This window comes from Grampus griseus, assembly GCF_964374135.1.
Source record: "Grampus griseus genome assembly, chromosome: 7".
NCBI lineage: Eukaryota > Metazoa > Chordata > Mammalia > Artiodactyla > Delphinidae > Grampus > Grampus griseus.
The window spans coordinates 109,723,943-109,845,838 of NC_139001.1; the positions used below are offsets into that span (position 1 = coordinate 109,723,943).

Genomic DNA, 121,896 nt, shown 5'->3' on the forward strand with positions numbered 1-121,896 from the left:
ACGCCTAAAGTCCTCAGTTTTGAGAAAGAAATGGGGCATGTGTGGAAGCGCCCTTGCATGTTTGAAAGAATGCATTATTTCTTTTCTTCTTGTCCTTAAAGGAAATATAGGTCTCGGAAAAGCGAAACTATCAAGGGTAATCCTGGTAGGAGCCCTGTTTGGGGACTGGGGGTAAAATCTTTTATGCCCAGCCCACAAATTTGGCTTTTCTATCATGAGACTTATTCATTCGGCACAGAACAAGTTAATGAGAAATGGGCATTTTCCCAGCCATCTAACTGCCGTATACGTAACAGTACCCTGCCAGTAAGGGTTCTCTATCTCAAATGACAAAAATCCACCCAGGCTGCTTTGAGAAGGCGAAGAATTTGTGGAAAGACATGGACATCTTTGGAAAGAATCAACTGGGTTCCAAGGCCGTGCAAGGAGAACCACAGTCAAGACTATCTTCCCACGGGACCTGCAAGGACAGTAAGGCTGCCGCTGACCGGTACGAGACCCCAAAGCTCACCCAGGGACAGGGCTGTGGGCACTGGCGCCCCAGGAAAGGGGAAGCCTTTCAAAACCACTGGAGGTGAGGAGTTTCTGCTACTCCTGACCCTCTGTATCTTAGTGATGTATTCCAGGCCACGGATGACACTCCTAGAGCTTCCCGTATCCAGTCTCTGCCAGGGACAGCTGAAGTTATGCTCTCCTATTCCCTTGCAGTTAAGACAGGGCAATGGGCTGGGAGTCAAAGTGACAGGTGTCACTTCTGTTTTTGTTTGTGTTTTTCTTTTTTTTTTTTTTTTGCGGTACGCGGGCCTCTCACTGTTGTGGCCTCTCCCATTGTGGAGCACAGGCTCCGGACGCGCAGGCTCAGCGGCCACGGCTCACGGGCCCAGCTGCTCCGCGGCATGTGGGATCTTCCCGGACCGGGGCAGGAACCCGCGTCCCCTGCATCGGCAGGCGGACTCTCAACCACTGCGCCACCAGGGAAGCCATATTTGTGTTTTTCTTTTCTCTTTTTTGGCCGTGCAGCGTGGCATGGGGGATCTTAGCTCCCTGACCAGGGATTGAACCTGCACCCCGTGCAGTGGAAGCGAAGCATCCTAATCACTGGACCGCCAGGGAATTCCCAACTTCTGGGCTAAAGCATTTTATTGCCTGTGTGAACCCCGCTCAGCTGGTTATTCCCTGGGGTGTTGACAGTGAGGGCCAGGTGTTCCCAGCCTTGCAGCTACAGGACAGTGACCCTATGTTGATCCGGGTCTCCAGGTGACAGCGTGGAGTGGAGCCCCGGACAACCAGCGTTGGGTGTGGAACGTAGACACAGAACACCGGCACCGCTGAGCCACTGAGATGACACAGCTGTTTGTTCCTGGGGGACAAAAAGCAGTCGAACCTCTGCTCACCACCTGGAAAATACATACAAACAACAAAGTCAAAAGGCAGCAGGAGGGGAACAAGAAGGAAGTTTAACATTTTTCTCCTCATCTCTAAAAGACAGGAGTCAATGATCCTCCTTTGTTTATAATATTTATGAGACAGGCTTGGACCTGGGACCCTTTGCCGCAGTGCTTGCACCTGAACAGAAGGTCTCCTGGAGCAACAAAATACAAAGGAACTATAAGGGACTAAAAGTAAGTGCGTGCATTCAAGTGCAGTTGGGGCAAATTCTGGACAAGATACAAACAGACCAGAAATCCCAACTGCCACTTCTGAGGATCCGGGAGCAAAAGCAGGGGGTCGGGAGCAAAAGCAGGGCACTGCAAATGCCCACTGCACACACCACCACCAAAGGGGTGGGCAAACCACCTAAGCTACCCCTCCCACCGACCCCTGGACCCACCCCTACCCTCACCCCATATAAGGAACAAGCTTGCCCCTGCTGAGTGAGTGAACAAGCAAGGGAACCTGTTGTTGGTTCTCGCTCCCGAGGCCTTGCCTGAATTTCTTGTCTGGTCTCTGATCAATTTCTATTGATTAATTAAGGAGGCCAAGAACCCTGGTCAGTAACATTTACATTTTATTTCAAATTATATTTCCCCCACTGTTTAATCATGGTTCTAATTTTAACTTGATTCCATTTTCACCTTCAGTCCTTTTACCTTGACTCCTCTGTTGTTGAATTCTTTCATTTGAATCTTTCTTATTTAGCCAGATTTCATTTTGGGTAGCTTTTTCAGCCGTCCGTCTGTTCCTCTTGTATTTAAAGAGATATCTTCACGGTGTATAAAATTCTGAGGTCAATCTTTCCCTTAGAATTTTGTAGGCATTGCTCTATAGTTTTCTGTTATTGCATTTGGCATGGAGAAGTCTAATGTTTGACCCCTTGAAGAAACTTGCTTTTTTTAGAAAAAAAAAAACCAGCTTTATTGAGATATAAATACATACCATAAAATTCATCTGTTTAAAGTGTACAATTTGATGGATTTTAGTATTTGTACAGTTTTGCAACAATCACCCTAGTCTAATTTTGGAAAATGCTCGTCGCTCAAAGAGAAACCTCCTCTCCCGTAGCAGTCACCCATTCCCTCCTCTCTCCGGCCCCGGGCAACCATTGCTCTGTGACGGATTTGCCTAATCTGGACATTTCCTATGTATACGGACTCATGCAATATTTGGTCTTTTCTGTCTGGCTTCTTTCACTTGGCATAATGTTTTCGGTCAAATAATATTCCACTGTATGGATGACGGATGGACACATCACATTTTGTTTATCCATTCATCAGTTGATGGATATGTGGGTTGTTTCTACTTTTAGGCTATTATGAATACTGGTGTTATGAACATTCATATACAAGTTTTTGTGTGGACATATGTTTCAATTCTTTTGAGTGTGTACCTAGAAGTGGAATTGCTGGATCACATGATAATACTATGTTTAACCTTTTGATACGTTGCCAGAACATTTTCCATAGTGGCTGCACCATTTTACATTCCAACCTGCAATATATGAGGGTTCCAGTTTCTCCCCATTGTGGACAAAACGTGTGATTGTCATCTTATTTATTATAGTAATCCTAAAGGGGGTGCATTTGTATCTTAATCTGGTGTTGATTTGCAAAACTAATGATGTTAGGTATTTTTTTCATGTGCTTACTGGCCATTTATGTATCTTCTTTGAATAAATGTTTATTTAAATCCTTTGCCCATTTAAAAATTTGCGTTATTTATCTTATTTTGAGTTGTAAGAGTTCTTTAAATACTCTAGATACAAGTCGCGTAGCAGAGACAAGATTTACAAACATATTCTCCCATTCTGAGGATTTCCTTTTCACTTTCTTGATGGTGTTATTTGAAGCACAAAAGTTTTAAATTTTGATAAAGTTCAAATATTTTTTTTTTCATTTATCACTTGTGCATTTGGTATTGTTTCTAAGAAGTTATTGCCTAACTCAGTGTGTTGCAGGAAGGGGGACCCTTCCAGGGCCTGAGAGTGGGCTCTTGTCTAATACTCGGAAATGAACTGTCCGAGGAGACACACGCGCTGACAAAGCAAGGGACTTTGCTTGGAAGGAGGGCCCAGGTGGAGAGCAGCAGGGTAAGGGAACCCGGGAGAGCTGCTCTGCCACGTGGCTCGCAGTCTCGGGTTTTATGGTGATGCGGTTAGTTTCCGGGTTGTCCCTGGGTGAGCATCTTTCTTGGTCCATATTTGGTCTGACTCAGGGTCCTTCCTGGTGTCACGCACATCCCTCAGCCAAGGTGGATTCCAGTGAGAAGATTCTGGGGGGTTGGTAGGATGTATGGACTGGCGTCTCCTCTCTCTTTTGACATTTCCCAAATTCTTCCAGTTGGTGGTAGATTGTTAGTTCCATGTTCCTTACCAGGACCTCCTGTTGTAAGAGAACTCTTGCAGGTGGTTACTATCCGGCCTGGCCAGGATGGGCAGTTTTGGTTAGCGGTTCCCCTAACAACTGTACTATGTTTTCTTCTCAGACAAAGCAAGAGACTTCATTGGGAAGGGGCGCCTGGGCAGAGAGCAGCAGGGTAAGGGAACCCAGGAGGACTGCTCTGCCACGTGCTCTATACCTTAAGTTCTTACATATAGGTTTTTGAAGCATTTTGATCCAATTTTTGCATATAGTATGAGGTGAGGATCCCACATCATTTTCTTGCCTGTAGATACCCAGTTGGCCTAGTATCATTTGTTGACAAGTCTATTCTTTCCCCATTGAATTGTCTTCAGTGGAGCCTTCCTCTTTATGTCTGGATGTCTGAAGAACTGTTTATCCTTAAAGTTCAGAAACTTAACCAGGAAGGGTTTTTACGGCAATTGCTCTGTATCACTTTTTCCTTATGCCTGTTCCTTTGTTTTTTTTTTTTTTTTGCGGTACGCGGGCCTCTCACTGCTGTGGCCCCTCCCGTTGCGGAGCACAGGCTCCGGATGCGCAGGCTCAGCGGCCATGGCTCACGGGCCCAGCCGCTCCGCGGCATGTGGGATCCTCCCGGACCGGGGCACGAACCCATGTCCCGTGCATCGGCAGGCGGACTCTCAACCACTGCGCCACCAGGGAAGCCCATGACTGTTTCTTTGACATGCAATAGATGTAGGTTCATTTCAGGGAAAACTATATTGTATACTGGGAGAGGGAAATTTAAAAAAGGAATTAACACCTCATACTAAAATTCAGTAAGATTTTTGGTCTTTAAATGAATAAAATTTAACGTTATTTATATTTTAAAAACAGTGGTGTGGTATAATACATTCAGTAAAATGATTTCTGCCCTTCATCTCAATTATCTACCCCTCATCACAGAGTAACGTCCAAAGCTATGATCACCATAAGTTAACACTGCTTTTTTGTCTAAGTGGTAGAACTTCAGGAAATTCACTAATTTCTTCTTTGTACCTCTCTGAGTAGATTAATATTTTTTAAATAACGGGGATATATAATTTTATATTAAAGTCATCATTACTTTAAAAAGTCACCACCTTCAGTTTTTCAAATACCTTTAAGCACATTTCAAAGTGATTTTATTCCTTAATATTGGAAGGGAACAGTTGACTGAAACCACCCGCCTTGGCCAGTCCCACTTGCCTGAGCTGTCTCACAACAGGAGGTCCCAGTAAGGAACATGGTGCTGCCACTGAAAACCAACCGAGAGAATCCGGGAGGGGCCGCAAGAGTGGGGAGACACCAGCCTCCAGAGCCCTTCTCGCTGGAATCCATCTCAGCTGAGAGATGCACATGCCACCAGGAAGGACCCTGAGTCAGACCAAATGTGGGCCAAGCAAGACGACTGGCCAGAGACCACCCGGAAACTAACTCCGTCACCATAAAACCTGAGACTTCGAGCCACGTGGCAGAGCAGTTCTCCTGGGTCCCCTTACCCTGCTGCTCTCCGCCCGGGGCCCCTTTCCAATAAAGTCTCTTGCTCTGTCAGCACGTGTGTCTCCTCGGACAGTTCATTTCTGAGTGTTAGACAAGAGCCCATCTCGGGCCCTGGAAGGGGTCCCCTGTCCTGCAACAACATCACTGCAACGTTACACTTTACTAATTTCTTTTATTTTCTCCAGTTTTGTTGAAATATAGTTGACACATAACATTGTATTAGTTTCAGGTGTACAATATAATTATTTGATATATTGTATATAGTGCAAAGTGGTCACCACAACAAGCCTAGTTAACTCGCGTCGCCGTACATAGTTACGTGTTTTTTCCTTGTGATGAGAATTTTAAAAATCTACTCTCTTAGCAACTTTCAGATACACTAAAGAGTATTGTTAACTATAGTCGCCATGCTGTACATTACATTCCCATGACTTATTTATCTTATAACTGGAAGTTTGTACCTTTTAACCCCCTTCACTCAATTCCCCTCCCCCATCACTTTACTAATTTCTTACCTAGAGATTCTTCAGCTCTGACCAAGGTAGCTAAATATTCATCACTGTCTGAACATTGGCCCTTCGGAACTATCTTAAAGGCTCTGCACAGAATATTCCATTTCATCGTCTCGTCAACACCTCGGAAATAGAAATTATTATTATCTCAGTTTAACTGATGTGACAATTGAGGCTTAGAGATGTTAATTAGCTCTCCCAGGGGTAACTGAAGAAATGCAGGAAACAAACTCCTACTTGGTGCCTTTATTGCCCCCCACTTCCCTCTCCAAGCCCCTTGAAGAATTCCCGTGACTCTTTTTAAAAATAATTAATTAATTAATTAATTTATTTTTGGCTGTGTTGGGTCTTTGTTGCTGCGTGCGGGCTTTCTCTAGTTGTGGCGAGCGGGGGCTACTCTTTGTTGCGGTGCACGGGCTTCTCATTGCGGTGGCTTCTCTTGTTGCGCAGCACGGGCTCTAGGTGCATGGGCTTCAGTAGTTGTGGCTCGCGGGCTCAGGTATTGTGGCTCGTGGGCTCTACAGCGCAGGCTCAGTAGTTGTGGCACATGGGCTTAGTTGCTCTGTGGCACGTGGGATCTTCCCGGACCGGCGATCAAACCCGTGTTCCGCGCATTGGCAGGCGGATTCGTAACCACTGCGCCACCAGGGAAATCCAGAATTCCCATGACTCTTACGGATAAGTGAAAATTATGTAGCGGGGCGTACAAGACCCTGAGCCATGGGCTCTGGCACATTTGTGGTTTTCGCTCTCGTTATTACTTCCCCTTGCATCCTGCCCTTCCGCTTTGCCATTTGTTGCTTTTTCCTTTTTCTGAAGACTATTTATCCTTTATGATTTATGGGATTTCTTCCCTACGTATTCTATGTCTAATCTACCAACTTTTTAACCTGCCCACATTCATTTGGTTCAATGTTGTCTCTCCCTCCAGACTATACGTTCCTGGAAGGCAGAGACTGTCTGATTCATCTTTCTGCCCCAACAGAGTCACTCAGGGCTTAATAAATATTTGTTCAATTCAATTTCAAGATCTAGTTCAATTGCTATCCTCATTCTGTCACTCCTATCCTGTGATGATTTCCTTCTCTAAACCCTGAAAGCACTTTTATTTCGTGTACCTGATTTACCGCTTAGCACATGCTGCTGTCTATTGCTGCCTTTCTTTTTGATGTAAACAGTCTGCAATAAAACAGCCAGAAAGTACAAACATGCTTCGCTCTATCTGTCCTCAGACTTAACCCTAGACCTTGTTCACAGTAGAAACTCAAGACAAAAGAGAGCAGCATGTTTTCCAAAATGCAATTGTTACATACTTAAAAAAATTAAAAAAAAAATCAACTTGTGTTAAGTAGAAGTCTTGGATGGCCCCCAAGTTCCCTTCCCCTTGGTGTAAACGACCTTCTTCTTGCCTTGAGTGTGAGTGGGACTTGTGTATATGATGGGATCTTACGTTCATAATTTGATTTCATCATATGGCAAAACTGAAGGGATTTTGCTGATGTGATTAAGGTCCCTAATCAATCAACTTTAGGTTAATTAAAAGGGAGATCATCCTGGGTGTCCTGACCTAATCAGGGAGCCCTTTAAGAGAGGCTTAAGACACTCCTTTGGGCCTTGAAGAAGCAAGCCACCAGGAGTTCCACAGGAATGAATTCTGCCAAAAAGCATGTGAGCCTGGAAGAGGACTCAGATGAGATGCCAGCCCTGGATGATTCCATAATTGTTGCCTTTCAGACCCTGATCAGGCTCCTGATTATGCGTCCTGAGCTCCCGAATCATGGAAACCGTATGTATCAGGGTTCTCCAGAGAAACAGAACCAATAGGATATATAGATATATATATATAAGAGGAAATTTATTACGGCAATTTGCTCACATGGTTATGGAGGCTAAGTCTCCCACAAGCTCCTGTGTGCAAACTGGAGAAACAAGAAAGCTGGTGGTATAATTCAGGTTGGTATAATAAGGAGGATATACTCATGACAATTCGAGTCCTCATTTCTGTAAGGGGTTGTGTGGCTGTAGATGGTATTTATACCTGCCTTCTTCTACTCTCCATTCTGTATTCACTTTGCCTTCAGCAAGCACCTCAGCTGGTCATAGTTCTTTACCTGGTAGGGTGACTCACACCTTCATTCTTGAAGGGTCTGGGCCATAAGTAGTCCTGCCTGGATTGAGCTGCTGTGGTTTTCCATTGACCTTAATCACAGGGCATGGAAATACTAAGAGATGCCCTAAGGTATCTTCTGTATTCCAGATACACTCTTCTTTACCTCCATCGTGGAGTCCAATTTCCCCACGGTCATCTAGATCAATCACCAGAGAAACTCCCTCCCTTGCCTGTTGATTCAGAGGCATGAGGAATGCCAAGTGGCCTGGTGGCAGTCTTCACTTTCAGTTCAGTGGAATCACTGTTGTGTCTGCTGGTGGAAGCATTCCTCCTGTTGGAAGCAAGACCTCTAAGCCAGCAGAAGTCACAGGAATTGGAAGCAAAAATTTTGTTAGGGGGTCACTAAGGGTAACAGTGAGTGGTACCACTACTATTTCTACCCCTTGATTCCTAGACCTGTGAGTCCCGGCTATCAGAGAAACAGCACCATATATTGGACACTGATTCAGAGAATATACAGTCTTCTGGAGAACCTTGACCCAGCCCTGAAACGTATTGCCACCTAGCTGGTGCTGTAACTGAGTCTTCAAAAGGCCATTCCAGATACAAGTAGAGATTATCATACTAAGCGAAATGTCAGAAAGAGAAAGACGAATACCACATGATATCACTTATATGTGGAATCTAAAATATGACACAAATGAACCTATCTATGAAACAGAAACAGAATCACAGACATAGAGAACAGATTTGTGGTTGCCAAGGTGGAGGGGTTTGGGGGAGGAATAAAGTGGGAGGTTGGGGTTAGCAGGTGTAAGGTTCTATATATAGAATGGATAATAAACAGGGTCCTATTGTATAGCACAGGGAACTATATTCAATATCCTATGATAAACCATAATGGAAAAGAATATTAAAAAAAGATGTATATATATGTATAACTGAATCATTTTGCTGTACAGCAGTAATTAACACATTATAAATCAACTATACTTATTATTAAATCAAGTATACAACTATACTTATTATTATTAAAAAATAATAATAAAGGAAAAGATAAAAAGGCCATTCCACCATTCTATCAAGTCCGCTGCTTCAGGCTAGTGGAAGGTATGGTAAGACCAGTGACTTCCATGAGCATGGGCCCATTGCCACACTTACTTTGCCGTGAAGTGCATTCCTCGACCTGAAGCAATAGCTGTGTAGAATACGGTGACAGTGGATAAGGCATCCTGTAAGTCCACGGACGGTAGTTTGGGCAGAAGCATTGCATGTAGGGAAGGCAAACCCATTGCCAGAGTGTCTATTACAGTAAGAACAAAATGTTGCCCTTCCCATGATGGAAGCAGTCCAATGTACTCAACCTGCCACCAGGTGGCTGGCAGATCACCCCAGGGGATGGTGTCACAGGGGGGCTCGGTGTTGATCCCTGCTGCTGGTAGCAGAGCGAGGCTGGCCTCGATGAGTGGAAGCCCATGTGTAAGCTCCATCCCTGCCACCATGGCCACTTTGTTCATGAGCTCGCTGGGAGATGATAGAGGCGGCTGGGGAGAGGCTGACCGGCATCCATAGGACAGGTTATCCTATCCCCTTGATTATTCAAATCCTCCTCTGCTGTGGTCATCTTTTGGCGAACATTCACGTAGGACACAAATATAGTCTTATCCAGAGAGGTCTATTCACATACATCTTCCCCAAGTTTCTTTGTCACCAAAGAAATTCATATTCCTTCCAAGTCCCTGACCATCCAACCAAATCATCGGCCACAGCCGTGAATGGGTATATGATCACATCTGGCCATTTCTCCCGCCAAGAAAGTGAACAGCCAGGTGCACTGTCTGAAGTTCTGCTCGCTGGGAAGATTTACCATCACCACTGTCCTTCAGGGATGTCCCAGAAAGGGACTAGTGTGCAGCTGTCCACTATGGTGCCTGCATATCATGTAGACCCATTTGTAAACCAGACCTGAGTCTTTTTTCCTCTGTCAGCTGATTGTAGGGAACTCCTCACGAGGCCAAGAGTACAGGCTGGGAGAGAGAAGGCAACGTAAGAGGAATGGGGACCATTGGCATTTGGGCCACTTCTTCATGTAACTGACCTGTGCCCTCAGGACCTGCCCAGACTCAATCACATATATATTCCACCATCATGTGACGATGGAGCACTGCCATGCACACCCAACTTTATGGCTCGGTGGGTCAGATAACACTCAGTTCACGATGCGTAGCTCAGGTCGTACGGTAATTTGGTGGCCCACGGTCAAGCATACAGTCTCCACTAAGGCCCAGTAGCAGGCCAAGAGCTATTTCTCAAAAGGAGAGTCGTTATCCATGGAGGATGGCAGGGTCTCGCTCCAAAATCCTAAAGGCCTGTGACACGATTCACACACAGGAGCCCGCCAAAGGCTCCAGACAGCATCCTTATCCACCACCGACACTCGAGCACCACTGGATGTGGTGGATCATAGGGCCCATAGCAGAGCAGCTTGCACAGCAGCTGGACCTGGTGTAGAACCTCCTCTTGTTCTGGGCCCCAGTCGAAACCAGCAGCTTTGGGGTCACGCAGCAAATGGGCTGAAGTAACACACTCAAATGAGGACTACGTTGCCTCCGATATGCAGAGGCTCACTAGGCATTGCCTCTTTCTCGGTTATAGGAGAGGCCTTATCCTCCAACACAGAAGGCCTATCTTGACATGTTGCACACAACTGTGTGCAATGTCACTGAGGTAGGAGGCCCCCGAATTTTACTTGGCTTTCCTTCTCATCCTCTGACACGTATCCTACCAGTAAGTCTAGAGTAGTGCCTACTTCCTGCTTACAAGGTCTCATCAGCATAGGGTCACCAACGTGATGGACCAGTGTGACATCCTGTGAAAGGGAAAGGTGATCAAGGCCCCTGTGGACTAAGCTGTAACACAGCGTGGAGAGTTGATATACCCCTCCGGTAGGGCAGTGAAGGCTGCAAGCAAGCTGCTCTGGGAGCTTTATGGACAGGTGAGGAGGAGAAGGCCAGGTCAATAGCTGCATACCAGGAACCAGGGGATGTGTAAATTTGCTCAAGCCGTGCAACCACATCCACCACAGCAGCTTCCGTTGGAGTCACCACTTCGTTGTTCATGTTAATCCGCTCTCATTCTCCAAGATCCATCAGTCACATAGGAGAGCTGAATGGGGATGTGATGGGAATCACAACCCCTTCAACTTTCAAGTCCTTGGTAGTGCTGCTAATCTCTGCAATCCCTGCAGGAATGGGGTATTGCTTTGACTTATTATCTTCCTAGGAAGAGGCAGTTTTAATGACTTCCATTGGCCTTTCCCACTACAACAGCCCTCACTCTGAAGGTCAGGGAACCAATGTGGGGATTCTGCCAGCTGCTAAGTATGCCTATTCCAATTCTGCATTCTGGAACTGGGGAAATAACCACAGGATGGGCTTGGGGACCTACTGGGCCCACTGTGAGATGGACCTGAGCTAAAACTCCATTGATGACCAGAACCCCATAAGCTCCTACTCTGACTGGAGGGCACCTGACATTTTTGGGTCTCTTGAAATCAATGCCTAGTCACAGCCAGTGTCCCTGAAAGGTCTGGTTATTCCCTGTTCCCCAGTGCATAGATATTCTGGTAAAAGTGGTAAAAGGCTGTAGGTCCCTTTGGGGAAGGCTGGGAGAAAGATTAACAGTATACATTTTTGGTAGTGTACTGGGGTCCTTCCTCAAGGGGACCCAGACTCCCCTTCATTCCAAAGGTTCTGGATCTGTCAACTGGCTCAAGTTTGGGAACTGAGGGGGTGTGACTCTCTAGTTTTATAATTTGAGCTAGACTTTTGTTCACTTGACCTAGAACTTTTCTGCTTATACAGATGAAGAATCTAGTAGGCTTCCTATCTATTTCATGTCTAGTAACCCCATGATTAACTAGCCAACACCATAGGTCTGAGGCCTATGGCAAGTCAAAATATTCAGACTGCTGCCTTGACTCTGCTGTCCGCTGCGGTAACTATGCCTGCCTGGCCTCTGGTGCTATGAAGCCAGAAAAGCACTCCTTTGGGCCTTGCAGAGGCAAGCCATCATGTGTTCAATAGGAAATTATGCTGAAAAACCACGTGAGACTGGAAGAGGACTCAGATGCTATCCCAGCCCTGGGGGATACCATGATTGCAGCCTCGTGAAACCCTGCCCAGGGCTGCAGCTATGCTTTGCTGGGTTGCTGAAGCATGGACACTGAAATAATAAATACTGTTGTTTTGTATTTGTGGTAACTTATTACACAGCATGGAGAACTATGAGAATATGGATAAATGTAATGAGAAGAAAAAGCAGGGATGATTCACACCCTGAATGCAATAATTGTAGCAACCTGATAGCCATAAATCCCTGAGAGTGCTTTAAAAATACCAATCATAGGAATTCTCTGGCGGTGCAGTGGTTAGGACTCTGCACTTTCACTGCTGAGAGTGCAGGTTCAGACCCTGGTCGGGGAACTAAGAACCCGCAAGCTTCAAGGCCAAAAAAAAAAAAAAAAAGGTAAATAAAGTAAAATAAAATAAAAATACCAATCACATGCTATTAAAATGGTAGAAGTTAACTTATAAGTGAGCATTTTATTTTTTTTTTGCGGTACGCGGGCCTCTCACTGTTGTGAAGCACAGGCTCCAGACACGCAGGCCCAGCGGCCATGGCTCACGGGCCCAGCCGCTCCGCAGCATGTGGGATCTTCCTGGACCGGGGCACGAACCCGTGTCCCCTGCATCGGCAGGCGGACTCTCAACCACTGCGCCACCAGGGAAGCCCATAAGTGAGCATTTTAAAACACTGGTATGCTAGTTTGAATGAAAAGATTATACACACTTTCTTTGTAAAGATTCCACTTCGTCTTTGTAAAACGAAAAGGTAAACTATATGTGAATCAAGAATTTTATTAAGAGAATTTTATTAAAGTCAGTCAAACTGACATTCAATTATAAAAGGTGTTGACAAACAATTACTGATACACCAGAACTGAAGGAATATTGTACCTTTGAGGCCTTCTTGAGGAACTCACTGGAGAACAAGTTTTAAACAACAAAATGGAGACTTTGACATAAGGACTGGTGGTAAGCACTAAATATATAGTTATTTCTAGAACTAATACTAATTGAAGATTACAAGGGAGAGTAGTATGCTCCCTACTGTTGATGTGCTCTGATATTGTAGTACAGTATAACAATTTAAAAAATGAGGGAGGGACTTCCCTGGTGGTCCAGTGGTTAAGACTCCATGCTTCCAATGCAGGGGGTGCGGGTTCGATCCCTGGTTGGGGAACTAAGATCCCACATGCCACATAGCCAAAAAAATAAATTTTAAAAATAAAAAATAGAGCTTCCCTGGTGGCGCGGTGGTTGAGAGTCCGCCTGCCGGTGCAGGGGACACGGGTTCGTGCCCCGGTCCGGGAAGATCCCACATGCCGTGGAGCGGCTGGGCCCGTGAGCCATGGCCGCTGAGCCTGTGCGTCCGGAGCCTGTGCTCTGCAACGGGAGAGGTCACAACAGTGAGAGGCCCGCGTACCGCAAAAAAAAAAAAAAAAAAAAAAAAAAAAAAAAAGGGGAGGGCTTCCCTGGTGGCACAGTGGTTAAGAATCCACCTGCCAATGCAGGGGACACGGGTTCGAGCCCTGGCCCAGGAAGATCCCACACACCGCGGAGCAACTAAGCCCGTGTGCCACAGCTCTTGAGCCTGTGCTCTAGAGCCCGTGAGCCACAACTACTGAAGCCTGCGTGCCTAGAGCCCGTGCTCCACAACAATAGAAGCCACTGCAGTGAGAAGCCTGCGTATTGCAATGAAGAGTAGCCCCCGCTCACCACAACTAGAGAAACCCTGCGCTCAGCAATGAAGACTCAATGCAGCCAAAAATAAATAAATAAATAAATAAAATAAAATAATGAGGGGAGAGCCTTCAAGGAGGTGGAGCTTAATTTTTCATCGCTTGAACATGGGCTATACTTAGTGACTTGCTTCCAAAGAGTAGTTTATGGAAAGGAGGTGGGGCGTAACTTTACAATTAATCACTACACTTAAATATGCATTTGTATATCTATTAAAAAGTCCTAGAAAGAATTACATACCCAATAGCAATAATCATGCCCCACTGCCTAGACTGTGATGTTTAAACACCACTTCCTAGTAATTGAAACCAGAGATTCTTAGAGAAATGACCAATTTGTGAAGCAGGAAATATACAAGATATGTTTAGAACATCTTGCCACACCAAAGAGCAACATCGTAACAAAAGGAATCAGGAGTAAACCTGAAGATGCTCCTACTGGCTGCTAACATTATAAAATTAGGCAGCAAGCAACTCCTGTTGAAAGAATACAACATCACACACAGTCCTACCAAAATCAAAAATCAAAAATGAACAGATCAAGACTCTGGATCCAGAGGACAGAGAATCACGTTTAACTATACTATTAAGTACAGTTGGCAAAAATCAGACTGTGGGGAAAGGACTGAGTTCCTTAACCAACAAATTCTAAGAAAAAAAGAACAGGAAGGCCACCTTTGATTAAAGATTTAAAAGGCATATCAACAATGGAATATTACTCAGCCATAAAAAGATATGGAGTTATTTGTAGTGAGGTGGATGGACCTAGAATCTGTCATAGAGTGAAGTAAGTCAGAAAGAGAAAACAAATACCATATGCTATCACATATATAAGGAATCTAAAACAAAACAAAAAAAAGTTTCTGATAACCTAGGGGCAGGACAGGAATAAAGATGCAGATGTAGATAATGGACTTGAGGACGGGGGAGGGGGAAGGGTAAGCTGGGAAGAAGTAAGAGAGTAGCATGGACATATATACACTACCAAATGTAAAATAGATAGCTAGTGGGAAGCAGCTGTATCGCATGGGGAGAGCAGCTTGGTACTCTGTGACCACCTAGAGGGGTGGGATAGGGAGGGTGGGAGGGAGACACAAGAGGGAGGGCATATGCGGATATATGTGTACATATAGCTGATTCACTTTGTTATACAGCAGAGACTAACACAACACTGCAAAGCAATTATACTCCAATAAAGTTGTTAAAAATAAATAAAAGGCATATCAAAGACAATAAGAAAACAGGCAAGATGGACTGTAATGTTTAGATAGACATAATTGGTTATTAAAATCATAGAGAAATGCAAAACTATGATTACAATAAATGTCAAGATAGAGGAGTCCATTAATGCCAGAGTTGATTTAGTAAGATAAATCACATTTTGGGCCATAAAACATGTGTTAGCAAATTTAATAGAATAGAAATCATACAACGAATGTTTTCAGACCACAGTGAAATTAAACTAGAAACCAGTAACAGGAAGATAACTGGGAAATTCCAAAATATTTGGAAATTAAACAACATACTTCTAAATAACACATGGGTCAAAGAAGTTTCAAGAGAAATTAAATATTTTTTGAACTAAATGAAATTGAAAATACAAATTTTCAAAATTTGTAGGATGAAGTGAAAGCGGTTTTTTGTTTGTTTGTTTTGACGTGGACCATTAAAATATATATAATATTTATATTTTTTTGGCTGTGCCAGGTCTTAGCTGCAGCACACAGGATCTTCACTGGTTGGGGAACTAGATCCCACATGCTGCAACTGGGAGTCTGCATGCTGCAACTAAGAAAACAGTGTTTAGAAGTAACTTTCTGGCTCTAAATACATAAATTAAAAAATGAAGAAAGATTGAAGATCAATAATCTAAGCTTCAGGCTTCCCTGGTGGCGCAGTGGTTGAGAGTCCGCCTGCTGATGCAGGGGACACGGGTTCATGTCCCGGTCCGGGAAGATCCCACATGCTGTGGAGTGGCTGGGCCCGTGAGCCATGGCTGCTGAGCCTGCGCGTCCAGAGCCTGTGCTCTGCAACGGGAGAGGCCATAACGGTGAGAGGTCTGCGTACCGCAAAAAAAAAAAATAAAAAAAAATCTAAGCTTCCACTTTAGGGAACCAGAGAAAGAATGGCTATTTAAACCTAAAACAAGCATAGAAGTTATAAAAATCACAACAGAAGTCAATGAAATTGAAAACCGGAAATCAACAGACAAAATCAACAAAACCCAAAAGTTGGTTCTTTACAAATATTGACAAAACTCTAGCTAGACTAACCAAGGAAAAACAGAAGTCACAAATTACTACTACCAGACACTGAAGAGGGAACTTTACTATTGACATTACAGGAATAAAAAGAAGCATAGGGGAATACTAGAAACAACTGTATGCCAACAAATTAGATAACTCAGATGAAATGAACAAATTCTTAGAAAGACACAAACTACCAAACTGACTCATGAAGAAACAGAAAGTCCAAATAGATCTATAAGAAATAAACAAATTGAATTAGCAATCAAAAAACTTCCCACAAAGAAAATCCCAGGACCAAGTGACTTCACTGGTGAATTCTAAAAAACGTTAAGGAAGAATTAATACAAACCCTTCACAAATTCTTCCAAAAGAAAGGACAGCAGGGAACATTTCCCATCTCATTCTGAGGCCTATATAACTCTAATAAAAAATAGACAAAGACATCACACACAAAAAGAAATGCACAGAATATCTTTAATGAATATATACGAAAAACCTTTAAAAAATTAGCAAATCAAGTCCATTAATAAAAAGGATTATACATCATGACCAAATGGGATATATCCAAAGAAACACAAAGTTGATTTAGTATCTGAAAATCAGTTAATGTAATACACTACACATCAATAGGATAAAGGACAAAAACCACATGATCATCTCAATAGATGTGGAAAAAGAATTTGACAAAATGCAACACCGTTTCATGATTAAAAAACACTCAACAAAGTAGGAATAGAAGGGAACTTAATCTCGTAAAGGGCATCTATGAAAAACTCATATTTAACACCTTACTTCATGGTGAAAGACTAAATGCTTTTCCCCTAAGATCAGGAACAAGACAAGGATGTTTTCTCACCACATATGTTCAATATTTACTGAAAGAGGGAAGGAAGGGAGGGAGGGAGGGAGGAAGGGAGGAAGGAAGGAAGGGAAGGAGGGCGGAATGAATAAAAGGTGTGGAAGGAAGGAATAAAAGATGTACAGACTGGAAAGAAAGAAGGAAAACTATCTCTCTTTGCATATGACAGGATCTTGATCTTGTATATATAAAATTCTAAGGAATACAGGAAAAAACTGTCAGAAGAAATAAACAAGTTTAGCAAGTTTGTGGGAACACATAAAATCCAAACTGTATATACATAACTTCAAACTGTACTGTAGTGACATCAGGAAAGATGGCAGAGTAGAAAGCTCCAGGAATCTATCCCTCCACTGACCCAACCATCAGATTGCCAGGAACTGTCTGAAGCAACTACATGGTACAGCCAGTAGAGCAGAAGAATACTTGCACCATCCAAGAGACAGTTGGATGAAGAGGCTGGTAAACTTTTGTCTATTTTGGCTTCAGTGAGATGGTGGCTGCTCTTCCTTAGCCTTAAGCCCTGGAGCAGGCAGCTATGGAAACAGCAGCCTACACACACTTCTGGTGTGGCTTGCTGGACCCAGAGTGGGTCATAAGGACTTTGTCCTCCAAAAGATGGGGTTGTGGGTTCTGATTTGATAAATGAGCAGCAGCCATGGAGGTGGGCCATTGTTTCAACCCATGGGCTAATGGGCCTCCCAGACATGAGTTTAAAGAGATAGGTTTTTTTCTATCTTTTGAGAGCCATTTAAGGAAATCTCTGTCAGTACACTGGCTGACTGTAGAGACAACAGAAGAGAAACTTCAGTGAACATACACAACAAAGAATATATACTTTGCAAAAAATAGTATGGAAAAGCTACAGAAGGAAGGCTCCAGACATCAACAAAGAAAACTCAGCAATCCCTGATGAGTGAAGTATTAGATTTCCAGAGAGTTACCACAACATGATGCTCAGAGTATCCACTTCTCAACAGAAAATACAAAACACAAAAAGAAATAGAGAAGTATGGTCCAGTCACAGGAAGTAAAGAGTCTAAGGAAACTATCCCTGGGGAAGGCCAGATATTAGAATTATTAGTCAAAGGTGTTACAGCGACTATTTTAAATGTTAATCAGCTAAAGGAAACCATAAACAAAGAACTAAAGGAAATTAGTAAGGTGACATCTGAACAAAATGAGAATATCAATAAAGGGATGGAAACTATAAAGGGCAGTGAAAAAGAAGTTCTGGAGCTGAAAAGTACAATAACTGAAATGAAAACCAGAGGGATTCAAAAGTAGAGCAGAACAAGTAGAAGAAAGAATCAATGAATTTGAAGATTAGATATTAAGAAATTAACCAATCTGAGGATAAAAATAATGAGGAAAAAATAATGAAGAAAAGTGAACGGAGTCTAAGGGACCTGTGGGATACCATCAAGCAGAACAACATATACATTATAGGAATCCCAGAAACAGAAGACAGAAAGGGGCAGAAGAAATACTTGAAGAAATAATGGCCCAAACTTCCCAAATCTGATGAAATGTATGAATACACACCTCCAAGAAGCTCAACAAACCCCAAACAGGGTAAACTTAAAGAGATCCACATCCTTTCAAGGAATACATTAGAGTCAAATTGCTAAAACTCAAAGACAAAGAGAGAATCTTGAAAGCAGCAAGACAGAAGTGACTCCTCATGTACAAAGGATCTTCAGTAGGGTTAACAGCAGATTTCTCATCTGAAGCCATGAAGATCAAAAGGCAATGGGATGACATTCTTAAAATACTGAAATAAAAAAGCTGTCACCTAAAAATTCTATATCTGGCAAAACTATCTTTCAAGAATGAAGAAGAAATTAAGACATTTCCAGATAAACAAAAGCTGAGGACGCTCATTACCAGTATATATGCCTTATAAGAAATCCTAAAATGGGGACTTCCCTGGTGGTCCAGTGGTTAAGACTCCACTATCCCAATGCAGGGGGCCTGGGTTTGATCCTTGGTGAGGGAACTAGATCCCACATGCTGCAATGAAAAGACCCGGTGCAGCCAAATAAATAAATAAATATTAAAAAAAAAAAAAGAAATCCTAAAATGAGTTATTCAGACTGAAATGAAAGAACACTAGACAGTAACTCAAAGACATAAGAAAATATTAAAAAACAGTAGTGAAGGTAACTTCATAGGTAAATAAAAAGCCAGTATTACTGTACTTTGGGTTTAGTTTATATTTATAATATCTCCCTTTTCTTTTACATACATACATATATATATATGTGAGTGTATGTGTGTGTGTGTGTGTGTGTGTGTGTGTGTGTGTGTGTGTGGCTGTGTTGGGTCTTTGTTGCTGCGTGCAGACTTTCTCTAGTTGCAGTGAGCAGGGGCTACGCTTCACCGTGGTGTGTGGGCTTCTCCCTGAGGTGGCTCCTCTTATTGCGGCACGCAGGCTTCAGTAGTTGTGGCAAGCGGGCTCAGTAGTTGTGGCTCACAGGCTCTAGAGTGCAGGCTCAGTAGTTGGGGTTCACAGGCTCAGCTGTTCCTCGGCATGTGGGATCTTCCTGGACTAGGGATCGAACCTGTGTCCCTTGCACTGGCAGGCAGATTCTTAACCACTGCGCCACCAGGGAAGTCCCAATGTCTCCCTTTTCATATATGATTTAAAAGAAACATGCATAAAATAATTATAAATCTATGATAATGGGTATATAATGTATAAAAATGTAATCTGTGACAATAATAACATAAAGAGGGAGAGGCAATATACAGGAGCAAAGCGTTTGTATACTATTAGAACTATTATTCAAAGCATATTATCATAATTTTATGATGTTAATTGTAACCCCCGTGGTAACTCCCAAGAAAATAACTTTTAAAATATACAGAAAAAGAAAGAAGGGAATCAAAATGGTACACTGCAAAACTAACTTACTACAAAAATGGCAGTAATGGAGGAAATGAGGAATAAAAAACATGGAAGATACACAGAAAACAAACAGCTAAATGACAGAAGTAAACCCTTCTTTATCAGTAATCACATTAAATGTAAGTCCTTTGGACTGGACATTTGTGTCCTCCCAAAGTTCATCTGTTGAAATCCTAACCTCTAATGTATTAGGAGGTGGGGCTTTTGGGAGGTAGTTAGGTCATGAGGGGAAATCCTCATGAATGGGATTAGTGTCCTTATAAGATGAGACACGACAGAGCTTGCTTCCTCTCTGCTCTCCCCCATGTGAGGACACAAGAAGACACTCACTGCAAATCAGGAAGAGTGGTCTCACCAGTCATCAGGCATGCCGGCACCCTGATCTTGGACTTCCCAGCCTCCAGAACTGTGAGAAATAAGTTTGTTGTTTAAGCCACCCAGTCTATGGTATTCTGTTACAGCAGCCTGAATTAGGATAACATGTTAAGTGGTAAGGAGATTGAATTAGTAATGAAAAACCTCACAACAAAGAAAATCCCAGAACCAGATGGCTTCACTGGTGAATTATACCAAATGTTTAAAACAGAATCAATACCAATTATTCACAAATTCTTCCAACAAACTGAAGAAGAGGAAAACACTTTCTAACTCACTCTATGAAGTCAGAATTACTTTGATACCAAAACTATACAAAGGCACTACAAGAAAAGAAACAACAGATGAAAATCTTTATGAAGATAGATGCAAACACCCAACAGAATACTAGCAAGCCAAATTCAGCAGCATATGAAAAGGACCATCCCATGACCAAGTGGGATTTATTCCTGGAACGCAAGTATGGTTTGACATATTAAAATTAACCAATGTAGTAAATCACATTATTAGAAAGAAGGAATAAAACCACATGATCATTCCAATTGTTGCAGGAAAAGCATTTAATAAAACTCAATATAAAAACACTCAATAAACCAGGTATAGCAGGGAAATTCCTGAACACAATAAAAGTCATATGTGGAAAACCCACAGCTAACATCATACTCAATTGTGAAAGACTGAGAGCTCTTCCTCTAAGATCAGGAACAAGGCAACAGTGTCACCTTTCACCACTTCCATTCAACATAGTTCTGGAATTTCAAACCAGAGCAATTAGGCAAGAAAAACAAATAAAAGGCATCCAAATTGGAAAGGAAGAAGTAAAGTTCTCTCTGTATGCATATGTTATGATTTGACATGTAAAAAAACCTAATGATTCCACAAAAAACTGTTAGAGCTAATAAATTCAGCAAACCTGAAGGATACATACAAAATCAACACACAAAAATCAGTTGTATTTCTATATACTTGCAATGAACAAGACAAAAGCAAATTGTAAAAGCAATTCAATTTACAATAGCATCAAAAAGAATAACGTACTTCGCAATGTAAAATGATGCAGCCACTATGGAAAGTAGTTTGGTGGTTCCTCAGAAAGCTAAACACAGAATTATCATATGATTCAGAAATTGCACTCCTAGATACATATCCAGAGGAACTGAAACCAGGCACTTGAACAGAGACTTATATGCCAATTTTCGTTATAGCATTATTTATAATAGGCAAAATTTATAAACAATCCAAGTGTTCACCAGTAGATAAATGGATAGAATAAAATGTGCTATGTACATATAACAGAATATTATTCAGACATAAAAATGAAAGAAGTTCTGATGCCTGCTACAACCTGGATGAATCTTGAAAAGCTCATGTTGAGCAAAATAATGCAGACACAAAAGGACAAATATTGTATGATTCCATTTACATGAGGTACCTAAAAATAGGCAAATCCACAGAGACAGAAAATAGTTTCGAGAATACCAGTGGTTGGGGAAGGGGGAATGAGGAGTTACTGCTTAATGGTTACAAAGAGGTAATGAAAACATTTTGGAAATAGTCGTGGTAAAGTTTGCATAACATTGTGAATGTAATTAATGCCACTGAACTGTATAGTTAAAATGGCAAATTTTATGTTATGTATTTACTACAGTTAAAAAGTTAATAATGTAATATATCAAAAACCAATGAATTATATACTTTAAATGGGTGAGCTGTATGGTATGTGAATTGTATTTGTCAAGCTGTTTCAAAATAAATAAATAATAAGTACAATATTTAAAAAATCAATTGTATCTATATAGTAGCAATAAGCAAACAAAAAATGAAACCAAGAAAGCTGTTCCAACTACTCAGCCATAAAAAAGAATAAAATTTTGCCATTTGCAACAACATGGATGGACTTGGAAAGTATTATGCTTAGTGAAATAAGCCAGACAAAGACAAATACTGTATGATATCACTTACGTGTGAAATCTAAAAAATAAAACGAACTAGTGAATATAGCAAAAAACGAAAAGAGACTCACAGACACAGAGAACAAACTAATGGTTACCAGTGGGGAGAGGGAAAAGGGGGGCAAGACAGGAGTAGGGGGTTAAGAGATAGAAACTACTTTGTATAAAATAAATAAGCTACAAGGATATATTATACAACACAGGGAATATAGCCAATATTTTATAAGTGTATGAAGAATAGCCTTTAAAAATTGTAAACCATTATGCTGTACACCTGAATACTGTAAATCAATTATACCTCAATAAAAAATTATAAAATAAAAAAATAAAGCTAATCAAAGGGGCCTGCCACAAATATTTTTGCTACATAGACCAGACCGCAACATTTTTCCTACACTTACTAATGCCAGTAATTATGTGTCAATGGCAGGAAGCTGTAATGACATGAAGAATCTACTACAATAAGGATTATGTCTTATTAAAATCTGTAATAACCAAGGGGCACAGAAAAAAACTGTCTTCCTCTGGGCCTGACTGTATTTCTGCTTGAATGTGTTAAGTGAGTTGTATAATAAATTAACAATAGTTAATATTAAAAAAATAAAGCTATTCCATTTACAGTAGCATAAAAATAATAAAAGTTAGGAGTGAGTTTGACAAATGAAAAACTTTTACTCTGAATATTATAGAACAATTGAAAGAATTTAAATTAGAAGTAAATAAATTCTAAAATCAGTCCAGGTACACAGATCAGAAGACTTCATATTAAGGGGGGCAAATTTTTCCCAATTTATCTATAGATTCAACACAATACCTATAAAAATCCCAGATGACTTATTTGCAGAAATTGACAGGCTGTTCATAAACTCACCTGGAAATTCAAGGGGCCCAGGACAGCCAGAACAATATGGAAAAAGAGTTCCAAAATGTAGAACTCACAATTTCAAAACTTATGGCAAAGTTTTAGTAAACAAAACAGTGTGGTAGTGGCCTAAGGCTAGACCAAGGAATAGAACTGAGAATCCAGAAATAAGCCTTCAAAATGACAACTCACTTATCTTTGACAGATGCCAGGACGATTCAATGGTGAAAGAATAGTCTTTTCAACAAATGGTGGTGGAAACACTGGCTAGGCATGTGCAAAAGAATGAATTTGGATAAAAGTCCTAGAAGAGAACATAGGCAAAACATTCTCTGACATAAATCATAGCAATGTTTTCTTAGGTCAGTCTCCCAAGGTAATAGAAATAAAAGTAAAAATAAACAAATGAGACCTTACAAATCAAACTTACAAGCCTTTGTACAGCAAAGGAAACCATAAACAAAACAAAAAGACAACCTATGGACTAGGAGAAAATATTTGCAAACAATGTGACCAACAAGGGCTTAATTTCCAAAACATACAAACAGCTAATACAATTCAATAACAAAAAAACAAATAACTCCATCAAAAAATGGGCAGAAGACCTAAATAGGCATTTCTCCAAAGAAGACATACAGATGGCCAACAGGCATATGAAAAGATGCTCAACATTGCTAATTATTAGATAAATGCATATCAAAACTACAATGAGGTATCAACTCACACTAGTAGGAATGGTCATCATTAAAAAGTCTACAAATAACAAATGCTGAACAGGGTGTGGAGGATGTGGGTGTGTACACTGCCAGTGGGAATGTAAATTAGTGCAGCCGCTATGGAAAACTGTATGGAAGTTCCTCAAAAAACTAAAAATAGAATTGCCATATGATCCTGCAATCCCACTGCTGGGTATATACCTGGAGAAAACTATAATTCAAAAAGATACATGCATCACAATGTTTACAGCAGCACTATTTACAATAGCCAAGACATGGAAACAACCTAAATGTCCATGAGCAGATGAATGGATAAAGAAAATGTGGTATATACCATAACTCCACAATGGAATATTACTCAGCCATTAAAAAAGAATGAAATAATGCCATTTGCAGCAACATGGATGGACCTAGAGATTTTCATACTAAGTGAAGTCAGACAGAGAAAGACAAATAGCATATGGTATCACTTATATGTGGAATCTAAAATATGAGACAAATGAACTTATCTACAAAAGAGAAACAGACTCAGACAAAGAGAACACACTTGTGGTTGTTGTGAAGGGGGAGGAGGGATGGATTGGGAGTTTGGGATTAGCAGATGCAAACTATTATATATAGAATGGATAAACAACAAGGTCCTACTGTAGAGCACAGGGAACTATATTCAATATCCTATGGTAAACCATAATGGAAAAAAATCTGAAAAAGAATATATGTATGTATAATTGAATCTCTTTGCTCTACAGTAGAAATTAACATAACATTGTAAATCAACTATACTTCAATTAAAAAAAAAAAGAATGAAGTTGGACTCCCTACATCACATCAGATGCAAAAATTAACTCAAAACAGATTCAGCTCCTAAACAGGAGTAATGGTTATAGGGCGCAGGGCTTGTTTTGGGGGCAATGAAAATACTCTAAAATTGACTGTGGTGACGGATGCACAACTCTGTGACTATGGTAAAAGTCACTGAATTTCACACTTAAAGTAGGTGAATCGTATGTTATGTGAGTTATATCTCAATAAATATTTAAAAAAATGAGATGAAAGATTATCACTACTGTACCTACAGACATGGAAAGAATAATAAAGGAACACTAGGAACAGCTCCATGCCCACAAATAACTTAGACAAAATGTTCCAATTCCTTGAAAGACAGAAACTACCAACACTGACACAAGGAGAGAGACAATCTGAATAGGCCTATGTCTATTTAAAGAATTGGATCAATAATTAATCATTTCCCAAAAAGAAAAGTACCAAGTCCAGATGTTTTTACTGCTGAATCTGACCAAACATTTGACGAAGAAATTGTACCAATTCTCTACAATCCCCTCCCAAAAAGAGAACAGAGAGAACATTCCCTAACTCATTCTATTACCAAGACACTGAAACCAGACTTAAGGCATGTACGAAAAAGAAAGCACAGACCAGTATCTCTCATGAACACAGATGCAACTAAGTGTTGGCAAACTGAATCTAACTATGTGTAAAAGGAATTATACACCATAATGAAGTGGGATTTATTTCAAGTGTGCTGGTTTGACTGGCTGGTTCAATAGTAAAAAATTAATTAATGTAATCTATCATACCAACATGCTAAAGAAGAAAACTCGTATGATCATATTAGTGATGCAGAAGAGCATATAACAAAATCCACCATTCATTCTATGATTGAAAACTCTCAGCAAACTAGGAAGAGGGGAGAACTTCAACTTGATAACGAACATCTACAAAAAAACCCTGCTGCTAATGTCATACTTAATGACGAGAAACTGAACACTTTACCCTTATGACTGGGAACAAGGCAAGGATATTCCCTCTTACCACTCCTACTCAACACCTTACTGGAAGGCCTATCTAGTCCAATAGATAGGAAAAGGAAATAAAACCTAAACAGATTGAGAAAGAAGAAATAAAACTGTATTTGTTCACAGATGGAATTACTGTTTACATGGAAAGTCCTGAAGAATCAACAAAAAAACTTCTGTGAATACAACAACATCACAGCACACAAGGTTAACAATATATAAATGTGGACTGCTTTCCCACATAACACCAGAAAACAATCAGAATTTGAAATAGAGAATTCCCTGGCGGTCCAGTGGTTAGGACTCCAAGCTTTTACTGCTGAGAGCCCAGGTTCAATCCCTGGGGTTGGGAAACTAACGTGCCGCAAGCAATGCGGTGTGGCAAAAAAAAAAAAAAAAAAAAAAAAGTACCATTTACAATAGCACACACACAAAAATGAAATAATTAGGTATAAATCTAATGACGTACAGGCTCTACATGAGGAAAACTACAAGACTGATGAAAGAAATCAAAGATCTAAATAAATGAGGAGACAGTCCATGTTCACAGACTAGAACACTCAACATTATTAAGATGTCAATTCCTTCCCAACTTGACCTTAGATTTATGTAATCCTAGTCAAAATTCCAGCAAGGTGTTTTATAGATATTAAGATTCTAAGATTTACATGAAAAGACAAAAGACCTAGAATAGCCAACACAATACTGAAGAACAAAGTTGGGGAACTCATACTCTCAACTTAAAAACTTACTGTAAAGCTACAGTAATCAAAACAGAGTGGTAAAAAAAACCAAAAAAAACCCCCCAAAAAACAGAGTGGTACTGGCAAAAGAATAGGCAAGTAGATCAATGGGACAGAATACAGAGCTCAGAAATAGACTTCCACAAATACAGTCAACTGATCTCTGGCAAAGGAGCAAAGGCAATTTAATTAAGAATAGTCTTTTCAACAAATGATTATGGAACAATTGGACATCCATGTTCAAAAAAACCCCGAAAACCAAAACCCAAAAAACTTTACACAGACCTTACAACTTTCAAAATAATTATCTCAAAATTGATAATTATAGCCTAAAAGTAAAACACAAAACTATAAAACCACTATGACAAAACATAGGAGAAAACCTAGGTGACCTTGGGTTTGGTGATGAGTCTTTAGCTATTATCCAAAAGCACAATTCATGAAAGAAAAAACTGATGTTGTACTTTATTAAAATTAAAGACTGCTCTTCAAAAGGTACCACTTATTAAGTAAATGGCAACATAAGCTACAGACGGAGAAAATATTTGCAAAACACACATCTGAAAGAGGACTGGTATCAAAAATATATAAGGAACTCTTAAAACTCAATCAGAAAACAAACAAGCTAATTAAAATATGGGCAAAGATCTGCACAAATACTTCATCAAAAATGATATGAAGATGGCAAATGAGCATTTGAAAAAATGCTCAACACCATATCGTTAGGGAACTGCAAATGAAAATAATGAGAAACCACTACACACCTGTTCGAATGGCTAAAATCTAAACACTGACAACACTAAATATTGACGAGGATGTGAAGCAACAGGAACCCTCACTCATTGCTGGTGGGACTGTAAAATGGTACAGCTGCTTTGGAATATAGTTTGGAAGTTTCTTACAAAACTAAACATGGTTTTACCTTATGACTCAGCAATCACACTCCTAGGTTTTTACTCGACTGATTTAAACCTGAGATTCCACACGAGAAGCTGCATTCAAATGTTCACAGCAGCTTTACTCGTAATAGTCAAGAGCTGGAAGCACCAAGATGTCCTTCAGTGGGGAAATGGGTAAACAGACTGCGGCATAGTCACAGGGCAGTAAAAAGAAACAACTTAGGATACATTTAACACATGGAAGAACCTCAAATTATGTTGAGCAAAAGAGCCAGACACAAATAAGTACATACTGTGTGATTCCATTCACACGAAATTCAAGAACAGACAAAACTAATGGGTGTGGGTGGGAGGACACAGGTGTACTTGACTACAAAGGAGCTCCTTCTGAGGTTACAGTAATGTCATGTATCTTTATCTGGATGTTAGCCATGGTTGTATATGTGTCAAAATGCACAAAACTGTAAATTTAAGATTTGGGTATTTTACTCTCTGTAATTACATCACAATAAAACTGATTATTTGGGAGGGAAAAGTCAAGATAGTGGTTATTTTAGGGAGAGGTAGAGCGCTGTGATTGGGATAGAGCATTCTGTGGCTAGCGAAGTTCTATTTCTTACTCTGGGGGACCATTTCAAAGTTGTTCTTCTTTTAAGAACTTACAAAGCTATACATTTGTTTCATGTACTTCTCTTTACCTGTGCTGTATTTTACATAAAAAAGTACAAAAACTTAACATCCTTTCAAAGGTGTCCATTTCATCACAGGTTGGGCTGGACTATATATAACCTCTAAATAACTTCTAAACTCTAAAACTGTGTGATTCTATATTATTACTATGATAAAAATCAATGAAAATATTCTAAAGCATTTTCTATTTAATGATCTTTTGAAATACCTAGGTTTAAGAAAATAATATGAAAGATTTTCTAGACCACGCAGATGGATTCAAACTGTTTCCCCAGGGACTTCCCTGGTGGTCCAGTGGCTAAGACTCCCCGCTCCCAATGCAGGGGGGCCTGGGTTCAATCCCTGGTCAGGGAACTAGATCCCCACGCTGCAACTAAGAGTTTGCATGCCGCAACTAGGACATGACTCAGCCAAATAAATAAATAAATATTAAAAAGAAAAACAAAACAGAAAAACTTTTTCCCCCAGGTTTATGTTTAATTTTCTACTGTAAAGAACAGAAACCATATCGACGTCCTACCTCAAATATATTTTTAATTCTTTCTCATCTTTAAGTATGTGAATGATAGTTTTCTGGACCAAGAGCCACTGGGTGTCTGGACTTCTCAGCACTATCTCCTGGTCATAAATCCCTGGAAAGTACAACCAACATAAAATCACCAATTAAGGTGTGTGCTGACATTTATCCATACAAAGGACAGAAACGTACAAAGTAGCTGTGTCTGTAATAACCAAAACCTAACAACCTGAATGTCTTTCCACAGGTGAATGCAGAAACAACTTGTGGAAGGAATATCCATATCCATACGATGGAATGCTTGCTACTCAGCAATAAAAGCAATGAACTATTGAAACAAGCCACATGAGCAAATCTCAGCATAAATTTCCATTATGCTGAGTAAGAGAAGCCAGACTCCCTCCCTCAAAAAAGAATATACTGTGTGATTTCGTTCAAATGAAATTCCAGAAAATGCAATCTGGAGTGACAGAAAGCAGATTAATCTTTGCCTGGAGATGGGGGGTGGTGAGGCAGGGAGGGGTGAGAGGCAAGAAATCACAAAGAGGCACAAGGAAAATGTGGGGTCTGATATCTTCACTCTCTTGATCGTGGTGATGGTTTCATGGGCATATATGTATGTAAGATCTTATCAGACTGTATACTTTAAGGTGCTTTGTTTTTAAATAATGCTGTACACACATATAATTCATCTCCCCCTCCACCCTCTCCTATCTTCTGATCACATTGTCCTCATAAGGTGAGGGAAAACAGAAAACACCACCGTTCTAACCTGCACTGACAGCAAAGTTTGTACTGACAATCTTCCTTTGACCAGGGTTATCGAAGTTTTGTTTAAACAGAGGTAACAATTCTTTGAGACAGAATAGGTCTATAAAGCAGGATCCAAAGTACCTGGGTCCTGTCCTTCAGAGCCAGCACATCACATATACCTGGGCAATATGCACAGATGAGAAATGGAGGCAAGGAGCCCTGTGCTAGCACAGGCACTATACTGCACACAACACTAAACCGGCACCGTCTAGTACACAGTCAGTAATATCTTCAGGTTGAAACACTCTAGTGAAGCAGCCGTGACTGTTCCGAGGACCTCTTTAGCTTATGCCATGCAGGCCATGTGGCCTAACCGGGGGAAGGCTGAAAGCCTGCTTTGCTTCTCTCTTCCCCAATCCTACAACAGATGAGAGTTTACCATCCCAGTTCGAGGAAGGCTGTCCCAGGAGGGCCATCTCTGGTCCCAAGGACTGGATCACTCGGCATAGACTCCTGTCTCAGATCTGTGCAGGTCAAGGCAAAAAGCAAGGCTGGGCTTCCCACTTGAGCTAGTTCACAGGAAGCAACCTTGTAAAGAAACTCCACTCTCCTGGAAGCTCTACCCCTAATTGTCCTATAACATGACCAATTTCTATCTGCAGTGGGATACAAGGTAGTCTCGTATTTAAGATAACCAAAAGCCAACAGGCTTCACCATCTGTGACATCTTCAAGATACGAGGGTAAGTGGAACTCTATGTGGAACAACAAAACTTTAACAGAGTAGACTCAACAACGTGAGAGAAACTACAGTAGGGTAAACACTCGAGCGATGTGCAGTACAGCACTGATTAACTTATAAAAAGATGTAAACTGCTTCTGTACAAAAACCTCTTTGAGTCCTTTATTAACGTTTGGAGATGTGTGGTACATACAATCAACAGCATCACACCAGCTACAGAAGTACAGGTAACCAAGAACGTACTTCAGAACAAAGATCTCAGAGCAACTTACGGTGCTGCCTGCTCCGAACCTCCACAAAAACCCAACTCTGACACACGCAGGACAGACAATATAACAATTTCACTTTGAAATGGTTCTTTAAAAAAATGACAAGAATCGATAGTTCAAACCCTTTAAAGTGAGATGTGGCAGGTCTCTCGGTGCCATGGCACTGCTTTAGAAGGCCAGCGTGGGCATCTGAAGGTCAGAGTAAGGACCGACTGGGGTGAAGGGAAGAGGTTCGATTTTCAGCGTAGAGAGAGAACAGATGGTCTGAGTGGATACTTTCAGTCCAGGCTCAGTATGGGTCCTGCAGGAATCCAGCAGATAAATACAGTTTATCAACTGGAAGGCCGAAAAACGCCAGCCAGTCACTTGTGTCACCGATTCCAACTGGGAGACACTGATGCATCAGGAATCATGGACGACATGGTAAGTCTAAGAGGGAGACGCCTGAAAGAAAGACTGGAGTCCACTGTGTCAGATCAGCTCCGATCCTTCTGTGTCACTGGATGCTGTGGGCCCCTCTGCTTTCGAGCATGAGTTAAGGAACGCTGTCTTAATTTCAATGTTCTGCTTTGAAAATAACCAAAGCCCTCCCCCACCCCCAACACCATTCTTCATAAATTCTGTTTCCAAAGTCCTGATTCGGGGTCTAGACTTTTTCCTTTCGCTTCAATTTTGACACCTTCTTGACAGTCCCATTCTTATTTAGAAGCTTCAGGACACGATCTTTGTGATCTAAAACCTTAAGCATGGAGTCTCTGGCCTCACTGATTTGATCCATCACAAGTTTACACCTCTGCATATTCCCCTGAAACAAAAGACATCACATCGTCAGTAAGTAATCTTCGGAACAATGTGGCTTTTAAAGAACTTCTCACCTTTGGATTGAGCCATTTTGAGGCTTTCACACAGAAAAAAGGTTTTAGTGTTTCTTGACAATGCAGGCTGAAGTAACAGGTTTTTACTAAAGACATTAGTGGACGAGAGAGGGAAAGGGAGACGTAAGGAGAGGGAAAGGACTCCTTCAAACCTGTATTAGTTCATTTATTCGGTGTAAATCATCATCAGTTGCTGCTTTTTTCTTTGGGATGATCCCTTCTTGTAGGTTGGTGAGTCTTTCATAAACATCGTGTTCTAGATTTGTCTGCAACAAACAAGAGGGAGGGCGTCATGACCTCGGAGATACTTCTGTCAAACTCAGGCAAACAACCCACCCTGAATCACCTGCGTAAACTGGTATCGGATCTGTTTGGGTGATAAAATCATTTCTCCCAATGACTAAGATGCAGTAAAGAAAATTGATCAACAATTTACATTACAATTTGCCATAATTCCGAGTCCATCTTCCAGGATAACTTTTGTTTTTAAATTAGTTTATTTATTTTTGGCTGCATTGGGTCTTCGTTGCTGCACACGGGCTTTCTCTAGTTGCAGTGAGTGGGGGCTACTCTTTGCTGGGTGCGTGGGCTCTAGGCACTCAGGCTTCAGTAGTTGTGGCTCACTGGCTCTAGAGCGCAGGCTCAGGAGTTGTGGCGCACAGGCTTAGCTGCTCCGCGGCATGTGGGATCTCCCCGGACCAGGGCTCGAACCCGTGTCCCCTGCATTGGCAGGTGGATTCCCAACCACTGTGCCACCAGGGGAGCCCCCAGGATAACTTATTTATTTATTTGTTTGTTTGTTTGGTCGCACCACACGGCATGTAGGATCTTAGCTCCTCGACCAGGGATCAAACCCGTGCCCCCTGCAGTGGAAGTGCAGAGTCTTAACCACTGGACCGCCAGGGAAGTCCAAGGATAACTTTTACATTCCGCCAGGAATTCACAATCCCTCTGGAAAACAAGCCTGTAAGTTTCAGGGAATATGCTTTTATGCTACATAAAAACTGGCCACGGCACTACTTGAAAAACAATACTCATGAAAGACAGTGTTCTTCAGATCATTGCTACTCCAAACATGGAAAGACTTTGTGAGGTTTTTTTTTTATTTTTATATTTTGCGGTACGTGGGCCTCTCACTGCTGTGGCCTCTCCCGTTGTGGAGCACGGGCTCCGGACGCGCAGGCTCAGCAGCCATGGCTCACGGGCCCAGCCGCTCCGCGGCATGTGGGATCTTCCCGGACCGGGGCACGAACCCGTGTCCCCTGCATCGGCAGGCAGACACTCAACCACTGCGCCACCAGGGAAACCCGAGGTTATTATTTTGATCACCTCCTCTTTACCTTGTTGAAGGAAGGATTCCCGCCTAGGGTTATGGAAAGGGCTGAACACCTAACACATTGGACAGAAGAGATCAACAGCAGTTTACTAGTCAGTATACTCACAGCCCAGGGGAAGAGGACACCGCACACCACGCACGGCCACATGGGGGCTGCACTCCATGACAAGCAGGGAATGGAGTGAAGGAGTAGGGGCTGTAGGAGGCAGGCACTGCAGTATCAAGAGGGAGCGGTGCCCCCTGGTGCTCCCGGGAGGATGTCACCGGCTTATCTGAGTATCGCAAGCTGGCAGAGAACTGAAGCCCACTATTCAGGAAGAAGTGGGAACTGTGCCTGGTCCCCACGACAAGGAGCAGCGTGAGGAGGAGGAGCTTACACAGCTGGGTCATCTGACGCCCCCTCTTTTTCAGATGTCACGGCAACAGGTAACACTGAACCTTAACTGTACATCTTACAAACTTAAGTTGTTCAGTATATTTCACTTATGGGGACCAAAACTAAGATATATTTAGATTACAATTACATCCATCCACAGAATAGGTAACAGTAATTATAATATCACACAGCACACATAAAAATTCTACCATGACCCACGTTAACTGGGAACGTTTCGGAATCACTCTAAAGAAAACGTTCTATGAACCCAGACGTTTCCAGCATCCATCCTTCTTTTCAGCAGGGCGTAACAACTGCTAGAGCGCCACCTACCAGCTGCAGCAACTGGGCAGCACAGAGGTGAACCTTCCAGCCTTGGGCACGACAGGATACTCCTTTCTGATTAGCTATTTCCTGCAGCATAGCTTTCTTCTCCTCTGGAACCATTAAAAAAAAAAAAAGAAGTATATTTCAATTTTTATAGAGCTAAAGTCATTTGTGTTCAAGCCACTACCTTATTAAGAACTTTACTTAAATATCTTTAAGTCACTGAAAATACAAGTCACAACATGAATAAAAGCTCTTTTTGTCCACACCAGAAGAATTCTTTACAGACCTACTGTGCTAATCTAGTGAGTTCAAAAGAGAGTAAGTTAGTACTCTAAACTCTTAAATGAAGGAAATGGTCTTTAGTGGGTTGGAGCCTTGCTCATGTGTGAAGCTTGCCAGCATGTGGAGAGTTTGGGCATGAAGCTTAGAAGCTCCGTGGTGTTATCTAGATCTTGGAGAAGTCACAGGGCTCCAACCTGAGTCACATTTAAATGTAAGTAGAAAAGTCCAGTAACCAGCACTGTAGTAAAATAAATAGGAATTGTATCATTTGGACTGGGGAAAGAAACTAGGATTGAGGGGTACCTGTCAAAGGTGAGTTTAGCTGTATCTGTGAAGTTTTCATATCACTGTTTAACTAGGACTTAAAATGTAATTACATAGTACATGGATAATTAAAAAACATTTTTTTAATTAAAAAACTTATTTTGTTATTTTAAAAATTAATCTCGAAAAAACCCTACCTATATGTTTGTCAAAACTGATACAGTATACAATGCCAAGACCAAACTGGACCGTAAATGATGAACTTTGGGTGATACTTGTATGTCAGTTTAGGTTCAGCAGATGCAACAAATGCACCACTTGGTGGTGGTGTTGACGGTAGGGGAGGCTGTGCATGTTCGGGAGGGGGTGGGGGTGGGACATGGAATATCTCTTTTGATATGATTGTGAACCTAAAACTGACGGACTTTACTTCTCAGAGCAATTAAAAAAAACCTCTGTCTACTAGACAAATATTAGCATGAATGGGATGAAAGAATTTTAACCTTTTTGAGAGAACTGTAGATTCACATACAATTGTAAGGAATAATACAGGGAGATCCCGTGTACTTTTTTTTTCCACATCTTTATTGGATTATAATTGCTTTACAATGTTGTGGATCCTGTGTACTCTTTATCCACCTTCCCCCAGTGGTAAGATCTTGCAAAACTACAGTCAATATCACAACCATGACACTGACAGAGTCCACTGACCCTATTCAGATTTCACCAGTTTTAGATGGATGTGTATATTTCATTACGAGCATTAAAAAAAACTTTTTAGTTTCACAGAAGTTGCAAAGATAGTCTAGAGATATATCTGGTAAGGGACCTGTATCTAAAACATAGGAAGAATTCTTACTACTCAATGATAAAAAGACAAAACAATTAAAAAGGGCAAAGGATCCCAAAAGACATTTCTTCCAAAAAACATATACAAATGGCCAACATCACATGAAGATATTCAACATCATTAGGCATTAGGGAAATGTAAGTCAAAACCACGTGAAGTACCACTTCCGACCCATTAGGGTGCTGTAATAAAAAAAAGAGACAGTGCTGGTGAGGATATGGAGAAATCCGAAGTATCCTCATGCCCTGCCCGTGGGAAAAATGTATTTACTTTGGGAAACGGTCTGGGAGTTGCTAGAATGTTAACTATAGCTAGCAAATAACCCAGAAATCCTATTCCTACGTATATGTCCAAGAGAAATGAAAACAGATGTTCCCACAAAAATGTAGACACATGGGGCTTCCCTGGTGGTGCAGTGGTTAAGAATCCACCTGCCAATGCAGGGGACACGGGTTCGAGCCCTGGTCCGGGAAGATCCCACATGCCGCAGAGCAACTAAGCCTGTGCGCCACAACTGCTGAGCCTGCGCTCTAGAGCCCACGAGCCACAACTACTGAAGCCTGCACGCCTAGAGCCCGTGCTCCACAACGAGAGGAGCCACCACAATGAGAAGCCCGCGCATCGCAACAAAGAGTAGCCCCTGCTCGCTGCAACTAGAGGAAGCCCACGCGCAGCAATGAAGACCCCACGCAGCCAAAAATAAATAAAATAAATTTATAAAAACAATGCAGACACAAATGATCACAGCACCATTATTCATAATAATCAAAAAGTGGTAACAACCGAAATGCCCATCAAGTGATGAATGGATAAATAAAATGTGGTATATATCCATAAAATAGAAGATTATTCGGCAGGAAAATGGAATGAAGTACTCACACATGCTACATGGCTGAACCTTGAAAACATTACACTACGTGGAATAAGCCTGTCACAGAAGACTGTATAATACATGATTCCGTTCATAGGAAATGTCCAGGACTGGAAATCTACAGAGATGGAAAGCGGATCAGAGGTTGCCTAGGGCTGGGGGTATAGGGAGGAGTGAACATGGCAGGACTGGGAAGGATGGCTAAGGGTCGTGGAGTCTCTTATTGGGGTAATGAAAATGTTTTAAAACTCACCGTAGTGATGGACGTGCAACTGTGAACATACTAAAAATCACTGAATTGTACATGTTAACAGATGAATTGTATGCTACATGAATTATAGTGCAATAAAGCTATTACTGGGGAAAAAAGACAGTAAAGAGAGGTCAGGTATTTCTCCTTCACCACTGTCTACATCTTAATAACTGTAGTACAGTATCGCACCCAGGGAACCGCCACTGATGTAAAGTGAGTACACGCCATTACATCATTTTACTGACGTGACTGCCACCGCAATCGAGATTCGGAACTATTGCATCACCAGACATCTCTCCTGTGCCACAGCTTTATGGTCACACCACCCCTGCCCCATGATTAACCCCCAAATCCACTCATTTGTTCTCTATCTCTATAATTTTGTCACTTAGAGACTGCTATATAGATAGAATCACGTGATATGTCTTCTTTTTTTTCTTTTTGGTATGTGTCCTCCTAAGATTAGCTGTTTCCACTAAGCATCAGCACAATGCCCCTGAGATCCATCTAGGCTATTACATGATCAATAGTTCTTTCCTTTCCATTCCTGAGTAGTATTCAATGGCACTATAGTTTGTTTAACCGTTTGACGTCATTTGTATTGTTTCCAGATTTTGGCTATTACCAAAAAGTTGCTATGAACACCTGTGTACGGATTTTTGTGTGAACACAGGTTTTCATTTTTCTGGGATAAACGCCCAGGAGTGCAACTGTTGGGTCATATGGTAAGTGTATGTTTGGTTTTTATAAAATTTTTTTTTTTCCAGAGTAGCTCAGCAATGTATAAGAGACAACTGACTTGTGATATGACAGTGTTCTTCTAAGCTGCTTCCCCAGTGAAACTGGGGAAAACTTTTAAATAACACTAAACCTCTGGGAAAGGTCCTAAGGGCAAAGAGCAAAGCAGAAACATCTACTCAAGCAAATCTACGAAAATGTGGAAAGAACAGGAAGTCTGTGGTATTTAAACCAAGACCGCTCCCTCTCTCCTCTCTCCAGTTGAGAGGCGGTGACTCCATCCCAGATTGCTGCATCCCAGCCCACAGAGCCCCCTCTCCGCCAGCCGCTAGGGAGATGGCTGTCCTCCAAGGAGAAGCGAGACATTTCTCATCCTGCTCCGTGCTCCCTGCTGCTGAGGCCAAGTCCCGGGCGAGTCGAACTGACGTGGGGGCTCCCTTCTTTTGCTCAACCCCACTTGTGGGATGGAGACTGTACCTTAGGCAAGGCGTGCTGAGAACACTGGGGCCCCAGGAGCCCTTCTCCTGGCTTGTTAAATGGTGGCGTCACATTAGGAGAGGCAAACCAAGCGGACATACCCCAGGCTACTCACTCCTCTTCCCCTACCCTGAGTGCTCACCTCCTAGAGCAAGGTGTTACTCGGAGAAAAGGCTGTCACTGTCCCACTCCCACCTCCAGAGCCCTAGGCTCAGAGATTCTGCCTGGAGGGAGAAACAGGCCATAGCACAGGAAGCTTCTAATCTCTTCCCAAAGGAGGTGGCTCCATTTTCAACAGAGTACGCAAGTTCATATGCTCCCCAAAGCAGCGGAGAGTGCAGTCAAAGTGGGAGGAAACGGACAGACCCAGTGAAAGGCGCGGCCTAGGCTGTGGGCTGACCAGTTTTCAGGAGAGAACAAAGAGTAAGACAGCTGGCAGGAGCTCTCCTGGGGGCAGAACAAACATCAAACACTGACCTCAAAACCATTCTGGCAAGGAGCTACAATACGACTGGATTAGTTTGCAGAGGAATTTGTGTTTAAGGTCAAATTCCAGTACTGTGTTCTAGGAAATCAAATGGCAAGCAAGTAGTGGGGTTTATCAGCTGGATGTAGTCAGGGAAACAGTGGGGGAGAACCGTACTAATGCCACTGTCTTCCCAGGTGACTGTGGGCACCCAAAGCTGTGCCTCCCCAAGGAGTAATGTCAGAGGCTTATTAACACTTGGTGGTGTTGGCGGGGTGCAGGTGATTAGACTTCACTAAAAGAATCCAGCCAGTCGCTAAACAGATAAACAAGCAAACAGCAAATAACTATAGTGGGTCTTGGAAGAGATGGGGAGATCAGTGCCAGGAGTTGCTACAATATAGTATCTAGAATGTCCAGTTTCTAACAAAAATTATGAGGCATGCAAAGAAACAGGAAAGTATGACCCATACACAGGGAAAAAGAAACAGGCACCAGAAACTGCTTGAGAGTGACCAGATGTCAGATTTATCAGAAAAAGATTTCAAAGTAGCTGTTATGAATAAATTCACAGAATGAAAAGCATGAGTGAAGAAGTAAAAGAAGGTATGATGATCATGTCACATTAAATAGAGAAAATCAGTAGAGAGACAGAAATTACTTTTTAAGAAAAGAACCAAATGGAAATTCTGGAGTTAAAAAGTACAGTAAACAAAATGTTAAAAATCTACTAGAGGGGCTCAACAGTAGATCTGAACTGGTACAAGAGAATTAGTAGAGTTGAAGACAGAGCAACAGCACTGAAGAACTGAAGGGAGAAAGAAATGAAGAATGAACAGGGCCTCAAAGAAACATGAAACACCATTAAGAGCACCAAAACATGTATAAAGGAGTACCAAAAGGAAAAGAGAGAAAGGAGGAGAAATATTCAAAGAAAAAATGGCTGAAGACTTCTCACATTTACTGAAAACCAATAAACTATATATCCAGGAAGCTCAAGGAACCCTAAGTATGATAAATGCAAAGATACAAATAGACATATTATAGTATTATAAAAATGTTGAAAGTCAAAGTTGAGAAAATCTTCAAAGGAGCAAGACAAAACATGATGCATCATTTACAAGATAACCCCAATAAAATCAACAGCTGACTTCTCTAGAGAAACAATGGAGGCTAGAAAGCAGTGGGATAACATTCAAAATGCTCAAAGGAATGTATGAGAGATCTAGTTTCTCTACATCCCCACTTGGCATTATCAGTATTTTTAACTTCAGTTATTTTGGCTGTGCTGCGTGGCTTGTGGGATCTTAGTTCCCTGACCAGGGATTGAACCCTGGTCCCCGGCAGTGAAAGCGCCAAGCCCTAACCACTGGACTGCCAGGGAATTCCCTAATTTCAGTTATTTTGGTAGGCATCTCAATTTAAGTTCCTCTAATGGCTAGGGATAAACGCTTTTTAAAAATTAAATTTTACTGCTTTCTGTTCCAGAATCCAGTCAAGATACCACAGTACATTTACTTGTCGTGTCTCCTGAGACTCCTTCTGGCTTGATGGCTTCTCAGACTTCCCTTGCTTCTGATGACGTTGACAGTTTTAAAGAGTACTGGTTAACTATTTTGTAGGATGACCTTCTAGTTAGATTTGTCTGATGTTTTTGTTAGGATTAGATAGTGGTTAATAGATTTTTGAGAGGAGACATAGAGAAGTACCATTGTCATCACTGCCTGAGAAGGGTACGTATTATTACATGATTCATTACTATTGAAATTGACTTTGATCACCTGGCTGAGGTGATGTTTGTCACATGTCTCCACTGTAAAGAGAGAGAGACACCCTCTTCCACACTGCACACTTTGGAACAAAGTCTCTACATAGCCCACACTTAAGGACCAGGATTTATATTCCCTTGGACATCTTCTCAGGTGCTTGCCATCCATGTATCTTCTTTGGTGAAATGTCTCTTTATGCCTTTGTCCATTTTCTAACTGGATTATTGTTTTTATTTACTGTTAAGTACTGAGAGTTCCTAATATATAATCCTAGACATGAGTCCTTTATTAGAGATGTAGTTTGCTAATATTCCCTCCCAGTCTATAGCTTGTCTTTTCATTCTCCTAATAGGGTCTTTCACAGATAAAAAAACGTTTTATGAAGTCCAATTTATTGTTTTTCTTTTAGAGATGGTGTTTTTGGTGTTATGTCTAAGAATTGTTCACCATGCCCTAGGTTTTGAAGACCTTCTCCTAGGTTTTTTTCCTAAAAGTTTTATAGTTTTACATTTAAATCTATTATCCATTTTGAGTTAATTTTTGCATGAAGTGTGAGGATTAGGTTGAGGTCCCCCCTGCCCCCACCAAACATATGGATGTCCAGCATTATCTGTTAAAGAGACTCTCCTTCCTCCACTGAATTCCTTTTGCACTTTGGTCAAAAATCAGTTGGCCATATTTGTGAGTCTATTTCTGCATTTTTTATTCCATTCCTGTCATCAATACGTCTATCCTTCTGCAAACACCATGCTGTTTTGAGTACTGAAGCTAAAGAAGATTTGGTAAGAAGATTTCTGTTGTTTTTCAAGATTATTTTACCTATTCTAGTCCCTGTGCCTCTCCACATAATGTTTAGAACAAGCTTTACTAAGTTTACAAAAACCTCTGTGATTTTGGTAGAAATTGCAGTAAATGTATTGGTCAATCTAGGGAGAACTGACATCTTTGAGTTTTTCTAATCATGAGTGCTGTATGTCTCTTTATTTAGATCTTCTTTCATCAGCATTTTTCAGCTTTCAGCAAACATGTCCTGTACATGTTTTGCTAGATTTGTACCTGAGTATATCACTTTGGGGGGAATAATTGTAAATGGCATTATGCTTTCAATATGTTTCCACAACATTCCAGGTATCTAAAATTATAATTGATTTTTTTCATGTTGATATTGTAGCCTGTGACCTTGCTGAACTTATTTACTAGTTTCAGGGTTTTTTTTGAGATTGTCTATGTAGACAATGATGTCATTTGCAAATAGTTTTATTTATTCCTTTCCAACCTGTATAGGCTTCTATCTCTTTTTTCCTTACTTTATGATGTGGCTAGAACTTCCAGTTCTATCCTAAGTTAAGAGTGGTGACAGAAGACAGTCTTATCCTTTTGCTAATCTCAGGTAGAAAGCATTCAGTCTTTAGCATTAAGTATAATGTTAGCTCTAGTTTTTTTGTAGACTTTTTATCAAGTTGAGGAAGTCTTCCTCCTTCTCTATTTTTGAGTTTTTATCATGAAAACGTTTTGAATTTTGTCAAACAAATTTTCTGCATTAATTGATATGATCATGTGATTTTTCTTTAGCTTCTGTTGTGGGTTGAACTGTGTCCCTCCAAAAGATGTTTAAGTTCTAACCCTTGGTACTTGTGAACGTGATCTTATTTGGAAGAGGGTCTTTGCAGATGCAGTAAGAAGTCATACTGAATTAGGGTGGTTCTAAATCCAAAGAGTCAAGAAACACAGGGAGGAATGCTCTGTTGGAGACGGGGGCAGAAACTGGAGTAATGCAGCAGCAGGCCGAAGAATAACTAGGGTTGCTGGCAACCACCAGAAGCTAAAAAGAGGCAAGGAAGGATTCTTTTCTACAGCCTTCAGAGAGGGCATGATCCGGCTGATACCTTGATTTTGGACTTCTGGCCTCCAGAACTATGAGAGAATATATTTGTTATTTTAGGCTATCCACCTTGTAGTACTTTGTTATGGCAGCCCTAGGAAATTAATATAGCCTGTTAAAAACAGTGAATTACACTGATTTTCAAATGCTGAACTAACCTTGCAGAGCTGTAACAAATCCTACTTGATCAAGGTGCAAAATTCTACTTAGATATTGCTGGATTAAATTTGCTAACATTTTGTTAAGAATTTTTACAACTATATTCATTAAGGAATATTGATATGTAGTTTTCTATATTTGTACTCTGTCTTGTTTCTGTATCAGGAAAATATTGGCTTCATAAAATGAAGTGTTCCCTCCTATATTTGAAAGAGATTGTAGGAAATTGGTGTTGATTCTTCTTTAAACGTTTGGTAGGGCTTCCCTGGTGGCGCAGTGGTTGAGAGTCCGCCTGCCGATGCAGGGGACACAGGTTCGTGCCCCGGTCCGGGAAGATCCCACATGCCGCAGAGCGGCTGGGCCCGTGAGCCATGGCTGATGAGCCTGCGCGTCCGGAGCCTGTGCTCCGCAGCGGGAGAGGCCACAACAGTGAGAGGCCCGCGTACCGCAAAACAAAAAACAAAAAACAAAAAACAAACAAAAAAACGTTTGGTAGAATTTCCCAGTAAAAGTATCTGAGCCTATAGAGTCCTCTTTGGAAGCTTTTAAATTATGGATTCAACTTATTTAATGGTTATAAGACTATTCAGATTGCCTGTTTCTGACTGAGTTTTGCTAGTATGTGGCTTTTAAGGAATTGGTCTACTTCATCTAAGCAGCTGACTTTATGGGCATAAAGTTGTTTGTAGTATTTCCTTATGCTTTTAATGGCTGCACAGTCTTAGTAATATCCTGTTTCCTTCTTTTTAAAAAATTTTTATTTCATATTGGAGTACAGTTGACCAACAATGTTGTGTTGGTTTCGGGAGTACAGGAATGTGATTCAGTTATACATACACATGTATCTATTCTTTTTCAAATTCTTTTCCCATTTAGGTTATTACAGCATACTGAGCAGACTTGCCTGTGCTACACAGTAGGTACTTGTTGGTTATCTATTTTAAATACAGCAGTCTGTACATGTCAATTCCAAACTCCCAATCTATCCCTCCCCACCACTCTTCCCTCCTGGTAACAATAAATTCGTTCTCTAAGTCTTTGAGTCTGTTTCTGTTTTGTAAAGAAGTTCATTCGTATGTTTTTTTCCCCCCACATATAAGCGAAATCATACGATATTTGTCTTTTTCTGTATGATATACTTCACTTAGTATGATAATCTCCATCCATGTTGCTGCAAATGGCATTATTTCATCCTGTGTAATGGCTGGGTAATATTCTATTGTATATATGTACCACACCTTCTTAATCCATTCCTCTGTTGATGGGCACTATGGTTGCTTCCATGTCTTGGCTATTGTAAATACTGCTACAATGAACATCAGGGTGCATGTATCCTTTCGAACCATGTTTTTCTCCAATATATACCCAGGAGTGGGACTGCTAGATCATATGGTACTTCTATTTTCAGTTGTTTAAGGAACCTCCATGCTGTTCTCCGTAGTGGCTGTACTAATTTACATTCCCACTAATAGTGTAGGAAGATTCCCTTTTCTCCACACCCTTTCCAGCATTTATTGTTTGTAGATTTTTTGACAATAGCCATTCTGACTGGTGTGAGGTGGTATCTCATTGTAGTTTTGATATGCATTTCTCTAATAATTAGTGAGGTTGAACATCTTTTCATGTGCCTCTTGACCATCTGTATGTCTTCTTTGGAGAAATGTCTATTTAGGTCTTCCGCCCATTTTTTGATTGGGTTGTTTGTTTTGATGACACTGAGCTAGCTGCATGAGCTGTTGGTAAATTTTGGAGACTAATCCCTTGTGAGCTGCATCACTTGCAAATATTTTCTTCCATTCTGTGGGTTGTCTTCTTGTTTTGTTTATGGTCTCCTTTGCTGTACAAAGCTTTTTAGTATAATCAGGTCCCATTTGTTTATTTTTGTTTTTATTTCCATTACTCTGGGAGATGGATCAAAAAAGATACTGCTGCAATTTATGTCAGAGAGTGTTCTGCCTGTTTTCCTCTAAGAGTTTTATAATGTCTCGTCTTACATTTAGGTCTTTAATCCATTTTGAGTTTATTTTTGTGTATGGTGTTAAAGAATGTTCTAACTTCATTTTCTGACATGTAGCTGTCCAGTTTTCCAGCACCATTTATTGAAGACTGTCCCCCCTCCACTGTATTGTACTATCTCTCCTCCATTGCCTCCTCTGTCATAGATTAATTGACCACAGGTGCATGGGTTTACTTCTGGTCTTCCTATCCTGTTCCATTGACGTGTATTTCTGTTTTTGTGCCAGTAACATACTGTTGTGATGACTATAGCTTTGTAGTATAGTCTGAAGTCAGGGAGCGTGATCCCTCCAGCTCCATTTTTCTCTTTCAAGATTGCTTTGGCTAATACGGGGTCTTTCATGTCTCCATACAAATTTTAAGACTGTAGATTGCCTTGGGTGGTATAGTCATTTTGAGAATATTGATTCTTCCAATCCAAGAACACAGTATATCTTTCCATGTGGTTGGGTCATCTTTGATTTCTTTCATCAGCATCTTAGAGTTTTTGGAGTACAGGTCTTTTGCCTCCTTAGGTAGGTTCATTCCTAGGTACTTTATTCTTTATGATGTGGTGGTAAATGGGATTGTTTCTTTAATTTCTCTTTCTGATCTTTTGCTGTTAGTGTATAGAAATGCAACAGATTTCTGTGTATTAATTTTATATGCTGTAACTTTACTCAATTCACTGATGAGCTCTAGTAGTTTTCTGGTAGCATCTTTAGGATTTTCTATGTATAATGACATGTCATCTGCAAAAAGTGAGTTTTACTTCTTCTTTTCCAATTTGGATGACTTTTTTTTTTCCTTCTCCGATTGCTGTGGTTAGGACTTCCAAAACTATGTTGAATAAAAGTAGCGAGAGTGGCCATCCTTGTCTTGCTCCTGACCTTCCAGGAAATGCTTTCAGCTTTTCACCGTTGAGTATGATGTTAGCTGTAGGATTGTCATATATGGTCTTTATTATGTTGAGGTATGTTCCCTCTATGTCCACTTTCTGGAGAGTTTTTATCATAAATGGGTATTGAATTTTGTCAAAAGCTTTTTCTGCACCTATTGAGATGATCATATAGATTTTATTCTTCAATTATTTGTTAATATGGTGTATCACATGGATTGATTTGCAGATATTGAAAAATCCTTGCACCCTGGGATAAATCCCACTTGATCATGGTGTATGACCCTTTTAATGTGTTATTGGATTCGGTTTGCTAGTATTTTGTTGAGGATTTTTGCGTCTATGTTCATCAGTGATATTGGCCTGTAACTTTCTTTTTTTGTGGTATCTTTGTCTAGCTTTGGTATCAGGGTGATGGTGGTCTCATAGAATGAGCTTGGGAGTATTCCTTCCTCTGCAATTTTCTGAAACAGTTTCAGAAGGATAGGTGTTAGTGCTTCTCTAAATGTTTGATAGAAATCAACTGTGAAGCCATCTGGTCCTGGGCTTTTGTTGTTGGGAGTTTCTTAATCACAGTTTCAATTTCAGTACTTGTGATTGGTCTGTTCATATAGGTGCATGTAGTAGTCTCTTACGATCCTTTGTATTTCTGTGGTGTCAGTTGTAACTTCTCCTTTTTCATTTCTAATCTTACTGATTTGAGCCCTCTTTTTTTTCTTGATGAGCCTGGCTAAAGGTTTATCAATTTTGTTTCTTTTCAAAGAACTAGCTTTTAGTTTTATTCATCTTTGCTATTGTTTTCTTCATCTCTATTTCATTTATTTCTGCTCTGATCTTTATGATTTCTTCTAACTTTGGGTTTTGTTTGTTCTTCTTTCTCTAGTTGCTTTAGGTATAAGGTTAGATTGTTTATTTGAGATTTTTCTTGTTTCCTGAGCTAAGATTGTATTGCTATAAACTTCCCTCTTAGAACTTTTTTTTGCTGCATCCCATAGGTTTTGGATCATTGTGTTTTCATTTTCATTTGTCTCTAGGTATTTTCTGATTGCCTCTTTGATTTCTTCAGTGACCCATTGGTTGTTTAGTAGCATATTGTTTAGTCTCCACGTGCTTGCGGTTTTTGCAGTTTTTTCTTGTAGTTGATTTCTCATCTCATAGCGTTGTGGTTGGAAAATATGCTTGATATGATTTCAGTTTCTAAAATTTACTGAGGATTGATTTGTGACCCAAGATGTAATCTATCCTGGAGAATGTTCCACGTGCACTTGAGAAGAATATGTATTCTGCTGCTTTTGTATGGAATGCTCTAAAAATATCAATTAAGTCCATCTGGTCTAATGTGTCATTTAAGGCCTGTGTTTCCTTACTGATTTTCTGTCTGGATGATCTGTTCATTTTTGAAAGCAGGGTGTTAAAGTCCTCCAGTATTACTGTGTTACTGTCAATTTTTCCCTTTATAGCTGTTAATATTTGCCTTATATATTGAGGTGCTCCTATGTTGAGTGAATATCTATTTACAACTATTATATCTTCTTAGATTGATCCCTTGATCATTATGTAGTGTCCTTCTTTGTCTCTTGTAATAGTCTTTATTTTAAAGTCTATTTTGTCTTTTATGAGTATTGCTACTCCAGCTTTCTTCTGATCTCCATTTGCATGGAATACCTTTTCCCATCTCTTCACTTTCATTCTGTATGTGTCTCTAGATCTGAAGTGGGTCTCTTGTAGACAGCATATATGCAGGGTCTTGTTTTTGTATCCATTCAGCCAGTCTACGTCTTTCAGTTAGAGTATTTAATCTGTTTACATTTAAGGTAACTATCAATATGTGTTCTTATTGCCATTTTGTTAACTATTTTGGATTTGTTATTGCAGGTGGTTTTTCTTCCCTTCCTCTTTGTTCTCTTCCCTTGTGATTTGATGCTGTGTTTGGATTCCTTTTTTGTGTATCTACTGTAGATTTTCAGTTTGCGGTTACCATGAGGTTTTGATATAGCAGTCTATATATAAATAAGATTGTTTTAAGTTGCTGGTCTTTTAATTTCAAATCCATTTCCAACATCCTGCATTTGTGCTCTCCTCTTCTCACAATTTTGCTGGTTTTGATATCATATTGTGTGCCGATGATTTCCTACCTTTACTGTATGTTTGCCTTTTACTGGTGAGCTTTTCCAATTGTAATTTTCTTGTTTCTATAGTAGTTTTGGTCTCTTCTTTTTCACTTAGAGAAGTTCTTTTAGAATTTGTTGCAAAGCTGGTCTGGTGGTGCTGAATTTTCCTAGCTTCTGCTTGTCTGTAAAGCTTTTGATTTCTCTGTCGAATCTGAATGAGAGCCTTGCTGGGTGGAGTAATCTTGGTTGTAGGTTCTTCCCTTTCCTCACTGTAAATATATCTTACCACTCCCTTCTGGCCTGCAAAGTTTCTGCTAAGAAATCAGCCGATAACTTCATGGGAGTTCCTTTGTATGTTATTTGTTTCTTTTCCGTTGTTGCTTTTAATATTTTTTTCTGTCTTTAATTTTTGTCAGTTTGATTACTATGTGTCTCAGCGTGTTCCTCCTTGGAATTATTCTGCCTGGGACGCTCTGCGCTTCCTGGACTTGGTTGACTGTTTCCTTTCCCATGTTAGAGAAGTTGTCAGCTATTATCTCTTCACATATTTTCTTAGGTTCTTTCTCTCTCCTCCTTCTGGGACCCCTATAATGCGAATGTTGGTGCATTTAATGTTGTCCCAGAGGTCTCAGACTGTCTTCATTTCTTTTCATTCTTTTTTCTTTATTCTGTTCCGTGGCAGTGATTTATACCACTCTGTCTTGTAGGTCACTTAGCCATTTTTCTGCCTCAGTTATTGTGCTATCGATTCCTTCTAGTGTAATTTTCATTTTAGTTATAGTGTTGTTCACCTCTGTTTGTTTGTTCTTTAGCTCTTCTGGGTCTTTGTTAAACATTTCTTGCATCTTCTCGATCTCTGCCTCCATTCTTTTTCCGAGCTCTTGGATCACCTCCGCTATCATTATTTTGAATTCTTTTTCTGGTAGGTTGCCTATCTCTACTTCACTTAGTTGTTCTGTGGTTTTTACCTTGTTCTTTCATCTGGGACGTATTCCTCTGCCCTTTCATTTTGTCTAACTTTCTGTGATTGTGGTTTCCATTCCGCTGGCTGCAGGACTGTAGTTCTTGCTTCTGCTGTCTGCCCTCAGGTGGATGAGGCTAGATTAGGCTTGTGCAGGCTTCCTGATGTGAGGGACTGGTTCCTGCCCAGTGGTGGGTGGAGCTGTGTCTTGTTCCTCTGGTGGGCAGGGCCATGCTCAGGAAGACTTTAAGCTGCATGTCTGCTGAGGGGTGGGGCTGTGTTCTGCCCTGTTGGTCATTTGGCCTGAGGTGTTACAGCATGGAGCCTACAGGCTGTTGGGTGGGGCTAATGGTGGCCTCTGGGAGGGCTCACTCCAACGAGTACTCCCCAGAACTGCTGCTGCTGGTGTTATTGTCCCTGTAGTGAGCCACGGCCATCCCCCACCTTGGCAGGAGACCATCCAATACTAGCAGGTAGGTCTGCCTGTCTCTTATGGGGTCACTGCTTTTTACCCCTGGGTCCTGGTGTACATGGGACCTTGTGTGCGCCCCCCAAGACTGGAGTTACTTTTCCTCCCAGTCCTGTGGAATTTCTGCAATCAAACCCTGTTGGCCTTCAAAGCCAGATTCTCTGGGGGCTCATCCTTCTCTTGTCAGACTGCCAGGCTGGGAAGCCTGATGTGGGGCTCAGAACTTTCACTCCTGTGGGAGAACATCTGTGGTATAACAGTTTTCCAGTTTGTGAGTTGCCCACCTGGCGGGTATGGGATCTGATTTTATAGTGACTGCGCCCCTCTGACCATCTCATTGTGGCTTCTTCATCTTTGGATGTAGGCTATCTTTTTCAGTAGGTTCTAGTGCTTTTTTTTTGTTGATGGTTGTTCAGCAGTTAGTTGTGGTTTTGGTGTTTTTTTAAGAAGGGCTGAGCTCACATCCTTCTACTCTGCCATCTTGAGCTAATCTCTGACACAGAATATCATGTGTCAAGCACTGTTTGTTGCCATGCTTGCATATGCAGTAAGTGTACGGCTGTTGTCTGCAGATGTTTGCAGTGCTGCCTCTCCTGTTTCCTTCTTCATATTCATGATTTATGTCCTCTCTCTTCTACCTTCTTCAGTCTTGCTAGAGATTTATTTTATTGATTTTTCTTTTAAAGAATTAGCTTTTTCATTTTATTATTTTCTGTTTTCAATTTCACTGATTTCTGCTTTTTTCACTATTTTCTTCCTTGTACCTGCTTTGAGTTTATGTTGTTCTTCTTTTTCTCGTTTTTTGATGTAGAAACTGTGACTGAGGTATTTCCTCTTTTTTTTTCGTGGTATCCAGGCCTCTCACTGTTGTGGCCTCTCCCATTGTGGAGCACAGGCTCCGGACGCGCAGGCTCAGCGGCCGTGGCTCACGGGCCCAACCGCTCTGCGGCATGTGGGATCTTCCCGGACCGGGGCACGAACCCGTGTCCCCTGCATTGGCAGGCGGACTCTCAACCACTGCGCCACCAGGGAAGCCCTCCTCCTCTGTTTTGATATCAACATTTAGTGCTATAGATTTTCCTGTTGGCACTGCTTTAGCTGCCTTCCACATATTTTGGTATGTTGTTCTTTTATCTTCATTCAGTTTTAAGTATTTTTAAAAACTTCCCTTTTGACTTCCTCTCTGACCCATTATTTAGAAGTGTGTTGCTTAATCCATGGCTTGGAGGTTTTATCTGTCACTGGTTTCTAGTTTGATTCCATTATGGTCAATGAAGATACTTTATATTTTTGTATATGATTTCAATTCTCCCTAATTTGTTGAGGTTTATGATCCTAAATATGGTCTGTCTTTACATGTTCTGTGTGCACTTGAGAGAATATGTATTCTGCTGCAGTTCTAGTGTCCTATAATGTCTACTAGATGTTGGTTCGTGGTGTTCACTTCTTGTATATCCTTCTGATTTTCTGTAAAGTACTTCTATCAACTGCCAAGAAGAGGGTATCGAAGGTCTAACTATGACTGCACATTTGCCTATACTCCTTTCAGCTGTTTTTGCTTCATATATTCTGAAGCTCATGATTTTTGTTGCCTATATAGTTTTAATCAGTATGTAATGCCTTTTTTCATTTTTAGTAATTTTCTTTCCTCTGAAGTCTACTTTTATTTGATATTATTATAACTGCTCTTGTTTTTTGATTAGTTTTTGCATTGTACATATTTTTCCACCCTTTTACTGTCACTCTACTGACACACTGTATCTGAAGTTTCTTACAGACATAATATAGTTGGATCTTTTTTTTTATCCTCTCTGCCCATCTGTGTTTTAATTGGTACTTCCAGACTATTTACATTTAAGGTAATTACTGATATGTAAGGCTAAGCCTGCCATGTTATTATTTGTTTTCTGTGCTTCTTATTCCCCTATTTCTCTTTTCTTTCCTCCCTGTGAATTACCTGTTTTTAGTACTCCACCTTTATTTCTTTGTATGAATATGACTTTAAAGCTTAGGCAAAATAGTTCAATTAAAGTTTAATAGTCAAGAGACTTGGCACAAGGTGATTAATATGTACATATCCAAACAGAAGATTTAGGAATCATCAGTATTTTCAGCTGTCAAATAACCTTTCCTGAGATAGCTTTTGAAGAGTGAGTTCCAATAAGCAATAAGAATCTTTTATGGCTTAAAATGTTACCAGGGAAAACTGTAAATACTTTCCTGCTACGATATGGAATTCCTGTGGTGTGAAGAAATGTCTGGTGGCTCATATCCTGCCTCCACCAAAGGCCAACATTCTCTGATTTCTCTTTCGAAATCTCACCCTCTTTTCAATCCTCAGGGTGTACTTGTGAGGAAGAAAAGCTGGGCAGTGCAGCCACCTCTGTACTTCCATTCAGATAGTGAACTGTCAGGACCTTCACTCCTGCTGATAGGCATTAATTAGTCAGTACCATCCAAATCAGACTCATCTTGAGGCTTCAAGGAAGCTTCCAAGTAAAGTTTATTTGAGGGAATGGGAAATATGACCAATTCTCTGAAAACTTACACTTCTCTGTGCAATGATTATATTTGAGATTAATGACACAAAGTCTATCCCTAGAAATATTTGCAGATATTCGCAAAGTACTATCAGCCATTTTTATTATAAGTGGGTTAATGAATGAGAATGTTATTCTCAAGTTCAAAACCACAAAGACATTCACTGAGTGCTTGTACTAGACCATTCCAAGAGCTTCACATATGTTGAACAAAACGTCTTTTGGAAAATATACTTCCTGGGGCTTATCACACATGTATATCTGAGCATCCTGGAACTACTGTGGACCATGTCCAGTAACAGTCTAGTATAGCTCTTCCTCAACCACTTTGAGGGCTAAAGAGGTCATCTGTGACCACTTGTGGAGCTGGCAACACATGTTGTCATTTATTCATTAGACTGTGTTTCCAGTAAAGTACACAAAGCTTTCTGAGGCAAAGGATAATTTTCCAAATTTTATGCTCAACTGTGTATTCTATCTAAGTTAAACAATAAAGTCTTGAGATTTTATAACAAAAACTTATGGTTCTTTTTGAAACTAGGAAACTGTGATTCTGTTTTTCTATTCTACTGTGATTTCAATATAGCTGACTGAAAGACCCATTGCAAGTGTTAACACCGAACATTTCTGGGGAAACTGACCTTTGACCCGGACGTCACTGTACCGCTGAAAGTGGTGGTATGCAGCTTTCCAGGGGTTCCGATAGTGACGGAGCAAGGTAATGGGAGGTCTTGGACGCACTGGGACATACCTCACACCTTCTTCATCTATTCAAGAGAAGAAAAAGAAGACATTAAATAGCTTACTATCTATTTGCAACAATCTTCCTGGTATAATTCCTGCAGGTAAGCCGTAAGTGAAACCTGGCTATGTAAACAGCCTCAGGGATGGACCCCTGACTTAAGTGGGAAGCTTCTTGTGACAAAATTTAGCTCAAGTGAGCATTACCGATATACTCCTTGGGAGGAGACTTGCGCTTCTCTGCCTTCACCAGAAGACTCTTGGCAGTGGACTTCTCATCATCAGTGCTGTTTGTCTCCATCATGTCCCCTTCTTCTGTTGAAATCACGTGCTGCTGCTTCCGAGGCTTTTTCCTTGGCGAAGCACCGGGTGGTAGGTCACTTGTAGGCATGGACAGGTTGTTAGCCAGCAATGCAAGAGACGGAGACACACTGTTGGTAGCCAGGGGGGGAACTGCTGTCATAGGAAAAAGGGTGCACACATGCATGAGAGCCCAAACACAGTGGAAAGTGTCACTTGATTTCCATCAATGAGAAAGATGAGGAAGACAGGAAAAAGAGCTAACATTTATGGAGTCTTCCGACATGCCCAGCGCTATGCTAAGCACTCCAACTGTAGCAGAGGCTGCCCACTGCTTTCTAATACCTCACATCTTCACCTCCCTTAGCACGAGCACCCCTCACTTTGAAATGGGCACACTGTCACTTGGCTGGAAGACCATATTTACTAGTCTCCCTTACAGTTCATTGTGGCCTTTTGAAATGAAAATACAAGTGCTCTGTAGCACTCTTAAGAAGTTTCCTTAAAAGAAAGAAGGCATGACCCACTCCTCGTCTTCTTCCTGTGACCCTGGAACTCAGATGGCATAGCTGGAGTTCCAGCAGCTATCTTAAATCAAGAGCATGAGGGTCAAATGCTAGGGGTGATAGGAGCCTGGATCCCTAATGATTTTATGGAGTCCACATACCATGCCTGGACTGTCTGCCTCAGGATTCGCTTCAAGGGAGACAATAAAACCTTACATGTTCAAGCCACTGTTTTTCAAGCCTTTGAGCATTGATTTCTAGGAGATAACCCATTAACTGATATAATCTTAAAAGTAATCTGAGCAAGTAGGCATTATATTATGCCCCAATTTAAAGATGAGAAAACGTGGCACAAATCACACAAGTAGGAAGTGGGACAGCTGGGAGCTGACAGAGGCAGTCTGGCTTTGGAGCCTGGACTATTTAACTACCACAGTCCACTGCCCCCAGATAAGCAGCATTCTCAGTACAATGTTAACATCATTTGTTTGGGCTTGTATGGATCATGTGTCTGGGGACACGCAAACCATGAGAAAACTTCACCTCAACTCTTCTATACCATATATCCTTGGCCTATCCTTTCCCTCCACCCTTCCTCAGCCACCCACTCCCAACAGTCATACCCGTCACTCTGTCATCACATCTCAATTTCTAGCATCTGACTTTCCAGCCCAAAGATAGCCCAACTATCTTTCTAGGTCACTTCTCTTAGTAACTTGCCTCCAATAATTCCTAGACCCCATTAGGAACTATTATCCATTAATCATACCACTTATTTGCTGTCACTCATCCCTCAAATGTCCACTCTCTCCTATCACTGGGTTTTAATTCTCCCATTAATTTTATTCACTTTATTCGTTTATTGTCCTTTCTTTTGCTTCACTGTACTCACTGAGCAAAAAGCACAACAGGTTAAATCCAACTGTCCAACTAGTTTGCACCTGTGCAGCTGAGTGTAGCCAGAGAAAAACACACAGCAACGGGCACAGGTGTCCTGTTAGCATGCTTGCTGACCTCGAGCAGGCCCTTGCTGCTGGACGATCCTCCCGCATCTGCCAAGTCCATTCACCCTCAACACCTCCTATATCACCCCTACCCTCAGCTATGACCCTGCTTTCTATCTTACTGGAAAATATAGAAATAATCAGAAGGAAATGTCCATAAATTCCCACCAGCTATACGTACTTACATGCATTGTGACCAGGCACTTCCTTTCTCTCTGTGATTTCAGCAGACACAGATTCCTTCACATACACAATAGGTCCCACCCACTCTCACCTCCTCAGACATCGCTTCAGGAATTCGTCTCTTTTTCCTGCATCATCACTTCTTTCCCCTCTACTGGATCACTCCCATTAACATACAAAACTCATTTGTCCTGTCTTAAAAATAACTTCCTCTTGGCATCATTTCCCTTCAGATATTGCCCTTCCTTTTTCTAGCACTTTATAACAAACTCCTCAAGTGCTGTTTATACTCCCTGTCTCTAAGTTGTTTCCCAGCTTTCTCTTGAACCCACTCCCCATCATGCTGTGGCCAATATCATTACGTGGAAACTGCTCTTCTCGAGATCTGCATGACCTTCATACTGCTAAATCCAATGGTCCTGCTCAGTTCTTACCTTACTGATCTCTCATCAGTCATGACCCTTGTCCTGGCTTTCTAGGACATCATACTCTACGCTTTCTCCCTCTCACTCTGGCCCCTCCACTTAGTCTCCTGTGCTAGCTTCGGCCTCCTCTCCCTCCTCAAAATGGTGCAGTGCCGCAGGGTTCAGTTCACAGCTGCTTCTGTTTTTTATCGTGCGCTCATTCCTCAGATGATCTTATCCATTAAGATCTAACTTAATGGATAAGATTAAAAACTAACTCCTGATCTCTCCCTACACAATGGAGCCCCGCCCCCCGCACCCTCCCCTACCTCAACTGCCAGCAACTCTATGCTTCCATACACTAAGGCCAAAAACTTTATAGTTGCCTCTGATGCCGTTCCTCACACACAACATTCCATCTTAATAAAGAAATCCTCTCAGTTCTACTTCAATAATATATCTAGACTCTCACCACTTCATACTACTGGTACTGCTACTACCCTGGCTGAAACCTTCACTAGTCCCTGCAATTAATGCAGCAGGCTCTAAACACATCTCCCTAATTCCACCCTTGTTCCCAGTCTTTTTCCCACAGAGCAGCCAGAGTGGTCTGTTAAAAATGGAAGTGAGCTCAAGTCTCTCTTCTGCTCGGAACCCTCTGACAGCTCCCACCTCCCTCAGCAAAGCCGAAGGCCTTACCGTGGCCCACAGGCTCTCACAGTCTTGACCCTGTTTCTCTGACCTTGTCCATCCCGCTCCCCTATTTACTGAGCTCCATCTGCCGTTGCCTCTGCTATTCTTTGAGCACACAAGGCTTTTACATTTACTGCTCTCCCGGTCTGAAATGACTTTCTTCCAGATATCCTCGTGGCCAGCATTTCATCTCTTTAATGTCTCTGCTCAAAGATCATTTCCTCAGTAAGGCCTTTCCTTTAAAGCATTCTTAAAAATCACAGCTCCAGCCCTAACTTTCCCTTATATTTTGTCTCTACTTCATTTTACCGTCTGTTGCCCTTGCGAGAAGGTAAGTTCCAAGAGGATGGAGTTGTGCTTGTTTTGTACAAGGTTGTATCATCAGTGCCTGGCGCAGAGCCCTACAGGACAAAGGCCGGTGCAGAGCCCTACGGTTTGAGGAAGGACACTGCCGACTTCCTAGTACCGAGAGGTTAAGAGGAAGTATCCAGTACATTGAAAGAGCAGATGAACAGCAAAAGTGAGACCATTTCCTTTCCCCTCCAGGGTTATCCACAGTACCTTTCAACGGAAGTGCTGAGGCTAAATATGGGTGCCATAGAAGGATATTTCCTGGCATAATAAAATGAAAATAAATAAGCAAATAAATACACAGCAGGTTTAAAAACTGTAGACATAGCATGACCACACCTCATAACTGAACAGACGGCATGGGAGATGGGGGTCTTCATGCCGAATGGTTAAGAGGGTAATACTGGGTAACTATGGGACAAACTGACTTGTTTTCCACTTTGGCTTTCTCTGTATTTTATAAATTTCATACACTGAATGTTACTTTTGTAGTCAGGAAAATAAGATTACACGTAAGTTATTAAAATAACAGAAAACCAACCAAACAAAAAGAAAACCTTTAAAGTGACCTGCCTTTTACAAACTAGAAGTTTAGAGTTGAGAAGAGGGAGGGGGTGATGGTAGTTTTGGGATTTTACTAATCACAAATAAATTTATCAAGAGACTACTTCCTACAACACAGATCTTACTTTACTGCATGCACAAGGCAACAAAAATTGGCAGGGAACACACTGTAAACTAATCAGCACTTAGCTATGATTGTACTGTGAACCCCTTTTCCATGGCAATATTTTCTTAATGAATACAAGAAGCTATGTTCAAAGATATTCTTAGGGAAATAATAATCTTTTTCAAGATTTTGGTGAGAAAATTAACTAGAAAAGGGTAGCAATATGGCTTTAGTTTTCAAAAGGAGCGCAATGCTTTCTTCTATTTATTAAAAACTAATGAAATACAAATTTCAAATGGGCATCAAGGCGTCAGACTTCCTGGCTGAGGGTCACATGAGAGTTTGGACTCTGAGGAGAGTTAGGAAAAGGGGAAGAAGCAACTGCCAGCAAAGAGCATACTGTGAATGAACTTACCAGAAACTGGCCTCATGATGTCCACTGGTTCCACTTCTTCTTTAACTTTTATCTCAGGTACAGGAGGGCCCAAAACGGAGGAGAGACTGCTGCCCACAGCCACTGGCGGTGGAGGGGCAGTGGCAATGGTGGTGATGGGTGGAGTGACGGGAACTGCTCCAGGAATGGTCGGAAGGGCAACCGCTGGTTGTGACGGGGGGCTAGCTGCTGCAATCATAGTTGGAATGGCTGGTGGAGGCTGCTGAGCGGTGGGTGGGACTGCAACGGTGGGCTGATCATTATTTTGATTGGATATGGTCTCCATAGACACAGTGACTGGAGTGGCCATCGATACGTGGATCTCTGACTTGGGTTTGGCACTGAAACACAAAAGCAAACACAGAAAGTTGCCTTAACCTGCATCATCTCAGAAGGTGAATATTTGTCCAATTCTTTTTGTACAACACACAGCACAACTAAAACTCTATTCCTTGATTTTAAAAGTTGAACTTTAGGGTAACTTTTAAAGGGAATTCAAGTTTCAGAACCATCCCCATCGTTTTTATAGGCAGTAATAAAATTAATTTAGAAAACGAAGAACACTTTAAAGAAATCAAAGTCACATCACTGAAAGACAACCAATTTTCATTACATTAGTGTATTTTTCCCTCCAAGAATTCATTATTGCATATGCTGCCTTAGGAGGTTTTTTTTAATAACAACTATACTCACACTTCATATGTCATTTGTAAACCTACTTCTTATAAAACAGGAAACTCATGCACATGGAAAAGATCGAAAAGAATACAAATTGAGAATAACTTCCCTCCACTTCGAACACCCAGCCCTCTAACCAGGGTCACCACAACATTCTGGTATGTTTTACCAGAAATACTTCAGACATCTAAAGTAACTACAAATACAGTCTTCAAAAATGTATATTCTATTTTTTTCAGTTTTATAAGAAGTCATCGATGTCATTACAAATTCTTCTCAAACATTTTTTTAAGTAAAATATTTCATTTGATAGCTGTAAAGCTTTACTGATTTATATTACTGCGCTGAAAATTTATATCCTACTGCTGAAAATTCAGAATATCAAAAGCAACACAAGACAATACCCCTCAAGTTCAAGGCCCCAAGCAACAGGACTTATATAGTCAAAAAATTCAATATTGACCAAAACCTCACACCATATACAAAAATGAACTAAACAAGGATGACAAATCTAAACGTAAAAATGTAAAACTATAAAACTTTTATGACTGGAGTTCTTAGACATGATACCAAAAGCACAAAAAACTGATAAATCGGGCTTCATCAAAATTAAAAACTTTTGGGCTTCCCTGGTGGCGCAGTGGTTGAGAGTCCGCCTGCCGATGCAGGGGACATGGGTTCGTGCCCCGGTCTGGGAGGATCCCACATGTCGCGGAGCGGCTGGGCCCATGAGCCATGGCCGCTGAGCCTGAGCGTCTGGAGCCTCTGCTCCGCAACGGGAGAGGCCACATCAGTGAGAGGTCCGTGTACCACAAAAAAAATAAAATAAAAAAAATAAAAACTTTTGCTTTGCTAAAGACCATTTTGGGAGATTGAAAAGACAAGGCAGAGACTGAAAAATATATCTGCAAAGCACATACTGCATATATCTGAGAATATTATGCTAAGTAAAATAAGCCAATCACAAAAATACAGTCGGCCCTCTATACCCACAGGCTCCACATCTGCAGATTCAACGAGCAGTGAATGGAAAATATTTAGGGACAAAAAATTCCAGAAAGTTCCAAAAAGCAAAACGTGAACTTGGTGCATGCTGGCTACTATTTACACAGCATTTACATTGTATTAGGTATTATAAGTAATCTGGAGATGCGTAGGTTACATGAAAATACTATGCCATTTTATATAAGGGACTTGAACTTCCATGGATTTTGATACATGCAGGGGCGCAGGTCATGGAACCAATGCCCCGAGAGGGTACCGAGGGGTGACCATACTGTAGGACTCCATTTATATGTGCTACCTAGAGTAGTCAAATTCACTGAAAAAGAAAGCAGAATGGTGGTTTCCAGGGGTTGAAATGAGAGACAATGGGGAGTTGCTGTAAAACGGGTATACAGCTGCAGTTTTGCAAGATGAAAAATATCTGGAGATTGGTTGCACAGCACTGGGAATATGCTTAATACCGCTGAAATATACACTTAAGATGGTTAAAAAAACGAAAACAAAACACATATCTAATAAAGGAGTTATATGTAGAAAATATAAAGAAGTCTGTAAACTCAACACTAAGAAAACAAATAATCCCATTAAAAATGGGCACAACACATGAATAATGAACAATTTGCTAAAGAAAATATTCAGAAGGCTAATAAGCACACAAGAAAATGTTCAACACTATTAGCCATTTAGAGACATGCAAAGAAAGCTTCGATGATACACGACCACACACATATCAGAATGGTGAAAATATAATACCCTATGATACCAAGTGCAGGAAAGAATGTGGAGCAACTATTTCTACAAAAAACCTTCTAGGGCTTCCCTGGTGGCGCAGTGGGTGAGAATCCACCTGCCAGTGCAGGGGACACAGGCTCGAGCCCTGGGCCGGGAAGATCCCACATGCCATAGAGTAACTAAGCCCGTGCACCACAACTACTGAGCCTGCGCTCTAGAGCCTACGAACCACAGCGACTGAGCCCACATGCCACAACTACTGAAGCCCGCGTGCCTAGAGCCTGGCTCCACAACAAGAGAAGCCACCGCAATGAGAACCCCGCACACCGCAATGAGGAGCTGCCCCCGCTCGCCGCAGCTAGAGAAAGCCTGCGTGCAGCAACGAAGACCCAACACAGCCAAAAATAAATAAATAAAATTAAAAAACAAACAAACAAAAACCTTCTAACACTAATAAATGAGTTTAGCAGGGTTGTATAATAAAAGGATCTCCTATGTTGCAGGTATGAATTTTAAATGGTCCAGTTACCCTGGAAAACAGTTTGGAGGTTTCTTATAAAACTAAAAATATACATGTACAATGCAACTCAGCAACTGCACTCTTGGGATTTTTATCCTACAGAAATGAAAATGGGTGGAAAATGTGGTCTACCCAGAGCACTGTACATGAATGTTTACAGCAGCTTTATATGTAATAGCCCCAAACTAGAAACAACCCCAATGTACTTCAATGAGTGAACAGCTAAACAGATTGTGCTACATCCATATGATAAAACAGTGCTCAACCAAAACAGTACTACAATGCTACAACTTGGCATAGACTCTCAAAAGTACTATGCCAAGTGAAAATAAGCTATATAATTATATATATAATTATGCGATTCCATTTACATAAAACTCTCAAAATGACAAAATTATAGTGATGAAGAACAGCTGAATGGCAAGGAGTTAGGGTTGGGGGAAGGGTGTGACTGTAAATGAGGGAATGTCTCTGTTGTAATGAAACAATTCCATATTCTGATTATAACAGTGGTTATACAAATCTATTCATGTGATAAAATTTCAAAGTAGTATATACCAAAGGAAAAAAAAAGGACATTATAAAAATTGGTGATATTCTAATGAGGTCTGTAGTTAAGTCAACAGTATTGTACCAATGCCAGTCTTTTCATTTCAAAAATGTACTAGAGTCATGTAAGATGTAATGATTTGGGGAAGCTGGAAAAAGGGTACATGGGAAATTTCTGTACTACTTTTCCAACTTCTTGTGAGTCTTAAATTATTTCAAGATAAGCATTTTAAAAAATAAGGGTGGTGTAGAGGTAAGGATTATTCTGGAATTAAAGACAATTAAAAGATAAAATAGGGCTTCCCTGGTGGCACAGTAAGAATCCGCCTGCCAATGCAGGGGACACGGGTTCGAGTCCTGGTCTGGAAGATCCCATATGTTGCAAAGCAACTAAGCCTGTGCACCACAACTATTGAGCCTGCGCTCTAGCGCCCGTGAGCCCCAACTACTGAAGCCCACGTGCCTAGAGCCCGTGATCCGCAACAAGAGAAGCCACCACAATGAGAAGCCTGTACACTGCAACAAAGAGTAGCCCTCACTCGCTGCAACTAGAGAAAGCCCATGCACAGCAACGAAGACCCAACACGACCGAAAAAAAAAAAAAAAGAGATAAAATAACCAGAGACATCAGCAAAAATATATGAGACTTAGGATCTCTGAAAATTCCCTTTCATAAAAGCAACAAAAAACTGGCAAAAAAAAAAAAAAAGAAAGTCAGAAACAACTTTTTCAGAACTCCTAGAAATTAACCAAAGGCTTTCAACAATCTGGCAAAACTATTCAAGAAAATAGGCTGAATCTTGGTAAGAACAGTAAACTTTGTGGCGTTTTAACTTGCACTGTTTCCATTCTTCCATTTCCAGCTCCACAGTAGACTTATCAGCCAACAGCCCACACTGACAGTGAAAACCAGCAGCCTTGCAGCTACCAGAGGGGTCAGAGCCACTACAAACCCTCTTTACCAAAGAATTACCATTATATGACCTGTCTGCTTGTTCCCATTTGCAAGGCTGTCTTATTTGACTTGACTTGGAGCTTTGTCAGTGCAAACGACCTTTTCCCAAGGTGTGTTTTTGGAAAATATTAGAGGCAATCGATCAGTTTCCCAGCTGACTGAGAGGATGATAACAGTTGAAGCAAACAATAAGCTACCCAAAAAACGTGAAAGGAAAAACTGGAGAATGAAATATCCATAGGCGATTTGAACAGCTCTGACATATTTCTGGCAGTCTAGGAAGCAACACGCACATGTAGGGCTGTGTGCATACCCAGGGCTAAGCACACGCCCAGGGAAGAACTGAGAAGGCCCTAAGTCTCCCCTCTGGCTGACTGTGAGGCTCTGTGCAAGCAGGAAGAGAGGGCTTAGGCAGAGCTGTCAACTGCCTGCCTAAGTGTTGACGGGGTACCCAAGACACACACAGAGCTCTCTGGCAAACACATGGAGACTTATTCGTTCCAGGCATTGAAGAAAATCTGTTCTTTCATTAGCTGACTACAAAGTTAACCAAGTAGATTTCAGTGGCTGCATTAGACAAAGATATAGATTTTAAAGAATTAGTTCAGAAAAGTCACGAAACAACTACAACTACAAGGAACAGCAACAAACCTGGGGAGGGGTGGGAGTCTGATGTTCAGAGTTGCCACATTATATTGGTTGCCTAGAGAGCAACCAATGCGGACTGGAGGGATGTTACCAAAAACAAATGACACAGAGATCTATAGGTCCACCTTTATTCAGAGCTTTTCTATAGGTTTGGTGGAGAGTTTGAAATGAACTAGTGGCTGGCAGGGAAAACCTAAGCAAACATGAATAGCAGCCTTGTAGTATTGTATTATGTGACTTCTTTTAAAATTCAATTTTTATATCTATTTTTTAGCGTCTGGATTTACTTTCTAAATCTACTGTTTTCTAAGATTTCAACTTTTCTTAATGTTTTGTTTTGAATTAGTATTCACGTTTCGAAAGATGTATTGAGAAGTCTCCTTCCTCTAACCTACCCACTACCATCTCTACACAACACCCGTCTATTTCAGTATTTCAGTGAATCTAAGTTGCCAACACTATACAATACACCAATATTTTGTGAACAACTTAAAAATACACTATTTAATGATAGGATATTAACATGCAGTCAATTTAAAGTTATATATTGATTTCAGAGATGTTGACATGTATATGTTTGATCTTACTTGTATCACAGCATGTTCTGTATGGTTTTTGTTTTGTTTCTTTTAAAATTTTTGTTCACTTTTTTCATTTCCACCTTCTATGCCTACACTGTTTTTTAACTGTACTTCATTCTGTGATGGTTTCTTCTAGATCTTTACTGAATTCTGTCCACTCACGTATCATCTCTTTATGTTTTCTCATTTATTCTTGGGAGTCTTTGTATTTCATCCTTGTGTTCTGTTTCATAAAAGTGGTGGCTATTTTGTTAAGTAATTTCTATTCACAGTCAAATATTCTGTTATAAATTTCATCTGTTCCCTGTAAATGTTTTTCTGGTGAGTGTTCTCAGTGAACAAACTAGTATATTTTGTTGCTTTTTTCCTACTTTTTAAACTTATTTTCCCATCAATCCTTCTGCTATTACTCGTCGGTAAATGAGTTGGGCTATTCCAAGAAACAGCCATTTACGTGAGACTCCTTGGGCGTGGGAGGGTAGGAAAACTGCTCTTTCAGCTGGTTGCTTTTCACAATCCAAATACTCTCTTCTTTCAGGTGCCACAGAAACAGACTGCCAACTGCAAAAAAAGGCCAGCCTGGGTGCCTGTATGGGGCCCACCCCACAGCTTCTCTGAACCATACTAAGCCCAGGAAAGAGTCTACAACAGCCCCTCCTCACCCAAGTTTCTGCACGTTTTTCTCACAAGGGATAAACTTTTGTATTGATACATCACAGTGTGCTCTTCACCTTCATGAACTCCTTTTTTTCTACCACTTTAAAAATAACTCCATGTGCTACTTTGTTTAAAAAAAAAACTTAAACAACTGAAAATAAGTGTATTACGTTTGCAAATTTAATATCTGGTGTTGGCAAGAATGTGCAGGAAATGGGAACACATAGCTTGTAAGCATGTAAAAAGGTAGAGTGATTGGAAATCAGAATTTAAACTGCACGTTTACTTTGACCCATCAATGCTGCTTCCAGAAATCTATCCCTGAGACATGTCTGCAACGAGGCTCAATGATAGATAATGAGATTCACTGCAGTAATGTTTATTACAGTGATAAATGGAAATAACTTAAATGTTCATTAATTGAGGACTGAATTATGGCACCAGCCTATCTGGGAACAGCACACAGTACAGGAATACAGTCTCCTTTTCTGGTTTTGTACTTTCCTGACCTCTAAAGATGGTTATGTCCTAAGGTGTGGTCCTTGTACCACTTCTCTATTTATACTCACTGTCAATGGGAGCTTTTCCACTCTCAAGGTGTTAAAGCACACATACAACATACCTTAGAGATAATGCAGGCTTGGCTCCAGACCACTGCAATAAAATGAATATCGCAATAAAGCGAGTCACACAAATTTTTTGGTTGCTCAGTGCATGTAAAAGTTGTGTTTACACTATACTGTAGTCTATTAAGTGTGTAACAGCATTATGCCTGAAAAAACACAACATACATGCCTTAATTGTAAAAAATACTTTTTTGCTATAAAAAGCTAACCATCATCTGAGCCTTCAGGGAATCACAGCAGTGACATCAGAAATCACTGATTACAGATCACTATAGCGGATATAACAATAATGAAAAAGTTTGAAATACGGTGAAAATTACCAAAATGTGACATAGAGACACAAAGTGGGCAAATGCTGGGAAAAAAAAAAAAAGGCACTGATAGAGTTGCTTGATGTAGGCCTGCCATAAACCTGCAATTTGTAAAAAATGCAGTATCTGTGAAGCACCATAAAACAAGGTATGCCAGTACCTGCTTTAATTCCCAAATCTTAATCAGCAGCATGGACCTCCATCTTCAATTCCAGAATCGTATATACTTCTGAAATATATACCCAGCTATGCACGTGACACCTCCACTTCGGTGTGTTTAACCACTTGGATATCTCAAAATAAAATATCTAAAAGTAAACTCCTGATTTCCCCCTTGCTATTTCTCACTTCAGAAAGGGTAATTCCTTATCTGTAGTTGCTCAGGCAAAAACTGGTAGCTATCATTGCCTCCTTCCCCTTCTCTCCACTCAGAAAATTCTGACAGCTGTACCTTCAATACATATTGAGAATCTGAACTTTTCTGAAGACTTTTACTACCTCCATGCTGGTCCAAGCCATTAAGAGAGTCTAAGGTTTTATAATCTCCTACTTGGTCTCACTGCTTCCACTCTTGTCTTCTTTCAGTTGATTGTCAGCACAGCAGCCAGAGCAATCCTTTTAGAAATAAGTCAAATCATGTCACTCCTATGCCTTAGCCCTCGGATGGCACTCCTGTCTCACTCAAAATAAAATCCAAAGGATTTTGAATGGCCCACAAAGCCCTGTATACGTAATCTGGCTCTCATTGTTATCTCTGAACCATTTTGTACAACCCTGCCCCTCATTCTAGGCTGCTCTCCCTTGCTGCTCCTTGTTTATTCCTAAAATGCAGACAGTGCTTACTTCGCACAACACTGATATGTGTGACTTTCACATACATACGTGAAACTGTATTCCCCCAGTCCCCCACCAACACTGTTCGAATTTCAGTTACTACAGTATAATTATTAACTGTGAGTAACTTCATAAAGTGCAAACTTTGCTACTAGCTCTTCGGTCCACAAATCACTCTGTAACTTACAGACATGCACATCGCACATCACTTCTTTCGAAGTATGTCGTTGACTGATTACTGCACATCTACTTCTCAGTTCATGCAGACAGCGAAGTGTGTAGTTGTGCTGTCTAGTTTCCTTGTGATAAACCCAGGTGAAATTTTACAAAAATGAACGACTGAAAGAGAACTGGCCAACAGCGATGAAAATGCAGAAAAAAATGTGATAAATCTAGAAGTAAAATGGGATGTGATTAGAAGATCTGGAAATGGCAACAGCAAAGATAATTTAGGATGAGACCTAGGCTTGTATGAAGCTATGGCTTGGACCACACTGAGAAAGTCCAATGAATATAAAAAAGGTGGCAAAGTCATTTTACTGTAAGCCACTATAGTGAAACGGAGTATTTACTTCCATTCTGGATTGAAGACTGTAAAAAAACCCCACAACAACCCAATCACTCAGACCAAAATGTTGAATTAACTGCCACATTGAAAGAAGATGGAAATTACAGGGAGGATTAAAAAAACCAAAAAACCAAAGCCTTTTACAGCCAATAAAGGCTGGATTCATTTTTTCAATAGTCAGCATTAATTTGATTAATGTAAGCTATCTGGTGAAACTGCTAGCACAGATAAAGATGCTGCTGTGGAATGTGCACCCAGATTCCAAGGATTAGTTAAGGAAGATGGTTTGATAAAAGGATAAAGATGTCCCTGGAAGTGATGCTGGCAACAACCTCACATTAAAGGAACTTCTGGAAATAATTTACAACACTGAAAAGACAAAGGACAGGGACTTCACTGGTGGCACAGTGGTTAAGAATCCGCCTGCCGGACTTCCCTGATGGAGTAGTGGTTAAGAATCCATCTGCCAATGCAGGGGACAAGGGTTTGAGCCCTGGTCCGGCAAGACCTCACAGGCCGTGGAGCAACTAAGCCCATGCGCCACAACTACTGAGTCCCATGTGTCACAGCTACTGAAGCCCACACACCTAGAGCCCGTGCTCTGCAACGAGAGAAGCCACCGTAATGAGAAACCCGCGCACCACAACGAAGAGTAGCCCCCACTTGCCGCAACTAGAGAAAGCCTGCGCACAGCAACGAAGACCCAACACAGCCAAAAAATAATAAATAAATAAATAAATTCTTAAAAAAAAAAATCCGCCTGCCAATGCAGGGGACACGGGTTTGATCCCTGGTCTGGGAAGACCCCACACGTCGTGGAGCAACTAAGCCCATGTGCCACAACTACTGAAGCCCACACTCACAGTAATGAAGACCCAATGCAGCCAAAAGAAAAAAAAGATAGGATAAAATGTCAGGGCAGACCCAAACTTAGAAAGGAGTATGACAATTCACCGACGCATAGAAGGACTCTTGCGCTGTATCGTAAGTTATTCAATGTGAATAAGGGAAACATTGTTCCAACTACAGTCGTCCCTCAATACCCACCCCCGCAGATACCAAAATCCATGGATACCTGTGGATGCTCGAGATGTGGAACCCTTAGATACGGAGGGCCAACTGTACTCTTGATTAGCTTTTATTTATTTATTCTTTTTTGGCTATGCTGCGCAGCTTGTGGGATCTTTGTTCCCGACCAGGGTTTGAACCTGGGCCCTCAGCAGTGAAAACGTGGAGCCCTAACCCCTGGACTGCCAGGGAATTCCCACTTGATTAGCTTTTAGAAAGAAATAAAACACTTTAATTCTCAGCGTTTCTGATGTTCAAATTACAGTGTACTAAATAAATTTTAGTTTTACTATGTTTTTCATTTCCCTATATATTTTAACTGACAGTTAAGAGAGTTTTTGATACGTTCACAAATGTTTTTAAGGTCACAGAACAGTTATAAATAACCATGCACAGTTTCTGTTTATGTGGTTATTTGCACATTCCTGCACTAATGTACAAAGTGGTGACTGCAAATACTCCTACCTCAAAGTCTTAGTCCCTGCTCTTTCCTCTGCCTGACACAGTCTGACATCAGGGAGCGTGTGGCTTATTCCTCCATGCTCTTAAAGCCTCTGCTCAGAGAGGCCTTTCTATAAGTCATCACCCCTTCCTCCCATCACTTATATTCCATTTACACTGTTTTCTTTTTCTTCACATATTTATTATTTCTCTACACTCACTAGATAGTAAGCTTATGGAGAATGGACACTTTCAGTCACTCTTATATCCCCAGATTCTAAAATGATACTTGGCACACACATGGCATTCATAAATTTTTTTTTGAAGTTTTATGAAGAAGTAGATATAAATATATTAACATGGTAAGCTATTACAGATATAAGTATAAAATGCAGTATATAAAACAATCAACAAAATCCTGTTTTTAAGAATCTATCAATCTATCTACACGTGTATGTAGAAAAAGATGTGGAAAGATGCTTAACAAAACTTTAACCAATCAACATTACTCTGGGGGAGTGCGACTGGAGGGGGGGTAGAGAATAGGACGATTTTCTCTTTATACCTTAAATATTTTTATATTGTCTCATTTTCTTTTCCAAAAGATTACTTTCAGAATCAAGGAGATAAAGAGTAAAGAAAACGGAATGCATTAAGTATTGTCACGATGCCATTTTCGATAGCAACAATAACTGGTGTTTACTGTGAGGCAGGCTCTGTTCCAAGTGGTTTCAATACACAAGGAGCCTATGAGGCAGGTGCTGTAAGTATGCCCACTTCACAAATGAGGTAAATAATGGTCAGAGAGGCTGAGAAACGTGTCCAGATCTCATAGCTAGAAAATGGTTCTTTCAGATGCACACACTAGTGGTTCTTTTTAGAGGCAAATGATGTGAAGTCTGCGACATGTATTAGACTTTTCTGTCCTCAATGATGTGCTCACCCTGCAGGCCTAGGTGACCCAGACGTACTCCGCATAGAGCTCTCCACTCGAGGGCTAGCCACTTCAGGAGGCTGAGGAGGAATGAGGGTTTTCCGAACTGCCATTCTGAAAGAGTAAAGAGACAAACCCAGACGGCATTAAAGGATAAGAACGACACATTTGCTAAGTGTACCTATGGCTAGGTATTTTTTAATGGATTTTCAAATTTTACCAAAGTAATGAAGGCAGATTATTTAAAAAACCAAATAGTACTAAAACGCTTTTAATAACATACAGCAGATCCCTTCCCCCTGCCTCCCCACTTCCTGCCTGTCTCTCTTCAGGAAGCAACCATTGCGACTCTTTTACCTGCTTCTTCTACCTTCTACCTACATATCTCCTTTGTACTTAATATTAAAATTTAGGGACTTCCCTGGTGGTGCAGTGGTTAAGAATCCGCCTGCCAATGCAGGGGACACGGGTTCAATCCCCGATGCCGCAGAGCAACTAAGCCCATGTGCCACAAGTACTGAGTCTGCTCTAGAGCCCACGAGCCACAACTACTGAGCCCACACGCCGCAACTACTGACGCCCTCGCACCTAGAGCCTGTGCTCCGCAACGAGAAGTCACCGCGATGAGAGGGCCGCACACCGCAATGAAGAGTAGCCCCCCTCACCACTAGAGAAAGTCCACACGCAGCAATGAAGACCCAACGCAGCCAAAAAAAATAAATATATAAAACATAAATAAATAATAAAAAAATTTAAAAATAAAATAACATTTAAATCTGTTTAGCAGTTACAATCATTATTGTACCTATGTATTTATATTGACCTGAGGAACTGAGTGAAAACAGTTGATCAAGGTAGCTAGTGATCAACTGTGTCACGCAGTAGACAGGCCACACGTGGCTCCGACTGACCACTAACTACTGGAGCTTAGCAATGTGGAAGTCATAAGTGATCTTGACACATTTAGTTTTGGCGGAGTGGTGCAAGCAAATGCTAGAAGAGTCGTCTGAGACGAAACGGCTAGAACATACCACTTTGCAATGCCTAACTGTGAATGGATCCAGACACTGATCGTAAGACTGCTAACATCTCAAAAAGGTTGACTTCCACACAGCATACTTCTCCTGATAAAAAGACTAAACCACCAACTTAGGAAGGAGTCTTGCCAAAAGGGGAGAAAAAGTGAAGTTCACCAAGCCTTTAGATTCAAGTAACAACTTAGAGAAAATGTGGAGGAGAGAATAACAAGTGAAACCAGACAATGGGGGCAGGGGGTTGGATTGTGTTCCCTAATATGACCCATCCGAGTCCTAACCCCTGCTACTCGCGAATGTAAAAAAAATAGGGTCTTTGCCAACGTAATTAAGTAGATAAGATCATTCTAGACTTAGGGCAGGTCCTAAATCCAATGATCGGTATCCTTTCAACAGAAAGGAGAGGGAGATTTGAGACACACAGACACAGAGGGAAGGCCATGTGGATATGGAAGCGGAGGTTGGAGTGGTGCATCCACAGGCCAAGCAACACAAAGGACCGCCAAGAGCCACCAGAAGCTGGAAGAAGGGCACGGCGTGGATCCTCCCTGAGAGTGTTCAGAAGGAACCAACCCTGCCGACGTGTTGATTTCAGACTTCTAGTCATCAGAACTGTGAGAATAAACTTTTGTTGTTTTAAGCCACCAAACTTGTGGTAATTTGTTATAGCAGCCCTAGGGAACTAACAGAATGGGGATGCAATCGACAAATTCAGGGAGAGAGTTGGGAGGGGAGAGGAAAACTCTACAGGACAAAAGACCAAGTTTCTTCAACAGACAAACTGCAAGGAAAAAAGAAATGGAGGTAACATATATTAGAAGAGTCTTAATAGACATATCGACCAATCGTAATGTGTGTACCTTATCAGAATACAGACTCAAATAAATAATATAACAAAACAAAATTTGTGACATTTGAGATCACTGGAAGTTTGAACAATGACTAAATATTTGATAACATTATGGGGTTATAACACTTTTTAAAGTATGTATTTCAATAAACACATGCTGAAATATATACGAATATATACAAACAAAATGATGTGTTCCCTATGATTTGCTTCAAAATAATATGGTGGAAAGTGGTGGAAAGGCATACAGATAAAACATAAACTGATAAGTTAATAACTGAAGTTGAATGATGGGTATAAATTCAGATGTTCAAATCTGTATTATGTTTAAACCTTCCACAATAAAAAGTAAGAAATAAACAAAAAAGCAAGACCACTCAATCCCCCATTCCTCCGTACAAACAAGCCCTCCAAACCCCTAAAGAGATACACTACTATAAACCCACAGAATGACCAAACTTAAAAAAGAGTGCCAAATAACAAGCGTCGATGATGATGAAGGCAAGGACCCCACTGCTGGTGAGAGTGTAAATGGGTACAAACACCTGGACAAACTGCTGGCGTTACCTGCTGGAGCTGAAAATGAGCACAGCCCACAGCCCAGCAAATCCCCTCCGAGGTACATAACAGCACTGCATTTATGGATGCATCAAAGGTGATGTACAGAGATGTTCGGGGTAACATTATGGCCCTAAACTGGAAATAACCCAAATATCCATGGTTAAACTATGGTCTTCTCAGACAAGAGCATTTTATATAACCATAAAAAAAGTTACAATTATATGCACTAACATGGATCAATCTCCCAAAATCAAGTGAAAGAAGATGGACTCACACAAAAAATGTATATGATTCTATGGGAGCTCAAAAGAGGCAAAACAAATCCATAGGGTAAAAAGAAAAACTGAAAAAAAAAAAAAAGAAAAACTGGTTAGTAATCTTTGGGAGAAAGTGCTGGTAATGTCCTGTTTCTTAACCGATACAGCAGTTATACGTTTGTGCTGACTCATTACACTGTACATACATTATCTGTGCAGTTTTCTATACTTCAGTGAAAGTGCTGAAAGAAAGAGAGACTGGAAGAAGTGGGGCTAGCAAACAGAGACAACACTTTCATTTTCATTGCAAACAGGAGCAAAAAAATGGGGCAGAGAGTGGAGCAAAGTGGAAGAAATGATAACAAGTTTATACTTGTTTATGTGAAGGATCCACTAACAAGAAAAAACTGACGGAGGAGAGAGGCACAAGAGCTGGAGCAGTTCTCACGGAGGTGAGACGGGCGGCAGTCAGGCGCTCTGGAGAGATGCCCTGAGAGCTCAGCTCTGAGTGATGAGCCCACCACTGAGAGATGGAGGCGGAGCTGGAGACAGAGGCAGGCAGGCAAGCATGTGACAGCTAGCTTGTGAACTTCTCTTCTGTGTGTTTCCATTTTCTCAAGAACGTAGCAGAAAGAAAAAAGTAGGTGGGCACATTCATTAGCTACAAGTGAACGTAGGAGAGGAGGCGTGGAAGTCTGGAAAGGAGCAGAGGTACACGGGTGTCTGGAGGAATGGCCAAGGAAAGCAGACTGTGCTGGTCCGCTGGGAGATCCCAGGGGAGGTGTGTGAGGTTAAGGCGGACGAGGCAACACTCTGCTGCACACAGGCAAGCGGCACAACACAAATTAAGCAGAACGCTGGATTTTAACCCTGACTTTGACAAAGTGAAGAGGACGACAGGGAAGCTGAGGCTGCACGCAAGGAAATGACTGCAACGCACCAGACTCTGAACCAGGGAGGGCAGACAAAGAGGCCAGGAAAGGCAGTGAGGAAAAGTGAAAGGATGGTAAGGACCAATAGACTGAAGGCTCCCAACTGGGTGTTGCTGGGAGTCGCTGCCAGGGACGTGGAAAGAGAGGCGGGCTGTGGGACCCTAGGGTACAGAAAAAGCTGCTGAACTTTTGTGCCGTGGAGTGCTAGCGCTCATGGGTGTGCCCTGCTGAGGGAGGGCGGATGCAGAGGATGCATTCAAGCAACTGAGAGGCCAGAGAGCTGGGAAATCATTTCTGTTTACATTAAAGTTGAAGATGGTATGACACAGCCAGACACTATGTACCTTCTGAAGGACAAACACAGACCCCAAATCAAACCTGAATCTGTCCCACAAGGTAGCCACCAGCCACATGGGGCTACTAAGCACTTGAAAGGTGACAAGTGCAACTGAAGAGCATGATTTTTAACAATATTTCATTTAAACTAATTTGAATTTAAAAACTGGTACTTGATTCAGTTACTGGAAAACTTTTCAGTGTGTCTGGATTAACCTGGCTATGTGAAACTACTTTTTCAATTGCAAATTTTATGAAATCTAAATACAGGCCAGGAAGCATGTCCACTGTTGAGAAGGATGGGCCTGAAAGTGGCAGTGAGGCCCAAAGAGGACAGCCACCCCACTTCCAGGCCCAGTGACAGGATGGAATGGGGAGGGAGAGACAGCCACCACCCTGGGGAGAGTCGAGGAAGTCGAGACCCCGAAGAAGAGCCAGGTTCCAATTAAAGCAAGAAGCCATGCTCAGAGAAGAGGTCAGGCCACAGGGGACTGAGATGATGACGGACGATCTCAGAGGGCACAGCAGAAGGGACTTTGGAGGTGACTAAGCATGGGAGAAGGGCCAGATCTCATTTTGTCCAGTGCTGTGAAATTTCAAAATATTTTACCGTGGTGCCGGTTTGTATCCATTGCCATCTACTGTCCCAAGCATTTCATGGTTCGTTAAAATAGGAAACTCCTACCCTTCGGTTTTGGTGATTTTCTATGAATTATTTTTAAGTCGTCCTCTTCTCTTCTCTGATCTGTCTTGCTGAAACCCCATCACTTGGAGGCAGGATCTCCTGAACTGGTTCTTTAAATTTTGGGTCTTTTCTCTCCTATTCTCTATCTCTTTGTCTTTTTGCTCTACTTCTGAGAGATTTCCTCAATTTTACTTTTCAAGTTTTCTACTGAGTTTTTGATTTCTGGACACATTCTTGTTCTCGGAATGTTCCTTCTGTGGAGCACGGCCTTCCTGTTTCATGGATGCAGTTTTCATTTGTCCTTTGAAGATGGTACTGACAGTGTCTGTCTCTGTTCATGTGTTCTTATGTTTTGTTTTTAGTTTTATTCCCCTTGCCTAGCCTCTGCATCTTCCGAGCTGCTTTTTTCAGTGTGTTCGCTGTGGCTTCTACCTTGCATTGTTAGAAGAACCCTCAGATACCTGATATGCTTGGCTGCACGCTCATGAGGAGTGGGGGGACTAAAAAGCCGGTTGGAAGCTCTGAGCTTGTGGCGGGGCTTGTTTACTTTAAGGGCAATCGGAGCCCTGTCCTTAGTGTCCTTAAACCCCTACTGTTGGTATCCTTAGCTCTTTCCCCTCGGGCTGGAACGGACCCTAGAAGCAGGGTACAGTCGTCTTCTCACTTTCTGTCAACAGAGTTAAATTCAGCTGCCAGGGTCGTGTCAGCCACGAGGGAGAAGTCTCAGCACTCCACACAGGCTTGGTCCCCTAATCCGTTTTTGGTACAGCACCATGCCCTTCACTGTGCTGGCTAATCCAGGTGGATACCCCCAGTTCTTCCCGCTCCTGGTCCTTTTGAAGATTCACAATTTAAACAAGGATGGTTCTCAGCGCTCTTCTCTGCAGACTTAACGTTCACCTTTTTCACGGCTAAGGGAGCGAGTGAGCACTTGCCTATTTGCTTTCCAGCTTCAAAGACTTGTTGCTGTTGTGTCTTCTCCTATTCTCCCCACCTCTGTGTGTTTATAATCTTTTTTAAAAAAAATATTTATTTATTTACTTACCCACTTACTTATTTTTGGCCATACTGTGTGGCTTGTGGGATCTTAGTTCCCCAACCAGAGATGGAACGTGCGCCCTTGGCAGTGAAAGCGCGGCGTCCTAACCACTGGACCACCAGGAAATTCCCTACAGTCTTTTTTTTTTTTTTTTTTTTTTTGTGGTACGCAGGCCTCTTACTGTTGTGGCCTCTCCCGTCACGGAGCACAGGCTCTGGACGCACAGGCTCACGGGCCCAGCCACTCCAAGGCATGTGGGATCCTCCCAGACCGGGGCACGAACCCGTGTCCCCTGCATTGGCAGGCGGACTCTCAACCACTGCGCCACCAGGGAAGCCCCCCTACAGTCTTTTTAAAAAGCCTCTTACTATAAGTTCTGTAGGGTTTTGAGAGGAAGAGAAATTTAGAAGTGCATACTCAATCTGCCATCTTAACTACAAGCTCTGCCTTGTGTTTTCATTAATATGGTTACTGTGTCATGGACTGACTTAGTATTAAGACAGAGACTCTGGTCTCTGTTATGGCAGAGCACATACCTTCCCACCTATGACCCACCAACTCAGAAGCTTATATGACAACACAGAACACTATTTGCTACTAAATATGACCCTTAATACACTTGGGAGACTGCCTGCCCCGAGCAACAATTCATTTAGGACGATGAGGAAAAATACACAGCACACATTACTGTGCCTAGCTAGACAAGCCTGAAGAGTTCACTTCAAGCTACTTTAGGGGTTCTAGGGTTAAACTCTCAGAACCAGAGAGAACTCCTAAAAGTACGTAATATGCAACACATGCTTACAAATTGACACCCAACTGACTCCTGGATTCTTACCATCCTGCAGTCTGAGCTTGGCAAGGCTCTACTGAATAACCCGGCGGTCAAGTTATTTTGGAGGAAATTGAGTTTGCTATCAGCACTGGATTACTGCCTACTGTTTACACCAATTACCTCCAGAATTAGCGGTGTCCTTTGGCACTTCTGGATCTACTCACCCATCTGTGGCAGGTTTCTTCCGGAGTATACTTGGCCGTGGGGACGAGCCCTGGGCTGGAGCGTTGGTGCTCGCACTCTGGCTGTGAGTCTGCACCACAGTTGTTGCTGCTGGAGCAGCACTGAATGGGTTGCTAAGAGGGTTGGCTACAATTGTGGCTCCATCTGCCAACACCACTGCTGGAGGACAGGAAAGAGCAATGAAGAGAAGGAAACGGAAGTAACATCACTAAAATGTCACGTAAGACAAAAAACAACGATCAGACCACCACAATCAAGAGTATCCATGTTAGGACTGTCCAATTTCAAGAAGATGAGGGATAAGGACAAAAGCAGATGGCAAACTGGGGAGGTTACAAAGTCTACTGATGCATGATTAAGAACGTCTTTTCTTTGCTCTACAATCATAATTACTAACAAGTGAGATGAGATACATAAAGTATATAGTATACTGCAAGAAATGTTCTGCTACAGTTTTTTGGTGAAATACCACCACCTCTCAATTCCTAATAATGGTACCAACATTCCAGTCTATCTTTACAGCTTTACAAACAACTCCAAAAAAAATCTTAGGGAATTTCCTGGGGGTCCAGTGCTTAGGACTCCGCACTTCCACTGCCAGGGCCCAGGTTCAATCCCTGGTCGGGGAACTAAGATCCCGCAAGCCACGCAGCACGACCAAAAGGTAAAAAAGAAAAAGAAAATCTTGAAATGGAATGAGAACACTAGTCTTATAAGGTGAATGTACTCCCTCAACTAAGAGCTCTTTTAGAACGCTTCTCCCCATGTGCAAGCGCACGTTAGGCTGTTTATGTACGTAGTTTGTAATGCTTACAAAGACCCTGACAGGTAAGTTCTAAGCAACTCATGTTACAGAGAGAAAATTAAGGCCTAGCGAGCTTACCTGAGACCACAAAGCCAGCAAGTGGCAGAACCATGATTCAAACCCTGTGTACCTTTTCCCTCCACACCAACTTCCATGTAAAAAATTAAAATTACCTGAAGTCTTTCCTTCAGGCTGAGGCTGCTGGGTCCCTATTGGTGCAGGCTGAAGTCCTTGGGTGCTGATTGGGGTTGCTGAGTGAATGCCCTGTGTGCCTATGGGGGCTGGCTGGATCCCTGGGGTCCCAATGGGAGCTGGCTGGATGCCCTGTGTACTGATGGGGGCTGGCTGGATCCCTTGGATATGTCGAGCGTGGGATGCATCCACTGTCATCAACTGCATGGGGTTCAGGTGGACTGTGGACGCCACCCCGACTCCAGTCTGAGCCGTGATGGCAGAGTTTGGAGCCTGAGCTGAAACTAAAAATGAGGCAAAAAGTGACAAAAATGTTAGCTTTGATTGGCACAGTCCACATAAGGAGAAAAACACTCAAATCAAAACAATTTTTCCACTGTTCAAGATCTAAACTCTCAGTTAAAAAAAAAAAGTGCTACGTAAACTCTATACGTTGAGGCTTCCCCCCCACTACTTGCACCAATTTGATACGATCTCTGCAGATTGCTAGAAATAGCATTAAAATGAGAAAAAAGCAATCATTTATTAAAAGCCAAATGTGAGCCAGGCAACTATGTAAGTAATTAACATAAAACTTCCGAGATACATCCATGCCTCCAGGTCAAGAATGTTTGCTTTAATTGATAGAACCACTATCACAGGCACTTCTGAAATACAGTAGTTGCGGATTTTAAATTCCAAAATATCCACTGAAGAGAGAAGTAACTTGTCCTTTTATCTATCAGGCAAACATATCATCTGTGTATATTAAAAACAAACAAACAAACAAAACTGAAAACAAAAACATTCCCAGGAAGCGACAAAAAAAAGAAGGGATTTCTCACTGTTTGTGGAAAGAAAACAAACAAACAAAAGACTTTTCTTCTCCGTCATCAAAACAATCTGGAAAAAGATATACGTATCCCCATGTCCACTGCAGCATTATTTAGAATAGCCAAGATATGGAAACAATCTGTGTCCATTAGTGGATGAATGGATAAAAAAGATATGGTATGTATATCCATACACACATAATGGAATATTACTCAGCCATTAAAAAAGAAAAACCCGAAATACTGCCATTTGTGACAACACGGATGGACCTAAAGGGTATTATGCTTAGTGAAATAAGTCACAAAGAGAATGACAAATACCATATGATCTCACTTATATATGGAATCTAAAATGCAGAAAACAAAAATAAACCAAGCTCTTGGACACAAAGAACAGACTGGTGGGTGCCATAGGCAGGGGTGGAGAGTGGGCGAAATGGGTAAAGGTGGCCAAAAGGTACAAACTTCCAGTTATAAGATAAATAAGTCATGGGGACGTAATGTACAGCATGACGACTATAGTTAGCAATACTGTATTGTATATTTGGAAGTTGCTAAGAGAGTAGATCTTAAAAGTTCTCATCACAAGAAAAACAATCTTTAACTGGATGGTGACAGATGTTAACTAGACTTGTGGTGATTATTTTGCAATATATATAAACATTGAATCATTAGGCTGTACATGTGAAACTAATATATGTCAATTACACCTCAATTTTTAAAAAATAATCTAACTGAAAATGTTTTTTAACCATAGAGATAAAGGTTTAAATTATTATTATGCATAAGAAAAGTATAGTGAAAAGTTACTACGTGTAAATTTATAGTCATGGCTATATTGTAATTCTTCCTTTGTAAAATATATACATACACAATTTCCAGAGCATTATAGCTTCTTCCTGAGAAGTGTATCTGTGCTATTTCTGTTAAATAACAGTTTTTGGTCATTTGCCTGCTGTTGAACCTGCAGTCTAGTCACCACTCCAAGCCTTTTTAAGATCCAATCTTATTTCACACTTTGTGTTCTCACTCACACTATGTTCCTGCCCAAACCAAGCCACTCTGCTCTGACCACATACTCTAGCTAATACTTTATTCACAGACAGAAATGTGCTTTTCTCCAAACCCACTACGGCTCTGCCCTATACTTTCTGAAAGATGCTTTCCAAATGTCACTTCCTTCAGGAAATCACTCCTGACCTCCAACCCTACCTTCTCAAGTAGACATAACCTCTTACCTCAGAAGCAGCATGGCTTTGCTCAAGCCCCTCTTTTAAGATTTAGCATATTATAATATCTCTTCATGTCTAATCTTCCTACTAGACTCTAAGCTTGTTGAAAGCTGTTTAAAAGTCAACTTTAAAAATAGAGCCTAGCATAGGAGCCTTACACAGGACCTTACAAAAAAGTAGGGTTTCAATAAATATTCAATAGGATACTGTAAGCTGGTTACTAAATCATTTTTTCATTTGTGTCCGCCCATGTTTAGATTCACATGTCTGAGAAATAATATATTACCTCTCATCTGCACCAACAATGACAGTTTGATCCTGGAAGAAATAAAGTATTGAACGTACTATTCATTTTTCTGTGTTAGTATCTATCAGGGCTACAGCAGTGATGAAAGAAGAATAATGTAGAGAAACAGACGACTGGCAGGATCCCCAACACTTCAGACAGTGCTCTTATGATGGATTTTTACAATAAAGGTTTATATAGAATGATAGTGTCTGCATAGTTGATTCTAGGTCAAGAGAGACTCTGCGTGCCCTTTTCAGCTGGCTAGCATTCAGAGAAATACACAGTGGTCATGAATGACCTTCTCCATAAAAGCAAAATGACTGCACTGTTATAGAAGTTCTGTTATAGAATCATGTTATAGAGTTCTGTTATAGAACTTCACTGTTATAGAATTCAAGGTAGTAGATGAAGGAGAGAACCTGAAGGCAAGTGCTGTTACTGATAAAGAGACTTAAGAATTTTCAGCAGTTAGTGTAACACACACACACGTGAAATTTACTTCCTAATTGTCAACATGCTTCTATGATACTTTTTGCATCCTACTTTTGGCAACAATCAATTAAACATTATTCTACTTTATAAGATTGTTAATAAAAAAACACTGTTATGAAGTTCCTTTAAAAAGAAAGTTTTGAAAAACAAACACCCCCCACCCCGCAAAAAAAAAAAAAAAAATCAACACACACACATAGAACAATGTAGAGATGGAGGAACCTATTTTCAAAGCTATTTAAACCTCAGTATTGGGACTTGCCTGGTGGCGCAGCGGTTAAGAATCTGCCAATGCAGGGGACATGGGTTCAAGCCCTGTTCCGGGAAGATCCTACATGCCGCGGAGCAACTAGGCCCGTGCGCCACAACTACTGAGCTTGCGCTCTAGAGCCCAAGAGCCACAACTACTGAAGCCCGAGCACCTAGAGCCTGTGCTCCACAACGAGAAGCTGCTGCAAGGAAAAGCCTGCGCAGCTCAATGAAGAGTAGCCCTGCTCACCACAACTAGAGAAAGCCTGCACACAGCAACAAAGACCCAACACAGCCAAAAATAAATAAATAAAATAAATAAATTTATATATATATTAAAAAAAACCCTCAGTGTTTGAAAGTTTTAGACTAGCACTGTCCTAATGAAAATATAAGTCATACATGCAATTTTAGATTTTCCAGTAGCCACATTAATAAACTAAAACGCAGGCCAGGGCTTCCCTGGTGGCGCAGTGACGACGCAGGGGACGCGGGTTCGTGCCCTGGTCCGGGAAGATCCCACAGGCCACAGAGCGGCTGGGCCCGTGAGCCATGGCCGCTGAGCCTGCGCGTCCGGAGCCTGTGCTCCACAACGGGAGAGGCCACAACAGTGAGAGGCCCGCGTACCACACACACACACACAAAAACGCAGGCCAAATTAATTTTAATGACATATCTTGTTTAACTCAATATATCCAAAAATTATCATTTCAAAATATAATCACTATAAAAGTTATTAATAACATAATTTACATTCTCTTTTCCATATTATGTCTTCAAAATTCAGGGTACATTTTACTCTTAAAACACATCTCAATTCAGAGACTAAATTTCAGAAATATTCGATTTGTATTTTGATTTCATAAAATCTACAATTTTGAAAAAAGTAGTTGCATATCACTAAGTTGCACCAAACATATTTGAAATTTCTCTCATTTTAATTAAGTAAAACAAAAAACTCAGTTCTTCATTTGTGCCGGATCCCCTTTAAATGCTCAATGGCCACATGTGGGCGCAGCTGCAGTCCTGGACGGCACAGCAGACAGGCAATGGCCACAATCTGACAACCTGGCTTTCTTATGCCTGAAGTGAGCTGAGGGTCTCACAGGAAAAGACTATACAAACCCTGAGGTTTAAGTAGCATTGTTTAGTCTGGATTGGCAAAAAGAACACTATTTACCGGACTGGATAGTGAATTTTGAGCACAACTGGACGAACATTAAAAACACAACAAATATCCCACAAAACAACAGAAGCCCCGTAAGAGTACAGCTTTATTCGTTTTTAACTGCACTTCCATTTTAAGGGATAACAAAAACTGTTAACATAATTATCCTCAGGGTGGGATAAAATCATGCTACTATCACTGACAGTAACAACGTTTTAGATTTCAGGGTGGTGATTTACAACCTTAAAGCTTCAGATTACAGCCTGATCGGAATCTGAAAATAAAAGCTAGAGTAATTAAACCCATACTAGAAATATTCACTGATCGATTTCTATCTCATTGCATGCAAAAATTAAAATGTTAAAAGTCATCTTAACAGTGGGGCTCATACCTGGATACTGTCGAATGGTGGACACAGAGCTGGTGATCGGGGTGTAGGTGTGAGCAGCCAGTGGGTATGCAGAAGGTGGGTACGTTGGCAGAAAGTACTGGAACTGAACAGGAACAGATGGTCTATAGATGGAACACAGATAATATGAACCAAAATGGTTTTTCTTCTTTCCCTTCAAATGATCCTATCCCCTACAAACTCTTTTTACTTTTAACTGCCATACTAACATTTCCTAAATTGCATCCCAAACAATTTTATCAACGGATACAGACCTAGAGAGAGTAATATTTTAACACAGATGGACCTAGAGATGATCATACTAAGTAAAGTAAGTCAGAGAGAGAAAGACAAATACCATATGATGTCACTTACAGGTGGAACTGAAAATATGACACAAATGAACTTATTTACAAAACAGAAACAGACTCACGGACATAGAAAACAAACTTGTGGTTACCAAAGAGGAAAGAGGCGGGAAGGGATAAATTAGGAGTCTGCGATTAGCAGACACAAACTACTATACATAGCATAGATAAACAACAAGATTCTACTGTATCGCATATATATATATAAAAAACTGAATCACTTTGATGTATACCGGAAACTAACAACAACATTGTAAATCAACTGTACTTTGGTAAAAAAAGAAAAGAAAAAAACTAATAAACATTTCTACACGCCACAATAATCAAACAAGAATATTTAAAAATGATCCAATTCTGAAATTACTTCATGTGCACTCCACCAGGTTCTCACTGTGGGGTGGGAGAAGGGAGATACAAATACGGAATGGGGGAGGTAATGGAGCTAGACCAGAGATACCAGAATGTACTTAGTTTTTAAAATGTTATATACTTCCTACCTCTCTGCCTGCTGAAAGGGCCTAGAAGTAGTGACAATCCAGTAACAACAAACAGAGCTAATGGCTAGATCTTAGTTTCTAAATGATGCAAAGGAACCAGGGCTCCTTGGAGAAATGGCAGATTCCAGGGCTCAGAGGGACCAAGTTCACGAAGAGTTTCAAGTATCTTAATGTGGTGAGAAGTAAGGAAGGGCTAGAATGACCAGGACATAGCAAAACCCAGGAACTAGTCTGAAGGGGCTCCCAAGGACGAACCTGGAGACAATCTGAGCCTCGAAATAGATGACAGTAATGGATTATAATTATGAATAAATAAAACCAAATCCACGAGCCCATGCAGATGTTCAAAAATAAAATACACAGAAAAATAAATAAATGGGGATAGATGAACTTTCTTTACATCAGAATGTCAACTGATAAATATCAACGAAATGATCAAACAAGTCACTATCTTGCAACCATCATATTGCAACCATCAACTGATTCAGCCAGGAATCATCAATAGAAGCAAAACTACGGAGTGAAAGCTTATAAGGACACTTATAGTCTCAAGGTATTTCCACACAAATTAGTTATTTACAAAAAAGAAAAGTACACCTTTACAGTAGAAAAATCTGGCATCACCTTCATTAAGTAATTAATATTGAGATAACTATTAATGGGACAAAGGGTGAGCATGAGCTCTCTGATGTAGTAACAGTGAGAACATATCACCTAATGGTATTCACTTCAAAAATGCACAGCCTGAATCTAACTCCGAGGAACAATCCGACAAGCCCAAATTGAAGAATATTCTGCAAAAACAACGGCCTATCTATACTCTTCAAAAATGTCAATGTATGAAAGAGAATGGAAAGCTAAAGGATCGTTTCCGTTCCCCATACTGTGGTTAAGTAAGAACAGCTTTGTTCTCTAGAGATGAAAATGGAAATACTTAGGGGATAAGAGGTCATGATGCTGCCACCCTTACACTCAAAATGGCTCAAAATAAATTAAAAAGAGAAGTACACAAGTCAAAAAAAAGATACTAGAACATTCATCAAAAGGAGAACGAATAAATACAGCACAGTTTCATACAATTAAAGAAATTACACAATGTATTAGATTTTCAGGGGGAAAAACGGAAAATAAAGAAATACATGCCATATTCGTGGGACAACTGGTTTCACTGAAAAATCAAAACAATTCGTGACACGATGGGGCACATTCTCTCCTACCTGTTGTCACTTCGGGTTTCCATAGCCACAGGATTTGGAGAGGCTCGATGTCCTGAAATGGGAATCAGGCTACTCCTCTCTGCAGGGTAATCGGGTTGGATCCGAGGAGAAGTATGTGTGATTTGCTGAGGCACCACCTTAGCTACAAAAAGTATAATCCAATTACATTACTGCTCATATGCTTTCACTGGCATGCCAAAACATTCTTGGCCAGCAACAATCTTAAGAATGCAAACAGTAATAAGAAGCCTGGATTTTTAGTTTTAATCAAAATAAAAAATGAAAAGATGAGTACCTATGGTGCAACTGAATTATTTCAATCCAATAATACACTGATATATTTACACTGCTATCTGTCAAAGCAGGGTTCAACATTAATACTTTCAGCAACTACATCCTTTTCCCCTGACCTGGCTTCTTGGAGACCTTTTTTTTAAAAGGAGAAAACTTAAAAAAAAAAAAAAAATCAACAAAAATTTGAATACAGAAATGGCAAACACCTTAGATTCTTTTCAGGGGCCCATAACTAATCAGTAATAATGTAGCTAATAAGTAATGAGAAGGTCATTTTAATTTCCAAGTCTTAGGTTCCTCATCTATGAGGAGGCCTTCTCTAGAAAATCACTTAATTTCTAAAGTCTTTTGGGTTTCCTGTGACTTTGCATAATATTTTATGGCAAAATCAAAATGATCATACAGTTTTCAAATTTAATTCTATCTGTAAAGACCCAAGTCATACCAATGACAGGCACGCAAACACTAGAGACTGGGATGATGCCATCACGTTACCCAAGGTGCAGCACGCTGAACACCAAAGGTAAGCAGCAACCCCCCCGGGCCCAGATATTTTCTGAGGGAGGCAGCTGGAGAAGTTTCTGCAGGATGATGGGTGAGATGCCCAGTTTGACCAGCGAGGATGGCCTCTGCTGGCTAACGCAGAGAGAAGCTGGCATGATGTATTTTCCATCAGTAGTCAGTCGAGAGGGTGCTGAGGGAAAAGTGAGTAAGCCTGTGTTTTCACTGTGCCCATAAAAGGTAGGAGAAAATTATGCTTCCAATAAAAAAGCAGCTGTGTTTGGCACAGTAGCTAACATCAGATGGTAACCACACACACACACACATGAATCATACCTTTACTTTTTCCTAATTAAAAGGGCCATACATCCTCAATTATTTAGAAAAAAAAAAACTTCAGGAAAAACATAATGCAGAAATGGTAAGTTGGGGCTATTTTCAAAGATAATCCCTGTTTTCTATAGGCTGGCATCATCTGATTCTTTTTATAGTTCTGAGACCACTGTCATGTGTGGAGAAAATAAGGGTGGCATTCTATTGGAAATGGGCATTCACTGCAGGTGAAAACCCTATGCTTGGGGTTATCAGGCTCTTCCCCTGATCCAACACATTCCTATTAATAACAATGGCTGAATTCAATATCTAATCTCACCTGGAGAAAGCAAGTGACACTTAGAAAAAGCCACTTAGGTGACTTTAATATAGCTCTTATGCCCTCAACTTGAAAATCAATGCTCTAGGGTTAATATCAGTTTTCCCTTCTCACCTGAGGCCCTTTCTGTACAGGGATCCCATTATGATGTAACAAATATCTGAGTTACTACACAAGAAGAAAACAAAACTAGAGCATAAACCTGACGGAACTTCGACAAAAGCAATCACACTAAGTAGCAGATGTTTAAATCTGTTTGGACACTTCTGTCAAATGATTTTCAGATCTAGAATTTAGTAAATGGTAAAAATTCAAAGATAAGTGAGCTGGGGAGTTAGAGAACACAGCAATACAGTAACTTAGGACAGGTAAGAAGTTGGTAGTTTTAGCCAAATGAATGAACATTATTTGTCTCCTGCTACTTTCAGTGAGTTTACTTGCACAGTGTTTACTCTTAGGAAGACACAGTGACATTAACAAGAACTGATCTCTAAATAATTCTCCACAGAGAGGACACAACCAGACAGCCCCCTAGGGTACGTTGCCCCTCTTTACTGGTCTGATTTTCTTCATAGCAACACATTCCCTAGTGAGACTCTCGACTATAAAAATGAAAAGAAGGGGCTTGGCTCTGACTTGACAGTGCTGCAGATAACTGATGACACTGTTAGGTATAGCCAGAAAACAGCCTGAAATGACAACATGGAACAATCAACGATCTTTTTCAATGAAAGTGCTGTAATGCTGAACCTCTAACCCCACTGCCAGACTTCACAGAAGTGAGATTAAATTCAGAGGGTGTGACAGAAGTTTGGTTTCCCCAATGCCAAGCTGGAGTGAGCAGTAACGTGAGAAAGACCGCAGTTATTTTCTCTGCTAAAAGCTGTCTGTGGGGCTGAGTACCAGTTTAAGGGCTGGAATGGCTCAGTTATTTAAAAGAGGAGCAAGGGTTTCCTGGGTCCTACCGTTACTCTGGAAAAGTGCCTTCAAAGTTTGCTAGGAGGGCTGTGGAAGCTGCAGCCTGTCACACATGCAAAGGAAGGAAGCAGGGAGGGAGGGACCACCCCAGTGCTGGGACACAGCAGGTAGGGGAGACACTTCTGTGTCTGGTCACCAGATTTCTGACCGTCGAGTATGTCAGTGCGTTCTCTCACAAAAGGCAGCCTTACTTCTAAAAGTACAGCAGATTAAAAATATGGCAGCTGTCCCACATCTCTGGGAGTGAAGGAGAGTGAGATGGCACACTCACTGTTACAGAACCAAGGCACAGGTAACACTAGAAACTAAAACCTGTCACTTGTGGGTGAAAGGAGTGTTCTGCCTCATAGGCCACGGCCTCTGCTTTGGAAGCTGTGACAGTAAGCTATCAACTCTGACGATAGGCATCGACAACTTGCCGGCCAAACCTTGCTGATGCCTGTTTTGGCCCATGAGCTAACAATGGGTTCACACTTTTAAACAGCAGCGGGAGGGAAAAATCAAAAGAAGACTATTTTGTGACACCTGAAAATGACATGAAATTCAAATTTCTGTGTCCATAAAAAAATCTAACGGAAACACAGCCACACCCATTTGTTTACATATTGCCCACAGCTAGGTAGTTGCACACACCCATGAGGCCTGCAGAACCTAAAGCATTTACGAGCCGGCTCTATGGAAAAAGCTTGCCAATCCCTGCTGTTGATCACTAAAGTTTGGCTGCCAGAAATTTTTCAAAGATGTTTTAATACTGTAAATATACACATATTTAAAAGGGGAATAAGCAAAGCCTGGAAGGAATTTTAGGATGGTCATGAAGTACCTTGGGTGGCACCCAGATAAGAACCTCGGGGAAGTGACTTGAGGGTTAGCATTCTTCCCACTGTTGCATCACCCAGAGATTTTTCCTGAACAATCTGTCAGTGTACAAGGTCTCTTCACTCCAGATCTTTGCTTCTTTCTTGCTTTTCCTGTTGTTCTTGTCAAACTTTTATCAGTAAAGTTAACTTACTTTTTAAAAAGGTAAACATAGAAAAGGTAAAGGTTGATGAATAAGTCAAAAGTGGAGTTAAAGTAGTTTACTTTGGGCTCTCAGAGACGGTTATCTTCTTTTCTCTCCCCCTACCATCAAAATGCCAAATCTGTATATGAAATAATACTCAAAGTTAAAGTCAGTGTTGCTTTGAAAATTAACAATTAAAAAAAAATCAACACTAGCCAGCTATAGGAAGACCTGGTCAGCGGGGCTGAAAATTCCTTGTAAGCTTCCGTCTGCAGGCTGCACACCACTTACCAACCGGGATGTTTGAGGTGGTCACTGCCGTAGCATGGGATGAATGTGAGGGCATTGTCATGGTAACAATTGTACTCGTGGGAGCTTGTGTGTGTGACACCGATCCTGGACAGGAGAAAAAGGGAAATTCTTCAACAATGGCCTCTCTGCACACATTACAGATTCTCAAAAACCCAAGAAAAGCTCTTGGGAAAAAGAAAGAGAATTTTTCTAACCTAATTCTTGTTCTCTGCCTGAAGCTGAGAAATAAAGAATGAACCCACGCCTTATGCCTCCTTCCTCCCTGGCAGGAAGAGCAGGGCTGCCGACTTACCAGCTGTGGTTGCGGAAGGAATGGTGTTGGTTGCCAAAATAGGTGCTACCGTTGCTGCAGCCACTGGTGTGCCAGTACTGAAGATCGTTTTCTGTGGGGGGGGGAACACCCCACAACACAATTAGAAACAGGAACATCTCCCACCCAATCCCGTTTAAACGCAATCACTGCCTTCGATATTGCCAGGCTTTTAGCAAGTTTTGCACAATTCTGGTTTTAACCCACAGAGTATACAGATGGCTCTTCATCTCTGGTTTTACCTGAGCCATGGTATGGAGCTGCTGTTTTGGCGTCCCTAGCGCAGGGTGAGATGGCAGTGTGATTCTTGTTGTCACATCCCGTGACTGGGCAGGACGCTGAATACTAATTGCTGCAGACGGTGGATGCTGGAGAGACAGAGTTGGCCGACTGGGAAGACAGAAAAGACATCACGATCTATGACTTGTCTCCAGACGCAATGCAGGCAGCCAAGGCCACTTACTGTCTCGTGCTGGATCACAGTCAGAGTTTTATTTTTCACAGGTCTGTGAAGTCCACATGTGAACCAATGAAGTTAACTGCCCATTGAGTTTCTCTCCTGAAACTGCCATAAGCCTCATTCTAAAAGGTATCAACATGGACCATGAACCAAATAAACTAACCCTTAGTCATACTGAGTATCCTCGATATAATTAATCAACACTCTCTGACCATCTCGAGTAAGCATTACTGTAACGAACACGTTTCACTCTGTGGACAAATCTGAAGATACACACTAAGGTTCTGACTGTTGAGGTAACGTTACAGAAAACCTTGATTAACGGAAGCTTAACCTGTGACCTTGAAGCGCTGACTTTCTTCCCCCAATTTTATATCATCCCTTACCAAAAGATAAAGTTATAGTTATGACTGCCTCATAATTGAAAGGGATATCAACATAGACAGCATGTCAAATTAACTGGCAAGCATGCTACTGAAATTGCAAAAACGGTAAGAAAACTTGACGGTATATCAAAGTTGACATCTCAAACAGAGGGGAGAGAATGGGCCACTTAATAAATGATGCTAGGAAGACTACATAGCCATTTGGAAAAAATCAAATGAGATCCATACGTCACACAGCACACCAGGATAAATATGAAAATGAAGAAAGGTTTAACGGAAAATAAGAAAGTACATGAAGAAAAGACAGAATTCTTTAATAGCCTTGGTGTGGCGGAGAGCTTTCTAACAATTAAAAGCTCTAAAAATCCAAAAGCTATAAAAAAAAATCAAGAAATTTGACTCTGTAAACCAATAAGCAAGCCTCCTAACACAGTAAAACACACTACAAGCAAAGTAAAAAGACTCATAGGTGAAAGTGTAATCTTAATATATGAAGAGCTCCTAGAAATCCATGAGAAAAATAACAGCCCAATAGAAAAACAGGCCAAGGATATGAATAGTCAGTTTGCTAAAAAGAAAACACAAATGGCCCCTTAACAAAGGGAAAAGACTAAGTCTTAATCAGAGGAAGAGAAATATAATTTAAAAGACACTGATATATCATTTTTCACCTATCAGATTGGCAAAAATCCAAAAAACTGACAGGGTACTCTGTTGTTCAAGCTGTAAGGGAACAGGCACTTTTAAATATTCTGGAGGGAGTATAAACTGGTACAAACCCTATGGAAGGCAATAAGACATACGTATCAAAATTACAATCACATATACCCTCTGATCACTTTTGGGAATTTATCCTATAGATATTCTTGCACACATGCATAATGACAAGAGTATAAAGTTATTCACTGCATTATTTATGATAGTAAAGTAAAGAACAGAACCTCAAATCCACATACACGATGGGTCATCATACTGCTGCTAAAAGAACAATGAAACTCCACGTACTGAAATGGAAAGCTTTCAACATACGTTGTTATATGAAAAAACCCAAAGAGGAACATATAAATCTTGAGACTGACACACTGCCGGCTGCAGTAAGACGGCAGCTTAGGAATCTATGAATTAAACAATTTGGGGGGTAAAAAGGATAAAAGTTAAGAATTACATGTGAATTCGACTCTATTTAAGAAACACTGGAAGGATACCCCGAAAGCTATAAACATGTTACTTTACAAAGGCAAAGGGAAAGAAACATAGGAACTTGGTAGACGTGCGACAGAGGAGTGATACTCCCTACTGAATACCTTTTTATGTTTTTGTATCTTGGAACCATGTGATTATAAATGAGGAAGAAGAAAACATGAAAAGTTGAGCCGTAAGGGTGAAATGTGATTGGGACCTCACGTATCCGAACTAACCAATGGTTTCATCACAGGGATCCTCTCTCAAAATGCTTTAAGATCAGAGCTGGTGGGATATTAGTGCATAAAACTTACAAACTGAATAAAGGATGGCTTTCTCCCTATAGAAAGAGAACTAAATGGCATATTATTCAAGTTCAAAGGAAAGCTGAAAGCCTGGTCATAGGTGCAACTATGACACCTGGTGGAACTTACTGAGGAGAAAGCCTACTATTGAAGACTGGATTTTTAATAGTTGATGACTTAGGTCACCAGAGTACAGTGAAAGCTGCCCACTCCCAGCATTTACAATGAAATGCATTCAGAGAGATACATGTACACATAACTAAAATAATCACAAATTTTAGGATGGAGGAATCTAATTATGGGAACAATTCTGAAGATACCTGTAACAAAGAAGAATGCCAACAGAATCACCCGGAAAGGATCTCCTAAATTCAAACTTAAACGTGCTCATATTTTAAGAGGTCCAGCTCATACAAAAATATACCCCCAAAAGAGTATTTCTATTAAGTATTTAGATATGTGAAGTGTTTCTGAAAGCATAGACTATACTAGTCTTTGATTTTCATTTACTCTAATGAAAAATAACAAGTGTTAACACATAAAAAGTGTTAATGACCATTACATGTCAGGCATGTATTAAGTGCTTTATATATTAGTATTAATATATACATATTTACACACTAATATTTATACATTAACTTCCATATCAAGGAAGGTAATATTACCGCCATTTTCTAGGTGAGGAAATTGAGACATTTACTCTTTCACCTAGCACTCCCACTTCCAGGAATACACCTTGAAGGCACACCATCACAAACATGCAACATATGCCAAAATGCCCATCAGTACATCCATTAGCTAGGAAGTCAGACATTAGGAATTTATCACAGTTATAGATAATTCAAGTAGAAAAACCATCTGATCATTAGGGTTTTTGTCTGTTTAATTCCCTAGTGTATTTCCAGTGCCTAGAGCAGTGACTGGCACAGACGAGGCACACAATAATATTTGTTACAGGAGTGAAAATGTAGTTATATGCTAAAAATATATCTGACAAAATTCAATATCCATTTTTTAGTAAAAACAATACACTGGAAAAGATAGATAATTCAACAACATGGTTTAAAAAAAAAATCTAACCCTAGTTTTCACTGTATACACATTTATACCTTTTGAATTTCATCATACCATCTGAATATATTAATTTTTTGAAGGTACTATAAAGTTAACATGAATAACAGTCTATTTTATATTGGGCTGTTGTGTCTCTTTGTACCTCAGGCAATATATTCAATTACCGAGAAGTAAAGTGTCTTCATTTTATTGAAGAGCGGACTAAGGATCAGGGAAGTTAAAAACACTTATAATGACACACAGCTAGTAAATGACAGAGCTAGTGGTTAAAGTTACACCCTAGGCACTACTCTGCATGTAAGTGTTATTTTCTTCAGAGCTCTGTTCTGGGCCCTCTTCTCATTATATTTATTCCCGCTGGGTAGACTCAGATACCTAGAGCATTAACTGTAGCCCACGTTAATGACTTCTCAAGCACAGACATCTCTTCAACTACCTGTTGCCACAGATACACTCAGTATCACAAAACTTAACCTTCTCTTTAAAATCTGCTTCCGGGGCTTCCCTGGTGGCGCAGTGGTTAAGAATCCACCTGCCAATGCAGGGGACACGGGTTCGATCCTTGGTCCGGGAAGATCCCACATGCCGTGGAGCAACTGCGCCCATGCGCCACAACTACTGAGCCTGCGCTCTAGAGCCCGCGTGCCGCAACTACTGAGCCCGTGTGCCACAACTACTGAACCCACGTGCCTGGAGCCCTTGCTCTGCAACAACAGAAGCCACCACAACAAGAAGCCCGCGCAATGCAACCAAGAGTAGCCCGCACTTGCTGCAACTAGAGAAAAGCCCATGCACAGCGACGAAGACCCAATGCAGCCGTAAATAAATAAATAAATAAATAAATCTGCTTTCTTTTCCTTGTTTCCTTTTCATTTACTTGGTCAAGTAAGGAAGAAACCAAGGAGGCATCTCAGACTGCTTCCAACTGGTAGACAAGTCTTCCGGATGGTCTCTAGCTCCCGACAGCTCTGTTCTCCATGCCCTATCCCTCCTTCAGTCCAGTGAATCACTTCTTGTCCATATTGCCGAAGGCTCTTTCCCCGGCACCCCTGTAATCGATGGCAAGAATCAAGCAAGACCACTGGAACACTGCATGCTCCTGGCAAGACTCTCATGCCACTGCCTTCCCCAACTTTCATAGCTTCACCAGCACAATATGCCTGCAGGTCGTGAGGACAAATACCTTGATGTCTTCATCCCTGTGTCACTCACAAGCATCATCAGAGACCACCCCTCATTGACCAGATTCTCCCCCTGTATGGCTCTGTAAATCTCCTAATTGTACTGGCTTCACTTCTCAAACACCCAACCTTTCTACTATACCCTCTGGACTCACAATCCATCTTTAGCAAAATCTCCTGTATCCTCAACCTCTTCTGTGAATATATCCACTATCTCCCTGCCCTAATGAATCTTGGTTCTCCCTTGAGAACACTGCTTCCCTCGACAGCCCTCTCAACTGGGAGCCATTTTCTCTCATAAACCTCCTCCCCATCTATATTGCCCTCCTAAATCATCTCCTCCCGAACTCTTCTGTGGACTCCAGACTCATATATTAAGCTTTCTCAACATCTCCACTTGGGTGCTCAGAAGTCTGCACAACCTTAAAAGTGCCCCAAACCAGAGTCTGGAATTCCTCCCCAAACCTACTCCTCCCATTCTTCCCCATCTCAAGTTTAGGCAACTCCACTCTCCCAGCTGCACAGCCAACCAGCGCTGGCATAAGCCTGACTGTTCTCATTCTCTAATAACCCCGTACGTGCTTCCTCAGAAATCCCCTCCGCTACCTTCAAAGTTCTATTCAGAATCTAACCACATCTTTCCACCTCCAATGACCATCTCTCCTGGATTCCTGCCATACTCTTTGAAACATCCTGCTTCCAACTTTGCCTCCCCACAGCCAACTCTCTCCAGCAACCAGGCTGATGCAGCTACTTCAGATCATGGCACCGCTCTGTTCCAAACTCTGCTAAGGCTTCCCATTGCCCCCCAGTGCAGGCCAAATCCTCAGAGTGGTTCCTAAGGCTCGGCATGACCTGGGGACCTTGCTACCCCCCAAAATTATCTCTGGCCACTCTCCTACCATTAGCCTCTTGCTGCCCCTTTATGCGGCAAACATACTCCTGTATCAGGGCCTTTGCACTTACTGTTCCCACTGCCTAAATACTCTTATCCCAGACAACCATATGGCTCATTTCACATCTTTCCATTTTCTGTTCAACTGCATTCTTATCAACAAAGCCCTTCCTGATCACCTTACATGACAAAGTAAGCTCCCCGCACTGCCTACCCTGTCACTCCAAATCCCATTCGCCCTGATTTTTCCCCGAAGCACTCTCTGCCACCTAAAAAACTATATATTTTTTAATGGTATGTCTCCAGCCACAGTTTCTACAAACAGAAACTCTATGAGGGCAAGAATTTCTTTTTATTTGTTCACTGCTTTATCCTCAGTGTCTAGAACACAACATAGCTCATTAAAAAAAAGAAAAAAGCACTCAATAAATATTTGCTGAGTTGAATGAAAGAAGGAAAAGAAAAGGGGAGAGAAGAAGGGAGGATGACAGGATGGCTGATCTTCAAACCCCCAAATATACCTAAGTGCGGAATCAGTGGCATGGGCTGCCGTTGTAGTAATCACTGGAGACTGAGCTCTGGTGGCCGACACAGTTGCTACCACAGCAGGAGGGATGGTATTAGAGGTGGTCACAGGTGGACGAGACTACCAAGAGAAGAGAAAAACATATTTCATTGAAAGCAAAATACAGTATGCCCAAAACACTGCAAGTATAATTTGAAAACTGGGCCTCGAAATAAGGGTGTTTATGTCCAAATGAAAATAAATTCTCACCATTCTGATTACCGAGTTCTCTTTTCAGATAGGTTGCTAGAAGGCCAAGAGCCAGAATTATCCCAAAAAATCCAATGCTGGTTGGAGAGTACACAAGCCCCTTCTTTTCGAATATGACCAGACTCAAAATTCTGTCCTACGATTAGTACAGACTGGAATCTAGCCCTTCAGCTCTAGTTCCCACAGAGCTGTCGCTGGTCCTGGAGCAGACACTTTTCATGACGACACAACCTAGGGCTTTCCACAGAGGGCCTACTCAGAACTGGATGCTGGCTCTCATGCCATCTGAGGGCAAAAAAGGCAAACACGTGGTAACAGCATTCTTTACCAGCGGAAGGTGCAGGGTGCCCAGATGCTTTCTAGGTGTTTCCATATGGATATACTTCCCTCACCCCTACATCTGTGTGTAAAATCTTCACCTGACTAACGAGTTCCACACTGGGCTTCACCTGCTTGCCCACTGTCAGATTCTCCAGTCATCTGAGCTCTCCTGAGTAGTCCTTCTTTCCTTCTCCTGCCACGTGCAGGTTAACTCAGCAAACTCTGCCCATTCTTGATCTGTTTCTCACCTGCAGACCTCGTCCCCATGGCGCTGCTCTCACAGCCTGTCCTCTCACACTAGGACTGCTGTGCTGTCTTCCTCACTACTGAGCTCTTGACCTTGGTTCTCCTCTTTCTCCAACCCTTCCTACCATTATACTCCTGGGGCCCTAATCAGTCTCCAAACGTGTTTTATTACCAGCAAGGTCTTTTATTTTGTTTAATGTGAAAGCTCTAGGCTAGACATATCTTACCCCGCATCCCAGTCAGCACTCTTCCGTAGTATCTTAAACCCAGCTATTTCATACATGCTACCAGTCTGGCCCCAAAGGCACTGAACTTCTACCTTCTGTACGCAATTCAGCTAGATTAATCTTTCAAAGATATTTCTTTGACCATATATCAGTATATTCCAAAGACGCAGTAGCTCTCTGCTGTGTACAAAATCAAGTTTACAGTCTTCATCTTAGAGCCCCGAATTTAGAGACAGACATGGTATCACGCAGTAACACGTTATACTTCAGTAGTACTGAGGCCACAGGTTTCCTTGAAAAAAGTTGAAAGGCATGGACCATCTTCCTCAAAAAGCATACCTATGTGCATAAAATGTTTAGGGGTTCACACACTCCTATCCAAATTAGAATCCCTCAGTTCTAACTAGGCTTTACTCCACATTGTGTACAACCACCACTATCTTCCTCGCCTTGTTCACAGTGCTGCCCCCCTTCACGTCTCTGAACCCCCACTGCCACACCCATCCCAACCAAAAGCGTTCCCTTACTACCTCTCTCCTAAATTCCTACAGTGGATCACATGACACCATATGTAATTCAGCCTTCTCTACATCTTGGCAGCTAGATCCAAAGTCGCTTGAGGTTCAAGGACTCGCACAGTGCCAAGCAGAGTGAATGACTCAGAGTAGGCGCTGAACGCTTGCTGGCTGACTACCCACAACCCTGGCGTGCCTGGATTGGCTGGTGAATGATGTGCTGTACTGCCGGCTGAGCTGCAGCAGCATTTGGCAACTGGGAAGTCGGCCTCAGGACCGTGGTTACTTTAGAACTGGACATCACAGCAGCAGCTGCTGCACCTGGAAAAACAGTATTTTTTTCATTAGTATGGCTTCCGGGCTCATGATTTAAATAGCTACGATTATATTCCCTATAAGCTCAGTATGTCAGTATTCAGCTTAAGTGCTTTATGTATACTTCCCATTTCATCACACAGAAAATTAAGAGAACGTGCGCTCAAGGGCTGAGATTTCATAAGATCGATAATCTGTATTGCTTCTTCAAGGGTGTTCTTAAATGAAACTGGCTTTTTTTTTTTTTTTTTAAACTGCAAGTATGTAGCAGTGAAGCACAGCACGGTGCTGTTATTACCCTGATTCAAGCCAAGGCTGCAGCAGTTTAACCACCAGTGAGAGTTCACTTGAACCACCACTGCCTTTGTACCATCAGTGCCAATATCAGCACTGACAAAAGGGCACACGTCTGAGTTTCGACCTCACACAGATCCCCCTGCAGTCTGTGAACCTCACTCTGAGAACAACCACTAAGTTACACTGAGAGAGAGTATTTGTTAGCCTGATTCTGCCGACAATAATTTTATCCTCTCCAACAGAAGGTAACAATTTCTGATCAAGTAACTGAAAAAACTCATTAAATTTAATACCTTACAACCTATCAGCACTTAATTGTAAGAATAAATTCATCTTATTGCCATGTGAATAAAAAGATTTGACTAAGCATTTTCCCTAAATTTCAGAAATACTCAGTATTAACATTTGTGACTTATTTATTGAAAATGAAGCCCATATTTACACAACCACAGCTTTCAGGAGTTCCTCAGTATAAAGGACAATTTTTAGACCATACAGAAAATTTGAATTGCTCTGAGTTTACACACATACGTGTTGCAATATAACTATAATAAGCACCTATTAGGCCACACTAAAAATGTGCATTAATCTAAGTTTATTTCTGCTGTCCTGCAACTCTAAAAAGCTCATTCTGGATATGCTTTGTGTTACTGTATCTTCTACCAAACGTACACCTGTCACTGCATTTCAGGAGTCTGAAGAAAACACGCAGCCTTTATTTACCTCGAGGCAAATGAGAAGCTCCAATGTGAAGAGGGGGCCCAGGTGCGTTGCTCCGGATGATAGACATCTGTACGTTTGTGGTCATGATGTGATGCAGGTTACTGGGATGCCCCTGCAAGAAACAGGATGCAACGTTATTTCCAAGTGCCTGGTCTTAGCCACGGGTGCTTAGCCATTGCTTCTAGGAAGTCAGCTGCCTCCAAATGTGGGTCATGTTGTTCCTCTTAAGATAGTGAGCACCCCAAGGGAAAGGACATTTAGTTTCCTTTTCACAGCATACTGCACGATGCCCTGTGCCAGCAGGCATGTGGTAAGGGGCAGGGAGGACCCATCAACTGCCTTGAATCTAGCTAGCTGTTAGATTCCTATCACTGATGACACATCTGACTGTCCACTTTCAGACACTCTCATCTTCAATAGTAGTCTTTTACCCTTGTTTTCTTTGTCTTGGCCTATAGCTTATTTTTTCTTATTATCACTATTTCCTTTACACGCCACTGCACTCACGTATGCTTTATGCTAGCCAAGATCTCTAAGTAAATTCAGTCAGCATCCAACGGGCACTCGCCCATCAGTTCTGCAGCTCACCCCTACGTGTCCCTTCCTCACACCTGCCCGATCCTGATGCCAGTGCTTCTCAGGTGGGCATTCCAGCACTTCTGGGAGGACTCAGCAATATGACAAAATGAAAAACACCACAGTGCACCTTTTTGGAATACCATTTTTCTCCTGAAAACTTGAAGGGAGTGAGTTGTGAGATTCAGTTTTCATTGGTAAGTAATTTAAAATATTTAAATAAATCGAATACATATTATGGAGGAGGACTGCAATTTCAAAAAAAAAATTAAGTTAAAACATGAGACTTTAAAATAAAGGTTCACAACTGGTAGGCTGCTGAGGGAACCCGCCAGTCGCCCAAGAGACACACATCACCGTCCTCAGAGAACAGCCTTAGAGAAGCACTGCTGCTGTGAGGCTGTCCTCAGCCCACTGGAGTTCTGCGCCTGTAACCAAGCACAGCCGGACTCCTGTGCTCCTCAAGGTCACGGGCTGTCTTATCTAGATTTGCTTCTCACACTGCAGGGGGTGCCTCGTACACAGCAGATACCCACTACGTACGGGCCGAATGACAAGACCACTGTGCATACTGGTCTCACTCCCGAGGCCATCCTTCTCTGTCCACTCTCCTCTTGTCCCCTTGCAGATACCGGTGACCAGTTAATTTTTGATTTAGTCCAGTGCCTAATGTACTGCTGGCATTCAGTAAATAATGATCAACAGTTTGGCATCTCAGTTTGAAAATCAGCAAATTAAGAGGAAAAAAACCTGTTGTCCACTGATTGTTGCCACAGGAATGGCTGCAGCTTGAGGGATGCTACTCTCCATGGTAACGGTAACCTGCCCTGGAAGCTTGGGGGGAAGTGACAAGGTGGAAGGTGGAGCAGGAGCAATGGGACGGCTAGGCACGGTGGGCTTCGGGGGCGGCTGCGAACAGAAAACCACACGACACAGATCAACAGCGTTTCCAGCGATGCCCTTCATTCCACACACGCGCACAAATCAAACCTGGAGAGCGCCAGGAAGGATGCCCGAAGCCTCACATGTTCTATCTCTTAGCATCACAGCCTCTCCATTGAGGTGCTAGCATTGCCATGTTACAGATGTGGAAACATACAAAGCAAGGCTAAGTCCCTTGCTTAAAGCCACACAGACAGTAAAAACTAGAACTGGGAATAAAGCCCAGATCTGTATGGCTCACAGCCCACATTCTTTCTTCTATACCGTGCCGCCTCCCAAGTTTGGCTGGAAGTAAACAAAACTCCCAGTAACTGACACATATCCATATGGTTAATACACAAGGCGATATTCTGATACACCCAAATTAGCAAGCTATCAAAACAAAACCTTGGAGAAGAGTGCCACTCCAAGATAAAAGCTACACTAGCATGCCCATAACTTGAAATAAAATCCACGTCAAAATGGGTACGAGAAAAGATCCTGTGATGCCAACTGCCCAGCGGCACGAGACTAGGCACTGCAGAACAGCGCAACTCTGAGTTACAGAGAGGAGCTGAACTGATAGGTCCAAAAGAAAAAGCTATGATCCTAGGATACAGCCTAAGACTCTGTGAGCACTGTCAGAAATACTAGCCAGTCTTTAGCTGTCGTTCAATGTGAAATTTTAAACCTCTCCATTACCTTCATAAGTCCCTCCGAAAATGAGAGTGGCACTGCTGGCGTCAGATGTGCTGGCGGGGCTGTCACTGTGACAGGTGTGCCCGATGCAACAGCATGGTGTGTAGACAACATCTGCACCTGTGGATAGGGCCTTACCACAACAGGCTCTTGCTTCTCTTCACGGGACTGTAGGGAGCTGCTGGAACCCACGTGCTCCCTGGCAGTGACTTCAGCATCTCGACTAGATTCATCGTTGACTAGTGAAGACATGAAGGGTGAAACAGCGTGTCATGCCCTTCCAATATCAAATAATATAACAGCACATGTAAGAGTGGAGCTTGCAGTTAAGTTGCAGGGTTGATAAACTGACCGTTTCCTTCTAAGATTTTCTTAACAAGGAGAATTTGGACATCAAATTCCTCTGATGGAGAGCAAACTCGAAAGTCACACCTTTGGAACATGGGACTTGTTTTAAAGATTGTAATTTCCTACTCCTATGAACAAAGGGCCTGAAAACTATCTAGAATGACCTCAAATACTTGAAATTGTAATATAAGATATAAGACAATTTCATTTAAAATATTTATTTAAAAAGTTATAAAAACCTAATATTAAAAAGGTGACTTGGGGACTTCCCAGGCGGTCCAGTGGTTAAGAATCCATGCTTCCACTGCAGGGGGCACAGGTCTGACCCCTGGTCGGGGAGCTAAGATCCTGCATGCTGTGTGGTGCGGCATCCACCCCCCCAAAAAAAGGTAACCAATTTCTCAGTCCAAATCCCTACAGAGTGAACAAGTAAAGCTCTATCATTATTACAATGCACGCACCCTTTGAGACTCAACAATTCCACTTGCGTGACTGTACCCTATAGATACACAGCATGTGTGCAAAATGACTCAGGTACAAGTTATCTGTTTCAGTATTTTTATACTAGCAAAGGAACCGAAAAACCTACATGTCCATCAATAGGGGACTGGTTAAATAAATTATGGTATACTCACACAACAGACTACCATGCAACTATAAAAATAAAACAAGAAAGCTTTTTAGGTACTCTTATGGGAAAATGTATAATATATATATATATTGTGAAAAAGATATATGAAAATACCAAGGTACAGAACAGAGAAAAAGTAAATAAAATACACACAAATATAAATACATTTGTATTTGAATATGGATAACGTATCTCCAAAGCATCTTGTTTGCCTGAAAGGAAAGAAAGTGGATGAGTGGAGGACAGGAAGGAGAGATATTTTTCAGTGTATGTTCTTTTTTCTTTTGGAATTTTGGACCATGAGAACACGTAACGTATTTAAAAATTAAGTTAAAAAAATCAAGGAACTGGGACTTCCCTGGTGGCGCGGTGGTTAAGAATCCGCCTGCCAATGCTGGGAACACGGGTTCGATCCCTGGTCCGGGAAGATACCACATGCCACGGAGCAACTAAGCCTGTGCGCCACAACTACTGATCCTGCGCTCTAGAGCCCGTGCACCTAGGGCCCATACTCCGCAACAAGAGAAGCCACCGCAATGAGAAGCCTGCGCACTGCAACGAAGAGTAGCCCCCACTCGCCACAACTAGAGAAAGCCTGCGTGCAGCAACAAAGACCCAACGCAGCCAAAAATAAATAAAACTAAATTTTAAAATGCTGTGAATTCAGAACACAATGATAAAAAATTTATTAAAAATCAAGGAACTAATGTAATGAAAAAGGAGAGTCTGTGAAAATATTAATTTGCACTATCATTTTCCCAAAACAACACTGACATTATTTTTCTGAACATAAAGATTATACTTACATAAAAAATTTTAATTACTTGGAAAACTATAAAGAAAGTAAAGCTGCTCCCAAAGTCTATCCCCTAAAGGCACCAAGTTACTATTTTGGTAAAACGTCAGACACTTCTCAGCTCTTTAATCTTAGGTGGGTTTTTATTTACTTAACTTTTTATTTAACTATAACCTTCATAAAGACAAGTGTATAGCTCAATGAACTTTTACAAACGGAATACACCCGAGTTACCAGCCCCGAGATCAACAAGCAGAATGCTACCGCTTCCCCATAAACCCTCTGTTCAGCCTGATTCCAGTCACTGTACCTCCCAATGATACTCACTATGCTAACTTCTAAAACTATAGATTACTGTTGTCTATTTTTGAACATATATATATATATATATATATACTCGTAACAAATGTACCTGGTTCTTGTCTCTCTCACTTATAGGTATAAGATTTGTGCATATTATTACATGTAGCCATAGCTCCTTCATTCTCAGTACAGTATGCCATTGCTTGAATAAATCACAAATTACCCATTTTACTCACAGTTAGTTTTCAGGTTTTTTTTTTACTATTATGAATAGGAATGCTAGTAATTATTCACGTGTATGACTTTTGGTGAACATTACCATTGCTATTGGATTCCACCTAAGAGTGGAATCGCTAAGTAATACAGAATATACACCACATCATTTCAAAAGTGCTAAATGAAATTCTATTGAATAGATGTACTATACCTTTTTAAACCACTATATCATCAATGAGCAAAAATTTCCAAATTTTTGCTATTGTCAACAACTCTAGAATAAATATCCGTATGTACTCTGAGTCCTTGTTCAATGATCTCCTCAGGAAAAAAAATCAGAAATTTTCTCTTGGAGGAAAAAAGTGCTGGGAGAAAAGATTAACATATTTCATATTCTGCTATACATTGACCCTTCTCCTAGGTCATTCAGATTTTTAAAAATTTTTGATTTTTAAAACCGTTTTATTGAGGTATAACTTGCATACAATAAAATGGCTATTCTAAAGAGAGTTCAATGATTTTTTTTTTTACATTCTCACCAACAAGTTAGGAGCAGAATGGCTGGGTCAAATGGTAAACTTCCTATGAAACTGCCGAAGTACTTTCCAAAGTGGTTGTATTATCTCATGTTCCCACCGGCAGGGTATTAGCGGTCCAGTTGTTCCTCATCCTCACGGATTCTTGACACACAGACATTCTAGTGGGTGTGTACTGGGTATCTCATTGTGGTTTTAATTAACATTTCCATGCTGACTGGTAATGTTGAACTTCTTTTTATGTGACCATAGGCCATTCATATACATCTTCCTTTGTGAAGTATATGTTCATATCTTGTCCATTTTTTAATCAATCAGGTTTATTAACTGAGGTACAATTTACATATAAAATCTAATTTTTTGTATAAAACTAAATTTTCACAAATGTATTCAGTACTGTTATCACAACACAATCATGACATAGAACATTTCCCTTACTCTAACAAGTTCATTCATGCCCCTTTGCAGACAATTCCCTCCCTCCCACCCCTACTCCTTAGAAACCACTGATCTATTGATGGTTCTATCACCACTGCTTTATCTTTTCTGGAATTCCATAGAAATAGAACCACACAGTATGTGGTCCTTTGGGTCTGGCTTCTTTCTCTCAGTAAAATGCTTTGGACGTTCATCCACGTTACTGTTTATAATGCTAGTTTGCTTCTTTTTACCACTGAGTAGTATTCCACTGTACGGATTAAACCAAACTTTGCTTATCCAGTCACCAGTTGATAAAATCTGGGTTCTTTCCAGGGTTTGGCTATTATGAATAACGCTTCTATGAACACTGAAGAAGAAGTCACTGTATGTGTGACACACATTTTCCTTTATCTTGGGTAAACACCTAGGAATGAGACTGCTGGGTCGTATGGTAAGCTTATGTTAAATTTTTTAACACACTGTGCCAAACTGCTTACCAAAGTGGCTGGATTACTTTGCATTCCCACCAATGCATGGGTTCTGCTTGCTCGAGAAACACGTCAAAACTCGGTATTGTCAGTCTTTTTGTTTTAGTCATTCTAGTGGGTGTATAGTAGTTTCTCACTGTGGTTTTAATTTGCATTGCCCTGAGGAGTTAATACAGTTGAATATCTTTTGTGTTTATCTGGCCTTTATATAGCATCTTTGGTAAAGTGTCTATTCACATATTTCATCCCTTAAAAACAAACAAACTAACAACAAAAAAACACAAGCTGTTTGCCTTTTTTGCTATTGAGTTACAAGTTTTTTATATATTCCAGATGTAAGTCCTTTGCTGACACATTTATCACAAATGTCTTCTCTCATTTGGTAGCTTGCCTTTTTATGTTACTAACAGTGTCTTTTGCAGAGCAGTCATTTTTAATGTTGATGAAGTACAGTGTATTAGTTGCCTCCTTTATAATCAACGTTTTTCGTGCCCTAAGCAATTTTTACTTACTCTAAGGTAACAAACAGTTTCTCCTATATTTTCTTTTAGAAATTTTAAGTTTTATACTTAGGTCCATAATTATACATTTCGAGTTAATTTATGTGCACAGTGGAAGTAAAGGTCAAGGTTTATTTTTTTTATATGGATATTCTGGTGTCCTGGCACTATTTTGTTAAAAAGACTATCATTCCCCTATTGAATTATCTATGTACTTTTATCAAAAATCAATTGACCATTATGTGTGGGTCTATTTCTGGATCCTCTAGTTTGTACCAATGATCCAGTGATTTATGCTAATATCACATTGTCTTGAGTAGTGCAGCTTTATACCAAGTCTTGAAGTAAGGCAGTGGAGTCCCCCAACTTTCTTCTTTTTTGTCTAAATTGCTTTGCTATTCTAGGTCCTTTGGTTTTCACATAAATTTTAGATTTAATTTTAGATTCAATTTTTAGAAAAGTACCTGATGTGAATTTGATTAGGATTCATTTGAATCTACAGATCCCTTTGGGTAAAGGAAAATACTGAGTTTTCCAATCTATGAACATGATAGATCTTTTCATTTATCTAGGTCTTTAACTTCTCTCAGCAATGTTTTACATCATTTTCTAAGCCCGGGTCATACACATATTTTGTTAACTTATTCCTAAGTATTTTATGGTTTTTTTTTTTTTAATGATACTATAAATGACATTTTTAAAATTTCACTATTCATTACTAGTATTTAGAAATATAATTGATTTCTGTACACTGAACTTTTATCCTGCAACCTTTAGTAATTTCACTTATTAGTTCCAACAGCTTTTAAAAAACATTTAGTATTTTCTGTATACGTGATGCTTGTGAATAAAAAGTTTTACTTCTGTCTTTCCATTATCAACTGATTTTTAACCTTCCCCACTGCCCAGATTTTCCCCTAATTAAAATTTTAAAGGAAATGGACAATTTCATAACTTTCCTCCAAACCTATCTGTCCAGGAAGACTTTGATTTTTGACACTTTCATTTAAGATATAAGGCACTGACCATTTTCCACTAAGCTCTTTTTGCAACTATGTATCGTTTCCTTCTAGGTATTTGAAGTTGTTTATTTTTATCAGAAAAGAACCTTGAAGCAGTAGTTAAGAGAATGGTTGTAATCTATACTTCTGTACTGTGAACATGTACTTGAAATCCTGACATGCGTAGGATCCCAAATTACTTCTTCCAATAAGAGCACCAGGAAATATAAAAAAACATCTAACTACTTAAGGAAAACTTTTATTTTCTTTTTAAGAGCAACTGAAGGAAACAACATACACATTTCAGAAGTAAAATTATAGACAATTTGGGCCTAAATCAATGATTTCCTTCTCAACAAAGTCTGAGGGCAATTATTGCTAATTGATACCCTTTTTAACGAGCAGTATAATTCTTGCAAATAGATGTTCAAAAATATTCTCTTTTGGGGTTTCCCTGGTGGCGCAGTGGTTGGGAGTCTGCCTGCCGATGCAGGGGACGCGGGTTCGTGCCCCGGTCCGGGAAGATCCCACATGCTGCGGAGCAACTAAGCCTGTGTGCCACAATGACTGAGCCTGCGCTCTAGAGCCCTCAAGCCACAACTACTGAGCCTGCGAGCCACAACTACTGAAGCTGATGCGCCTAGAGCCCATGCTCTGCAACAAGAGAAGCCACTGCAGTGAGAAGCCCGTGCACCACAATGAAGAGTATCCCCCGCTCGACACAACCAGAGAAAGCCCGCGTGCAGCAACGAAGATCCAACGCAGCCAAAAATAAATAAATAAAATAAATAAATTAAAAATGGATTTCTATTAAAAAAAATTCTCTTTAGCTATGCTCCTTTAAATTATTCTGTTATGGGGATTCCCTGGCACTCCAGTGGTTAGGACTTGGCGCTTTCACTGCTGTGTCCTGGGTTCAATCCCTGGTCAGGGAACTAAGATCTCGCAAGCCATGCAGCTTGGCCAAAAAAAAAAAAAAAAAAATTCTGCTGTGAATTCATACAAAACATAAAACACTGTCAAAAATCTTTGTTAAGGGGTCAGGAACTTGAAGTGGCGCTATAAGAATTTGTTAACCTCTACCCTGTAGCAAGGATAGCACATACAAAGAAGCATGGACAGATAGGTCCTGGCCTTCATTCTAGGAGGAGGCCCGACCTTGCGTTACTGTGGATGATGGAGTCAGTAAAGACTTCCCAGAGAAAGTGACATCTGAGAGGAAACCTCAAGGAAGAACAAAGAATTAGCCAGATAAATAAGTGTGCAAAGGAAGAAGAAAGATTGTGGCAAACAAACAAAACAAAACTGGACTGTGCGAAGTCCCAAGGTCAAGAAGGCTGAGAACTTATCATCTGTTCAGAAAATATGAGCAGCTACTATTAAGCAGGAGGAATAAAGTAGCTTAAAGTTACTTTAAGTCTAAAGAGAACTAAAATAAATTTGTAACAAAAACTAAGTTGGCAGGAAGGAGGCGAAGCAATAGGAAGGAGGCCACAGCTCACAGGTGAGAGACAAAGACAGAACAATTAAACACCATGCCTGAGTTCCTGGTTTGAGCAATAAGTAGATGGTAAGTACCATTTACCATGATGAGGAACATAGAAATCAGGCTGTAAAGAAAAGAGGAATAAAAAAAGGAGTACCTTACTTCACTTCGCAATGCCACCTTTCCACTTGATACACAGAATACATAATTATTTGAAGGAGTAACTCAACTTCAGCACTGCTGACTGGAGTAGACTTTGCTGTGGGGGTGGGGGCTGTCCTGCTTAACGTCGTGTATTTAGCAGCATCCCGGGCCTCTAAATATCCAAGAGCACCCCCTACTTGTGACACCTAAAAGTGTACCCAGACATCGCCAAACATTCCCTGGGGGGCAAAATCATCACCAGCTGAGGCCACTGATCTTCAGCATTCAAAGAGTATACAACTAAAAACCAAGTTGCATATATGTGCGTATACACATCTTTTTAAAATCTCTTTTCCTATACAGTAAGCTCCTGAAAGGCAAGACCTACGCCTTACACACCTTTGCATTCCTCATGGCATTATTATTACACCTCTGGGCCTTAATTAAATAAGAACACATTAATACATTAAAAAAAGTTCTTGTAGGCGTGCTTCACTGTAAGTTTCATGTACACTCTGTACCTGTGAATCAAGTGGTTAAAACAGGAAGAAAGAAAGCCCTATTTAAATTAGAACTGTAATATATCCATTTTTCAAATTTGATAACCTAGTATTTACTAAAATCCCACAAAGAATTTGCTAATTTTTAAATTAGAAAACTGGCAATATTTTTAAAGCAGGAAGCAATATAGAAAAATATCACACATCTCACCTGTTGCAGCTGGGTTTATCAATCCTGCAGAACCACTGTTGGCTATCTGTGAAGGAGCCTGGCTTAGCCCGGTGGAGGGGGTTCCTAACCGAGGAAACTGTTGAGAACTCATTTCCACCTGCAGTGCATAGGCATATGGTTATTACTGGATTCTGATATTAGAATCAATGAGAAAGTAAAGCATTTTTAGTACCTACATCTCCCCTTAGAAAAGCAAATGTAGCATCATCTATCTAAAATGATACTTGTTTTCAATATACAGTGCAGAAATGGTGTAAACTGTTTAAGCTTTCGATGTACATAGGTTCAATTAATGGTAAAATCGTTTATGTGGTGCTGGGGGATATTATGACACCGCCCCCCAATACCTGTGGATTGCCACAAAAGTCGGCACTGCATTGTGTATAACATCCACGTGACAGATCTTAACACAATATATATACTTCTGTGTAAAGTTTCAAGGCAAATGGCATGTGCCTTTGAAAGACTTAAGCCTCACACCAAGGTGAACAGAACTGTCATCAGTGTGTCACAGGAGGAATCGGAGGCAGATGCCCTGTCCTAAGAAGGGATCAGAAACCTTCCATCAAGACCTGATCCGAAAGGAATTCTCAAACGCTTTCCTGCACAGGCCTCCATTGACGGATTTCTCCCCCGCCCCTTTCACAGAGCCCCACTGAGCCAAAGGGAACCGAGACCTTCACCACTTTCCCTAAAATCGACCCCCACTCCTCCTTCAGGAGCCGATATCCCCGATACGCCCGCAATCCTGCCCCCACCCTGAAGTCCCCCGCTGAGATCGGAGAACACAGGTCTCCAGACACTCCGGGTCTCTGAGACTCCATCCCTGGGGAGGAGGACAGGCGTTCTGAGGAGCCCCGGGACCAGTGTGCCCTTTACCTGCCGCCGCCCGCCGCCCGCCCCTCCCGACTCCACATCGCCGGGCTGGGGGTGCCGCGGAGGACCCATCTCGGTGGCAGCGCTGGGCTCCGAGGTCGCGGGGACGACTCGTGCCGCAGCGCGCCTCGGGCCCGCCGCTGTCCAGCCCCGCCGGCCCCGCTCACCCCCGCTGCCCGGCTGCCGCTGCGCTCCAGTCCTCTTCCCCCGAACCTGCCCCTACCTCCCCCGCCCGCCCATTGGCCCCACGCCGGGCGCGTCAGTCCGGAGCCCGCACCAATCCAACGCTGCCTGCGCGCTGAGATCCCGCCCCACCCTCCCGCCGACTGCCAGCCAATCAGGCGCGAGCCTCGCCGGGGCAGCCCAAACCTCTCGAGGCTGAGCCAATGGCAGAGGCAGACAAGCGCCGCAGGCGAAAGGGGCGGGGAGCTCGGAGGCCCCGCCTCGGTCAGGGTCTGAAAGCGGCGGGCGCAGGGCCCGGATGTGGAGAGTCACTTTAAACTGCTCCAGGAGCCAAACTCCCTGGGCCGCCCGCCCGCCCGCGCTCCCCCGGCCTCTCAGCTTCCCCGCCAAGGCCCACGCCCGCCACGCCCCCACGCCCGAATCAGCCCAGCCCTCCCGACGCCTCTCCCTTCCTTGCCACAGGACACCCGGCCTCTGCCGCCGGCCCAAAAGCCGTGCTCAGCTCGCGAAAGAGCTCAGGTTTGCGCCGCAGGAGACGAGGGACCGCTGCCCTTCCCCGGGGACGCGCAGCGGGAAGGACGCTGCAGCCCGGCTCGGCCGCCCCGCCCCCTCGTCTCCTCCCCTCTCCTCCCCTCCGCTCCCAGGCGCCCGTCCCGCCATTACCTGAGTGCTGCGCCGAGTGGCCGCCGCGCCGCCTCGAGCTCGCTCTCGTGCGCTCTCCGCCTGTGGAGCCGGCGTCCTCGGGCTCCCGGACCCGCCGCTGCCGCCGAGGCGCTAGCACTCTGCCCCCCACCCCTCAGCCCAGCGCCGCTGCTTCCGCCGCCGTAACGAGCCTCTGACCCATTGGCTGGGGTAGGCCCCGCCCTCCTCCGGAGAAGCCAGTCACCGCTCAGTGTGAGCGGAGAGCGGACGGGCCTGCCCCTCGGGGGCCGCTGAGGCCTCTGGGAAATGTAGTCCCAGGTGCCGAGAGGGCGGGCCTGGGCGGGGCGTCCGGGCGACCGGGCTGGGCCAACACACCCCTTTGCTGTGTAAAGTCGGTTCTGCATTTTCTCTTTGCCTAGTAAAAAGCTCATACCCTTTTGCCTCAGCTGACGCCACAAGGTTTCATTTTCCCGAGGGCGGTGCGGCGCGGGAAAAGGTAATGGAGGCTGACTGCAGCGGGCCGAAGGGGCTGCAGGCAGGGCTGAGGGCTTTCCTGACTGTTCTTGATGTCCCCACAGAGGCCACGGCCCGCAAAGCCTGAGCATCGTGGGAAGATCGGGTGGGCGGAACTGAAGCGACTCTGTCGGGTTTGCGCCCGGCGCGCTGCGTCGGGAGCTGCACACCAGGCCGGACCCGCTCAGGAGCCGAGCACCTTCGGGTTAAAGCCGTCTCGGAGAGGGGCCTTTGGCGCAGGACTCCGGCACGGTGCACCTGCTCGGTTTTTCCAGATTACGAAGAAGCGGAGGGAGGCGGTGGTGTTTTGTTGTTTTGTTTGGGGTGGAGGGATGGAGTTAATACAGCTGCAGCAGACTTAGCCAAAGCTGCCGGAGCAAAATCTGAATCTGACAATAGAGTTAATGTCCCCCTCCTCCCTTCCCAGATGGTAATTTAGATCTGGAGTTTTGTGTTAAGAAATAAATGGGGCTCGCATCCCTTCTTCCTGTCGTGCACAGCTGTGTTCTTGCGAGGAAAAGAGTAGCTCGTGGCTACAAGAATGTCTCAAATACCCGCTCTCCTTCCTCAAGGCACTTTCCTTTCTCACACTCTTCCCTTCTCAAATTTCTCCTAAAAGTAACTGATGTGATATACCTTAGCCTCCTCTCTCCTTAGGCAGTCCATTCTGCTTCTGCCACTCTTCTCAGACTGCTCCCCAAAGTTGCCAGTGACCTACTCACCTCGCCCAATGGTCCTGGCTTAGTTCTCATCTTGTCTAGTTTACCAACAGTAATTCTTCCTTAAAATGTGCTTCCCTATGGGAAAAGCATCTGAAAAACAATAGATATATGTATATCTATAACTGAAGCACTTTGCTGTACACCTGAAACTAACACAACATCGTAAATCGGCTATGCTCAGAAAAAAAAATTCTTCCCTTGGTCACCAGAACCACACTCTCTCCTGATTCTACTTCTGTCCCTATTAAGTTGCTTTCTACTTCTTTCTCACATATACAGCACTCTCCAGCCCTCTCTCAATGCTCTACTATCTTTCTAACTAGTTTAATGCACTCTCACAGTTTCAAATACTGTTCTCGAAAATGACTCCATATTTTGTCTGCGTGGTGATAAAGATAACTCAAGATAACTCTCTCTTGAACTGTATACCTACAGTCCCACAAATATGTCTTACAAGCCCCTGAGACTTAACATATCGTACACCTTCATTGATTTGCCTCACCTGTGTACTCCTCCCCCTTGTTTCTGGGTTTGGTTAATGGCATCACCATCTTCTCTGCCTTTGGTTTAATTCTTGTTGGTTTCCACTCTTCCATCTCCCAGGGTCACCCTATGGACTTCTGCACCTCCTTTCCAGTTGCTTCCGTAGCCTCGGCTCAACCTGTCATTAATTCCTGTCTGGATTATACTAACACTGCCTCACTCAAGTCTCTTCCTACCCTCAACCTGTCCTCTGCAGAGTTCTTTTTCTAAAGCATTCCTCTGAATCTGTTCTTTCCATCCATGATGTTCCAATGACTTCAAAATCTATTCCAAACCCGTAAACCCAGTTCAAAGGCCTTAGTAATTCAGTCCCTGCTACCTCTCAAGTATGGTTGAGCACTCTCTCAACCATAGTTTCCACCAGTTCTCCACACAGCTTGGCTTCCAGGGTTTTGCTCAAGCCTTGCCTTATATAGGCCTCACTCTTCAGCAGCTATGTAGCAGAGTGCTGCCATTTCTACAATGCCTAACTGCAAAGGAAATGATTTATCTTCTCCAAGAAGCCTTCCGTGAAATTCCTCTCCTTCCCCCCGCCCTACAGGATACTTCCGTGGACACTCCTTCGGTCCCTCTATTATAGTACTAATCTATCTACGATGTATTCTTCCTGGATTAGGTGGAGAGAGAAATTATTCATCTTTATATGTCCCATCAACAGGAAGGATTCAATAAATGTTTGCTGGGTATAATCACAAACACATCCGTAGTACATGAATGAAATCCGAATTTTCCTTAGTTACTAGAGACAGTCTCTGCTTTATTCACTTATGTCTCTAGTCCCTCATGTAGTGGATACTTGAAGGAAAATAGATGTTTCACCTATGGTTGTGTTGCTAGGATTTAGGATTTCCATCCCCTGAGCTTGGCATGCTGAAGACAGCCTTCTTGTACCCCAACCAAGCTGAACCTTCCACACTTCTCAGGTCTTCAAGCCCCCCTGCCAGTTGCGGGGGCTTATTAGTATCTTGGGTTCTTGGAGATAGTGTGCACAGAAGAGAGTTTGGATGGATTGAACAAAGACACCATCAGGCATAACATCTCCTGGGTGGTTACCAAGAGAACAAATAACTACTGCCCTCTGCCAACAAAGAGAGTAAGTTCTCAATGCAACTGTCCTGTGGTGTCAGTCAAATGTCAATGGATGGTCTGCAGGTGTTGGTGAAGCTCTGTTTGGTCTCTGCTGCTGAACCCAGATGGTTCTCAACCTGAGCCTGGGTCGTCTAATGATACTGACTCTTTGGTTCCTCTAAGTCCAGATACTCCCCTTGGCCCAACTCCCCAGCCAGGGAAATATAGTCCCCTCCAGGTAACTCATCTGTAAAATGAAAGTACCGTTACTTATCTCAATCTTATTGTGTAGTTGTTAAAAGCTACACACGTAAAGGACGTGAAGCTTTTGAGCTCACTCACATTCATTGTTTTTATTACCTTCTTCTGGTTTATTACCTAGGCCAAACTCAGACTCTGTCTCCTCCAGAGTGTGTATGGTGGACAGACTCTAGGATGACCCTTCATGGTCCCCCTCTTGGGGTTCATGACCTTGTGTAATCTCTTTCCTTTGAATGTGGCAGGATCTGTGACGTTCTTCTAATCAATAGAATATGGCAAAGGTGAGGAGATGTCACTTCCTTGACTGTATTATGTTATGTTTAGTTTTTAGCTAAATTTGAAACAATAGAGAAACATGATTTTGACACATTCAGGATATTTAATGAGCCAAGTTTTTTAAACTTGTTACAGCAAGTTTAAAAAGATAGTGATTGTCATACGACCCAGCAATCCCACTACTGGGCATATACCCTGAGAAAACCATAATTCAAAAAGAGTCATGTACCACAATGTTCATTGCAGCCCTATTTACAATAGCCAGGACATGGAAACAACCTAAATGTCCATCAACAGATGAATGGATAAAGAAGGTGTGGCACATATATACAATGGAATATTACTCAGCCATAAAAGGAAACGAAATTGAGTCATTTGTAGTGAGGTGGATGGACCTAGAGTCTGTCATACAGAGTGAAGTAAGTCAGAAAGAGAAAAACAAATACCATATGCTAACACATATATATGGAATCTAAAAAACAACAACAACAAGATGGTCGTGAAGAACCTAGGGGCAAGATGGGAATAAAGATGCAGACCTACTAGAGAATAGACTTGAGGATATGGGGAGGGGGAAGGGTAAGCTAACCTGCCGACATTTTGATCTTGGACTTCCATTCTCCAGAACCGTGAGAAAATAAATTTCCACTGCTTAAGCCCTACAGTCTGTGATATTTTGTTATGGCAGCCCTAGCAAACTATGTACTGTACGTATACTACATATAGTAGAGTATTGTTTTGTGAAATTTTAGTTTCAGTTGTGTGTATGTGCACTGGGTCTCAATGCAAGATGCATTTCTTATTATGGGTTGTAGGTCAAAATGTTTGAAAAACATTGAGCTGGAAGAAATGAAGGATTTTGCCTCCCAGTTCTGATATAAGCCAATTGAACTAAAACCTTATACTAGGCAAACCTGGAGAAACCTTAGCTCCGCTTTTCCTGGGTAGGGCGCTAAGGAGAAGAAATGGGTTCCTTATGAAAATGACTCTAGAACAGTGTTCTGGAGTGGAGTCTGTGGACAGAATTTACAAGGGTGTGAACTTGGATAGGAAGAAGGTACATGTTTATTTTCACTAATGTCTACCTGAAAATTACCATTTCCTTCCACTGTAAATAGAAGTAACAGATTTTGGTAATATTCGCAGTACTTGTAACTTTGTCACCAATTAAAATCACGTATATTTTCATATCACATTACACAAACTCTATCTCAAAACGCAAATTGCAACCATTCCTATATTGAAAGTATATTAGTTTGTTATTTAATATATTAATAAAGGAGCACATGTATTACGATGCACAATTTTTTTTTTTTTTTTTTGCATTACACGGGCCTCTCACTGTTGTGGCCTCTCCCGCTGCGGAGCACAGGCTCCGGACGCGCAGGTTCAGCGGCCATGGCTCACGGGCCCAGCCGCTCCGCGGCATGTGGGATCTTCCCGGATTGGGGCGCGAACCCGCGTCCCGTGCATCGGCAGGTGTACTCTCAACCACTGTGCCACCAGGGAAGCCCACAAATTTGTTTTTTAAATATATTTTGATAATAACCTTGTTAGTATATAATTTCTTTCCCCAGGATCCCTAGGTATTTATGCATTTAAGAACATTTTTCTAAGAAGGGTCCATAGGCTTCACAAGACTGTCAAAGGGGGTCTGTGACAGATAACGGGTTAAGAAAATCTCTACAGGTATATTTTTATAGACTCAGGTCCTGCCTCTGTTACATTTCATCTGAGTCCTTTCTTAACTGTTTCTTTCCACTTCCACTGTTTTTGTTATGACCAAGACTCTCCTAATGACCAGTTTCTTTTAACTGGGGACTTCTTTGGTTCTAACTTTGACTTGACATCTTCCCAAAGGCTGCCTCTGTGTTTACACCTCTGCTCTTGCGGTGCAGCCCAAGGACAGTGGCCCTACCCTGACCCTCGGGCCAGGAAGCTGACCCACAGGGTTACAACTTCTGGACTGCTGAGGACCAGTGGGAAGGTGTCTTGGCCACCCAAGGCCACCCAAGGAGCTTGTGGCCATTAGAAATCCAGCTAATAACATCAGCAGCACAGAATGGGAAACCTTCAGTCCCAGGCCCTGTGGACCTGTTCCTGCCTCCTGAGGGTGTTTGACTTACTTTTGTGACCTCCCTCACTGCTTCATTTCTTATTTAGACTTCCAGCCCATGACCTGAATTTGTAGCCCCATACAAGGTCCTCCAGACCCAAGAGGTCCACATTTCCATTGCCCACCATCAGTGGCCATATGGAGCACGTCCGTTCCCCACAGCGCGGAGTCTGCCAATTCACAATAATTGGGATCTTCACTCCCTTTGTCTTCCACGAGCACACAGCACTCCCATTTTGGTTCACCCACCTGACCAACACTGGGGGGAATTCCACACTCCCACAAATAAAAGAATGATACCTTCCAGGGGTGGGCAAGGACCATACTAAATTTCCTTCCCTCCACCCCCTTTATGGGAGCAATCATCCACCTTGTGCTGCGGGGCCCTACTTGGCCATCATGTCAGTAGCACACTCTGACCTCTAGAGGGAGCCCTGTGAATGACGAAGAGGAGCAGCTGTGAGCCTTCAGGGAATGGGGGGCTGGAACCTTGAATCACCAGCTGTCCTGGGGAATGGGGCTCATGTCTGGGCCACATATCCTAAGTTCACTGATGACCTTTAGTGTCCTTTGGGCAGGAATGCCCTACTTAATTTACTTTGTCTGTTCTGGCTCCCCACCCATCTCTGCCCAACTGCCAACATTTATCTATTTGGGGGTCACGATTCTTTTTTTTAAAAAATCACTTTCATTTTTATTTATAATCGGAAAACAATTAGAAGTTAAAGGGGGAAGGTATCTACAAACAACAAGTGCTGGAGAGGGTGTGGAGAAAAGGGAACCCTCCTACACTGTCAGTGGGAATGTAAATTGATACAACCACTATGGAGAACACTATGGAGGTTCCTTAAAAAACTAATAATAGAACTACCATATGAATCAGCAATCCCACTCCTGGGCATATATTCCAATAAAAACATGGTTTGAAAGGATACACGCACCCCAATGTTCATAGCAGCACTATTTACAATAGCTAAGACACGTAAGCAACTTAAACGTCCATCGACAGAGGAACGGATAAAGAAGACGTACATATACACAATGGAATATTACTCAACCATTAAAAAGAATGAAATAATGCCATTTGCAGCAAGATGGGTGGACCTGGAGATTATCATACTGAGTAAAGTAAATCAGACAAAGACAAATATCATATGATATTGCTTATATGTGGAATCTTAAAAAAAACGATACACATGAACTTATTGACAAAACAGAAACAGACTTACAGACTTAGAGAATGAACTTATGGTTACTGAGGGTGGGGGGAGGGATAGATTGGGAGTTTGGGACTGACACGTACACACTGCTATATTTAAAATAGATAGCGGCCGGGCCCGGCCCGGCGCTTCACTCGCGCTGCAGACCCTGCCTTGAGTGCGCAGCTCTCCGGCCCGCGTGAACGCTTCCCCCAGACACCACCACCCTTTGGAATGGCCAGCAGGGGACCTGCCTACGGCCTGAGCCGGGAGGTGCAGCAGAAGATTGAGAAGCAATACGACACAGACCTGGAGCAGATCCTGATCCAATGGACCACCGCCCAGTGCCGCAAGGATGTGGGCCGGCCCCAGCCTGGGCGCGAGAACTTCCAGAACTGACTCAAGGATGGCACGGTGCTGTGTGAGCTCATTAATGGGCTGTACCCCGAGGGGCAGGCCCCAGTGAGGAAGATCCAGTCCTCCGCCATGGCCTTCAAGCAGATGGAGCAGATCTCCCAGTTCCTGCAAGCAGCCGAGCGCTACGGCATCAACACCACTGACATCTTCCAGACTGTGGACCTCTGGGAAGGAAAGAACATGGCCTGTGTGCAGCGGACACTGCTGAACCTGGGTGGGCTGGCGGTAGCCCAGAGCAATGGGCTCTTCTCTGGAGATCCCAACTGGTTTCCCAAGAAATCCAAGGAGAACCCTCGGAACTTCTCAGACGACCAGCTGCAGGAGGGCAAGAATGTGATTGGGTTACAGTTGGGGACCAACCGCGGGGCATCTCAGGCAGGCATAACCGGCTACGGGATGCCACGCCAGATCCTCTGATCCCACCCACAGCCCTGCCCCCGCCTGCCATGAATGGTTAATATATATATATGTGTGTGTATATATATATATTTTAGCAGTGACATTCCCTGAGAGCCCCTGGAGCTCTCACACTCCCCTCTGCCAGGGTTGGGGCCTGGCCTGTCTCCTCTGAGGGTGCTTGACAGTGGCCTCCCCACCGTGCTTACTAATACATTCCCTTCTCCAAATCCACCAAAATTGGACCAACTGGCCTCTTTTCCCCAGGACCAAAATTAGGGGGGCATCACCCCCTCTCCCCACCATACCTCTTCTCTTTCTCTCTGGCCTCTCTTCCCCTGAGCCCTGTGCCCTAATCCATTCGTTGGCTGGGAGTCAGGGATGCTGCCTAACGATCTTCTCCCCACAAGTACGCCTCGCCCACAGCTGTGGCTGCAGGGACTTAATTTATAGGGAGGGGTCTGTGGCGGCTGCTCCCCCAGCCCCAGCTGGACTGCACTCACCACGCTTCTGAGGCAGCCTGCCCTGGCAGAGGCCTTCAGGCCTCTCATTTTACATTCCCCTCTCTGTGGCTAAGGGGTGGGGGTGAGGGGACCAGGGAGGGAAGGCTGCCCACCATGGGCTGGGGCTTGAAGAATCTGAGTTTGATGATTTAAATAAAGAATCTGTCTTTTTTTTTTAACAAAAATTAAATTAAAAAATAAAATAAAATAGATAACCAACAAGGACCTATTGTAAAATAAATAAATAAATCATAAAAAAGGAAGAAAATAAAATAAGGTATCATGTTTTACAACAACATTTTAAAATCAAATATGATTAGATGGCAAGATTTATACTCCAAATATTATAATAGGACGTTGAGAGAAATTAAGGAAGGCTTAAAGGAGGTACATGCCATCTCCATGGACTGGAAGACTCAACTTGAAAACCTCTTATTCTCTCCAAAGTGATAGAGACTCACTACCATCCTGGTCAAAATCCCAGCAGGTTTTTATCCCCGCTGTGTGTGTGACTGTTATAACAAGCTTGTTATAACAAGCTGATTCTAAAATTTTTTTTGTTGTGGTAAAATATATATAACAAAATTTACCATTTTAACTGTTTTAAAGTATACAATTCAGTGGCATTAAGTACACTCGCAATGGTGTTTGGATAGATTCTTGACTGCTCAGGCTAGCCTGACCTCACCATCAGGACCCAAGCACTCCCTTAAAGGAGACTCTGGATTTTAGCAAAGGGGTGCAGTGGGTGTATCTAGAAAGCAACCAGTCTGGGACAAATGTATCTATCTAATCTCATCCAGGCTTCTGTCTAGGAATAAACAATGCTCTGCATCATGGTTAGCTTTAGTTTTTCCCTTTAAGCTGACTGTTGGAAGCACTTCACCACTATGTTCTTTTTTTTCCCACTTTTTTATTTAGGAATATTTCAAACACATCAAAGAGTTGACAGTATTGCATAATGAACATCTAGATTCCACCCACCTAGATTTAACAATTTGCAACATTTTGCACAACAATTTTTAACATCAGCTTTCTTTATGCTCTCACCCATCCTCTCATGTGTGATTGTGTTTGTCGACACCCGCTTTTTTCCTCCTAGACCATTGGAAAATAAGTTCAGGCATCAAGACGCTTCACCTTAAAATGCTTCAGTATGAATTTCCTAAGAATAAGAACTTTCTCCTACAAAACTTTAATACCCCAAGTGAGAAAAAATATTTTTTATATAGTAGTGTATATATGTCGATCCCATTCTCCCAATTCTTCACACACACCCCTTTCCCCCTTGGTGTCCGTATGTTCGTTCTCTATGTCTGTGTCGCTATTTCTGCTTTGCTAATAGGTTCATCTGTACTATTTTTCTAGATTCCACATATGAGCGTTAATATACGTTATTCGTTTTTCTCTTCCTGACTTACTTCACTCTGTATGACAGTCTCTAGGTCCATCCACGTCTCTGCAAATGATGGAGCCTCAGTTCTTACAAAGGGGTTTCCCTGGAGACTCCTGACAAGTACCATCAATTCTGTCTAATATGAACGACAATCCTTTCTAGTACCAAACATATTCCTAACAATACAGTATTGACACTGTCTCTACCCAGCACAATGTGTATCATATTGAAAAGTACCCCTCCTGATATTAGAAGTAATTGGCAGCCCCTATAACCCAGAGCCTGCTGAAATTATTCACACTTGCGATCCTAAAGGTGTTTAGCCTGCCTGCTGACCCTGCCTCGCCCATTCCTTCCCCCGGGAACCACAATAAAAACTCTTGCCCATATTATACCCTTGTTCTGTCTGCCTCCTGGCTAACCCTCCTGCTTCCCATGTGGCCCTGCATGGTGAGGCACGTCCCCTCCTCTGGGAATTGTGAGAAACCGTCTTTTCAATGGCAATTGTTTTCTGATCTGTTGGCCTCACCATACCTGAATAATAGTTAAACCTACATTTGAAAACAATTATGCAGTTTACAGTTAAGGGAAGGTATGGTAACAATCTCAAATGAATGGTAAACGTAGAAGTTGCAGATCTGTGTAGGTGAATCAAGGGAGAATTGCAATGGCCTGTCCAGTACTAGATTAAATTAAGTTAAATTCCTCCCAAGACTAAATGGCAAAATGAGATTCAAAGTCAATGACTATAATACATGCTGATTTATCAGGTAAAGAGATCATTTAAAAGAGAAAAAGCAGAACTAATCACTTGATTTCCTTACTTGTAAAAGGGCAATTTAACTACTTCCCCAGCAGTCTTCAGATTTTCCTTATTTTAAGAGCAGTATAGGGACTTCCCTGGTGGTGCAGTGGTTAAGAATCTGCCTGCCAATGCAGGGGACACAGGTTTGAGCCCTGGTCCGGGAAGATCCTACATGCCGCAGGGCAACTAAGCCCATGTGTCACAACTAGTGAGCTTGCGCTGTAGAGCCTATAAGCCAAAACTACTGAGCCTGTGTGCCACAACTACTGAAGCCCGCGTGCCTAGAGCCCGTGCTCCACTACAAGAGAAGCCACTGCAGTGAGAAGTCCACGCACGGCAAGGAAGAGTAGCCCTGGCTTACCGCAGCTAGAGAAAGACTGCGTGCAGCAGCAAATACCCAGAGCAGCCAAAAATAATTAATTAAAAAAAAAAAAAAAGAGCAGTACAGAGCATGGCATCTATTTCCATCCAGATATGTGTGTCACTTACAGATTCAACATAATCTGTTTCAAAATCTCAGCTGCCCCCCCCGAAATTGACAAACTAAAATTTATACGGAAATGAAAGGGACTCAGAATAGCCAAAGCTATCTTAAAAAGAAAGAAGTAGGAGGACTTGCACTTCCTGATTTCAAAACTTGCTACAAAGCTACAGTAATCAAATAGTGTGGTACTGGCATAAAAATATACATATTGGTCAATGAAAAAGAATTGAGAATCTAAAAATAAACCCTCACATTGATGATCAACTGATTTTCAAAAAGGGTGCCAAGATAATTCAATGTGGGAAAGAATAATCTTTTCAATGAATGGTGCTACAACACTGGATAACCTCATGCTAAAGAACAAAGTTGGACCCTTTGCTTACATCATACACAAAAATTAACTCCAAATGGATTATATACCTAAAAATAGAGCTAAAACTATAAAACTTTTAGAAGAAGGAGTCTAAGAAACATAGGAGTAGGTCTTCATAACATTGCATTAGGCAAAGTCTTCTTAGGTGTCCATCAAAAAAGTGAAAAGACAAATCCACAGAAAGGGAGAAAATATTTTCAAATCATGTAGCTGTTAAGCAACTTATATCCAAAATATACAAAGTATCTTATAACTCAATGACGAAAAGGCAAATAAAAATTTAAAAATAGGCAAAGAACAGAGAGAGAAACGAAACTGAGTTATTTGTAGTGAGGTGGATGGACCTAGAGTCTGTCATACAGAGTGAAGTAAGTCAGAAAGAGAAAAACAAATATCATATGCTAACGCATATATATGGAATCTAGAAAAATGGTACTGATTAACCTAGTGGTGGGGCAGGAATAAAGATGCAGACGTTGAGAAAGGACTTGAGGACACGGGGAAGGGGAAGGGGTGGCTGGGATGCAGTGAGAGAGTGGCATGGACATATATACACTACCAGATGTAAAATAGATAGCTAGTGGGAAGCAGCCACATAGCACAGGGAGATCAGCTCTGTGCTTTGTGACCACCTAGAGGGGTGGGTTAGGGAGGGTGGGAGGGAGACGCAAGAGGGAGGGGATATGGGGATATATGTATGCATATAGCTGATTCACTTTGTTGTATAGCAGAAACTAACACAACATTGTAAAGCAATTATACTACAATAAAGATGTATAAAAAATAAAATAAAATAAAAATAGGCAAAGGATATGAACAGATATTTCTCTGAAGATATACAAATGACCAATAAGCATTTGAAAAGACGCTCAGTTCCATGTGTCATTAGAGAAATACAAATCAAAAGCACAATGAGATACCAATTCACACCCAGTAGGATGGCTATAGTAAAAGGGACAATAACAAATGTTGGTGAGCAGTTAGTGTAATTGGAAACCTCATGCACTGCTGGTGGGAATGTAAAATGGTGCACTTTGTGAAAAGTCTGTCAGTTCCTGAAACAGAGTTATCCTATGGACAGAAATTCCACTCATAGATATACAAGAGGGATGAAAACATATGTCCACACAAAAACTTGTACATGAATGTTCACAGCAGTATTATTCATAGTAGCCAAAAAAATAGCAACAACTTAAATGTCCATCAACTGATAAATGGATACATCAAATGTGGTACAACCATATAATGGAATATTTACTCAGTCATAAAAAGGAAGGAAGTATTGATACATACTACAAATGGATGAATCTTAAAGACATTATTATAAGTGAAAGAAGCCAGTCACAGAAGGCCACATGTTGTATGATTCCATTTATATGAAATGTCAAAAAGGCAAATCCATAGGGACAGAAAGTAGATTAGTGGCAGCTGAGGGATGGTGCGGGGTGGGGGGTTGGTGGGAAATAGGAAGTGACTGCTCACGGGTACAGAGTTGTTTTGGGGATGATGAAAATGTTCAAAAATTGATTGTGGGTGATGGTTGCACAACTCTGCAATGATTCTAAAAAACAATGAATTGTACACTTAGTGAATTGTATGTTATATGAATTGTGTCACAATAAAGCTATTTTAAAAGTGTGTAACTGACTTAACTTAGATGCATGAATGGTGTATTCACAGCAAGGTGCACCATTTCCATTGCGTGATGGAAGGAATGTTTCAAATTCAAGGTAGCCTTTAGGCTTCCATATTATTTTGCGTTATGTTTTATGACATAATAGATTATTACATGTAACATACTGTTTTACTTTACTATCCTGTAGTTGAGAAAATAAAAATTATAGTTGCTTGAAAAAAGTTATTTCCAGTAGCCATTTAGTTTTTTCCAGAGAAATTGAACCTCATAGAGCTTAGAGTCTACCTAGTCCAAATCCATCAGAACGAATCATTAAAACACAGAGGCAACAAAAGCACAGGTACCATCTCCCAAGCCTCAGGCAGGCCTCTTCACTTAGAATATTATGGGTGTTTGCTTCCCCTGTATCATCACTGGCTTGGTGTTTTCCCATTTTTGTCTGTATTAACTGTCTTACTCTATTACAGTCTTTTATGCTAAATTTAAACCATCTTCTGAGAGGTATAGGAGGAGGAAGTTCTGGAGAAGGAAAGTCTAAGACAGGAATATGTCCTTGAGGGACTTCGCTGTGGTCCAATGGTTAAGAATCCGCCTTCCAGTGCAGGGGACTTGGGTTCGATCCCTGGTTGGGGAACTAAGATCCCACATGCTGCAGGGCAACTAAGCCCGCGCCACAACTACTGAGCCCGTGCGCTCTAGAACCTGTGCGCCGCAACTAGAGAAGCCTGTTTGCCACAACAAAGAGCCTGCGAGCCACAACAAAAGTCACTGCATGCTGCAACTAAGACCCGATGCAGCCAAATAAATAAATAAAAATTAAAAAGTAGAATGTCCTTGAATTTCTCTACGTTTGCTGCAGACTTCTTCCAGGGAACTTGATATACCTCTTTAAATTTGTGATCTTGGTTGCCTGCTCTTCTTTATTTATTTCTTTCATTTCTCAGGGTTTGCCTTCAGTGTGTGGTGTTGGTGCTCATTCTTTTTACGAAGCAAATATAGTAGTGAGTCTCAAGTCCCTTTCAAAGAGTCTAAGACTCTTCTGGCAGGTATTTACCTATAAAAAGGCTGTACAGGCTTCCCTGGTGGCGCAGTGGTTGAGAGTCCATCTGCCGAGGCAGGGGACACAGGTTCGTGCCCCAGTCCGGGAAAATCCCACATGCCGCGGAGCGGCTGGGCCCGTGAGCCATGGCCGCTGAGCCTGCGCGTCCAGAGCCTGTGCTCCGCAGCGGGAGAGGCCACAATAGTGAGAGGCCCGCGTACCGCAAAAAAAAAAAAAAAAAAAGGCACCAACAGCTTTGTCCTTGACCACATTCTTCTGGGCTTTCTTCTGTGGCTCTATGTTGCCCTTTTCCTGTACCTTCCGGGCTCTGGGATTTCATTTCATTCTCTCTCCAAGCTAGTATGTTGGCCTGTTCCTATTTCATGGGTGCTGGCAGAAGTTACCAGACTCCTGGATCAAATTTCACTGCATGGACTTTATTACCCACAGCACAGGAAGCAGCATCAGCATGACACATGCATGATTTTTTCTCACCACTGTCTCCACAATCCCACGGTGGTGACGCAATGTGGGCCTGATAGTTTTTGTGCACACAGTGAGTTTGCATCACAGCTGGGAAACACTGAGCTTGGGGAACCTCCTGTTTTATGGCAAGCAGTATGCAAGCCTGCTCTTTGCCCCAGGAAAAAACATTACCACATCTCTCAAGGCTGCTTGTTGCAAACACAGTCCTGGGAAATGGCCAGGGGAAAGGGTGGTCAGGGACTTGCATTCTTGGCATACCCAGCAAGAAATGAGAGACCCATGGAGAACTGTCTCTCCCAACACATCTCTCCTATTTCACGTGTGTTGACCTCCCCAAAGGGCTCCCCTGGGCGATCCACCATCTAAGAGCTTCCTGTGCTAATGACAACCAGCAACAAGCATAAAAGATAAAACTTTATTAATGCTCACACCAGTGGGGACTCTCAAAGTAGATGGGACTTCATCAGCTGGACGTAGGTGATGACAGGGTAATGGGAGAAGTGGCCAGATTACAGAAACAAAAGTATTTATGCATTAATTAAGGGTGGGTTAAATTTTGTATGAGGTGTTATCTGATTGGTTGGATTTGGATCCAAGGAAGATTTCACAGATGCTGCCGAAAAGGGAACATGTTAGCTCAATACATGTGAGGTACTGGGGTGTCAATGAAAGAATGAGGGTGTTGGGGCCATGCAGATGGGAGGACATTGGTGGGACATCCCAGGGTTAAGTGGGACTTACACCAAGCTGTTGTCACTCAGAACAAACTGATGGGCCTTCCTCACCACAGCATGGCCAGTGGAAAATGTTACACAGATAATCTAAGCTCTCACTCGAGTTATAAATCCTTCTGAACAGTCTGCTTTAGTCTCCTGTCTTTGGAATAATACACATCTGCCTTTATTGACACCTCTGTAAATGACAAGAAATTGACTCTTCCGATTTCCCTGCAGCTCACAGTTGGTCTGCTCTCGTGCTCTGTTGATAAAGGTGGAGGGATGCGGTGCTTCTGTCATTTTTGGAGATCTTAGGCATCACTCCCTCCCCTCTCCAGAAAGGCATTAAGACATCAGGACATATTCACAGAGTCATGATTAATTTCTAAGATTTTGCAACGCCATTGATTGTCTGACTATGTAGTGCCACATCAGGCACTTGGCTTATATCCTGGTCAATCAGGAATTTCCTCCAAGCCTGCCTGTCTATCATTGTAGTAGGCGTGTCAGAAATTCCTTTTATAGTGATAAAGTGGCCCAATGATTACTGCTACGTAAGCAGGCTAAAGGCACTGAGGGGGCAATTCTGGGTTCCTCCAGCCTCATGTGTCCTTCAGCCCATGCAATTTGCTGAGACCCCTGACATTGCGGAGGACTCTCAGAGGAACCAGGTGGACATGGGAAGTGGTGCAGCTTACACTGCTGTGTCTAGGCTGCACTGCTTTACAGTTGAAGTGAGCAGAACGCAAGTGAGAAAAACTTCAGCCAAGCCTGGGTCAGCCTTTGTAAACTGGCTGGGGCTCAACCGCGTGGCACCCAGGATCCCGAGCTGAACAGAAGGAGCAAAAGAGATATCGGGAGCGCTCCGACGCTCACTCCTCACACAGAAAGATGACGGGGACACGTGGCTTGTGACTACTCTTCTTCTCACGACTGTCTGCGCTCACAAACCAAAATTACCTTTTTTCTCTTTCTTCGGCTGCACGGCTTGCCGCATTGGAAGCATGGAGTCCCAAGTACAGGACCGCCAAATAATTTCCTAAAATTACCTTTTTTAATGGCAACTGTGGTTCTCCCTGCTGCTAGTTTCCAAGGAGGCAGAGGTCAAGTACAGGCCAAAGACCATTAGAAATGGAATCATAATTACACGGTGCAAAGCAAGCATGAATGGAGTAGCAATCAGAATGGTTTCACTCAAGATATCCTTGCTGGGGGCTTCCCTGGTGGCGCAGTGGTTGAGAGTCTGCCTGCCGATGCAGGGGACACGGGTCCATGCCCCTGTCCGGGAAGATCTCACATGCCGCGGAGCGGCTGGGCCCGTGAGCCATGGCCGCTGAGCCTGTGCGTCCGGAGCCTGTGCTCCGCTACGGGAGAGGCCGCAACAGTGAGAGGCCCGCGTAATGCAAAAAAAAAAAAAAAAAAAAAAGATATCCTTGCTGATGCCTTAGGGAACATGATAATAAGGAATAAAATATGTGAGAACTCCACTAAACTTTTACTCGATATTAAGAAGTAAAAGTGTTCTAGTTGTGGCGTCCACAGACCTGATCTGAGCTATACATTGCAGGGCCATTGTCCGTCACCTGATTCTCACACCTGAGCCAGTTTACAGCCCTAGGGCCCCTT

At 41.8% G+C, this 121,896-nt stretch overlaps 2 protein-coding genes across 2 annotated transcripts; one reads left to right on the plus strand and one right to left on the minus strand.

The window, feature by feature from the left end:
* Positions 1 to 30,039: 30,039 nt before the first annotated feature.
* On the minus strand, positions 30,040 to 105,467 carry SAP130 (Sin3A associated protein 130). The gene is made up of 21 exons (XM_082658788.1): positions 105,343 to 105,467; positions 103,600 to 103,717; positions 96,023 to 96,258; positions 95,150 to 95,308; positions 93,824 to 93,935; positions 92,685 to 92,809; positions 90,926 to 91,050; positions 85,164 to 85,311; positions 84,904 to 84,994; positions 84,591 to 84,695; positions 80,872 to 81,013; positions 78,793 to 78,914; positions 74,141 to 74,443; positions 73,144 to 73,321; positions 66,460 to 66,564; positions 55,326 to 55,684; positions 51,007 to 51,255; positions 50,700 to 50,825; positions 33,077 to 33,180; positions 31,184 to 31,297; positions 30,040 to 30,961 (listed from the first exon to the last, which is right to left on the minus strand). The coding sequence occupies exons 2-21, from the start codon at positions 103,709 to 103,711 to the stop codon at positions 30,803 to 30,805; spliced, it is 3,174 nt and encodes a 1,057-aa protein (XP_082514914.1). The 5' UTR covers positions 103,712 to 103,717; positions 105,343 to 105,467; the 3' UTR covers positions 30,040 to 30,802.
* A 6,768-nt stretch (positions 105,468 to 112,235) lies between these two features.
* On the plus strand, positions 112,236 to 112,853 carry LOC309825339 (transgelin-2-like; the record flags this gene model as incomplete). Its single annotated transcript, XM_082658900.1, is given in 2 exon segments — positions 112,236 to 112,415; positions 112,419 to 112,853. Coding segments are annotated over 2 exon segments (597 nt in total). The 5' UTR covers positions 112,236 to 112,253.
* Positions 112,854 to 121,896: the final 9,043 nt, after the last annotated feature.

Coding starts and splice junctions, on each gene's coding strand:
- SAP130 (XM_082658788.1), bottom strand. CDS start 103,711: ATGAGTTCTCAACAGTTTCCTCGGTTAGGAACCCCCTCCACCGGGCTA. Junction 95,309..96,022: donor TTTCGGAGGGACTTATGAAG/GTAATGGAGAGG, acceptor TTCTGTTCGCAG/CCGCCCCCGAAGCCCACCGT. Junction 55,685..66,459: donor GGGTCACCTAGGCCTGCAGG/GTGAGCACATCA, acceptor TTTGTGTTTCAG/TGCCAAACCCAAGTCAGAGA.